The sequence below is a fragment of the Felis catus genome, chromosome C1 (assembly GCF_018350175.1).
Source record: "Felis catus isolate Fca126 chromosome C1, F.catus_Fca126_mat1.0, whole genome shotgun sequence".
NCBI lineage: Eukaryota > Metazoa > Chordata > Mammalia > Carnivora > Felidae > Felis > Felis catus.
Genome location: NC_058375.1, coordinates 51,481,767 through 51,625,945, shown reverse-complemented (window position 1 = coordinate 51,625,945; position 144,179 = coordinate 51,481,767). Strand labels below are relative to the sequence as shown.

Genomic DNA, 144,179 nt, shown 5'->3' with positions numbered 1-144,179 from the left:
GAGTTAGAGAGTCTGTAAAAACCTAAAAATAGAGTGAGAGAAATAGGGTCTGCACCACAAGGGGTATTCATACACTCACACATACGCGCGTGCGCACACACACACACACACACACACGCACAGAGAGAGAGAGAGAGAGAGAGAGAAGGTAAGATTTCCTCTGTGGTGTGTAATTAAAGAACTGCAATGCTTGGGGCTGGAGGGCTTCCCCATCTGAGTGCAGAGCCTGTTAGAACACAAGAAGTACTAGGTTGACAAGAAGCAAAATGAATGATAACATCAGCAACAGTGTGGGAGTGAGCAGTGAACAGAGGAGTGACAAACCCCAAAGACATCCGAGTCAGCCGCCATCACCAGGGGTGACAGCAGGAGAGTAGCAGTAACAACAGAGGCTAAGGGGCGGCAGAGTGTGGGGCCATGTCAGCTGCTGCAGCAAAACAGTCAGAGTTCCTGAGCTCCTCTATGATTAGGAGATCAAGACAGGAAAGGAATATAAACAGATAAAGTTGAGGAGGGGATGCAATTAAAGGTAAACCTCAAGGAAATCAAATTTGCAGATGACACAAAACTGAAAGCACGGTTAATATGATCATTTTGAGTCTTGGATCAGTTAAGTTTTATCACAGACAAACTCTGGGTCTACGAACCCAAGAAGGTGAAATTTAACAGGAATATATATGAAGTCCTGCACATAGATTCTTTTTTTTTTTTTAAATATAATTTATTGTCAAGTTGGCTAACATACAGTGTATACAGTGTGCTCTTGGTTTTGGGGGTAGATTCCCGTGATTCATTGCTTACATACAATACCCAGTGTTCATCCCAACAAATGCCCTCCTCAATGCCCATCATCCATTTTCCCCTCTCCCCCACCCACCCCCATCAGCCCTCAGTTTGTTCTCTGTATTTAAGTCTCTCATGGTTTGCCTCCCTCTCTGTTTGAAACTGTTTTTCCCTTTCCCTTCTCCCATGGTCTTCTGTTAAGTTTCTCAAGTTCCACATATGAGTGAAAACATACATCTGTCTTTCTCTGACTGACTTATTTTACTTAGCATAATACCCTCCAGCTCCATCCACATTGTTGCAAATGGCAGGATTTCTTTCTTCCTCATTGCCAAGTAGTATTCCATTGTATATATAAACCACATGTTCTTTATCCATTCGTCATCTTTGGTTATTATTGAAAGCGCCTGCATATATATTTTAAAAATGAACTGAACTGGACAGGATTGACAGAGTAAGATGTGATAAGAAAGGTTTAGTTTGGGGGGCTTTGGTGACAAGAACTCAGCAGGAGCCAATGATTTGACTGAGAACCTCAGTCAGGCTACACTGATGAAAACACATGTCCAGACCACTGGCATTTGTGGCCAAACCACACGTGCAGTATTATATTAGGTTTTTGGTGTTGCCTCCTAAGAGGAGTATTGATACTTCATGCTTGTCCACAGAAGCATGACCAAGATGGTAAGGGGTACAGACATCGAGTCCCATAAGGGGCAGCTGGAACTGAGGAAACTTGGGGGATCCAAAAATTATCTTTAACTCCCGAGTAAGACATCTTTTTGAAAAAGAATCACACTTGTGTAGCCTTATGGGATATCACCAGAACCAAAGTATAGAAGGCCAATTTTGGCTCAGTGAAGAGTAGAGCTTTCTAATAGAGCTGTTCAAAGGTAGAAAGGACTGCTTTCGAGAGTGACAAAATCCCCAGACTGGAAGGGGATGCATGATCTTCTGTCTGGGAGCATCCATACAGAAATGGTTCCTGCATTAGGTAGAAGCCTGGACAAAGTGACCTCTGAGACTCCCTCCAACTCTTAGAGACCAGGTTGGAGATTTTTGCCTTAGAAATCAGCCATTCAATTCTGGAGGTTAAACCCCAAGGGGACCTTACTTTATCATAGGCCTGTGGGGTATGGAATCCTACCATAGCTTCTGTTCTCAGAATACCTTCTCAGCAAATGATGAGGCTCCAACTCATTTAGAATCTGGGAACAGGAAATGTACTTTTATGAAGCAAATTCGTATTTGCCTACATCATGCCCCCTAAATGTAATCAATCAAATTAGTTTTGTCTAAGTCTTAAGAATATTTCAAAAGCCCTTTCTTCTTCCACATCTCCAGTAACCCTGCCTTCATTCAGGCCATCATCATCTTATCCCCAGACTTTTTCAATAGCCTCCTAAGTAAATGCCTTACCTCTACTCTATCTTCTTCAGTACACCATCTATAGAGCAGGCAGAATAGTTTTTAGAGCCATGCTTCTGTTTTGAATAGCTCCCCACTGACCATGTGGGATAGTACCAGCTCTTAATGTTGCTTGGAAAGCCATGCAGCCTCATGTTCTGTGACTTCCCACACATACTACCACCCCCTACTCTCACACACACTTTGTGTTTCAGGAATGCCACACTATCGTAGTTTTCTGCATACGCTATTTGTCGCACATCTCTGTGCCTTTGCATATGCTGCTCCCTCCGTCTGAAATGTCTCTGCCTCTCCAGCTCCCACCTTACTTATCAAAGTAACTGCCCATTTATTCTTTTTCATACATAAAAGCTTTGCATGCATATAACTTTTATGAAGCCTTCTTTTAACCTCTTCCCGTCTCACACGATCTCCCAAAGTTAATCATTCCTTCCTATTTGCTACGTCTCTACCTTTGTACATGGTTCTGTTACAACATTTACTACATTGTACTGAAATGCAATTATTTACATGTCTGTCTTCTCCATTGTTCTTGGGCTTCTGAAAGGCAGAACTAAGTAATATTCATCTACAAATCTGTAGTACTTAGCACACTGTTTAGTACATAGTAGATCTCTGTATTCATTGAACTGACGTGAGAAAGGTATCTTCATGAACGTATCTATCATTTGCTATGATACTGAACTTCGTATTATAGTACAACATGAATGCCAAGTTCTAGAGTGAAAAACAAAGTTAAACTTTTAAAATGGACTAGTAATATTAAATTAAAAAGACCCAGGGCTAACAAAGACTTAGAATGGAAGAAGGGGAAATTTTAATCTGTAAGTTTCTCCCACCTTTGTTGCTATTGTTCTGTTTAATTAGGGAGCTGGTCCCAAAAGACCTTGGGTTTCTGGTCTTGGCATTCTGAAGGAGAGATTCTCAATTCAGAAACGCAACCATTCATTTTATTCAACAAACATTTACTGAGGGTGTACAAAGTATGGTGCTAAGCATTGCAGTAATCCAGAAGGGATATTTTGAAGCTGAAGTGAAATAATAAAGGAGTTTTACTTTATAGATTTAGATGGTTATTAATATGCATAGGGAGACTCTTTGCTTAGACTTATTCTATATGCACAATGACAACTTTGTAATTGGAATAAAATAATAGTTTATATTTACTGAGTTGTCATTATGTGGTAAAAGCTACTGTAAGCACTTCATTCACTCATTCAGCAGATATTTATTGAGGTCTAATATATTATGGGCACTGTTCTAGGTGCTAGGAATCCAACAGGAAACCAAACATGCAAAAACCCCTGCTCTCTAGGAATTTACATTCTGTAGGGGAAGACACAGCAAACAAACAAAACATACAGAATGACAGGTGGTGATAAATTCTATGGAGAAATGTAAAACAGAATGGAAATAGGAAGAGCTGGATGTGAGGGGTATGGAAGGTGGGGTAGCACTTTTCAATGAGGTTATCAGAGAAGACATCAGTGAGCAGGTGATATGTAAGCAAATACTTGAAAGAGGCTAGGAAGCAAGCAGGGAGCAAAGCAAGTACAGAGACCTAAGGCAAGAGCCTGCCTGGCACGTTTGTGGAATAAGAGGCCAGTGTGGCTGAGGAAGAGTGAGCGGTGGGCACAGGTGGAGATGAGGTCAGCAGGGTAACCAGGGACCAGAAGACAAAGGGCCTGTGAACCATTATGAGGACTTTGGTTTCTACACTGAGTGGTGTGGGACACCATTTGAGGGTTGTGACAGATTGTTAACAGATCACTCTGTTCGGTATGTTGAGAGTGGACCATAGGAGGTCAAGGACTGAAGTACAGAACTGTTCCAATAATCCAAGTGGGAAATGACAGAGGCTTGGAACAGGATGGTAGCGATTGGGTACTGAGAGATTATATTTAACATATATATTTCAACATCATATATTTAAGTAAAGATGGCAGGATTTGTTGATGGAATTGATGCAAGGCAAGAGGGAGAGCAAGAGAGGGGTCAAGGATGACTTGAAGATTTTTGGCCTGAGTAACTCAATAGTAGAATTGCTATTTATTGAGACAGAAAACTGTGGAAGGAAGAGGCAGCTTTTGGGGGTGGGTGTAGGGAGGAGAGATCAGGAGTTTAACTTTGTGTTAAATATGAGATGCCTACTAGATAATGAACTAGAGATGTAAAACAGTTAGTTAAGGGGGGAGATTCAAGCTGGAGTTATAAACTGCAGAGTTACCACCATATAGATATTTATGAAGTTGTGAACCTGGAGGAAATCATAAAGGAGTATAAACACTGAAGAGAAGAGAAAAAGACTAAAGACCAAGCTTTAGGGCATTCCAGCATTTACAGATTAGAGAGATGAGGAGAACTTTAGGAGGAGCAGTGAAGGGGGAGAAAAGCCAGGACAGCAAAGAATCTTGTAAGCCAGAAGAAGAGAGTGTCAAGGAAGAGAAGGTGATGAACTGTGCTGAATTGTGCGATGGGCCAAATAAAAAGAAAACTAAGAATTGATCATTGCATTTAACAACATGGACACAAGAGAAGTAGGTGGACACCAACTCTATTGATTCATTTAGGACTCTCAACAAGTCTCTGTGGTAGAGATTGCTGTTATTCTTCAGAGATGGAAACTGAGGCACAGGAACATTTAGTAACTTGCACAAGGTCGCACAGCAAGAGAGTGGCAGAGTTGGCATTGGAACCTAGGGCAGCGTGGTTCTGGAGCACACCCTGCCTGGGTAAATAGGGAAAATAGGAGAGAGACATTTTATGGGAAGTTGACAACATGGCAAAGAAAACACCCCAGAATGTTACTTCTGCTATTTCTGATCCTACTCCTTGACTTAATCTGCTATAGACCTTTTTGTTCCAAGTCAGGAAAAAGGCATTGATTGGCTTTAAAAGCCCATCTTTATGGAGAATTTATGGGTGCTTAATTAATAACCATGACTAGCCTAGTTAGCTCAATTGCTTAGATCACAGTGATTGATACCAAGGGGTGAAAATGCATTCCTTGACATGAACCAGTCAGTTTTACCAGAACAACTATGTTTTGTGGACATAGGCTAAATTTTTTGCCTTGGACAAATATCTTGTATACAGGTTCAGTGTGACAGTTCATCTCCTGAAAAAATAATTATAGTATGTGTTCTGTTGCCAGGGTATTAGTAGTACCTCTTTCCTGTTCAGAGGACATGTTATTTTCGTTTTTAGTGCTGAAGAGAGGGATAATTTACTGTGCCTGCATCTTCACAAGATGATAGCATCCTCAACAGCTCAGATCTGTAAACTAATGTCTATATTTTGGAAAGTAAATAGCTACTCTTTATAAAAATGGGATAGACTACATTCTGGAACCAATCAGATGGAGGCCAAACCTGAGTAAAGCATTAGCAAGGTTCAGAGCCCACCATTCAGGGATATCTTTGAATACATCTGGAGAAAAGAAATTTTAGCTGAGTGTTTTATATAATTTTAAAAATCAACTCTGCCTTTTCAGGGAGCATTACCTAATTAGTAATCTACACAAGGCTTTGGGCAGCTGATACTGGTTGATAAAAATCTCCCAAGTATCAATTGCGACTTAAACTTCCAAGACCTAAGAGCGCCTGGGTAGCTCAGTTGGTTGGGCGTCCACCTTCGGCCCAGGTCATGATCCTGCACTTCGTGGATTCAAGCCCCACGTTGGGCTCTGTGCTGACAGCTCAGAGCCTGGAGCCTGCTTCAGATTCTGTGTCTCCCTCTCTCTCTGCCCTTCCCCTGGTTGCACTCTTATCTCTCTGTGTCCCAAAAATAAATAAATATTTTAAAAATGTTTTAAACTTCCAAGAACTCACCCAGTAAATTTTCTCCTCAGGTAATCATGTCCTGGCATCTGTCCTGTTTTTTAGATCTAGTGACCAAACTCGGTTCTACCCACATTGATTTACTGTATCTATATTTTTGGAGGTTATGAGAAATTTATAATAGACTCTATGTTTGATGTTATTGTGGGTGGTCACTTTTAACTTTCATTCTACATGTTGACCCACTAACTTGGATACGGTGTTTTGATCACTTGACAGTCTTTGCCAAGCCCAGTTACATCTGAGAGTATTGCTGATCAGTACTCTGAAATCACCTTGCAAATACATAATTAGAAAGTATCTGTAGCTCTCTTTTCGTCTCCCTTAAATCCCAAATGTCCTCACAATTCCCACAGTAGAAATAACTATTTGTTTATTTTTGTTGTAATCAGAGTACAAGACTTCTTCCCATTCATGGGCCACACCACTGTGGTACTATTCCATGCTCCCTTCATTCCAGGTCATATCCAAGGCTTGCCTCAGTGTTGTCACCTATGATAAATGCTAACTAGCAACAGATAAAAATGTGAATTCAGGCATTAGAGATGCAATGTAGACACAGAATTAAGAAGCTTTAGTGAAAGATTCTTTCAAGATCTGGCTATCAACCCATGGCCAAGTCAGGTTCAGTCAAGGTCACATCCACATTAGCCTCCTGCTCTACATAGATACATGCACCACAGTGCCACTTTGCCCTGCCAAAATAGCTCTTGCTGGGTAATTCTCCTAATGGTCCCACCAGGCCAAGCATCTGATTATTAGGGAAACAAAAACAAAAACAAACTAACAAAAACCATCACTGCAAAGTGTATATTCAGTTTTTCTTTATTTCTTTTTAACCAGCATGAGTGATGGTAGGAGGAAACAAAAAGTAAAAAACACAGCCCTAATGACATAGCAACAGCTTAGTGTTTTCAGATGGATCCATGGCTGGTTCCTATAAACTGAAAAGAACATTCAACCAACAGATGAAGGACTCTAGTCAGAAGATTTTGAGCATAATGTAAGACTAAGTTCCCCACTCACTGGACTCTTTTTTTAGGCAGAAAGGCTTAGAACAGTTTATGGGACATATCAAAATGATGCCTTATAAGCATTTTGCCTCTTTTTAAATCACACATAGCCCTTTAATATAAAGAGCAAACAGGCTGGGTGGTTTTAAGTCTGTCCACAATTGGCAGGAAATACGCGTTTAGCTGTATCTACCACCACCGAGGTTGGTATCCCCACAAACCTCCCTAGCAGTACATGGATGGAAGTGTGGATTCTTTTTGCAGCAGAGAAGCTTATGCATAATCCTATTACTATCCTAGGCACCTATTAAATATGATTGAAACAACGCCCATTGGAAGTCTTAAAACCTTAACCACCAGTTTTACTTCTAAAATAAAGTAAACTGCCAAAAGTTCTGATAAAAGTGACAATTTATATTTTTAAGTAGTACAACTGGAATTTTCCTATAGCTGTAGACAAAGGAATTCTTACTCAGATAAGTAGAAGAGCACCAATAAATTTAAGGTAGCTTATGCAAGTTAGGCACTAATGAATGTCATCTTCTGTTTTGTCATGAAAAAAGATCTTTCTGCTGCTAAAGGAGACTGATTTAGATTATGAATAGCTGTAGTGATTTGCAAAAATGGCTCCAGAGAGATAGAATGAGACTCCATATACTCATGGCACTTGAGGTTTCTGCCCTTTTTGTTGAAAATTAATTTGTCCTGTGGGTTATTGGATTCTAGCTCAGCCAATGTATATTGCTCAGTCATCACAAATTTACTTAAAATTTAGTGTAGCTGAAGTTCATTCAACAAGACAAAAGTCTACAGTTGAAAGCTTCTAAAAATCTTTTTAAAAAACTGGCTAACAGTGTAATTGAAAGTGCTGGCGTCTAAGTAGATTCACATAATGTTTTGCAGGTATCAATATATACTATATTACTATGTTAGAAATAGATTTTTCACTTGTTTCCCAAGAAAAAGCAGATAGGGAGGATTTATCATCCTTTGGTAAGAGGACATTTTGGTTAAGCTTCCATATTCTGAAAAACTATAAATCCCTAACTTAAGATTAGCTAATACCACATATTATGGTAGTAATACCATATGTTGCATTCACTCGTGTATTTTATGTAATTTAAAAACAAATATTTTTAAAAACAAATAGATTATGCTCCTGAAGCTTCCAAATTCCAAATCTATTACACTAGAAAAAAAATTAAAAGTACTCCAATTCCGTCTCCCTGTTTCAACAGCCTTTACTGCAGGCAACTCACTTCCTACTTAGGACGCTACACCATGGAGGCTTATAGACTGGGAGGGTCAGAGTAGAGAGAGGCATACTTCAGACAGAGCATAAGGATACAAATCACTTGCTTCTGACAAAAGGAACACTAGTTTAATGGCCATGCTCCTTTACCCAACAATAATGAGAGGAAAAGAGTGTTCTTCAAAAGGCGCTATTGTGAGGAGATACAAAGGAGACATTAAAAAAAAAAAAAAATGAACAGTTAATTGTGGGAAACAGAGCAGTTTTTAACTCATCCTTCCCTTAAAGTGTTTTCCTGAATATAATCCATATTTTTCATTTGTACACATTTCAATATATGCATTTAATACATTAAACACATTTACATGTGTATGCTTGATATTTTTCCCTTTGAAAATCTAGATGAATTTCAATACTTATTTAATAACTAAAACCACACTAGAGAACCTCAACTGTGATTAGGGCCATTGGGATAGCTCCTAACTAAGCTGATACACAGGAGGCAACAAACATTATTTGTTCATTTCATTTATAGTTGAAAGTTTACTACGTAATGGGACTTGTTTTCTATTAAAATATTACAAAATACCAATAGCTAAACCTAAATAGTAAAAGATGTGTCATCTCATTAAGACAAGAAAGCAAATACTATTTGGGGTGACCTAAACCATAGTTTTTGACCTTTTTTTTTTTTTTGATAGCAGCTTTTGTTTTATTCCTTGCACTTAGATTATACCTGAACTACACAACTGATAAAACTCTGAAGTGATCAGCTCTTGGCTTGAGGTGCAGTTGCACAAAATGAGATACAGAGTGCTAACCAAATCATGACACAGTGGACTGGAAATTTTAGATTAATAAACCTCTTCCAGTGGAGAACTAAATAACTTTTACAGTTTTATCTATGGTTATTTGTTTCTCTGAAGATTTATGGTCCTCGCAACAGATATGCATCTTATCTTTCACTTTCCAGATTAAAGAGAGATGGTTTTAAACAGGCTTCTGACTGGCATAATCTGGAATTGCAGATGATCTCAATTTTTTAAAAAATGCTAAAAGTGAACTTGCAAGTCAAATGAAAATGACTTTGCGCATGTCAGGTGCACAGGGGGAAAAATCTGCATACAGCTAAACAAGGCTGATCTTCTATTAGCAATACTGATCCCCTTGCCCTGCCCTGAATCAGCCAGGTGCAATCTGTACATGCTTAACCAGGAATTAAAACTCTTCATGCTGCTGCTGCTTTAATTGATTGATGCTAAAAGTTTAGAAAATAAAACCTAACCAGCTATTACAAAGCGCCTTTAACCAAGCCTTCTCCTTTGAAAGCAGGATCCTCAATTGAAACTGGCAGACCACATTTTTAGGTTTCAAGCAGCTCTGTCATTCTACAAGGAATGTGTCTGCCACTTCACACGATAGCTTGAGCTGAAAGACATGTACTTTGAATCAGAGAATCAATAGAACACTTAATGGACAATTAGGAGAACAGCTGTAGGACTGTCAGAGACCCATCTGTACACAGCTCAAACAGCAAGCCTGGACAGGGCCTGGAAAACAAAGTACACTGCTCCAGGGCACTGGCCCCAGTACAAAACCTCCCTTTCATTTCTCATTTAATGTTAATATAGTGTTCTTTTTCATTACAAATTTTAACACGTGTAGAAAATTATGGAAATTGCTTAAGCCATTTGTCAACTTATATCATGTGAATTGATCAATAAATTTCACTACTTTGTTGTTAATGTAGATAAATTTTGGCATTTAATTAAGCTCCAGTGAAAATGTGGCCACTTTTAATTTCAGCAGATGCTGTCGTTTCATTTGTAATACATAACTACAGGGGTAAATACAACCCAATCATGAATTATCACTAAATATTTATAGACAACATAGCAATTCAGAAAATAGACACAAAAGATTTTTACACTGAAACAAATTACTGTGCAAAATCTGAAATAGGTAGTGATGAACTCTAATAGGAGCTGTGAACAGAATCTTAATATTGTAGCTCCACAAAAGAATTACATATGTATATTTTTCTCTCATGATTCTGCCTCCATCAATTATGTCTTTTATTAGGCAGAAACAATTTCAAATTCCTTTCACAAAATTGTTCCAAATGTTAAAAGATAGTTCTCTAAGTTTGTGAAAGGATATGAAAATTTATATAATAAAAATCCGTTCCTTTTTTTTTTTTTTCTAAATTTATGTGGATACAATTGGGAAGCTCCTCTTTATGGATAAGAGGAAAATCTTATGATGCTTATTTTGTACACATGATTTGAATTTGAGCTATAAGGTTGGTCAAGAGGACACTAGTGTGGGGAAAGGAGCCAAGATGCTGGACAATGGAAAAAGCAGAATGAACTTTTTAGGCTTCCTCCATATGGCCTGAGGGGCCCCAAGATGAAATCCTGCTCCTGACAGCCAGAAGCCCTATAGCCTTAACCTTCCGTGGCGTAGTCTGACATGATAAACTGCTGTATCTCATTTGAGGGGGAATAGGCTGCCTCTTGGTGATTCTGCTGGTGCCTTCAGGGAAAAGGGGATTCGAAATCACATTGCTGTCTTTACAGTGTAATCCACTCCATAACGCCCATTCCCACCATTGTCTAAATGCTTCAGTAGGAGGGCCCTGCTGGCTGTGCAATCGCTGCATTTTCAGCCGAAAAACGGACTGGAGTGCCTGTGTGTAGTGCCTTTGTAAGTATTTAAAAAATAAAGTTTAGGGAAATCAAAGCTGATCCCTCATTCCTATTTTTACAATGTCTCCATGTCGAATTGGACATCACTGCTGAGGCAGTTTGGCACTTTCTGTTGGTCTGGCATAGGAGTACCTGGTCAGAGAAGATGATTCTCTAAATTCAGACTCTATTAGAGAAATTAGAATTAAGCAGCCAAAGGGAAAATGGATTGGGTCTTCTTGCTGAACCAAATTACACATCTAACTGCCCAGCCAAAATTCTCTCTCTGGCTCACTCTCATGCATTCATATTTCTTTTTATTCCAGAATATAAATTTCCTAGGACTTGAGGCCTTGTTTTTATACCCCTGAAAAGTAGAAGGGGCTGGAAAATCTACCTCAGCTCTAATGTGAATAATTAGGGATCTTTTTGTAATCTTTGAAATCTAGCAGTTCACAAAGTCATAATCCTAGTATTTTCCTGAATCATGTAGCTCTGTGAATTGTTCTGTCTTTGTGGGAAGCTGAGGAAACATACAGGTTATTGCACAGGCTAAGGAAATACTGGCATTTGTTGAATATTTGATGTAGACAAAGTGGTAAGAAAGTTAAGATAAAAGATTGGGTGAGAAACATTGGGATTCTGAAAAATTGAGATTGTAGTGAATTAAAAATGGCTACAGAATTCTTGGCCATTTCTTCCTTCAGTGAGTGGTGTTTATTTCCTCTACCCCTGAACCTAGGTTGGCCTTACAAGTGATGCTGTGTGAGATCCCAGGCCAAACCCTTGAGAACGTCTAGAAGCTACTGCTTTCAAATTCTTAGAAGTCAGTTGCCATGCTGTAAAAAAACATTCAGGTTAGACTACCAAATGTTGAGTGGTTACTTGGAGAGTGGTCTTGGAAGATAAGAGACCATCCTGAGTGTTCCAGGCCTAGGCAAACTCCCAGGGGAAAGCAGCTACCCAAGTAATTGCCGCTTTTACCATGTGGAGCAGAAGAACCTCATCACTGAGCTCAGTTGACCCACAGAATCATCAGAAACAACAAATCCTTGTTAGGTTAAGCTGTGAAGTTTTCAGGTGATGTGTCACATGGCAATAGGTAACTAAAACAGTTTTTTATAATAAAAATCTCCCTTCTTTTTCTTCTCCTGTCCTACCCTCCTTTTGAAGTCATGCCAGCTGCCAGTCAACACTATGCCTTTTACAGAAGTGACCCAAGAAAAAGGAGCTCAGACTGGTTCCTCTGGTATTAGTTTTCTATTTTCTCTATTTATAGTTTCATTCAATATCAAATGTCTATACCAGTGCTCAAATTGGACACCAAAGGAAAGGCAACTTTTGTAACAAGAACTCCATCCCTTTTCAGGACTCAGGTCTTGAAAGTCAACAGAATGACTCAATTTACTTAAAGAAGAGTAGATTTTTTTAAAGACATCAGTAGACATTCTACAGTTTTTATATTAAAGTTGCCAAACATCAGCTCTTTAAAATAAATTTCCTCTCAGCTAAAAGAACAGACTCATAACCCTGCCATATATAGGTGTGTAACTTGGGCAAGTAATTTTATCTTCTTGGACCTCAGTTTCCTCATCTGTAAAAAGAAGACAATGGACCAGATAATCTTTTTTTTAATTTTTTTAACATTTATTTATTTTTGAGACAGAGAGAGACACAGCATGAACGGGGGAGGGGCAGAGAGAGAGGGAGACACAGAATCGGAAGCAGGCTCCAGGCTCTGAGCCACCAGCCCAGAGCCCGACACGGGGCTCGAACTCGCGGACCGCGAGATTGTGACGTGAGCCGAAGTCGGACGCTTAACCCACTGAGCCACCCAGGCGCCCCGGGACCAGATAATCTTTAAGCTCCCTTAAACTTTGCCACCTTTCAAAGATGTATGTCATTTTTCAGGTAATGCTAGTTCACTCAATCTCTTATTGTGATCACACTGGTGTCAACTAAAAAGTCTTTCTCTGTTGCCCAAGGCAGGAATGAATATATCCTTAATCTAATATTCTATCCCTGAATAATTGAGGTGATTGTATAATTAACTTTCTCTCAGAAAGCATAATCCTAATTTTTTTTACTTTATCATTCTATAAGAACAAAGAAGTATGACAATTCGTCTTTACCATACAAGTCTCTAAATGGATACCCATTCTTCATAAAGTTCATAAAAGTTAGTACATGTTTTGCTTGTGGAAAAGATATGAGAGGAATTGAGAGAGGATAATAGCTTTAGCATGGAGCAAAATAGCTTCAAAACTCACTGATTCTTGTTTCTGACATTGAAAATGATGTCACTGAAAATTCTATTATATTTCAGAGGGTCTTAATGAAAACTTGCTAATTTCTGGGTGTAGTCAGAAACAGGATTTTAGCATAAATCTAGTTAAAAAACAAAGAAAAATAAAACTTAGGGCTCTCTACCTTGTTGCATTATTATAGTGAAATATGGTAAATATTTGGGATGGTAAAGTTTTCATTTACAATATCTAGGAAAGGAACCATATGGTTCATTAATTCCACAGACAATTCCAAAATTTAGTGGTTTCAACCATTTATGGAATCAAATAGATCTGGGGTGGAATCCTGAATGAATCATTTACCAGCTGCATAGCCTTAGGCTATTTGATTAATCTCTGAATCTCAAGTTTCTTCCCTATAAAGCACAGATCTCTGTTTATGACATAAAAATGAGATAATGCATACAAAATGCCTAGAATAGTTAAGAGCCCAGTAAATATAAGTTACAATTAAATGTGAGCTTCAGGAAAGCAGAAACCTTGCCTATTTTGTTCATCTTTCTATCTCAAGTGAACAGAAAAGTTGTATAAGTAAAAGATTATTACTCTGGCCAACAGCTCCAACTTCTTTACCATTGGTCTTGCTACATTTTTATCACGTGGTAGTCACATGGTTTGAGTTTCATGCCTTTTAATTTGAGCTATCTAAAAGACAAAAATAAGAGGGAGAAACCCTACATATATAGATCACTGATCCCTGGTAAATTAAAAGCTCTGAGCATGAACTAAAGACAACCATGATTCACACAGAACGGGAGACTTCTTGATCACAAAATAGGTGCCTTTGGAATTTGTTTGTTCTAACTACCTTTACAAAGGCCACTATTTTGGCCGGCTTCTGCTTCGGTGAAAGTTTTCTAACAGAGAAGTAAATTGGCTTTTAGGGGATCCCTGTGGGATAGTTGTAATTCAGTCTGATAGAAAAATAAAACAGAAAGAGGTTCTAGACAATTTGCTCCAACTCAATCGATGACCAAATTGAAAGTAGAACTCACATTGCTTAATTTCCTAATCATTATTCAATTATTGATCATACTTATTTGCTTCCTATATTGAGAGAGAATTTGGTTAATGGTATGAAGCAACATTAGAAAACAAGGTATATAATGTGTGGTCTCAATCTTACTTCAGGGAATTCAGGCTGAATTTGCAACATACCTTACAAACCTTATAAAGATCAGTGATCAAAGTCTGCCCAGGGGTCCTGCTGCCTTAGATGGAGAATCAATTCTGGTTCACATTAATATGAGTATACTTTAAGTGTGGCAAGTATTGGTAGAGGATGAGATTATCTCATCCCCAATCTGTACCAAATACATGCCTAATCAATCATCCCCTGTGAAATGAGCCAGTTTATTGAGTCTCTACATAAGGAAACACAAAGCCATACAAAAAGGTTCACATTCCAAAATAAAACTACTACACTCCAATATTTCTATTACTACAGAAGTTAATATGGCTATTCATAAAGTTAAAGCCAATGAATACACAAGGCATAAAGCAGAAAGGAGGTTAGGGGAATTTGCCAGAGAGGAGGCCAAACTGTAAGTACGGAACCTGGTATTAAATGTTCTAAGGTACCTGGTAATAGAGGTAGAAGGTAAGGTACCTTCTCACTCCTGTGAGAAGGAAGGTAGGAGCAATAGGAAATGAGAAGAGGCAGTTTATAAGAAGCATTACCACAAACAGAACTCTGGCTGAAACCTGGGTATCTTGTTCTTTGTACTCAGGGTTGAATATTCCAAGTTCCATAAGAGCTCTCAGATGATCCTAAATCTTCACCTTCCTATCAGCTGGGTTGTAGCTTTTGATGGGATTTAAGATTCTAAGAGCTAGTGTATCTAAACAATCGTTTTGGTGTTTCTTTTCTTTACATGCTAATATTAAGAAAGTATCCTTTATGTCGTAGAAGTCAGGTAAACCACAGTCAAGCTCTGTCTGTGGCTTGAGGAGGAGAAGCTGACTTGAATCAGAGATGTGGGTTTGGTTCAATTTCCAGAGCACACCAAATAACTGTAATGGATCACAGAGAGCCTCATGCTAGTTCTTCTGAGAAGTTGATGTGTACGTGTGCATAAAATGTATATTAGAAGTATATTAATACAATTCTATCTCAACAGATTTAATTCTTAAATGCTACATATACTTGTTTAATCTCCCATTTTAAAAGTAGAAAAGGTTAGATTATAACATCAGGTTAGCTCTCTTTGAAGCAGGTAATAATTAAGTTGATTCACTGTTGCAATTACTGTCAAATCCCCCTTAATTACCAGAGATTTTATAGCAGCTTCATTATACGTCTGCTGTAATGCATTGTGGCCCTAAGGAGAAGTGTTGCAGGAAATTCTGCATAGCATGGATAATTCTAACCTGCAGTTACAGCTTCCAGCAAAAGCTCCTGCACTAAATTTATCTTTTTTTGACATTTCTCCCTGTTACTCAAGCAGTTAAATGAGGTAACATTACTAAAATACCTACCTAACTTTGAAAGTTAGAATTGATTTCTCCATAGACATTAAAAACAACAACAAAAAATAGATGAAGGGATAAATTAGCCTTCAATAATTCCTGAAAAAGCATTAAGTTATGTTTAATAATGAATTTAGTTTATAGCATTCAAATAGATGTGAGATCTATATCTAAATCATGAATACATCTCAGATTTCTACTTCCTATGGATATTTCTTAGGTGATACGCAAGACAAAAATTATTGCTAAATTCCTAACAGATCATCTTGAAGAGGATAATCAACTGCTTTTTATTTATCAATGATTTTTCAGCTAATTTCTGGGAAAAGTAATCATTTTAAAAAGGTCATTTTTAAGTTTCCATATCACTGCTTGTTTTCATTGGAAAAATCTTTACAAATCAGAGCCTGCAAATTGAGTAAAGTTCAAAACAGATAACTGAATAATGTCTCTCACAGATCCCTTTTTGACCAAGGAATTTACTCCACAGAATATATTAGATTCAGAAAGGGTTGCAGTGTCAATGACACTATTGGCAGCTGTGTTAACAGTTAAGGGCCTGGCTTTGTACAGCAACACAGTTATTAAATTTCTCCAGAGACCATGACTCATTAATCAAATATTCATACATCTCTGTAAATACACACTGAACAGAGAATACCCTCAGAGCTGAGCATCCCAGTACAAGTGCTCTTTCATGTAACACTGACAAAATCCTGAGAACATGCGGTCATGTTTTGCATTTCTAATGCACTGTGTCCTCTTTAATACTCCATTTCCTAAAAACAGAACACAAATGATCTTACTGATCGCAAGTGTTAGAGGGTTACAATTAAAATTATTCCACTATTGCTTCATACCATCTTTTTTAAAAATGAGGACAGTGAATCAATTCTTCTGTTCTTTGTTTACCATCAAACAAGTAATTTTTTCCCAGGCGGATGAAGAAACCCAGGCCATGCTCCTATTAATACAAGAATTTGTATTAGCATGAAAACAACAAATCACTACTTAAACTAGGGAGGCCAAATAACTTAACATATTAGCAGACATGAACTTGCTATATTTTGCAAAGTCCTCAGTCTGCTTAATACCACTGGGAGTTTTCCTCTTATTGTACAGTAACAAAAGGTTCTTTCTCAATTGCGGTCTCTGGAAAATTGGGGTCTGAAGGCCAGGCAAAGAAGAGAAGGCTCAAAATGTTGCCTCATAAGGCTACTAAAATCAGACTCTTCACCTCAGGGTGGGCAGGATGTACTATGCAAAGGCAAGAGAGAAAGGGAACATCTTACATAAACTTCCCATCTATCTCGCAGTTTCTGAAACAACAGGAACCTGGTTCTTAATGCCAGTAAAATATAAGCAAATCTGTCAAGTGCTATCTCATCTCCTCAGCCTGTCAAGTCTACTAACTGAACTGCCTGTGTCTTTGATTCCAGTTTTCCAAAATTCTGGCCATATTAGGTCAAAGACTTCCCTCCCACAACTGCCCTGCTTTCATCCATCCCCAGGCAGTTCAGCCCTCCTCCACCCTGTGCTATTTTTGCTTGCGCCTTCTTCTCCATCCTTTGGAACCTCTAACTCACTATGATACAGGGAAAACTAGAACAGGCTTTGGAATCTGGAGAGGTTTAAATCCCAGATCTGCAAATTACGTTACCGTATCTGACCCTCATTTACTTCATCTATAAAATGGAAACAATATAAATACCTAATTTCCCAGAATTATTGTGAAGATTGAACTAAATATAGTATTTTATAAAATACTTAATAGGGGCACCTGGGTGTCTCAGTTGGTTAGGCGTCCAACTTCGGCTGAGGTCATAATCACGCAGTTCATGAGTTTGAGCCCCGCATTGGGCTCTATGCTGACAGCTCAGAGCCTGGAGCCTGCTTTGGATTCTATGTCTCCCTCTCTCTGCTCCTTCCCTGCTCATGCTCGTTCGCTCGCTCTCTCAGAAATAAAGAAACATTAAAAAAATATTTTTAATACTTAATAAGTGCCCCCAAAATGGCCATTGTTGCCATTGGTATCATTATCCTAATCATCAGTCCTCTGTTTCTTCACATTGACTCAAAGATTTATTTTTCCTGACAATACTAAGGAATTTCTAAACTTGCCAAGCAAAGACTCCTCCTTCCATTTAAACCTGTCAGAGGGATAGTTTTGCATTCCCACTTCCAGGTGCTGGTTCTGTTATCATTCACACCTTCTCCTACTCAAACACTCAGAATGTTCCAACTCATGACTTCAGCCTGAACTCCTTGCCTTGACCATCATTCTCATGATCTTCTATCATTCCATGTCTCCCACTTTCTCACTCTAAATCCTCTGGTGGTCTGTTGAAGTCAATGGACTCATTCTCAAAATATTTTTATATAAATGAAATATATATGGCTGCAAAGGAAAATGGTTGTTAAAATATTTTTAAGTTTGTGACATATAGTAATATATTTTTTCTTTATCAATCCAGTAATAAGTCCTAGCAGCAGCTAGTCCTGCCATCATTTCAAAGCAGTGTGTAAATATTTCCAAATAACTGCATTAATTATGATTTGAAAATATTTATGATTTCTGTTAGTGACAAAATCCTGGGTACTGCTGATCCTACTGCACTTTGTTGCCTACATTCTTAGTGGAAGGAAATACTGTGTTTCAGTTAGATGTTAGCGAAAATAAAGATGTAATTTTTTTATGTCCAAGTTCATAGACCCTTGAATTCTATTTCTGGGTTCATCAAGTTAAGAACCTTTACATTAAATGAACTATTGTTCTTCAGCCCCATTGAAATACACTGACTTCATCCACAGACTCTATAGAATTATATCTCGGTAAAACAGACTCTAAGGGGAGGGCTTGAGAAATCATCTTCCAATTTTAAATCTTCACATTTTAGTGTTCGAACTAAATCCCACTTCCTCTGACTTCTGTACCCTTTGTTTCTTCCTTCATAGTATCCTTCCCCCATGTCTCTCTCCTAGGCATCTACCTACATAAGTATAGGTTTCAGGCCCTCAGTAATAGGCCCTTGATAAACATTTAATTCTTATCATTCATTTTTCTGTCCACATCATCACAGGATATTTATCATCATCCCCTTACTCACTAATAGTAGTGCTCTGTGGGCAGAACAACCAAAATCAGCCACATGTATTTCAAATGTACCCTCTAGGGATGGCCTTCCACCTTGACCCTGCTTTCATTTGGAAAATATGTCCATGGACCTCTGTCTGAATCTTTGTGCAGTTTCATTATTGGCCCAAATACTTACCTTAACCCTACTGGTATATAAATCATACCAGACTTTTAGGATTCATCTCAAATGCCACTTCCTCCATGAAGACTTTCTTAACCCCCATAACCAGATGCAAGGTCTCTTTTGAAACCAAATATAATTTTATTTTGTAGAACTTCTATTCTAAGTCTTCTCTTCCCCTACCCAGTGTGAGATTTTGTGTATTTTCCCCACTTTTAAGTAAATCCCTAAACTCCCTGACAGAAGTGTCACTTTATTTCAGTGTATTCTGTAGAGCCTACAGACATTCAATATTGGAATGGAATTAAGAGGTTTGGGAGTGGGGGGTTTCTTTCTTTTCTTTTTTTGTTTCTCTCTAAATTTTGGTCTCCAGTGCCAGTACACACACACACACACACACACACACACACACACACACACACACAAAATACTCTTAAAGCCTTTTCAAATCTTAAGGTAGACATGAAGGAAATCTTGACAACAGTTTTTAAAGGCTAATACTTACTGAGTATTCACTATGGGCCAGGCATTTTTTCTAAGTGTTTTTGCATGTTTCCTCACTTAATCCTCCCAGTAGCCCAATGTTATGATTACTCTTATCCTTATTTTATAAATGAGATTAAGTGACATGCTCAAGGCCATGTAGCTAGTAAGTGCTAAAGTCACAATTTGAGCAGAGCCAGTTGGACTCTACAGTTCAACCAGTTTATTAATGTCATCTCCACCGTGTAACACTGGAGCTTCACAGGGAAATTGAATATGTTTTTTCCTAAATACAAAGATTCATAATTTTTTTCCAAACTAGTAGTTTCAAGTGAATAATGGGCAGTCTTACTTTTAAAGTACTCGTTGTGGCTGCGGCTTGGATATAACATAATCTACTGTAATTTTATGATATGACCATAACTATAGGACCTGTGTTTTACATGTTTTATTCCTTTCTAAACATGTCTTTGGTATTTGGAGCCAATTTTACACAATGTAAAAGTACAACATAACTCTTTATGTTGTAAAAACAGAAACTGACAAAATGAACACAAATTTTGCAGAAATTAACAAGCTGATCCTAAAATTCATATGAAAATACAAGGAATTCAGAACTTCCAAGATTATCTTGAAAAGAAGAAAATTGGAAGACTTATACTTTCCAGTTTCAAATTTTACTACAAAGCTATAGTGATCAAGATAGTGTGGCAGTGGCATAAGGATAGACATATAGATAAATGGCATAGAACTGGGAGTCCAGAAATACACTCATATTTATGGTCAGTTGATTTTCAATAAGAATACCAAGACCATTCAATGGGGAAGGAATAGTCTACAACAAATAGTGCCTGGGACAACTGGATATCCATATGTGAAAGAAGGAATATGGACACTTATACAAAAATCAACTGAAAATGAGCAAAAAACAAAAACAAAATCAAATGTAAGAGCTAAAACTGTCAAACTCTTAGGAGGAGTATAGGTGTAAGCCTTTGTGACTTTGGATTAAGCAACCGTTTCTTAAATATGACACCAAAAGCAGACACAACCAAGGAAATAGAGAATAGATAAATTGGACTCCATCAAAATTAAAACCATTTGTGTTTCAAATGACACCATCAACAAAGTGAAGAGAAAACCTACATAATGGGAGGAAGTGTTTGTAAGTCATATATCTAATAAAGTACTTGTATCCAGAATATGCAAAGAACTCTTACAATTCAGTAATATAAAGACAACCAATTTAAAATGAAGAAAGAATTTGAATACACACTTGTCTGAAGAAAATATACAAACGGCCAACAAGCACATGAAAAGATACTCAACATCATTAGTCACTAGGAAAATGCAAATAAAAACCACAATAAGGTACCAATTTATAAACACTAGATAGCTAAAATGAAAAAGGCAATAACAAGGGTTGTTGAGGAAGTAGAAAAATTAGAAACTTCATACTATGCTGGTGGGATTGTAAAATGGTACATCACATTGGAAAACAATTTGGCAGTTCCTTAAATAGCTAAACATAGAGGTACCACATGCAAGTAAACCCCTAGACATATACCCAGGAGAAATTATATGAAATGAGAACAAGTGTCTACACAAAATTGTGTATATAGATGTTCACAGGATCATTAATAATAACCCAAAAGCAGAAACAACCAATCTCCATCAACTAATGAATAAACAAAATGTGGTATATCCATCAAATGGAATATTATTCAGCCACAAAAAAGAATGAGGTTCTGATGCATGCCACAGTCTTGAAAATAGTATGCTTAAGTGAAAGGAGTCCGACACAAAGGCCACGTCTGTACGAGTCCACTTATATGAACTGTGTGGAATAGGCAAATCCATACAAACAGAAAGTAGATTAGTTAATAGGTGCAGGGTTTCTTTTTAAAGTAATGAAAATATTCTGGATTTTGATAGTGGTAATCATTTACAACTCAGTGAATATATTAAAGACCACTGAACTGTACACTTTAAATGAGTGAATTACATCTTTTTTTTTTTTTTTTTTTTTCAACATTTATTTATTTTTGGGACAGAGAGAGACAGAGCATGAACGGGGGAGGGGCAGAGAGAGAGGGAGACACAGAATCGGAAACAGGCTCCAGGCTCCGAGCCATCAGCCCAGAGCCTGACGCGGGCTCGAACTCACGGACCGCGAGATCGTGACCTGGCTGAAGTCGGACACTTAACCGACTACGCCACCCAGGCGCCCCGTGAATTACATCTTAATAAAGCTGTTACTTAAAAAAAAAATCCATGAGATACCACTTCACACCCCCTAGGATAATAATCAAAAAGACATTAGATTTACATATGTAATCTGGTTCCCCTAAATCACCTTCAATTTTAGAAAATTTGGACTTTTGAACATCAGACAAAGAAGCACTTTGGGCTCTGAGCTGATGCTGCCTGCCAGCTAATGTTACAATTTTTGTATAGCAGCTTATTCAGTATTGGATTTTACATTTCATTTCCCCTTATTTTGTAAACATGACCTGAAAATAGAAAAATGAAAGTGCTGAGACTCATGGTGAGAAATGTATGTCTCATAAATTTGATATAATTAGTATACAGACAGAAATAATGATTAGCCTCAATGAAATGCTCACTTGACTCTAAGTCAATCAACTGTATATTTGACTATAGAAGAATAAAAATAAAGAACATCTGTGAAATGCTATAACTAGATCATCTAAGATCATGTCAAGATTATATGATTAAAAATCATTTTACAACATTTTTAATATTTTTATAGTATTCTGTACTCTCTGGAAAAAACCTTCCTCAAAACATTGTTTGGAAACATCTGTGGTTCAGTTCCTTCAGATTCAACTGTTTTAAGTGTTTATAGAAACATATATATATAACTAAGAACCCCTCTAAGTACAGGCTTGGACTGGTAGCCACAAAATTGGTCAAGCACAGTGGGTCAGTTTTAGGAACCAGTCATAAGACATCTCTCTCTGCCCCTCCACCACTCACCTGCATGCATGCACTCTCGCTCTCAAAATAATCAAACCTAGAAAAAAACATGCTTAATGTAAACATGAAAACAAAATAGAAGGGAATGTAGACAATTGAAAGTAATATATATATATTTTAAGATTCTGTTTTTAAGTAATCTCTATACCCAACATGAGGCTCAAAGCCACAACCCTAAGATCAAGAGTTGCATGCTCTACTGACTGAGCCAGCCAGGTGCCCTAGAAAGTAGTATGTTGAGAACAGAAGTGTCAGGTAGATTTCTTTTTCCTGTGATATCTACTTAAAGTATTTTGGAAGTAATTTAAATATATATGTGCATCTCTCAATTAAAACCCTCTGATTACTAACTGGAGTCCTGACCATAAACTCTTGTCACCTGCTCCATTATATGATTATCCAAGTCCTGGGACTCTAATTGTTACCTTAATCCCAGATCTAATTCCCCATCTTAGATTCATTAACTATCATTTAATACAAGTAAATTGATCACAATAGTGCTGAGTAAATAGCAGGTAGTATGTAAATATTAACTACAGGGATGCCACATTGTATGGCTCCAGGTAGTGCCATTCACACAACATACAGCAAAGACAGTATCCCTTGAAGTTGCGTGACATGGCCACCCATATCCACTTCCTGGTATTGGTTAGTATTTACTTTCTTCCAATGCCTACATCAAATTTTAAATCACCCCAGCCTATAAGTCTTTTTAATTTGTATTTTTTTTATCTGTGTCACTTTACTCTGCTGTATTTACCTATCACGTTTCTAATTGTGTTTACCTTTCCTGCTTATAAAATAACTTCTTTTTAAACCCATGAATTCCCACTTCTTATTAATTTATATTAGTATAAAATATAAATACAAAACATTTATAATTATTAAATTTTCAGTGACTTAAATGGAAGATGATTCTCCATAGAATTTTATGTTTTACTCTTGAATGACATCCAGCATATGGACTGTTGACTTAAAATAAGGGAAGAGCTGGGCACCTGTGTGGCTAAGTCAGTAGAGCATCTGACTCTTGATTTCAGCTCAGGTCGTGGTCCCAGGATCGTGGGTTCTAGCCCCACATTGGGCTCCACACTGAGCATGGAGCCTGCTTAAGATTTTTTCTCTCTCCCTCTGCCCCTCACCCCCACTCACACTCTCCCTGTCTCCCTAAAAAAATAAGGGAAGAGCTAGTAGAAGAATCACTGAAGATGGTGGAATAGGATCCTCAGCTCACCTCCTTGCCCGACACACCAAGTCTGTAAATACATATAGAACAACTCTCTCTGAGAACCATAAGACTAAAAAAACAGCTCTTCCAGAACTAAAGATATTTTTTAAAAGACCACATCAAGAAGGGCAGGAGGGGCAGAGATGCAGTCTGATCAGAACCCACAACCCCAGTGTGGCAACCCACAAGTGGGAAGGATATCACAGGTGCAGAGGTCCTCCCTGATTAGCAAGGGATTCAAGCCCCACATCTGCCTGCTCTGGGGACCTGCACCAGAGAGACAAGCCTCCATCACATCTGGCTTTGAAAATCAGCAGAGTTTAACTCCAGGATCTTTGAGTATCAGTGGAGCTTAACTCCAGGAGAACTAGAAGGCTATAGGAAACCAAGACTCTGCTCTTAAAGGGTCTGTGCACAAACTCACTCACTCCAAGACCCAGCACAGAGGCAGCAGTTTGAAAAGTGCCTGGGCTATACATGACAATTTATTGACTAATTTTAGGGCAAGTGCTAGAGGGGCAAGGATCCATAGGAACTTTTCTCTGGGAATAAAAGCACTGGTGGTTGTCATTTTCCTTGCCCTCCTGTGTAAGCCAACAATAATGGGCACTAGTTTTGACACTCTCCATCTACCTTGCTAGCACCACTCACCCCAACCAGGCATTCCCCTGCAGACCCACCCCCACCCATCCTGCCCTGGCTAGCACCCCTCCTAAGTAGCTCCTGTCCCAAAGGGTAGGGACAGCCCTGCCCACCAGCAAGCCCACAAGAGTAGTGGCCAGGTCTTGCAGGAAGCCACATTGGGTCTAACCCCTCCCACAAGTGCACCCATGGCAGTTTTAGGTAGCCATAAGATGGCACATGCAGTCTACACAGGGGACACCCTCAGAGTGCCTGGTTCTGCTGACCAGAGGTGACTGCACTTCTAGGCCCCACAGAATGCCTTCTATGTAAGGCCACTCCTTCAAGACCAGGAATTGTAGCTGACCTACCTAATACATAGAACAAATAGACAGGAAAAATGAGGGAATATGTTCCAAATAAAAGAACAAGAAAAGCCTCAGAAAAAGAACTAGACAGAAAGGAGATAAGCAAACTACCTGATAAAGAGTTCAAAGTAATGGTCATAAACATGCTCCTCCAACTTGGCAGAAGAATGGATGAACACAATGAGAACTTCAAGAAAAAGGAGATATATTTTTTTTAAAAACTCAGAACTGAAAAATACAATAACAAAAAATACACTAGAGGGAGTCAATAGCAGATTAGAAGATGTATAACAATCAGTGATCTGGAAGACAGGGTAGTGGAAATTATCCAAGCTGAAAAGCAAAAAGAATCTTTTTTTTAAGATTTTTTTTATTAAAATTTTTTTTCTGATTTTATTTATTTAAAAAAATTTTAACGTTTATTTGAGAGAGCATGAGTGGGGGAGGGGCAGAGAGAGGGAAGCATGGAATCCAAAGCAAGGCATGGAATCCAAAGGCATGGAGCTGTCAGCACAGAGCCTGACGCGGGGCTTGAACCCATGAACTGCAAGATCATGACCTGAGCTGAAGTAGGACACTCAACTGACTAAGCTAGCCAGGTACCCCCCACCAACTGTGATTTTAAAATCATTGAGCCTTTCTGCCTGCTAAGTAGCTCTGTTTCTGTTTCTGGAGGAGCATTTCAGGTGGAAGTTAGGAAGCAGCTGGTAAAAGATTTCAGGCTAATACTAACATAAACCCGCCTGAAAGTCATAAATAAATTATATACACAGTCATAGTATATGCTTGCGCACACATAGTATATCCCCCAAACAATCTTTTCTTCTGTTTGCTCAATACTATGATAATTATGAACCCAAAGAGATCCACACCAAGACACATATAATTAAAATGTCAAAATTTAAAGAATCTGAGGGGCGCCTAGGTAGCTCAGTTGATTGAATACCCAACTATTGATTTCTGCTCAAGTCATGATCTTGCAGTCATGAGATTAAACCCTGCATCAGGCTCTGTGCGGAGCATGGAGCCTGCTTAAGATTCTCTCCCCTATAGGGGCACATGGGTGGCTCAGTCAGTTGAGCATCCAACTTTTGGCTTAAGTCATGATCTCATGGTTTGTGGGTTCAAGCCCCATGTCAGGCTCCGTGCTGACAGCTCAGAGCCTGGAACCTGCTTCAGATTCTGTGTTTCCCTCTCTTTCTGCTCCTCCCCCATTTGCTCTCTCTCTCTCTCTTTCTCAAAAATAAATAAACATTAAAAAAATTTTTAAAAGGTCACGGGGCGCCTGGGTGGCGCAGTCGGTTAAGCATCCGACTTCAGCCAGGTCACAATCTCGCGGTCCGTGAGTTCGACCCCGCGTCAGGCTCTGGGCTGATGGCTCAGAGCCTGGAGCCTGTTTCCGATTCTGTGTCTCCCTCTCTCTCTGCCCCTCCCCCGTTCATGCTCTGTCTCTTTCTGTCCCAAAAATAAATAAACGTTGAAAAAAAAAATTAAAAAAAAATTTTTTTAAAAGGTCTCATAAATTTGGTATAATTAATGTACAGACAGAAATAATGATTAGCCTCAACAAAATGCTCACTAGAATCAATCAAGTGTATGTTTGACAATAAAAGAATAAAAATAAAGAATACCTATGAAATGCTATAACTATATCATCTAAGATCATGTCAAGCTTGTATGATTAAAAATCATTTTACAATGTTTGAAATATTTTTATAGTATTCTATACTCTCTGGACAGAACCTTCCTCTTCCCTGTTCATGTTCTCTCTCCCTCTCAAAATAAATAACCAAATAAATAAATAAGATCAAAGAAAATTAAGAGCAACAACAGAAAAGCAACTAGTTATGTACAAGGGAACACTCATAAGACAATCAGCTGACTTTTCAGCAGAAACTCTGCTAGCCAGAAGAGAGTGGCATGATGTATTCAAAGTATTGAAAGGAAAAAACCTACAACCAAGAAATATAATTATCATTCAGAATTGAAGGAGACATAGTTTCCCAAGCAAAAAAAAGGTAAAGGAGTTCATCAGTCTAAACCAGATTTATAATAAATGTGGAAAAGGCCATAACTAGAAGAAAATTATGAAAGAAGAAAATCTCAATGGTAAAATCTAACATATAGTAAATGCAGTGGATCAACCACTTGTAAAGTCAGTATGATGATTAGAATATAATAGTAGCTCCTTTCTACTTGCTAGATGGGATGCTGCCCAATTTATGGATCATAGAAAAAGCCAAGTTAGACATTTTTAAGAACAAAAGTAGTCAATCAATTATATCTACAATAATTAGTTAAGGCATGCACACAATAAAAAGATGTAAAATATGACATACACAGAAAATATAGAAGGGAAAGCAAAAATGTAGTGCTTTTAGAATGTGTTCAACAGTATGGAAGTCCCTCAAAAAGTTAAAAATAGAACTACCCTACAATCCAGCAATTGTACTATTAGATATTTACCCAAAGGATACAAAAATACTAATTTGAAGGCACACATGCACCCCAGTGTTTATAGCAGCACTGTCAACAATAGCCAAATTATAGAAACAGCCCAAATGTCCATCGACTAATGAATGGATAAAGAAGATATGGTATGTGTATATATATATATATATATATATATATATATATATATACACACATATATATATATATATGTATATATATACACATACACACACACAATGGAATATTACTCAGCCATAAAAAAAGAATGAAATCTTACATTTGCAATGATGTAGATAGAGCTAGGGAGTATCATGCTAAGCAAAATAAGCCAATCAGAGAAACACAAGTACCATAATGATTTCACTCATATATAGAATTAAAGAAACAAAACAGAAGAACATGGGGTGGGTGGAGAGAAGCAAATCATAAAACAGACTCTTAACTATAGAGAACAAACTGAAGATTGCTGGAAGGGAGGTGGGCAGGGGAATGGGTGATGGGTATTAAGGAGGGCACTTGGGATGAGCACTAGGTGTTGTATATAAGTGATGAATCACTAAATGCTGTACCTGAAACTAATTTTACACTGTATGTTAACTAACTAGAATTTAAATAAAAACTTGAAAAAAAAATGATATATTTGTTTATCCTGCAGTTTTAAATTCAGTAGTTCTCAATACACATTAAAAACTATTCTGAGATTTTATATAAAAAAAAAATAGAATGTGTTTGAACTTATATGACCATCAAGTTAAAGTAGACTGCTGGTGGTGCCTGGGTGGCTCAGTCAATTAAGCGGCCAGCTTCGGCTCAGGTCATGATCTCACGGTCCGTGAGTTCAAGCCCCGCATTGGGCTCTGTGCTGACAGCTTGGAGCCTGGAGCCTGCTTTTGTTTCTGTGTCTCCCTCTCTCTCTGCCCCTCCCCCATTCGTGCTCTCTCTGCCTTTCAAAAATGAATAAATGTTAAAAAAAAAAATTATAAAGTAGACTGCTGTATGCATAGGATGTTATATATGAATCTCATGGTAACCATAAACCAAAACGTATAATAAATATGCAGTAATAAAGAGAAAGGAATCCAGGCATAACGCTAAAGAAAATCATCAAATCATAAGGGAAGAGAACAATAAAAAAGGAACAGAGAAGAACTACAAAACAACCAGAAAACAATGAATAAAATAGCAATACATACATACCTATCACTAATTACTTTAAGTGTAAATGGACAGAATGCTCCAATCAAAAGACATAGGGTGACTAAATGGATTAAAAAAAATAAGACCTATTTATATGCTACCTACAAAAGACTCACTTCAGACCTAAAGACACATACAGATTGAAAGTAAAAAGATGCAAAAGAATATTTTGTGCAAATGCAAATGAAAAAATTTAAAAGCCAAGGTAGCACTATTTATTTCAGACAAAACAGACCTTAAAACAAAGATTGTTGTAACAAGATTGTAACGAGACAAAGAAGGACGTTACATAATGATAAAGGGATCAATCTAACAAGAGGATATAACAATTGTAAATACCTATGCATGCACCAAACTTAGAAGCATATAAGTATGTAAAGTGAATATTAACAGGCATAAAAGGAGAAACAAAGTAATACATTAATAGTAGGTGACTTTAAGACCCCCTTGACGGCATGGATACAGACAGAAAATCAGTAAGGAAACAGTGACTCTAAATGACACATTAGACAAGATGGACTTACCAGATAAATACAGAACATTCCATCCAAAACCAGCAGAATACACATCCTTTTCAAGTGTCCATAGAACATTCTCCAGAATAGATCATGTTAAGCCAGAAAACAAGTCTCAATAAATTTAAGATTGAAATCATATCAAGCATCTTTTCCAACCACAACAGTATGAAACTAGAAATCAATTGCAAGAAAAAAAACTAGGAAAAATACAAACAGATGGAAGCTAAACATGTTATGAAACAACCGATGAGTCAATGAAGAAAGCAAAGAGGAAATAAAAAATATCTGGAGACAAATGAAAATGGAAACACAGTGTTCCAAAACCTATGGGTCACAGCAAAAGCATTTCTAAGAGGGAAGTTTATAGCAATATAGGCCTACCTCATGAATCAGGAAAAATCTAATAAATAATCTAACCTTACAACTAAAGGAACAAGAAAAAGAAGAAAAAGCAAAGCCCATAGTTGGCATAGGGAAGGTAAAAATAAAGATCAGAGTGGAAATAAATGAAATAGAGACAAAGGAAAAAAAAAGAGAAGGAAAAAGAAAGAAAAAAATCAGTGCAACTAAGAGCTGGTTTTGAAAAGATAAATATAATTGATAAACCTTAGCCGGATTCACCAAGAGAAAAAAGAGAGAACTCAAAATCAGAAATGAAAGAGAAGTTACAAATGACACCACAGAAATACAAAGGATTATAAGGAATTACTACAAACAACTATATGCCAACAAATTAGACTACATACAAGAAATGGGTAAATTCCTAGAAATATACAATCTTCCAACACTGAATTAGGAAGAAAGAAAATCTGAACAGACCAATTACTGGTAAAGAAATTGAATTAGTAATCAGCAAACTCACAACAAACTAAAGTCCAGGACCAGATGGCTTCACAGGTGAATTCTACTAACCATTTAAAGAAGAGTTAATATCTGTCCGTCTCAAACTATTCAAAAAAAGATTGAAGAGGAGGGAACACTTCCAAATTCATTCTACAAGGGCAGCATTACCCTGATACCAAAACCAAAGACACACACACACACACACACATGCACACACTCACACTCTATAGTCCAACATCCCTCATGAATATAAATGCAAAAATCCTCAACAATATCAAATGTCAAATATCAATACATTAAATTTGACAGTACATTAAAAGGATCGTATACCATGGTTAAGTGAGATTTAGTCCAGGAATGCAAGGATGGTTTAATACTGGCAAATCAATCAATGTGATGCACCACGTTAACAAAATCATATGATCATTTCAATAGATGCAGAAAAGGCATTTGACAAAATCCAACATCCATTTATGATAAAAACTCTCAACAAAGTGGGTCATGAGGGAACATACCCCAACATAAATAAAGGCTACATGTGACAAATTCACAGCTAACATACTCAGTGGTAAAAAGTTGAAAACTTTTCCTTTAAGATCAGGAATAAGACAAGAATGCACACTTTTGCCACTTTTATTCAACATAGTACTGAGAGTCCCAGACACAGCAATCATACAGGAAAAAGAAATAAAAGGCATCCAAGTGGTAAGGAAGAAATAAAACTGCCACTATTTGCAGATGAAATGATACCGTATATAGAAAAAACCCTAAAGACTTCACCAAAGAAACTATTAAAACTAATAAATGAATTCAGCAAAGTTGCAAGATACAGAAATTTATTGTTTCTATATGCTAACAACTAACTATCATAAAGAGAAATTAAAAAAACAATCCTATTTACAATTGCATCAAAAAGAATAAAATACCTAGGAATATATCTGACCAAGAAGGTGAAAGACCTGTACTCTGAAAAATTTAAGACATTGATGAAAGAAGCAGAAGATGACATACATAAATGGAAATGCATATCATACTCATGGGTTGGGAGAATTAACATTGTTAAAACTACAGATTCAATGCAACCTCTATCAGCATTTTTCAATGAACTAGAACAAATAATCCTAAAATCTGTATGGCACCGCAAAATATCCCCAATAGAGCAATCTTGAGAAAAAACAAAGCAGGAAGTATCACAGTCTCAGATTTCAAACTATACTACAAAGCAGCTGTAGTAATCAAAATTGTATAGTACTGGAGCAACAACAACAAAAATAGACACATAGAACAGTGAAACATAACAGAAAGCCCAGAAACAAACTCACACTTATATGGTCAATTATCTGTGACAAAGGAGGCAAGATTATTACATGGAAAAAGACAGTTTCTTCAATAAATGGTGCTGGAAAAACTGGACAGCTACATTCAAAAGAATGAAATTGGATCAGTTTCTTACATCATACACAAAAATAAATTCAAAATGGATTAAAGACCTAAATGTAAGACCTGAAGCCATAAAACTCCTAAAAGAAAACATAGGCAGTAAACTTTTTTTTTTTTTTGATAAACTCTTAGCAATATTTTTTTTTTGATCTGTCTCCTCAGGCAACAGGAACAAAAGCAAAAATAAATAACTGGGACTACATCAAATTAAAAAGTTTTTGCACTGTGAATGAAACTATCAAACAAAACAAAATGGGAACCTATTGAATGGAGGAAGAAAATATTTGCAAACAATATATCTGATAAGGGATTAATATCCAAAATATATGAAGAATTCATATAATTCACCAAAAATACAATCCAATTAAAAAATAGGCAGTTGGGGGATGCCTGAGTGGCTCAGTTGGTTGGGCATCCGACTTTGACTCAGGTCATGATCTCACAGTTTGTAAGTTCGAGCCCTGCATCAGGCTCTGTGCTGATAGCTCACAGCCTGGAGCCTGCTTTGGATTCTGTGTCTCCCTGTCTCTCTGCCTTTCCCTTGTTCATGCTGTCTCCTTCAAAAATAAATAAACACTAAAACAAATTTTTTTAATGGGCAATTGGGGCATCTGGGTGGCCCAGTCAGTTAAGTGTCTGACTTTTGATTTCAGCACAGGTCATGATCTCACAGCGTCTGAGTTCAAGCCCTGCATTGGGCTCTATGGTGACAGTGCAGAGCCTGCTTGGGATTCTCTCTGTCCCTCTGTCTCTGCCCCTCCCATGTGTGTGTGTTCATGCTCTCTCTCTTTCTCTCTGTAAACAAACAAAAAAACAAAAACAGAAACAAAAACAGGCAAAGGACCTGAATAGACATTTTTCCAAGACATACAGATGGCTGATAGGCATATGAAAAGGTGCTCAACATCACTAATCATCAGGACAAAGCAAATAAAAGACACAATGAGATTATCACCTCTATACCTGTCAGAATGGCTAGTATCAAAAAGACAAGAAATAACAAGTGTTGGAGAAGACATAGAGAAAAGGGAACCCTCCTGCACTGTTGGTGGGTATATAAATTGGTGCAACCACTATGGAAACCAGTATGGAGTTTCCTCAAAAAATTAAAAATAGAAATACTGTACAACCTAGCAATTCCACTTCTGGGTAATATCCCAAGAAAACAAAAACACTAATCCAAAAAGATGTATGCACTCCTATATTCAATGCAACATTATTTACAATAGCCAAAATACAGAAGTGTCCATCAGTAGATGAATGAATGAAGATGTGATACATAAATATGTGTGTATATATCAAAGAAAGACAAATAACGTTATGATTTCACTTATATGTGGAATCTAAAAAACAAAAACAAGACAAAACAGAAACAGACTCATAAATACAGAGAACAAACAGGTGTGCAGGGGATTAAGGGCATTAAAAGATACAACTTCCAATTATAAAATGAGTCATGGGAATGTAAAGTACAACGTAGGGCATATAATCAATAATACTGCAATAACTTTCTATGGTGACAGATGGTAACTATACTTTTATCATGATCATTTCATAATGTATATAAACGTTGAATCACTGTTTTGTACTTGAAACCAATATAATATTGTATGTCAACTATACTTCAGTATAAATAAATAAATAAATAAGTAAGTAAATAAGTAAATAAGACTGAGTTTCTAAGTTTCTGGAGGAGTTGGTTAGAGAGTAGCACAGTAATTTTCCTACTTAATAACAAACATGTATTCTCCACTTTTAATATATTTTTGTTATTGTGAGAGAATAAGTGAAATTTTATAACTGTAGCTGAATGTTTTGGGCCATTGCTTGCCACCAATAATGTTGATAAAGACTATAAAAAAGAAAGAGAGGCAAATGCTAATTTAAAAATGTGTCTGCAATACTCAAAATATAATATTTTTCAAAGTTTATAGGCAAGGAGAAGGTCTTTATGTAACCATGAAAACCACACAAAAATGCTTAAGATTTCTAAACTCAGTTAAGATTCAAACTATAAAATGATGTAAAACTTATATTTTAGAATAAGATGGGATGGTTCCAGTTTTTCCTGGTCTCATGTTTCACCTGTTTAATTATCTCAAAATATTCGTTCTAAATGCTCAACTGAATATAGTACTGTTGAATTGTAGTGACTGACAATATTGAGGCTATTATAAATATTACATGATATTTATTCTCCTAAATTTTTTTGTTAAGAAACTTGCTCTTTTTATAGAAAATAGTAATCCCTAATCCTTTCAGAGAAATTGCCTCTATCAGTATATTCTGGACATCTTGCTCATATTTCTCTATTAAATCCTAATTTCTTCCTCTATTTCAATAGAAATTCATATAATTATTTAGTATTTTCAAAGTGTTTTCTCATTATCTATTCTTCCTCTTGTTTTCTTGTTTCTGGAAAATTCTTAAGTTTTTGGCCTATATATGAATATATATATAGTTTAAAAAAAGAGTTGAAGGTGATCTGTGATAAAGCATGAAAATAAAAAATTTCCTACTTCCAAGATAATTAGCAAAGAAAAGGGGGAAATAAAGCTATAATAGTATTGGGGCACCTGAGTGGCTCAGTCAGTTAAGTGTCTGACTTCACCTCAGGTCATGATCTCATGGTTTGTGAATTCAAGACCCAGATCGGGCACTGTGCTGACAGCTCAGAGCCTGGAGCCTGCTTCAGATTCTGTCTCCCTCTCTCTCTGCCCCTCCCCCACTCATGCTCTGTTTGTCTCTCTCAAAAGTAAATAAACATTAAAAGAAATTTTTTTAATAAAAAATAAAGCTAGAATAGTATGAGTTGACCAGAAATAGAGTGCTTTCCAGCATGGAATAATAGAGAGTAATGATTTGATTTCTAAAAAAATTAAGATTTCTGATCTAACACTGTATAGATTATGCAAGTAAGTTATTTTTGCTGTTTTATTTCTTTAATTCTTCTAAAAACAAGATGGAATTAACATATATACTTTTGGATATGCTTGCCCTTGGACAATGTCTAAGGTTAACAGAACATAAAAGTGACCTAAATTTTTAATCCTATACAGTTGTCATCTCACTAATACAGACTTAATGGGGTTAATTTAATATAAAAACAGAAAAATGGATACCTCGGGGAAATCCTTTTGGATACACTTGTACTGTAAAAGATCTTTTCATTCACTCATTCAGCAAATGACTCTCAACATTGCCTGCTGGTGGTTAATACATTGACAAAAGAGGATTCAATGTGTCAAATCTTACGAGGAAGAGAGAAAAGAAACCTTCGCCATCAAAAAAGTCACATTAAGAATTTTAAAAATTCATTTTTGAAATGTTAATGGTAAAATTAGTATCTTAATATTGATGTCCAAATGGAAGATCCAACTATCATAATTTTAACAGTACACCGATCTTAGTATCTTATCTTTTTTTACTTTCCTTTATTCCACACTGAAAGAGATCATTCATAACCTTTATTGACTGAGTTTACTGGCTGTCAGAACTTGAAATGAAATCTGTGTTGAAAACAAAGGCTAACCAGAATATACAGTACCTCTATTCTAAATCTAATGGTGTAGTTTTGTTGCTGCCTTTCCAATAAAAGATTAGTACAACTTTTGGCTGGTTCTCAACTGATGTTGAATTAACAGGCAAGACAGGTCAATCAGCCTATTCCAATTTTCAAAATGCATGCATTCATTCATACACATTGTTGAATACTTTATATGTGCATATTCTAATCATTTCTGATTTCTATACATTTATTCTCAGTCATGGGGATGACTGTGTTGTAAGACTGGGTTGTTTTGTCTGTACAGATTATGAGTATCTTCAGTATAATTCAATGTAAAGGAAGTTTCTGCCTCCTCTCATCTTAACTTTGGCCAGGTGTAATTTTATCTCATCCCAAAATCCTACTTAAAAATGATCCCCGAATATGCTGAGAAAATAACAGAATGCTATACTTAAGTCAAACTTTTATATAGTTCTTGTAAGAGAATACTTATAATCGGTTCTGATTCATTTGAAGGTATGGGCACTCTCATTTGATGTGTTTGTTGTAAAATCCTGTGATTACTGCACGTGTGTATAAAAAACAAGCTGCAATAATTTAGACAAGACAACTGCAGTACATAAAATCAGGCATATTACTGGCTTCTTATTCCTAGTACTGCTTTGACATTCTAGGGAAATTAGTACTGGACTTAATTTGTCCAGATTTTATCTGGAGTAAAGGAAAATTTTAGATTTCAGGCTATTTATATCAATTCAGTAAACTGTCCTCACTGGGAAATGCCAAACCTGATTTCTCTCGTCAGGCATACTAAAGCAATCTGCCCACCCTGTGTTTCAGTTTTGCATGCAACTCTAAACCTAACAAATAGGCTTTCTGATAGAAGAGATCAATGACTTAAATGATACACAATCTTATGTCTTTATAAGTCACCTTTCCACACTGAAGCATGAAAACTCCATAAAATAAGTTAATATTTTTCTTTCAGAGAAACAATATTATTTGCTTTCATTATAAATAAATAGACTTCATATCAGATAATGATTTTTTTCAAATTAAAGAATTAAAACAATCCTATTAAAACCAAAACAAAGGTTCATGTTCTCACATCTTTATTACAGTATATAATTCTGGCTGAATAATAACTCATATTTTTATATCACAAATTTGCCTTTCAGTAACATAAAACACATTTAAGGCAGATTTACCTTATAGATAGCCTCAGCTTCTAAACACTACACTGATTTATACAAATAGCAAAAACCACATAGAGGAGCATCTACTGGTATCTTTTTTAGTACTTATTTTTAGATTTAAAAACTCCATAGTAAGTAGAATTCCCATAAAATTTCAGTTTTGGAATAGGAAACAAACACTAATCATATAAAATTGCCTTTATCTGATTTGATTGGATGAAGTTATTATTAATAACATAACCTTTAAATTTCTGGGGAATACCAATACTTTATATTCCTCAGAGAAGTCTCAATAGCAAGCAAAATGAGGAGCCATTATAAAATCATATTGCTAAGTATTACATTAACTTACAATTCTACTGATATAATTATATGCATATCATAGCTAACAATTGCTATTTAATATATCAAGATACATCCATAAGTTTCCTTTGGTTGCATTAATATCAGGAAGCTAGGCAGCACTGAAGATTCATTCTCTGGTCTTCTGGTTGTTAGTATAAACTGAAGCTTTTGAACCTATTTGGTGATCCCAATTTGGAGGCCTATATCACAAAACCTTCAGGAGACTAGTGGCCTCAGGTGGAAGAATTTGAAGACTGGAAGGCTCGCAGTTAAGTTAGAGTTATCGTTAGCAGATCTTAGGGAAACAGGAATACAGCCAGAATCACTTGATATTTATTAGAAATCAAGATTCATTAAATCATTTCTCCTTCAGAAAAATATCTTTAAAACTTGTGTATTTCCAAATGTTCTTTTTTAAAAGAACATATAAAATTAAGATATTTGTGAAAATAAGCCAGTTTCAAGTAAACTTGTTTCTCTTCATTGTTCCCCTTCAAAGGAATTCTTCCCACCAAGCACAAATGCACTAATCTTTAGAGCAAGACAAACTCTTCTGTGCTAAATCTTTTTAATCTTTTCTTTTCATCCTCTGAGAAAAGGTCTTCTTCATTGGTTGTAGTAGATGTAAAATCATAGTCTCTGGAATGACCATTTACAAAAGTAAATAAGGGGTATTTCTCCTTAGAAGAAATTTTCAGCATCTGTAACAGAAAGTACAGAAAAATCCCTTATTGGATGCAAGAGTGTACAGTAGGACCACATGATGAAATCTAATGTTCTAGCCCTGAGTCTCTCTTGTTAGCTTCTCTCACTTACACTTATCTAGTACCATTGTTTCACTGTTCTGGCTTACAGAAAATGAAACAAAATGGTATCCCTGACTATAGTAAAATACTGTGAAAGATTGGTACCGTCACACAGAAGAAACACCATTAAACTTAGTCACAAGGTCCATTCTAATCTCAGTTCTACAACTTACCTTGATGTGAACTTGGACAAAATTACTCTACCAATCATCTACAAAATGGGGCAAAAGATACCCAGTCCCTTTACCTCAGAGAATTGTTAAACTGACCAAAAGCTATAATAAAAAGTTATTTTTAAAAATTAAGTTTAGTCTTTTCAGAGTCACATATTTGAAAAAATATTTCTGCAGTAATTTAGTAAACATGAAATACAGTGTTCTCATAAATAGCAATAATCCATACCTTACATATTACCTTCTAAAACTATATAATTCAGAAGTGAAGGAAGTAATACTTGGAATTGTGGGGATACCAACAACCTTTATAACCTCTGTCAATGTGGGACTCGTTAACAATCCAACACCCATTCTAAACCACTTTAAATCTTTCTGTGAAACAAATTTAATTAAAAAATTAAAACAATTTTCATTAAAAATGAATAAAAATTTTCGGATGACATTTTTTGACAGAAATAAACTTTTCTATAGATAACCAGGATCTATAAGGATTCTGAAAAGTTTATGTGAATTAGAGAATGCTGAAAAAATATCAACAGTACTTACACATCATTAATCATGATCAATTAATTATAATATGTTTCTAAAGGATAATTTCAGGGGTAAAAACTAAATTCTCCCAAATGTCAATATTCAACTGCAGGATCATCAAATTCTTATATATTGCATTTATAGATTCTCTTGAAACGTGGCAAAAATAAATATATAGCCCTAGCATACAGATACAATGTTAAACTTAAAACATATTCCAATGAGACAGTTAATATGAAATACATTTTTAATTGAATGGAAATGAACCATTTAAAAACAAGTACTTAGAAAAACTAGATACAATGAAAATCATAACCTCTAATTCTTACACTCCTAAAGTATACATCGTTCAAATTTATTTTACTTACATTCTACAAAAAAAGAAGGAAAAATGCAGAAAATGAAAATAAGAGACAGAGGAATCTGGCATTTAATCAGGCCTCTTTCACCTCCAGCCAATGGCTGGAATACAGTCCAAAATTGTCTTCATTTTATATTCATTTAATGTCACTTGTAAAAAGTCCAGTATCTAGTGGGCAGGTATCATTGTATCATTTTCAAATCAACACAACAAAGCTAATATTATCATCTCTTCATCCTTTCTTTCAAGATCAATAAAGAAGTCATTTGGGTTTATTAGCTGCTCATCAACCATGATTCAAATCTGTGACCCAGGGCAAAATGTCAGAAAGGAGCCCTCTATTCTTTAATTATAAAATGTGCCTACTATTTGTAAACCCACTTGCACTGTGAAGCCCCCTTGTGCATATTTATTGATTCAGATTTTGACAATTATAATTTTTCTAACTTTTCTCAAGTTACTTAATATATTTTTAAAGATTATCAACTGAAAAATATATTAAAGTTTTACTCAAATGAAAATTTAACTTCTGTCCACACAAAAACTTGCACAACGATATTTACAGTAGCTTTATTCACAGCTGCCAAAAGTTAGAAGCAACAAAAATGTCCTTCAGTAGGTAAATGGATAAATAAACTGTGGTATATCCCGACAATGGAATATTACTCAGCACTAAAAAGAAATGAGCTATCAAAGCCGTAAAAGACATGGAGGAACCTAAGTGCATTATCACTAAGTTAAAGAAACCAATCTGAAAAGGTTACAAACTTTAAGATTCCAACAATATGATGTTCTGGAAAAGGCTAGTGGTTGCCAGGGATTAATAGGAAGGAAGAGATGAATAGGTGGAGCATAAGGAATTTTTAGGGAAGGAAAACTATTCTGTATGATACTGTAAGGGGGGCTACACAGCATTATACCTCTGTCCAAAACCACAGAATGTACAATACCAAGAATGAACCCTAATGTAAATTATAGACTCTGGGTGATAATAATGATGTGTCCAATATAGGTTCATCAGTTGTGACAAATGTCTGGGGAGAGGGGTGGTTGATAGGGAGAAGGGAGTGTATGGAAACCTTCTGTACTTTTCACTCAGCTTTGCTATGACACTAAAACTGCTCTAAAAAATAAAGTCTATTGGGGTGCCTGGGTGGCTCAGTCAGTTAAGCATCTTGACTTTGCCTCAGGTCATGATCTCACGGTTCATGGGTTCAAGCCCCACGTGGGGCTCTGTGCTAAGAGTTCACAGCCTGGAACCTGCTTCAGATTCTATGTCCCGCCCCCCCCCCCCCCACCGCTTCTCCCCAACTCACGCTCTGTCTCTCTCTCTCAAAAATAAATAAACATTAAAAAAATTAAAAATAAAAAAGTCTATTTTAAAAATATACATTGGGTAAATAAATATGGAAATGCCAAAGGAGGGGCGCCTGGGTGGCTCAGTCGGTTAAGCGGCTGACTTCGGCTCAGGTCACGATCTCACGATCCATGAGTTCGAGCCCCGCGTCGGGCTCTGTGCTGACAGCTCAGAGCCTGGAGCCTGTTTCAGATTCCGTGTCTCCCTCTCTCTCTGCCCCTCCCCTGTTCATGCTCTGTCTCTCTCTGTCTCAAAAATAAATAAACGTTAAAAAAAAAAAAAAAAAAGGAAATGTCAAAGGAAACTTTAGAAATTACTGAACTCTCATTTTATAAATAGGAAAATTGAGCCCCAAAGGATTTAAATTACTTTCTCAAGACGACTTAACAACAGCAACAACAACAAAAAGAGATAAACTAATAAGGAATTATTGGGACATTAGGCCTCAGTCACTTAAAAACATGCCTTTCAAACACTTTTCCTAGCTCCTACATACCACATCAAGAACGTTTTTTCAGACTTGTTTTTTTAAAAAGAATAACTGTTGATTTGAAAATTTAATTCTAAGACTCCACCAAAAAACTGCTAGAACTGATACATGAATTCAGCAAAGTCACAAGATGTAAGATCAACATACAGAAATGGGTTGCATTTCTATACACCAATAATGAAGCAGCAGAAAGCGAAATCAAGGAATTGATTCCATTTACAGTTGCACTGAAAACCATAAAATACCTAGGACTAAACCTAACCAAAGAGGTAAAAGGTCCATATACTGAAAGCTATAGAAAGCTTATGAAAGAAATTGAAGACACAAACAAATGAAAAATATCCCGTGCTCATGGATTGGAAGAACACATATTGTTAAAATGTTGCTACTGCCAAATGCAATCTACATATTCAAGGTAATCCCTATCAAAACAACACCAGCATTCTTCACAGAGCTGTAACAAACAATTCTAAAATTTGTATGGAACCAGAAAAGACCCTGAATAGCCAAAGTAATGTTGAAAAAACCAAAACTGGAGGCATCACAATTCCAGACTTCAAGCTATATTACAAAGCTGTCATCATCAAGGTAGTATGGTACTGGCAAAAATAGAAACAAAACAAAAACAAAAAAACACAGATACATGAATCAATGGAACAGAATAGAGATCAGAAATGGATCCACAAATGTATTCAACTAATTTTGACAAAGCAGGAGAGAATATCCAATGGAAAAAAGCCAGTCTCTTCAGCAAATGGTGTTGGGAAAACTGGACAGCGACATACAGAAGAATGAACCTGGACCACTTTCTTACACCATACACAAAAATAAACTCAAAATGGATGAAAGACCTCAATGTAAGATAGGAAACCATCAAAATCCTAGAGGACAAAATAGGCAACAAACTCTTTGACCTTGGCTGCAGCTACTTCTTTTTTAAAAATTTTTTTTTCAACGTTTTTATTTATTTTTGGGACAGAGAGAGACAGAGCATGAACGGGGGAGGGGCAGAGAGAGAGGGAGACACAGAATCGGAAACAGGCTCCAGGCTCTGAGCCATCAGCCCAGAGCCTGACGCGGGGCTCGAACTCCCGGACCCCGAGATCGTGACCTGGCTGAAGTCGGATGCTTAACCGACTGCGCCACCCAGGCGCCCCTTGGCTGCAGCTACTTCTTACTTGACATGTCTCCAGAGGCAAGGGAAACAAAAGCAAAAATGAACTTTTGGGACCTCATTAAGATAAAAAGCTTCTGCAAAGCAAAGGAAACAATCACCAAATCAGCATGGAGGATCCTCAAAAAATTAAAAATAGAACTACCCTATGACCCAGCAATTGCACTACGAGTTATTTATCTAAAGGATACAAAAATGCTGATTCAAAGGAGCACATGCACCCCAATATTTATAGCTGCACTAGCATCAACAGCCAAATTATGGAAAGAGCCCAAATGTCCATCAACTGACAAACGGATAAAGGAGATATGGTATATATATATATGTACAATGGAGTTTTACTCCATGATCAAAAAGAATGAAATCTTTTTGTGGCAAAATCTTGCCATTTGCAACAACATGGATGGAACTAGAGTGTATTATGTTAAGCGAAATAAGTCCGAGAAAGACAAGTTTCATATGATTTCACTCATATGTGGAATTTAAGAAACAAAACAAATGAACATAGGGGAAGGGAAGCAAAAATAAGTTAACAACAGAAAGAGAGGCAAACCATAAGAGACCCTTAAATACAGAGAACAAACTGGAGGAGAGGTGAGTGGCAGGATGGGCTAAATGGGTGATGGGCATTAATGAGGGCACTTGTTGGGATAAGCACTGGATGTTATATGTAAGTGGTAACTCACTAAATTCTACTCCTGAAATCATTACACTATATGTTAACTAACTTGGATTTAAATTAAAAAAAAATTTTTTTTAATGTTTGTTTATTGAGAGAGACACAGCATGAGTGGGGGAGAGGCAGAGCAAGAGAGGGACACACAATCTGAAGCAGGCTCCAGGTTCCGAGCTGTCAGCACAGAGCCCGACATGGGGCCCGAACTCAACAAGCTGCAAGTAAGATCATGACTTGAGCCGAAGTTGGACACCTAACCGACTGAGCCACCCAGGCACCCCTTGGGTTTAAATTTTTTAAAAACTGAAAATTTAATTCTAAAAACTTTTATCAAAAGTCAAAACTTTCATTTTCTTCTTTTATAGTCCAAGAAAGGACACACTGTCAAAACCTTAAAGTCTGTTCATAATGGATAACATAAAATTTACATGAAAAAAAATTCTGAACTAGGTTATCTATATGACATGAGGTATTATCAATTGATACACTATACAAAATAAAAGATAACAAAAATTATTTAGTAACTTGGGGAAATACTATATAACATTAAGAGAAAAAGCAGGATATAAAGCTATATATAAAATTTTATCTCAATTATGTTAAAATCTTAAATACATGTTTTCAAAAGACTAGATGGATAAAGAACAGAATAGTATCTCTAAAGGAAAGACTTCATGTTGATTTTTTTTTATACTTCTCATTTCCAAACTTTATAACATGTATTTCTTGTTTGGGTAGGATAAAACCATTAAAAAAAAAAAATTAAGGCACGCCTGGGTGGCTCAGTCAGTTAAATGTCAGACCTTGGATCAGGTCATCATCTCATAGTTCGTGAGTTTGAGCCCCACATCAGGCTCTGTGCTGACAGCTCGGAGCCTGGAGCCTGCTTCTGATTCTGTGTCTCCCTCACTCTCTGCCCCTCCCCTGCTCACGCTCTGTCTCTTTCTCTCAAAAATAAACATTGAAAAAAAATTTTTTTAATTGAAGATAACTGAGTTTACTATCTCGTAGTTGCTTTTCAAAAGGGAATTCAGTGGTTTGCTCAACAATAATTTTGGAATAGGCAAGTCCTTCATTGTATTTTGATAACATAGTCAAAAATACATTGAAGCGGCTTTATTATCTAAAAGGCAAATCATTTTTCAAGAGGTCAAATAATTTATCACATTTTTCCTATGTGCTACCTTGACAGGTCTCAAAATCTACAAAGGAAAAAGCTAGAGGACAGAAGTTAAGCGATTTCTTCCTTCATAATGCTAGTAGATATAAGGAAGAACAGAAATAGAACCGGCCAAAACCTCTCCCCAGGCCAAAACCTTTACCTCTAGCCTCTACCACCACACCTGTACAACTTTGCCCAGTACAGAGCAGTCTAGACCTCTGTGGTTTATATTCACCACTGTATTCACAGTGGAGCGACATTTTATGTAGTAGTTAGGTTCCAAAGTCAGCCCATGATGTGAAAATCAAATATAGTCAAAATTATCTTCAAAAGGCTTTTAAACTGTTTAAAGGGTGTTATGCATGGTTTTGTATGTACAACCCTATTCTGTAACGTGTATTAATGTACAATACGCTACAGTCTATAGCATGTAATAAAGAGTACACATGGAAAAATACATTCCTGTTGTATTACAAGGGTTCATGTAGTTGAACTGAAGTAAGTTAAATGTGCATGTGATACTCATTCCTCTGTCTTCTCACTGCTTAGTCTTAAATTGCTGTAACCCAACTTTTACCCCTCACTGTACTGAAAATACACTCTTCTAGTCCTCAAATAAAAGACTTTTATTAGTTCGTATCGTCTTGATATTTTTACAGCGATCAACACTGATAAGCATTTCTTTCTGAAAATACTCACTTCCCTAGATTTCTGTAATATTTTAGTTTCCTGTTTCTCCTTCTGTTTTCTGAACTATTTCTTCTCTATCTCCTTCTTCATTGACTCTACTTATTCCTGCATCCCAAAGTGCAGATAGTAATCAATTATTGATCCTTTATCTTCTCTATATATCCTATATTCTCTCTTACAAATATTATCTACTCTCAGTTTCAACCATTTCTCTGTTAGGCTTTGTTATTATCCGTGTTTTGCAGTTGCAGGAACTGAAATATTGAGGAATTAGGTGACTTGTGCAAGTTCATGTAGCTAGAAACTCATACAGCCAAGATTTAAGCCTAAGTGTTCTGGTTCTGTTATAACCACTATACTATACCTCCTCCTACAGTAAGTAGATGCATGCTGCAATGTCAGCTCAAACTGATATATCAAAATAAAATGACCTTTTCTGCCTCCCAAAATTAGCTCCCTTCTAGACTTCTCTAGGTTTCTATCATTGGTAACATCATTTATATTAATTAGGAATTGTTTTTGTTGCCAACTGACAAAAAACAAAATAAAATGAAAAACAACAATGGCTTTAAGTAATAGAAATTGTTTTTATCACATAAAAGTCTGATTGCTGGCTTTGGTTAATTGATGTCAAACAGTTTCTACAATTCTCTTGACCTTTCCCTAGTGATCACAAAGTACTGCTGAAATCCCAGGTATTGAATTCACATTCAAGGCAGGGACGGGTAGACATAAGGGGGAGTGACAGAACCACATCTCTATCTACCATTTCATCAGAAGAGCAGAAATCTTCCCAGAAACTTCCCAGCACACACCCACTTATATTTCACCGGGCAAACTGTGCTTAAATAGAAGGGAGACCAAGTTTAAGTAGGTACTCTGTTACCCCAAATAAAATCAGGTTTCTCTTAGCAGGAAAAAAAAAAAGGTGGATATTGAACAGGTAATTAATGGTGCTTATATACTATTCAAGAGAACCATGATAAAAATAAAACAGGGTAATGTGGTAAGGAAGCATTTGAAGGCTTCTGTAGATTGTGTGGTCAGAAAAGGTTATGCCAAGACACAAATGACAATAACAAGTCACATGTAAGAGTTCTAGTAGAAGAGCACTCCAGGTAGAAAAATCAGCTCATACGAAGGACTAGGATGCCAGTACACTCAGCACATTCAAAGAATAGAAAGAAGGCTAGAATGGGTCAAGGGTAGGAGAAAAGAGGAAGACAGATTGGTATACAAGAGCGAGATCACCCAGGCCCTTGTTAGTCACATTAAACATTCTACCTCATAATATTCTACCATAAACATCCTATAACATTCTACTATACTGTTTTTGCTCATGCTTCCTTCATGCTTACTTTCTGACCATAGAAAATCAGTCCTCAAAGTTCCAGCCCAAGTTCCACTGCCAAGAACCTCAGTCTGCAGTGATTATACCTTTCTCTAAAGTACTACAGAATTGTCTCATATAGCACAAAGATTACAAACATGGACTATGGAACTTAGTCTCTGCTCAGAACCTGGCTAGTACTTTCAAACTATCTGAACTGGGCAAGTTGCTTAACTGGATGGACTCTTTTTCCTTTGCTACAAAGTGTCAGTATTGATAACATCTATGTCACAAAGTTGTTATCAGACGATTAAATCAATTAACATATGTAAAGTACTCAGAAGATTACCTGGCCTCTAATATGTTGGCTATTATTGTCGTTATTATCATATTATTAGTTTTCTGGCATTTACCAAATATATTTTTGTAGTCGTTTATCCTTAATATCCCTTTTATGTCTTCTCAATTAAATAATAAGTCCCTGAAGATTTTCAAGGAAATCAGAGTTCTTATCATTAAATCCCAGAAGTAAAAAGGACCTATGAAAGAAAAATATCCTGCAGATTTCACTTGGAGAATACTGAACTAGAAGGAAAGGAAATAGAATCATCAACATAAATCTGACACTCTAAGGTGTTTACAGAAAGACATTTACCAAAATAGCAATGGGTATGAGAAATTGTGTACCATTGGAGAAAATGGGAGTGTGTGTTCTAGAAGAGGAAGCAAACTTACTCCCTTACTTTGTGAGATGAAAAAGTAAAAGTCACATAGAGAATGATTCTAACTCAATATAAGAAATGCTTTTTTAACAACAGAGGTCTGTCCAAAAATTAAAAAGACTTCCAAAGAAATTATTAGCTCACTATTAGCTGAAATGAGGACTAGCAAGTCAACTGTGTGGAACCTGTGGACTGATGTATAAATAGGAAACTGTATAGAATAGTGCTTATAAGCATGTATTCTTAAGTTAAACTGTCTGAGGTTTGAATCTCAGCACTACCATTTATTAGTTTTGGCCTTTGTGAAGGTTACTGACATAAGATTCCTCATGTATACAGGGAATAACAGTACCCTCCCTCAGCTTTGTGTTGGTTAAATGAGATAATGTATATCAAGTATCAAACATATGGTAAGGACTCCACAAATGTTAGCTCTGGATTGAATAACCTCTAAGATCTCTTAGATATCTAGGGTTCAATGGCTGTAATATAAATTTTGTTCTGTAGCTAGAGGACAACTAGCCACTTGTAAATATTTTTTCCTGTGTTGACATCCATTCCACAATCAAATGATTAACTTCCTAATACTCATATTTTTATTTGAGACTTTTTGGTCTCAAGCATCAGTACTATCATGTAGTAAGGTTATCATTAAATAAGAGTATTTTCTTTATAATTATCTTTAGACTGAAAACAAGTAAAAGGAGGAAGAATAGGGGATGTGACATAACAATAATCTACATCAGCAGAGCAGAGGAGGTATCTAATTTCAGGGGGGATAGAGATGTGATGGCAGGATATTTATCAAAGTGAGCAATTTCACCCCACAGAACTCGGAGAGGAAGATTATATAAAGGCACAAAAATAAAGGTGAGACACAAAACTGAAAACAAGGAAACTCACTGAAAGCCTATATATAGACTCAATTCTCAGGTCCCTCTTCACAATCCCCTTCTCTGCTCCACACTAGGCATCCTACGCATAGCAAAATAAAGGTTTATTCTTTGGAAAAACTGAATAAAGATATGGCCTTTTTAGTACACCAGGCACAGTGATGACTAAAAGCTAAAGAATTAAGTGAGACTCTAGAATATTAAACTACAGGGTTTTCAGTATCCTTCACATCTCAGTACTGGAGCACCAGCAAGCAACATGCATTCCACAGGGAGATGACAGAACTCCCCTCTGAAAACAATGAAGCAACTCTAGAGAAAAGATTAGCCCTTACTAACACTTGGAGGTCACCCAACGAAAAGGCAAGCTTATCACCTGATCACCCTACTATGAAAATCATCAGCTAACAAGCCATGCTCAAACACACCGAACTTCTCACCTCTTCAGTGCCTCACTCTTAAGTATAAACACATAGCAGTTATTTAAGGGAAGGCATCCAAAGGAGAACTGTAAGATTAAAGCTGAAACAAAAACAAGGATCCAGAAGGAAACAGAAACAGCAAAAGAAGCAGAAGAATTTCAAAATTACTATAATTAATTTCCTTGGGGATAAGAGATAATACATCCATTAAAAAAGAAGAGAATACAACAGAAGAAATATGTGAAAATATACTGGATTTACTATAATTCAATTACTGAGCTCCTTGCTAATTTATAAAACAAACTTACAACAAAATCTCTTTAATTCATTCCTTCATTCAACAACTATTTATATATTCCTCCAATATGACAGGCAATTTCTAGGCACTGGGGAAACAATAATATACAAAACCAGCAAATACTCCTGAGATTACAGTCCAGTAAAGTAGAAAGGTGGTAAATAAATTAAATATGCATAAAGTGTTTATAGATGGTATATCAGTGTGTGTGTGTGTGTGTGTGTGTGTGTGTGTGTGTGTGTGTGTACACTTAACATGCTAAGGAGAAAAATAAGGAAAGAGGGAAGTAACAATTACATAAAGAAAGGGTAGCCAGGAAAGGGCTAAGAAGGTGACAGGTGAGTAAAGACCTGAAAGAAGTGAAGGAGGGAACCATGAGGATATCTGCAGGAAGAGAATTGCAGGCACAGGAAAACAAGCAGAACCCTTGAAACAGGACACCTAGCATCTTCAAGAGGCCAGTGGGGCTGGACTTGAGAGAGGTGGAGGGAGAGATTAGAGAAGTAAGGCAGGTAGAGGTAGTTTCCACTTATAGAAGGCCTAACAGGTCACTGGAAGAGTTGAGGGCTTTTGCTCTGAATGAGTTAGAAAGCAAGGGATTTTGAGTAAAGTGACACAATGTTAGTTACTTTTTCTTTTTAATTTTTTTCAATGTTAGTTACATTTTAACAAAATCACTCAGGCTGCTGTTTGGAAAAGATACTGTATAGACAAAGCAAGGGAGATGAGTTAAGAAGACACTGCAGTAATCCCAAGGAAGATATGCTCGTGGACCAGGGGAATAATGGTAATGGTGAGAAATAACCAAATTCTAAATATATTGTAAAGGAAAGATGATAGAATTTGCTGGATTGGGCAAGGGTGAGACAGAGCAAGGGATTCAGGATGATTCCAAGTTTTTAGACTGAACAACCAGAGTAGTGCAGCTGCCATTTATAGAGTAACCAAATTCTTTTCATTTGGTTTATTTTACTTTACTTCTATAATTTACTAGTGTAAAATTTCTTTGGATGGATTTAAGATAAAACTGTAATGCCATGTTCCTTTCTATACAGAGTACTCATGATAAAACTCCAATGAAATAAAACTAATTTTATGTTAGGATTTTTAAAATGGATTTGTTTATTTACAGTTATATTTTACAACTTGGAAAGAATTAAAACAAGTATTTTATAAATATAATTATTTAGAAGGCCATGATGAGATTAACCATGCCACCAACAACAATCATTAAGAAATGGAAAAAAAAAAAATAGATAAAGCAACTTTTAGAAAGCAGCTGAAAGCAACCAAGAAAAAGAAAATCCTGAGAAGTAAAAATCTTAGGGGATGTATATCAAGAAGTGACAGAAGCCAGGGGGCGCCTGGGTGGCTCAGCTGGTTTTGGCTCAGGTCCAAGTTTGTGAGTTAAGCCCCGCATCAGGCTCCATGCTGACAATGCGGAGCCTACATAGGATTTTCTCTCTCTCTTTCTCTACCACTCCCCTGTTCTCTCTCTCTCTCTCAAAATAACTCAAAACTTAAAAAAAAAAAAAAAAAAAAAGAAAAGAAAGAAAGAAATGCCAGAACACAATGGAATAAATATCTTTAAGGTAATGAACAAAAGACTGCTAAAATAGAATTCTGTGCAGCAAAAATATTTTTCAATAATGAAGGCAACCTCTTCATCATTCCTTCCCCTCCCAAACAAGTCATTTCTAAAGCCACTAGATGCAGCTGGACAAAACAGGCATCCATGCCAGGGTCAGAGAAGTCATCCTGGTCTACTGAGTATGTGGAAGCCAGACTGGAACCTGGCAGATATTAATCAACTGATCAAAGTTAACATCATCAGTAAAAAGACAAATAGAAATAATGTGCGAACCACTAGGATGCAGTAAGAACACACAGAATCACTTCTGTGATACACCTGACAAAGATGCATAATCTGAAAAATCCTGAGGAAACATCAGGCAAACACAAATTGAGGGGATAATCTATAAAATTATCAAAAGTATCTTGTAAAAATAAAGCCAAAAACAAAAGTGCCCATAATCTTTGAAAACAATCAAGGTCATGTGAAAGTCAAGGAAAGATGAGGAACTATTCTAGATTTTTAAAAATTCAGTATATATAAATGCAACACATTATTCTGAACTGGAGCCTTTTACTATACAGAGCATTACTGGGACAGTTAGAAAAACATGAATAGTTTCTGAGAATTATATGGTAATAATGTACAATGCTACTTTCCTGATTTTGATAGTTGTCTTTAGGAATTGCACACTCAATTTTCCAAGGGTTATGGGGCATCATGTTGGCAACTAATTCTCAAGTGGCTCAGGAAAAAGTTATTTGAACCATATTTACAACTTTTCTGTACGACTGCTTTTATTTCAGTTTTTTAATGAAGACATAATAAAGTTATAATCAACAAACAAAAACTGAGAGAATTTATCACCAGCAAACAACACTAGAAGAAACAGTAATGGAAATTCTTCAGAGAGAAGCAAAATGATCCCAGAAAGAAACAAAATAACACGAAAGAATGAAGGTCATCAGAAAGGGTAATATTGATTAAAACAAAATGCTTTGTGGAGTTTAAAATATATATAGGATTAAAATATATGACAAAGCACAAAAATAGACTTTAAGGAAAAAATATTACTAGAGATAGAGGGTCATATAATTATAAAAGAGTTAATTCAGTGAGACCTAACAATATTAAATTTGTATGTAACTAATAACATAGCCTCAAAATATGTAAAACAAAAAGCAACAGAACTTAAAGGAGACAGACCCACGATTACAGTTGGAAACTTTTATCACATATCTTACATACTCTGCAGGAACAAAAAGGACATGAAAGATTTTAACAACATGATTAACTACTTAGAGACAGGGAGGGAGGGGATTGTCAGAGACAGGATTAAATAGAACTATGCCATAGAGATGCTGAAGTCTAAAGAAGTGGAAGATTAAAGAGGGATGGTTGGTTTGTATTTTTTTATTTTTATTTTTTTTACATTTAAAAAAATTTTAATGTTTATTTAGTTTTGAGAGAGAGTGAGAGACAGAGCACAAGCCAGTGAGGGACAGAAAGAGACAGAGACACAGAATCTGAAGTAGGATCCAGACTCTGAGCTGTCAGCACACAGCCCAACACAGGGCTTACGCTCACAAGCCATAAGGTCATGACCTGAGCTAAAATCAGATGCTTAACTGACTGAGCCACCCAGGTGCCCCAAGAGGGATTGTTTTAGATGCACTCCCAGTGTATCTTCATCAAATTCACCTGACTTTAAAATTTTCCAGCTCTCTCAATTCTTCTAGTCCATTTGCCTCCTTATCCACAGAGATTCCATGATTGACCATTTCAATGAAATAAAAGATACTCCTAACTCTATCTGAAATTCTGCTGTCTCTATCATGCCAAACTCTATTGCTCATTTCATCTCCCAATTCAAGGTTTTGAAGCATTCTTAAAGCAAGTCATGAAACTCTAACAAGTTCATCATAGTAGGAAGACCCTTACTATTCTCTTGCTGATTTTTATTAATTGTGTGGTAGATTCAAATAGGGCAGATTTCATAGACCAAATAAAACTTTTATCTGAACCTTAAGGAAAATACAATGAGTATATCGTATAAAATGTTTTTTCACTCCCCAAATTAAGTTGTGTTTCCTATTTTTCTTGCCTATAAACTGTATTTTTAACGGAATTTAAAATTTTTGTTATGCATTTATTTGTAGATTTAATGTCTATTTTGTCCACTTCGACTATCAGTTCATGAAACCAGGAGTTACAACTTTCTTTTTTTTTTTTTTTTAAATTTTTTTTTCAACGTTTATTTATTTTTGGGACAGAGAGAGACAGAGCATGAACGGGGGAGGGGCAGAGAGAGAGGGAGACACAGAATCGGAAACAGGCTCCAGGCTCCGAGCCATCAGCCCAGAGCCTCCCGCGGGGCTCGAACTCACGGACCGCGAGATCGTGACCTGGCTGAAGTCGGACGCTTAACCGACTGCGCCACCCAGGCGCCCCAGGAGTTACAACTTTCTTGTTCACCATTGCAAACCCAATTCTAGATGGTCATTCAGCAAACTCAGTGAATACTTACTATGGGCCAGGCACTGTTCTAGAAGGTTTGGGGTACATCAGTGACCTAAACAGGCAAAACATTCCTGCCCTTGTGAGGTTTATATTCCACTGGGGAAGACAGATAATAATAAATATAATAGGTAAATATATAATATAATACATCTATATAATAAGTAATAATACAACAGGTAAATTATATAGTGTATTAGAAAGTAGTAAGTGCCTTGAAAAAGATAGAATGACAAGGTAAGAGGGAATGGTGGGGAAAACTGTTTAAATAAGGTGGTCAGATTAAGCCTCATTAAGGAGACATCTGAGCCAAGACTTAAAGGAAGCAAGGGAATCAGTCCTGCAGATACGAGGGAAAGAGCATTACAGTCCATTGCAAAGGCACTAAGATAGGAGCCTGCCTATTAGGTTAGACATCTGCAAGGAAGCCAACACGGCTAAAGCAGAATGAAAGAGGGCAGAGTAAGACATGAGGGGTTAGGGTAAGAGGGTGGGGCATGGAGACACACATCATCTGAGGCCTTGGAGGATATGGTAAGAACTGTTTTACTTGTAAGTGAAATGGAAAGTCAGTGCGGGTTTCTGAGGAGAAGAGTAGTATGCTTTAAGTTTTAAAAACATCAGCAAGACAGCTGAGTTGAGAACAGGTTTGGGGGAAGGGGGCTTAGAAACAAATTAGGCCATTGACCATTATAGTAGCAGTAGAGGTATGAAAATGGTCTGATTCTAGATATATATTAAACATATAATTGGTTCTAGGATAGGAGAGATAGGAAGGAGGTAAGGATAACTCCAAGGCTTTTGGCCTCAGCAGATAGAAGGATAAATTTGCCCTTAAATGAGATGAGGAAAATTATGAGCAGAACAGCTTGAAAAGGGGGGTGCCTGGGTGGCTCAATCAGTTAAGCATCTGACTCTTGATTTCAGCTCAAGTCATGATCTCATGGTTCATGAGATCGAGCCCCACATCGGGCTCTGCGCTGACAGCACAGAACCTGCTTGGAATTCTGTCTCTCTCCCTCCCTCTGCCCCTCCTTCACTCATGCTTTCTCTCTCTCAAAAATAAATAAACATTAAAAAAAAAAAGAATAGGCTTGAAAAGAAAGATCAGGAATTTGATTTTGGATATGTGCATGAGACAACACAAGGGATGCTGAATGGCAGCTGGACATATACAATTTATGAATGGAAAGAGGTGGGAACTAAAGATATGATCTTGGTCTTAACTGACTTATAATTGATAAAGCTATATGGCTAGATGAGATCACTAAGATAAAGACATGAGAACTAAAGACTAAGTCCTGCAGTGCTCCAGCGTGAAGAGACTGGGAAGAAGAGCAGACAAAGGCGCACTGAGAAGGAAAAACTAGTGAAGAATGAGAAAAGCCAAGATAGTGGTTGTAGAAGCCAAATAAAGAGGGTGTATAAAGGTGCAATGGGTGTTCAGCTATGACAGATACAAATGTTAGGATAGGTGGGATGAAGACTAAGATATGACCCATGAACTTAGCAATGTGGGGGGCATCAGCGACCCTGAGAGGAGTTTTGGTGGAGTGGTAGAAGTGAGAGCACTCAAATCTCTTGTTGACTAAATGAATTACCATATTAACAGCAATTAATTTTTTTCTCCTAGACACTTATTTAAGTGTCTATTAAGTCTGTAAAGCAGACTTGTTTTTGGACTCTCTCTTTCACTTGCCCTCAAGTCCCAGTGGCTGCTTGGTCTTATAGATTCTACTTTCACAAACTCTCTCAAAATAGTTGCTTCCTCTCCCATCCTACAGCTCTGTCTTCATCCAAGTCTTTGAAGAAGGCACTACAAAGCAAGTCTTTTAATAGAGAATGCTGGAACCGATTATCCATGTTTTTTTTTTTAAAAAAAGATACATAACTTAAGACATACACAAGTTCTAAATGTGAAACATAAAACTTTTAATACTTTTGGAAGAAATGTAGGAGAATGTGGGGCTCCTGGGTGGCTCAGTTGGTTAAGAGGCCAACTCTTAGTTTTGGCTCAGATCATGAGCCTCACGTCGGGCTCTGTGCTGACAGCTCAGAGCCTGCTTGGAATTCTCCCTCTCTCTCTGCCCCTTGCCTGCTAGCTCTCTCTCTATCAAGGTAAACATTAAAAAAAAAAGAAGAAGAAATGTAGGAGAATATAAGAAATATGTTTATGACTTTGGTTATTACACATTTCTTTGATAGAAAATTCAAAACCCATAATGAAAGAGATTTACTAATTTGACTAAAATTAAAGATATCATTGACAAGTGAAAACAGTAGCCTAGGAGAATATATCTGTAACACATTGAGCCAACAAGTGATAGTATCCAGAATTATAAATTTGATTTGATTTCCTTCAAATCAAATAGCTTTATAGAGAATTAGACAAAGGAAATGAGTAAGAAATTCACAAAAGAGGAACCAATGGACCAATAAACTTTGATAAGGCATTCAGTTTCACTATTAATCAGAGAAATACAAATTAAAGCTACAAAGAGATACTATGTATATACATGAGATTGGTTAAAAATGTAAAAGTTGTACAATATCAAGTGGTAATATGGAGCATTGGAAATTTTCATATACTGTTGGTATGATAACTTTGGAGAGCATTTGACAATATCTAACAAATCTAAAAATATGCATACCCTGTCACGCAGCAATTCCACTCCAGCATATCTAGAGTATCTTAACATAATTCCAGTTAAAGTAGTACACATACATGAAGAGATATGGACAAGAATATTCTTATAAACATTATTTGTAATTAAAAATTGAAACAAGCTAGATGACCATCAACAAAAGACAGTTTGAATAAAACTACTACTCAGCAATTAGGAATAAGCAACACCAAGACATATAGATATAATCTCTAAGTCACTATTAAATGAAAAAGCAAGTTGCAGGATCTATACATTTTTATATAAACATACCATTAACGATAAGTTTAATAACATACAAAGCAAAATATATTGTTTATGGATATATAAAGTATGAGTATTATATATTAATTTAGGATAGTAATTACCACTGGGAAGGAAGGAAGGGAATAAGATTGGGGAAAGTTAATACAATTCAATTATATATGGGTTTTTTCCCCTTAAGCTCAATGGTAGCACATGGGTATTTATTAAGTTATTCTCTGTATTTCTGTATGCTTGAAATTTAAAAAACCAATAAAATCAACATACTGCTAAAGTACAAACCTCAGCCTGGCATTCAGGACTCTCCATGATATTATTCCAACCTCTTTTTCTAGCCTCATCCTTTGCTATTTCCTGTAGCAGTGTTTCTCAAGCCTTGCACATATATATGCCTCCTTCATTATTTTTGTTATGTATGCCATCTCTGTTATAATTAGTGATTATTTTTCTTTTCATAGTTTTTAACTTAAGTAGCCTTTTACAAATCACTAATTAATAGGAAACCATGTTTAAAATGCCAGTTATATTTTTCTAATATGATTATAAATAAACATATAAATATTAAGATAATTTACCCTGGTGCTACCTAAAAACATCAAGTATACACTTTGGGTTGTACTGTCTTAACACCAGTGGCTCTCAAATTTGGTGTACAAGACTACTTGGAAGGCTTGCTAGAACTGGAGACTCCCAAGCCATATAGGATCCTAATTTAGGCAGTCAGAAGACAGAAATCCTACCCTACGTGTACCCTTGGCACCTAACAAATTGGACTATTTGCCATTCTCTAGAAGAGCTCTACATTTTCCTTTTCCAATACCTTTCCTCCTGTTATTTCCTCTGCTTGAAGCACCCTTCCTTCTACTTAATAAGCCATTAGAAATTAAGCCTACACTTTAAGGCCCAAATTAAATATCACCATCACAGTAAAGAACTGTGACTGGGATGTGACATTGCTCTCATTTCAACATCCTTCCTTCCGTTATCAATTTATTTCTAGTTCTGTATGTGTGCTTATCATATTCAATGTAATGTATGTCTACCTGTCTTATTCTCTCTCTCCTGGCCTATAAATGCTATTCGAGGGCAGAAGCCTTAGACCTGTTCAAAAGCAGGGATTATGGCTTGGTCATTTTATCCTTTCAACATGGTAGTTACAGATACTTGCTGGGCTGAGCCCTGCTAAACAGTGAATTAATTTCACAATTTTTATTAACATTTTAAAAATCATGTAGTATAAGGCATTAGAATATTCATACCGCATTACAAATTAAACATGAGAATCTAGGCTACCTAGCGTCATTTTCAAAATGAGACAACTGACATTATATCCTGTATTGAATCAAATAATTTAAATTGTTTTAATTTTTAAAGAGAAAAAAATAACAGTGTAACAAAAAAAACACCAAGTTCAGTTTTTACGAAGAGAAAGAAAACTACTTAACTTGCAACCTTCCAAGCAAAAGTAAATGATCAGGTTATTAATCGACCAAGAGTTTTTGACACTACTACAAAAAACTATTAACTTAAGAAACAACCTTGTTATTAAAAGAAAGTTAATGGACTCTACCAAAATTCTCAGTTCTTCCACATGATATTTCAATATTGCTTCCCTTTGCTTTAATATTGCATAATTACTCTGATGCATCATGAGCAATAATTTCTAAGTATTTTCCCATGTAAAAATCATAATATAGATATAAATAGGTATGTATGTGTATATAAACCACAAAAAGTATCAGTTTTAATCAGAGAATATCAACATGTAACTCATTTGTGAATCTTGTTTTTTCACTTTGGTAATAATAATTCGGTTTGTTTCTATTCCAGGAGTAGACTTTTACTGTTCTAAACGTACTTATTTTCACCTGGATAGAAAACAAACTAGTGGAAACAAAAACACAACTTTCTAATGGGAAATGATGGTCAACCTCAATCTCTATTACAATATCACCTGGATTGGTGTATTTTAGCACATATTTTACATGGTACTTTATAAAGACAGAACTGTCAAACAAAAATATACAAGTGTATGTACTAACTTCAAGTAATGAAAGAGGGGGAAAATGGAGAATACACATTTTGTTACATTCACTTGGCCTTCTGGGTTAAAAAAGGAGAATGAAAAGACAACAGTTCTGAGAAATGAGAAGTAAAGTTCCCCTGTGTCTCATTTTCTCTTCTCATTCACTTTTCTGTCATGTACCTGTTAATTTTCCTCTTTTACATGGCAGGTCAAGTAAACTACTCTTCGCTTATATGAAACTTCTTATTTAACTTTTTCATTATGTTTTTACATTGTAAAGATCACATTTCAGCCCACTGTGTCCATTTTCCAGAATAAAACTAACTGGAAGTTAAAGCAATAATGAGGTATTACTATACCTGAGCTCAAGTTAAAAATTTCCAAAAATGATTCTAATATTGGTTTTGTTTACCATAAAATTATAGCCTATAACTATTGATACTAATAAAGATAGCCATCCAGTTATGCTTGCTTCCTAAGTAAGTAATCTTTTTTATTTTCTAAAGTACTAAATATAGACAGACCTTAAGGTTTTATGTTTTAGCAGTACTCAAGGACCAAAAGAAAAAAAAAAAAAAAAGCTAAAGTTTAAAGGTAATGAGAAGGAGTTAAATAAACCTATTTCAAAGACCCTATAAGTAGAATAGATCAGATTAGACAAGCTTATTGGAAGGTAACAACACAGCTCATTTAATAAAGCAGTTCTGAGAAATCCAAAAATACCATTTCTCTTTAAAAAAAATCAAAGAAGCACTTGGACTAACAAGAAATAATGCACAATTTGGCTTGATCAAATACTTCATTAATTTTTTTCTACCCCCTAAGGTATTGCCCTTTTAAAATCCTCTTCAAATAAAATATAACCTAATTGCTTGCACATGGCTACAGTTTGGGATGGGATTTTTATTTCAACAGTGCCACCTAGTGGGGCAATTGATACTTTCAGCCAATTGGTTTTATTAGTCTCAAAGGCTAGGAGTCCCCAAGTAGTTTTACTTTCTGGTTCACAATATTCCTGATAATATTAACATTCAAGGGGAAATTTTACAAAAGAATAATTTACAGATTTCTGTCCTCTGATATGCTATCTCTAATAAAAATTAGGTCATTTACAAATATAATATTTTAAATAAAAGTACCTTAGTGATTTCTTCAGAAGCTCGTTTGAAGTCCTGAACATTTCGACAGTAAAATCCTATTGTACAGCTAGGATCCATTTTTCGAAATGACATCTTTTTGGGAGAAGGGCAGTGGAATGTCTGTAATTTTAAAAGTTCTTTAGGATTAATTTAGTTTTATTTGATGGACTTCAGTATATACAAGATATTACTTAAATTAAAATTTGCCATTTAACTTTTCTCAAAATTATAAATATGCTTTGGAACAGTGCTTTAGTCTATCCTACGAAAATGGTCCTTTCCACCCCCCAAAGCTTTATTTACATTCAGTTTACCAAATCTCCACCGTATATGATATTAGTGCCATTCCACAGAAGAAAAGAAGTGTGTCAAAAATGGCAGGCATTTCGAACACTTGCAGAAGGGAAGAAAAATGTGCCACTGAAAAAGACATACATAAGCTAGCACAAGGTTTAGAATTCAGTTAGTTATTTCTATGAAAGTTCAATTAAGCCTGTTTTTTGAGATTTTTTAATGTTAGAAACCTTTTAACAAGGATATCAAGACATTGTAAACAAATACACAGATTCATGTAAATGTTCCATAATGATATGAAAATAGGTCAACTTGAGAATTTTAGCATCTGACACAATTCATACACACTTACATATTCTTCCAACTCACTCTTCTACTTGTTTAAGTTCTTATTTATTCCTGTACGGGACACAGTTGTAAACTGTTCTATAATGGCCCTTGCTATCCTCCTTACCAGTCTTCCTGTCACTTCACTTTTTCTCATGTAGTCACAGTGCCACAGATATAAATTGGCTAGGGAGGCTGCTCTAGCCTCTCTACTCTTGCTAGTGAGATATGGCTAACTAGTAGAGTCTGGGATCTTCAGAAAATACAAAAGAAAAGGGTAGAATATAAAGCTAATAATTCCAGGGGCACCTGGGTGGCTCAGTTGGTAAAGCATTCAACTCTTGATTTCAGCTCAAATCATGATCATAGCGTCATGAGATTTGAGCTGTATCAGGCTCTGTGCTGGGCATGGAGCCTGCTTAAGACTCTCTCTCTCTCTCTCTCTCTCTCTCTCTCTCTCTCTCTCTCTCCTCTCTCTCTTTCTCCCTCTCTCTCTCTCCCCCTCTCTCTCTCTCCCTCTCCCTCTGCCCCACTTGCATGCACTCTCTAAAAAAAAAAAAAAAAAAAGCTAATCATTCCAATCTTTTTTTTTTTTTTCATTACCACATTCTGGTGCTTTGCTTAAAAGATTTTTTTTTAAACTGCTTGAATGCTCAGAGGTCTTGTCCTTAAAAATCATTGATGCTACCACCAAAGTCTGTTTTTGTATGTATAAAAAAAGGTTATATGTAAAAAAAGGAGGACCATAAGTAAATATATATATATATATATATATATATATATATATAGTCACATTTGTTTACATTTGTATAAATAAACTCTGCAAGGGTAACCAAAATTGGGGTGCCTGGGTGGCTCAGTCGGTTAATCATCCAGCTCTTGGTTTCAGTTCAGGTTTGTGGTACTGATGAGATCATCAGGTCATGATCTCACAGTTCATGAGTTCAAGCCCTGTGTCAGGCTCTGCTCTGCCAGCATAGAGCCTGCTTGGGATTCTCTCTCTCCCTGTCTCTCTACCCCTCCCCTGCTCATACTGTCTCTGTCTCTCTCAAAATAAATAAATAAACTTAAAAAAAAAAAGGATATACCAAGTTTAGAGGAGAGAGAAAAACTGGGCAGATGGGAGATGGGTGTGAGAAATTCTTTGTTATGTATTTTATATTTTTTGATTAAAGAACCAGCTCAATTAAGAAATGATCAAGGCTGAATCTGAACTCATAAACTGAAAATGTCCCTACAATTAATGCCTTAAACTATGGGATTTTAACTTAAACTATTTATTAAAATACAGAAAAACATAGGCTTCCAAATTTGTTTATGGTGAGTCAGTCAAAATCACTCTTTCATCTCCCCATATATCCTAGTGATCCAATTAGAGTCCCATATTATCACTAGAGGATATGCAAATATCCTCTATGCTGTCCAAAATGCTGTCAGCTCTGAGCTGACAGCAGTGAGCCTGATGCAGGGCCTGAACTCATGAACCATGAGATTGTGACCTGAGCTGAAGTCAGACATTCAACCTACTGAGCCACCCAGGCGCCCCTAATACTTACTTTATATAGTGAGATCCAACCTTTGGAACCTCCAGAGTACCAGTCAAAACAAGTATTGTCTTAGTTGGACATTTTCCAAAACTGTTTCACCTGTTTAATTTTCTGTTTTATTGAAAACAGATCTAGAGAGGCACAGAAGAGCTACATAAATGTGTTAGTTAACAATAAGTTAACTACAGGAGTATAAGGAGTCTGTGTGTAAGGCACAGATAGCTCTATGTCATATTCACAAAAAGATATTCTACCTACAAGGTATCTAAAAATAGTCACTTACCCAACTCCTTACAAAGCCAATAATAAAGAATGTGTATTTAGTTTTTACTACTTGAGGATAAGTAAGAAGGGCCAAAAGTTTGTACACGGTCCAACAAAGGATTTTTAAACTCAACTACAAGGATGTCCTACATTACATACACTATGTTACTATTTTCATGTAAGAACCAATAAGACTAAACCTAATAGGCTTAGTGCAATTTCACTGTACTGCCTCAGTCATCATAGACAGTAATGACAAACACTATATTGTTATTCGTGGTTGTTTTGATATCTACAAAGAACTTTTTAAATTATTCACAAAAACACAGATATAAGTCTCTGATCACTGAAAAATGAAATTGCTATTGGGTGTCACTATATGAGTACTAGGACTCGTATCACAAAGAGGCATTTTATACCATTAAAACTTAAAATTATGTTTTTTGGTTCACCTTAGAAGGTTCTGAAGTCAAACTAACATTAACTTATAATTCAGAATTATTTGTTTGTCACCGAACAAGTTAGACTTTAAAATATTTTCCCAAGGGGCATTCATTACACAGCTGTATTCACTTTGTGATAATTCTTTCAGCTCTGTACTTACGATTTCTTTTCTAATTTTTAAAATTCTGATGATTGGTAAGAGTAGCACCTTTTACTTCACAAACACATTTTAGGGAGTGTTTGCTATACATACTTCTGTGACAATGAAATGCGTTTCTGAAAAAACTAGTCATGGTGAGTCAATTCCTATTTATTTCATTTTTTAATACATTATTTATTCACTGCCTCAACAAATAGTTATTAGGCATCTACTAAATGCCAGGCTCTGTTCTAAGCTTAGTTTTTGGAATACTGGACTCTCTTACCTAAACATACAAATGATACTGAAACAAATACTTTTAGGTGTAGCTATGCTATTCTGGTGATTTAGATGGAGCTTCCTGAGTTAGAGAATACCCTTACTACAAAGCACCTCCTACTATATGCAGTTCACATGTGTAATTCATAAAGGGTACATCTTTCACTGATGAATTCACTCATCCATCTGTCTAATCACATCACATCATTCTCATAGCTTTAATGCCACTATTCTCTGAATTTACTAGGATAGATTAAAATAACCACTACTGCATGGAACTCCTAAAATCTGAAACTTGAAACTGGGGGCCCAGGAATCACAATAGACTAATACATCTATTTATAAGGCCTTATTAACAGAATATTAATATTTAGTAACCAAATATTGCCTTAATAATAGAATAGAATTTGTTATTTGTAAGAGTTAGCACCAGTCATTCTGAAAGTGTATCATAAATAACATGACACAACAGTCTCTGGTTTAAGAAATCTTATTAAAAACATACACACATAAATGTATATATATTTATATGTATATATTTATATTTATATATATAATAATGAAAATATGTATCTTCTAGTCCTCTCATCCCAACAATTGATACTCTGCCTGAACCACTGGGAACCCACAATTCAACATACCCTAACTGCAAAAGCCCATTTGAGTTCTTCTCATTCCCTTCTAATTTCAACTTGTTTTTACACAACTTTTTTCCTTAAAGTAATTCACGCTGCTCCTTTAAACCCCATTCTCTAAATGAAAATTATAGACGTATATACATACATGACTACTTCACATTCACTTCACAATGTTAAAAACTCAGTGAAGATAAAGATGAGGGGAATTCTCTTTTTCAAAGTTAATATAAAAATTAAATAATACATAAGAATATATTTTATAAGAAGGTGTCACAAGAATGGAAAATTAGGGGCTTCTGCCTGGCTCAGTCATTAAAGTGTCCGACTCTTGATTTTAGCTCAGGTCATGATCTCACAGTTCGTGAGATCAAGCTCTGTATCACTCTGCGCTAACAGCATGGAGCCTACTTGGGATTCTCTCTCTCTCTTTCTCTCTCTCTCTCTCTCTCTCTCTCTCTCTCTCTCTGCATGAGCATGCTTATGCACACTTTCTGTCTCTTTGTCTCTGTCTCTCTCTCAAAATAAATAAGTAAACTTAAAAAAAAGAATAGAAAATTCATACAAATATATACATAAGCAAAGCATCTGGAACCACAGGAAAGAAAACAATTCAACAGAAGACTATAGTACTTAGGACAGTGCCTTGCACATATAAAGAACTCAGTAAATAGTAGTTTAAAAAAGAAAAATACTTGGTCTGATTTGGCTTCAAAATTTTTAAAGTTCAACTCTACATATATTGGAATTCAATACCATAAGAACAACAAAAGATATGGTCTAAATCTCTTCTTCAATGTCAAATACTCAGATATACTATTTTCTTAAATTTTCATAATCCTATTGGATTCAAGGCAATCACACAAAATATCAAGACTACCAGTGATTCTTTACATGGTGTTGGATAAAAGAGCTAAGATTTTAATTTCTCCATCTACAAAATCAAGTACTGACCAAATAAACATGCTTTTAAAAATAATTTTAATAGGGGCGCCTGGGTGGCTTAGTCAGTTAAGCGTCCAACTTCGGCTCATGTCATGATCTCACAATTCATGGGTTCAAGCCCCACATCGGGCTCTGTGCTGACAGCTCAGAGCCCGGAGATGGCTTCTGATTCTGTCTCCCTCTTTCTCTGCCCCTCCCCTGCTTGTGCTCTGTCTTTCTCTCTCTCTCTCAAAAATAAATAAACATTAAAAAAAATTTTAATAATAAAAAATAATAATTTTAATAATTGAGGTATAAGGGTGGTGGTTTTAGAATGCTCATATAATTACATCAACCAACTGCAAAATGTCAATAGCATAAATACATATAATAACCTACATACCAAGGCAAGGATGATTAATAATATCTCCACTTGGAGCATTTTAAGCTTAAATATGATAAAAAGCAAAAAGTGAAATTTTATTTCTGTACAAAGATAGACAACTTGCTGTAGTTTTTACATTATACTCTCATAGAAAAATAAATGATACTATTCAATAAATAGCCTAAGACAAATGTCTGAACTGAGAAAAATGAAAAACTGTCCAGAGGAATTATCCAGACAGGTTGAGATACTCTTCTAGCATCTCAAAAATATAAATCTAAACCCACTTTCTCAGTGTCCCAATGTATAAGAAATAAATGCTTCTGTGCATTTCAGAAGTTACTTGATTTCACCAAATTTTACTTTGCAAAGTCTCTCAAAATCATTCCCTCTCTTCCATTCCCACTACTAACACCCCACTTCAAGCTTTATTGACTTACTCATGAAGTGTGTTGCACCTGCCTCCCAAAGTGAGCTGCAGCCTTTCTAATCTTGCTGGTGTAGACGTAACCAGGATAGTCATTCACCTGGCTTCTTTGTGGAATCTCTCAAAATATCAGAAGAATAGTCTCTACTGGTCAAGATAGTCAATACTAATAAGCTTTTACTTTGCCTATTTTAGATAATACTAGAAAACTATGAATAATTTTCCATCTGAATTTCAAATGTCTACTTTTTTAAGTAGTTAATATGGTACAGATACACAGATAGTCACAAGTCACAGATACACTGTGTAACTTAGACATAGGAATCAGTGCTACAAGACCACAATGCAGCTGAAAGAGAATTACAACATGGTTCATATAGCACAATTCTATTGTGTTGCCCACAGTATCAATAAGTCATCTATAAATATTTATTAAGGTTTACATGCAAGACACTATGAAGGAAGAAAACAGAAAGCAAATCTTATCTCTGGCCTCAAGTTGCTTGTACTTTAGTTCAAGTAATAGTTTACAAAAGATGCTAGCATGTTTTATAATGTATCTTTCAGAACCAGATTCTAATCTTACAGTTTATTTTTATAATCTATCCCTTAAATATTATTAGATATTATTAGCTAACAAGCTCTTACTAAAACAAAATATTAAACCACATTTCTAACTTGCCAAGCCTTTGAGAATTAGTGATCCATGCCACTTAAGTGATTAAAATTATTTGAAAAGTCTATAAAAGCATCAACTGGGAAAACAAGAACCAAAACCATGAAATAATTACATGTCTCACCTATGCACTCTCAAAATTTTCTAAATTGAAATACTAGATAATAGGGGCACCTGGATGGTTCAGTCAGTAGAGCATGCAACTCTTGATCTCAGGGTTGTGAATTTGAACCCCACATTCCGCATAGAGATTACTAAATAAATAAATATTTTTTAAAATAATAATTTTAGGGGCGCCTGGGTGGCGCAGTCGGTTAAGCGTCCGACTTCAGCCAGGTCACGATCTCGCGGTCCGGGAGTTCGAGCCCCGCGTCGGGCTCTGGGCTGATGGCTCAGAGCCTGGAGACTGTTTCCGATTCTGTGTCTCCGGCTCTCTCTGCCCCTCCCCCGTTCATGCTCTGTCTCTCTCTGTCCCAAAAATAAATAAATGTTGAAAAAAAAAATTTAAAATAATAATTTTAGCAGTGCCTGTGTGGCTCAGTCAGTTAAGCATGCAACTCTTGATTTTGGATCAGGTCATGATCTCACAGTTTTGTGAGTTCCTGCCCCACGTTGGGCTCTGTGCTGTTAGCACAGAGCCTGCTTGGGATTCTCTCTCTCTCTCTCTCTCTCTCTCTCTCTCTCTCTCTCTGCCTCTCCCTCACTCACACTCTCTCTGCTCTCTCAAAGTAAATAAATAAAGAAATTTTTTAATAAAATAAAATAATAAAATTAAAAATAATAAAATTAAAAAATAAAACACTGGATCACAAATGACCAACATAAAGGAAAAGAATATGTTAAGAAATGAGAGCTGAAACAATTAGTAGAAACCCAACTAAGCTCTGGAGAAACTTAACTAGGGACTAAGACTTAACAATTATACATAAAATAAGTTAGCAGATAGTCACAAGTCACTTTGTTATTCTAAACCAACTCCATCATCTTTTTCTCCCCCCGCTTTGTCTTTTTTTAAAACATGCCTAACATTTTAAATTCTTGAGTAATATTCAGCTGTTTATCTGCAAAATTACTTGGAGGCTTGATCATTTATTTTGGTAGGACTAAGGTACCTAACAAGTCAGAGACAAAGATAAATGAAGAAGAAAGTATGTCATAAATTAAAATTCAGCAACAAATTATTTAACCTTTGACCAGTGTATGGATTATGGTTTTATAAATCAGTAAAATATTACTAACTTGGAATTGTAATACCAGAAAAGCATAGCTGTCTAACACATCTCTAAATAATTTGAGTTTGCTTCATATGGTAAGAAAATAGTACCAGCTCTTTATCCATAGTACCTCAAGAGGGAAATCCTTTATGCTGACATCTACAAAAGATTGGCAGTAATGAGGATCCATGTAAATCAAACTGTCATCTACAAGGACAAAACAGAAGACAAGTAATTCAAAAAACACCTTATTATTACACTGCTTACAATCCAATTTCTATGTAGAATAGCTGAAAAAAACCTGGGAGTAACAGCTTGCCAGACTGATATTCATTGACTGAAACATAGGTTTGCACAGGACAGATTAACTTTTGCATAATCAAATATGCTTGTATAAGCAGAATTTTTATAAAGTGATGAGACTGTCATTTAATTTTTGGTGATAAAATTACTTTCACAAACACACAATTATATTCTACAGTTTGCATATGAAAAATGTATTGCACTACTTTATCCTGACAGGAAGAACATATTGCTTGTCATTTTATCATCAAGTAGCACCACTAAAACTGGTAAAAAGTAAATATGTAAATAGCAACTGTCAGAATGTAGCAGCAATGTCTTTTCAAGTTTAGTGAAACCAATAAATTATGCCTGTTTATGCAATAACAGAAATTAAACATACATTTTACAGAATCCAATTATGTTGTGGACCAAATGACAAATGAGTGGCTATGGTAGGACTGATGAATTTATAAGGTACTCATTTTGGCCTGTTAATCATCCTGTTTCCAATGATCCTAAATTAACTTCTGATTTTTAAAAGAAAACAATAATAAAAATGTTTTATTAAATCACTTACCTTGAAATCCAGCAAAGTAGTATGACTGTTTAGGTTTGCCACCAATAATACCCACACAATATTCAAGGCTTAAAATACCCTGTCAAAAGAAATTAATACAGATTTAGAGTCATGAGGCAAATGATAATTATTCAAAACAATCAAATTTGTATTAGCAGTATTAGTACGTATCATAGTTCCCAAATTTTTCACCACCAGTTTTATTTTTATTACATATGCCCCATATTCTAAAATCCTTTTATCTACAAACACTATTTTCCATTTTCTTTAAGTCACTCAACAGTAAATCAAGTGTTCTGATCAGTGTGTCACTCAACAACATTAACAACTACTATGTACCAGATACAGAAAGAAATAAGGTCACCATATAAAGGCAATTACAGTTCCTACCAAAACCAAAACACTTGCCCTTTTGGTTGCAAAACCAAAACACTTGCAACAGTTAGCTGTTGCAGCCTTATCATGATCAATATAGTATTTTCATCAAGTTTTTAAAATACTAGAAATACTCCTTAGACCTTATTACTATTTTCACTGAACTTCAAGTCTTAGAATCCCAAACTAAAAACCATTTTCTAATCAACAGCATTCATTTGACCCATTTTTATGCTATTTCATAAATTTATTAGAATAAGATAAAATGAAAACAATATAATCTAAGGCAAAAAATAATTGTTATTAAAGCCAATTTTATTTACCAATCATAAAATATCAGGGATACTGCAATCAATTATTTAGTATGCCCCTCAGCATCTATTCTAAGTGTAAAACTCTATTTAAGCTGGGCAAAATAATCCTTTTTTTTTTTTTTTAGAGAAAGCAGAGGAAAGGAGGAGAGAGAGACAGAGAAAGAGAGACAGAGAAAGAGAGAGAGAGAGAAGGAGAATCTCAAGCAGGCTCCACACTTAACATGGAGCCCAATGCAGGGCTCAGTCCCACAACACTGAGATCATGACCTGAGCTAAAATCGAGTCAGATGCTCAACCAACTGAGCCACCTGAGGTGCCCCTGGGCCAAATAATTCTATACCTTTTAAAAAACATGGCCAGTGGAATCAGTTAATAAGGTCTTGTCAATATTTTAGCCTATATTATGTGTGTATATCTGTATCTATATCTATATCTATATCTATATCTATATCTATATCATGTATTCTAAACTTATAAATGACTAATAATGATAAGATGCATATTATAAAACCCCAAAGTATTAAATAATATTTATGCTTTCCTTCTCTTAAATGACAGGATGTTTTTATATCTAGAAGATATAAAAATAAAAAGTATATGAACTGGGGTATCTGGGTAGCTCAGTTAGTTGAATGTCTGGCTTCCACTTGGGTCATGATCTAACCACTCGTGGGTTCGAGCTCTGCGTTAGGACTGACAGCTTGGAGTCTGGAGCCTGCTTCGGATTCTGTGTCTCCCTCTCTCTCTGCCCCTCTCCTGCTCACTCTCTGTCTCTCTCTCAAAAATAAATAAACATTAAAAAAAAATTTTTAATAAAAATATATATATATGAACCAATGGTTTTTTTCCCTTTAACAAGTAAACCATAAAGTATTTTTAACTTAATTATTTTCTTAAAAATATGTGATTGTTGTGGAACACCTGGGTGGCTTAGTCGGTTAAGCATCCGACTTTGGCTCAGGTCATGATCTTATGGCTGGTGAGTTTGAGCCTGGTGTCGGGCTCTGTGCTGACAGCTCAGAGCCTGGAGCCTGCTTCAGATTCTGTGTCTCTCTGTCTCTCTCCGCCCCCTCCCCCAATTGTGTTCTGTGTCAAAATAAATAAACATTAAAAAAATGTGGTTGTTGTAAAAAAATAAAAACACACAGAATATATATTAAAAGGTAAAAATTTCCCCAAACCCTGACACTCAGAGCTTATCATTATTAATATTTGGGGAACACCTTCTTGAACTCAATCTGTGTATATTCACATAGAGATTTATGAATACAGTTCTATGTATGTGGCATCACACTACACATGCTGTTATAAGTTTGGTCAGTCATTATGTCATAAACCTCTTTTCCTATCAATAAATATAGGTCTCAGTATAATATTTAATGGTTGTAAAATACTCTATTTTATGAAGATAGCCAAATGTGCCTTAAAATCTCCATTCTGAACATTCAAGTTGTTCCTAGGTCCTCACTGTTATAAATAACCCTCTTAGATAAAACAACTTTGTATATTTTCAGTCATGTGAAAATTGGAAAAGAGAACTGCAACTAAGAAAGTTAAATGAAACAGAGAAGGCATATTATAGGTTAAAATTAATTTAGAGTTAACAAATATATAAGATGAAATTATAAAGAAAATAAACAATAAAGTGTTATTCTGTTTTTATTATTATTCCATGAATAGTCTATTATTCTATTGCTTTCCCCTCAAATAAAAATCCTTAGAGAGTGCCTTACTTCAACTTGAGGCAATCTGATCAGCTGACACACAATGTTTCTGACACAGAGAGCCATGAGGAAGTGAAAGTTCTAAGTCCCTCATAGCCGAGAAAAGAAAGAAAAAAGTATATAGCAAGAATCATCCATAACTCTCCTCAGCAATGATCCTAAGTAATGGAATAAAGACTCTGGTTCCTGACATCTATATTTCCTTTTCAACAGACTAGAGCAGATTTAGCAATAAACACTTAGAGGCAGATTAGGAACTAGAATGCCATTACATAGAAGAGACTGTATCTTTGGAAACCTGCAACACTTTTCAGTCCCTAAAAAAGCTTCTTCACAGCTATCTGGTGGTGAGAATTTATTGAGCTGTACCCATGAAGCAATAAATAAGACTGAAGTAATCAGTCAGAAAGAAAAGTCCTAATTTGTCTTGCTGGAGAAGGAGAACATACTAGATTTTCCCATTCCAGGTCCTTTAAAAATATATATAAATAAATAAATACACTTCCCGAGCTAAGAGCTGGTGAAGCACCACACCAAATTTCTTTCTCCTCACAGAATGTAGCAGGGGATGGTACCATCTCTGAAAGATTGGAATTACCTTGATTAATAAATTTGGAAAATAGAACTGAGGGGTGAATTTTAGAGAGTATCATGTACAATGGTTCGGCAGGAAAAAAAAATACAACTGCTGACAAAAGAGGAGGCAGCGGAGGAAGAGGGGGAGATGGAGTGGGAGGCGTGGAATGGGGGTGGAGGAGGTAGAGAAAGAGAAAAAAGAGTAGAAGAGGAAGATTCTTCTTCTTTTAGGACTGTCAGACACTGTATTTTTTCACTTCCAAGTGAATGCCTCTTGACAAGTTGTCATGTTGGCTTTTGACCCAACCAACCCTTAAGCAAACATAACACCTAACATCCAGCCTACTTCACTCAGCCATCTCGGCCACTTTTTGCTGATAATTGAAAAATTAAAATGTCTCAATAGTCAGTGCTCTCTTATTTTAGTGGACTATGTATAAATTCAATTGGTAGAAGCTCAAAGAAATATTACATTTTTAAAAATCCGTATTTTAGGGAAAATATAAAAATAACAAAAGTTCTGGTCTGTTACCAGTTTACTGTCTGAACTTAAACTTAGCATTTAACTTCAGTCTTCTGGGTTTTAAAAAGACAAATAGTTCCTAGCTGTTTTGAAGGCAAAATGAGATGTATCTGTATTAAAAGTGTTATAGACATATGAGAGTTAACCAGTTAGTTGTTGAGCAACTCTTATATGCTGGGTTCTGAGGATCACTTTAACAATTAACCATGGTTTTTTTCACTACAAACTCCATTGAGTCATTCAATATGATTGAATGATAAAAAATATTAATAGCACCAAGTAGCAAAGCTCGCAGCCAGATGAAATATGCCTTGAAGCCATCTGCAGCCCATTCCAACAGAAATAGGGGTTTGACCAAAGGAGTCAGTTCCAAGATTGCCTCAGTTTCTAATCTTTTCATGGCAGTGGAAAAGGCAGAGGGAATCCATCCAGTTCAGACTTGGTTACAACCTACTGAGACATGGCAACATGCCAAAAGTCCCAAAACCCTTAATAGATTTGCTAGATGAAATGGTTCATACCTTCCCACATTCTAACATTAACTCTACTAAAGAGCCCACATGTTAGAAATTAAAACCCCGATTCTATCTAACAGATTCATATATTTTCGATATAGTATTAGTACTATTGGTAACATGTATGCCTGCAAAATTTTAATAACTATTAGGAAAAGCCAGTATACCAGCTAGAAAACTTCCATATCCCATATATTGACAACAACTGTTCTAGATTTTTAGAAGTAGCACAGTCTAAAGTGAAGACACATGTTTCACTCATACACACATGGACCCTAAGGCTTTATGTGGGGAACAAACCATTACTGAAACTTAGATTTCAAGATTACTATATACCATAACACTCCATTCAAAGAGGAATTCCGTCTCTGACCCTGAAAAGATGAGAAACTTTATTAAAACTATGAAAATAATATAAAATACTATAATTTTATCCAAAAGTAAGTATTTCAAAAGGTAAAGGTTTGGGGCACCTGGGTGGCTCAGTTGGTTAAGCATCCTACTTCAGCTCAGGTCATGACCTCACCATTCATGAGTTCCAGCCCCGCATCAGGCTCTGTGCTGACAGCTTGGAGCCTGGAGCCTGCTTCTTGGATTCTGTGTCTCCCTCTCTCTCTGCCCTTCCCCCACTTACACTCTCTCTCTCTCTCAAAAATAAATAAAATATTAAAATAAATTGTTTTAAAAAGGTAAAGTTTTGTGCAAAGAGCAGAATCAGACCTATAAATACAGAGAGAAAGGAGGTAGGGGAGATGGTCAAATGGGTGAAGGGGAATGGGAGATACAGGCTTCCAGTTATGGAATGAATAAGTCACAGTCACAAAAGGCACAGCACAGGGAATAGTCAATGACAGCATTGTATGGTTGCAGAAGCAAGCTACACTTGTGGTGAGCATAGCAGAACATATAGAGAAGTTGAATCACTATGTTGGTACACCTGAAACTAATGTAACATTGTGTGTCAAGTATACTCAAAAAAAAAAGTTTTAAGTTAAAGTTTTGTGACAACTGAATGTGTTGATGCCCACAACAAAACAACATTAGATAACAATAGGTTCATTTGGAGAAAAGAGTTATGTGTTCTCAAATAGAACTGATTTTTAACTGGTTAATATAAAGAAAACAAAGATGGAACCTTCCCCCATGTGATCTTTATCACTTCTGTCTATATAAATAGTCATCCCACTTATTCACCTTATGGTGCCACAGGAAACAAATTAAGAGATAATACAGCAGTAATAGAAAACTCACTTTGTTTCAGTTGTTATCTTGAAACAATTTAATGTGGGTTTTATAAACAAACAAAGGTACATTCTTTTAACAATCACATAGAGGGATAATGGGAACTGTAGACATATCACATATTATAATTATTGGTGCATCTGTGTCTCCTTGATTAGCTACAAAAAGATTAAAAGGCTTTTCACTTGGTCATAGAACATGATACTCTTCAAATCACATCTGATCCTACAATACTGAAATTTAAAATCTCTAATGTCAAGCTTTACAATCTACAACTATAAAATCATCACTACCCATTTAATAGAAAAAAGATTGCAAACCTTCTGTATTTTTCAGATCAGCTAGCATTGCCTTAAAAAATTTTTAGTTCTTATTCATACCTTTACAAAATCTAAGTAGTCGGTGTTGGTTCTTTCTCCACCAAGTCTAACAGGGATTAGAATAATAACAGCTTTGTCATCTGTATTATCAGAGGCCATGGAAGTGCACTGTTTATCAATTACATCAGAACTATAAACTGAGAAAAATAATGAATATGTATTACATTTTATAAAAATGATTTTCAGAAACATTTTTACTCTAGTCCCTCCCCCCCTCATTGGCCAGTCATCTAATCTCTGATATCACCATCAAGGTCTCAATGAGTTAAAAAATGTTTACCCTATTTATACATTTAGCAGATACTTATCAAGTAGCTACTATGGCACTAGGGCTTTACCAATGGGCAAAAGAGAAAAATCCCTGCCCTCATAGAGCATATACTCTAATATGAGGAAACAGTAAATAAGTAAAATATAAGATATGTCAGATGGTGATGGGTGCTCTGAAGAAAAACAAAGGGAGAAAAATGAACAGGAAGTGGGGGGAGCATTTAAAATAAGGTGGTTAAGGAGGGCCTTATGAAAAATATAACATTTAGATCAAGACAAAGCAAGAAACCAAGATATGCCAATACCTGGGGGAAGAGCATTCCAGGTATAGAGATCAGCCAATGCAAATAAATGCCTTAAGGCAGAAGCATAGCCAGCATGCTCTGGGACCAAGAGGCCTGTGTCTCTGGAGGGAAGTTAGTAAGGGGTATTGTAAAAATTGCAGTTTTTACTTTGAGTGAGATGGGAAGCCACTGAAGAGTTTTTTAGAAACGGAGTGTCCTAATCTGACTTACACTTTACCAGTGTGGTTCCTGTGTTGATAACAGACGTAGGGGTAAGGGCTGAAGCACAGAAAACAGTTAGAAAGCAACCGCAGAGGGATGCCTGGGTGGCTCAGTTGGTTGAGTGTCCAACTTAGGCTCACGTCATTATCTTGTGGTCTGTGAGCTCAAGCCCCATGCTGGGCTCAGCTCTGACAGCTCAGAGCCTGGAGTCTGCTTTGGATTCTGTGTCTCCCTCTCTCTGCCTCAATCTCTCTCTCTCTCTCTCTCTCTCTCTCTCTCTCTCTCTCTCTCTCTCTCTCAAAAATAAACAAACATTAAAAAAATAAAAAGAAAGCAATTGCAGAAATCTAGCAAGAAATGATGGTGGCTTAAACAAAGGTAGTCATTGTGAAGATAGAGAATGGTCATGGGTTGGTCATATGGAGCTGATTAAAAGTGATCAGTAAATTAAAGAACTCCTTAATATGTTAAATGCAAGATGGGAAAGGGAAAAAAAGGAGTCAGGTGATTTGAATGGTTTTGGTATAAGTAAAAAGAGTAAGAGAGGTGCCATTTACAAAGACATAGACAACTATAAGAAGGGAAAAAATAGGAGGATAATCGGTAAGTCAGTGTTAGACATGCTAAGTTTCAGCTATCTATTAGACATGCAAACAGGGAGGATAAATAGGCAGTTATGGATATAAACGCCTGGATTTGGTGAGAGGTCCTATAAATTTGGGAGTTGACAGCATATTGATGGTCGTATAAAGCCATGAGACCTGGTGAATTCAAATCTGTGTACAAAAGAGATGAGGTCTAAAGGCTGAGCACAACAATTTCAGAGATCAGGGAGATAAGGAAAACCAGCAAAGGAGACTGAAGGAGTGGATACGTAGACGGAAACTTGAAGAGTAGCATTCTAGAAACTCAGGAAACAAAACATTACTAGGAGGAAAAAGTGGTCAACTGTATCATATGCTGCTGGCAGACTGTGTGATGTGAGGACTGAGAAGTGACCACTGGATTTAGCAAGATTAAATTATTGATGAGAGCAGCTTGGGTAGAGTGATGGGCATGACAGCCTAAATAGGATAGTTCAAGAGAAAATGGGAAGATTTTGTAGAACCAAATATAGACAAAACTTTATTTTGTTTTGTTCAACAACAAAAAAGCTTTCTTCAAACTCCCTGGTTGAAGAAAATCAAACTCTTCTGCTCTTGCACAGTTAGCTGATTAACAAATTCTGCCACTTGTGCCCCAGTTCTTCCCTTTAAATTCCAAATTTAGGTCATGAGTTATCAAATTCTGTTCAGTAGCTTCTCTATCTCCATAGTCAATCTAAACCAAAGGTACAAAAGTGCAGCAATAGTTCTTTCCATGTTTTAATTCTTTCATCTTACTCTTCCCAAATACTCAGTAGTGGCTTCTAATTATAAACCTTTAAATTCTCTAATTTTTCTGAGGCAGCACACACATGACCATCCTTACCTCAGACTCTTCTGAACTAATATACACTCCAAGGAAATGAGTTTTTCCTTCAGAGAACAGATTGCTGGTTTCCTGAGATAGGGAGTGAGGGGAGGGTGACATGGGTAAGGGGAGGTCAAAAGGTACAAACTTCTAGGTACAAAATAAGGAAGTCATGAGAATATAATGGAGACTAAAGTTAATAATACCATGATATATTTGAAAGTTGCTGAGAGTAGGTCTTAAAAATTTTTATCACAAGAAAAAGAATTTTGTAACTATGTATGGTGTCAGTTGTTAATTAGACTTGCTGTAGTGACAAGCAATATATCCAAATATATATTTGGATATCCAAATTTGAATCAAGCAATATATCCAAATATATATTTGGATATCCAAATTTGAATCATTATGTTGTACACCTGAAGCTAATATAATATTATATGCCAATTATGTCTAAATTAAAAAGTATAATCAAATAAACAGATGAAAATTAGAATTATATACATCCCTCACCTGTACAGTCTTGTGCAACATAAATAGTTATTCCTTGTAAATCAGGATGTCTTGCTTCTTCAACTGCTTTTCTAAGAAAACAACAAGTATCATCCTTTAAAAGCCTAATATTTTCAGTTAATCACTAAAAAGTTAATATAAGGGGAAAGAAAGCCATCATTTTTTCCCCTTACTTTCCTATATTTATCATTTAGTGTCTGCTTTCAAAACTATCATCTGAATGGCATCAAAAATCAGGTCAGTCTTTTCAAAGTAGAGTGTTACACTAAATTACTCAAAGGACATTAAAATAGAAGTTACCAAAGCTGTAAAAAAAAAAATTCTTAGGGGTAAAGCTGTAAACCCTGCCCCCCAAAAAGGATGTCTCTCAACCACTCACCTGGCTGTATTAAACATTTTCTAACCAGAGTATTACAATATGCTTCAAGGTTTACATCATATTAACTTACATTACTGACTAGCAGTGAATTACTGTATGGCTGTCCTCTGTTACACTTTGGAAAGTTTTTTCCTTTCTTTAAATAGCATGACTTTTTCCCCCTTCATTCAAAAACTTATATAACTTGAACAAATGAATTTCCTAATTTTGAGCCTTAGAATTCTGTAAGTAAAACTGCAGATTGAAAAATATTTCGAAGTATAATGTTCTCAATAGTGCACATATGAAAAAAGTCACAATAATATCTTTAAAAGGAAATTACATACATTGAAGAAACATAAAAATTTTTATTTAACTGTATCTTTATACTTTTTTAACTTCACATGCCTTATTATGTATGTTTGTGTTAATTTAGAAGAGAGATTGGCAAACTATGGCCCTCAGATCATATACAACCTGTGGCCTGTTTTCATACAACCGGCAAGCTAAGAATGGTTTTTACAATTGTGAAGGGTTGTAAAACAAAAAAAACAAAAAAACAAAAAAAAAAAAAGAAAAGAAAAATGGGCAACAGAGCCCTCATATATAGCCTGCAAAGCCTAAAATATTTACCATCAGGCCTTTTACAGAAAAAGTGTTTAATCCCTGGGGTATAGAACATATTATCTTGAAGAGTAGAAACTAAGCTTTTATGATTATGCTTTTATAAATGTCACACCAAGCAGGACTTGATATTATTATTAACAATACATTTAATAACTTTAGGTAAATACATTTCCAATTGTAAGCATCTGGCCTATAAAATATAAAAGCCTGTTAATATGCAAGAAACTTTATAATAATTTCAAATTTATATATGATTATAAATAGATTAAATTTATTATATTTGCATAAACACACTATATTTGGATAACATATTAATGATTGCATTTACAACAATAATGGGACACACAACAAATAAGCCAGTTTTCTTTTAAAAATTTAAGCAGTATCCAAATAAATGGCACTAAAAAGCTGAGCTGAGGTATAGTGAAATTTGACTTTCTACTTTTTTCTAACTATTCTGAATGTCACAGACCCTTTACTTTTACTATGGTATAATTATAATATTAATAGTCCCATACATTTACAATTCACAAGAATTTGATGTGTGCAAAGAAATGCTGAAAACATCAATTTTAGCTCTTGACATTTCATTACACTATCAGTACATTACAGCCCCCAGGTTACACTATTAAAAAAAAAAAAAAACTATAATGTTATGCATATTCCAAGGTTGAAAGAGTTGTTAGTTTTTAGAACATTCCAATAAGGCAGTCTAATGAAAACCTGGTTAGAAAGAGACCCTGGATATCTATACCTATGATATAAGAAAAAAGATATAAAGAAAAAAATTTATCATAGATAAATATAACTAGAGTTCCAATGTCTTGTTTTTTCCCTATTAGCAAATGAAAGCTCCCTTATGAACATTCTCATACAGTAAGACTTTAAAAGGTCCAATTATATATATATGTGTGTATATATATATATACACACATATATATACATATATATGCATATATATACATATATATACATATACACACACACACACACACACATATATATATATATATACACACACACACACACACACATATGCTGCAAAAATCAGTATGTCTGAGCCTAAGGACCTCTGTCATAAGATGAAAGATTTTAATGCAATTTTACCTTAAAATGTGAGCAACCACAGCTGGTCCATACCAGTCTCCGGCTTTTTTCCCAGACTTTTTTCCATATTCTATTAGTTGGTGTAAACCAAAGAGAGCCAAAGGGGAATCACCAAACCAAGAGATGATTTTCCTGTGATAAATTTCATTTCGCATTTCATGATCATCAGAGTATCTCCTGATTGTTTCCTTCTGAGAAACTGCTGGGGTTTTGAGTTCTCTTTCCCCTGAAAGTGATGCTTCAAATGATGCAGTAAATTTTTTTACAGTGTTGGAAGTCCATGATTCAGAGTCTGAATTTTCAATGTTCAAAGCATCAGGCCAGGTCCAAGCTATAGTAATTCCAAAGCAAGGTGTTCAGATCTTTTAAACAGATTTTAACAATTCTACTAAAATAAGTATGTCGCATTTAAAGTCATATAGGTTACTAAACTACACTAGTAAACTCAGAAGTAGGCAAGCAATAGAGACAAAAAATAGGTTAGTCGTTGCACATGGCAAGCAGGGTATTGGGAGTGACTACCAAAGGGTGTGAGGTTTCTTTTCAGGATGATGAAAATATCCTAAAATTAGGTTATGGTAATGGTTGCAGAACCCTGTAAACATACTAAAAACCACTGAATTGTTCATTTTAAATGAGTGAATTTATGTAGATTATATTCCAAAAGCTGCTTAAAAAAACCAAAGATATTAGGGGCGCCTGGGTGGCTCAGTTGGTTAAGCATCTAACTTCGGCTCAGGTCATGATCTCATGGTTCATGAGTTCGAGCCCTGCGTCAGGCTGTGTGCTGACAGCTCAGAGCCTGAAGCCTGCTTTGGATTCTGTGTCTCCCTTTCTCTCTGGCTCTCCTCTTATGCTCTGTCTCTCTCTCGAAGGAAGGAAGGAAGGAAGGAAGGAAGGAAGGAAGGAAGGAAGGAAGGAAGGGGAAGGAAAGGAAGGAAGGAAGATATGAGCCCAGAAAGTATGTCAAAATATTGATAATGTTTACTTTTGAGTGGTAATATTATTCTCTGGAGTTTTCTGTTGTTTCCAAAATTTCTAAAATGGGAATATATTACATATGATCAGGAAAAATTACCAAAATGAAAGAGAAAAAAATAGTAAACTCAGATACAAATAAACAACTCTGGAAAAATACTTTTCTTTCTTTTCTTTTCTTTGACAGTGCTGAAACGGAATGAGGACTCTTGTACTCCTTACCAGTACTGCTTATCAGATATCCAGTTTTGACTAACCCAAGGCACAATAAACATACTAACGTTCATGAGAGAATAACTTCAGAAAGGGGATTTTTCTTTGATCATATGTTAAAATAGAAGTCTAACCATGGAAGTTTTAGATTTCTTTCTTTCTTTTTTTTTCCTCATATAGTCCTTTCAGAATAACTCCGTCATGGGGCACCTGGGTGGCTCAGTTGGTTAAGCATCCGACTTCGGCTCAGGTCATAATCTCACGGTTTGTGAGTTCGAGCCCTGCATCAGGCTCTGTGCTGAAAGCTCGGAGCCCAGAGCCTGCTTCGGATTCTGTGTCTCCCTTTCTCTCTGCCCCTCCCCTGCTCATGCTCTGTCTCTCTCTGTCTCTCATAAATAAATAAATGTTTAAAAAAAAAAAAAAGAATAACTCCGTCATTGTTTAGGGCATAATATCAATTCTCTAGTAAATGAAAAGTTAACAAATGGAAGTCATTAAAGATCAAAGATCCCCCCAAAATCAACTACATTCACTACTTCACTGTTTTTTTTTAATTTTTTTTTTCAACCTTTATTTTTGCGACAGAGCGAGACAGAGCATGAACGGGGGAGGGGCAGAGACAGAGAGAGACAGAGCATGAACGGGGGAGGGGCAGAGAGAGAGGGAGACACAGAATCGGAAGCAGGCTCCAGGCTCTGAGCCATCAGCCCAGAGCCTGATGCGGGGCTCGAACTCACGGACCGCGAGATGGTGACCTGGCTGAAGTCGGACGCTTAACCGACTGCGCCACCCAGGCGCCCCTGTACTTCACTGTTTTTAATGACAAGACAATTCCAAGAATACATGTAATTTATTTGTTATTTTTTTAACGTTTATTTATTTTTGAGACAGAGAGAGACAGAGCATGAACGGGGGAGGGGCAGAGAGAGGGAGACACAGAATCTGAAACAGGCTCCAGGCTCCGAGCTATTAGCACAGAGCCCGGCGCGGGGCTCGAACTCACAGACCGGGAGATCTTGACCTGAGCCGAAGTCGGCTGCCCAACCGACTGAGCCACCCAGGCGCCCCAAATACATGTAATTTTAATAAAATGAGGCACAGATTCAGAGAAATAGTCAGGACTGTGAAAAATATCCCCATTCTTGCCCTTGATTGCATACGACTACAAATAAATCATCCCAGAGAAGTTTATAAAAATTCTTTTTCCGTGTATTATCCATACCACTCTTGAATAAACATTCTCTCTAAATAATCTCATCAATAATCCCTACAGAAAGGTTACCAAATATTTGCCATGCATTACAGGGAAATCGTCTACACTTTTAAAATATGATAACACTTAGCAATAACCATGTATGATAGCCTAAAATCATAAACTAAAATCTTCCTACAAATGTACAAATTATAAAAAATGGACTAGTAGAAATGGTAAGAAAGGTGGCACATTTTTAAAAAGATATATGTAAATTAAGTATCAGTGACATTTTTGAGACTATAATATAAGCAGGATGACCTTATTAAGAATATGCCTAATCAGTTTAACTGATTATTATCATGTTTCTAAAGATAAAAATATTTTAAAGCATTATTGATATATAGAGAGAAAATAAACCAGTTTAAATATAAGATTTAAATAATATAAAAATATCAACTATCTGCTCAAAGTCACTGTATTGACCTGCCCAAGATTTATTGAACTGGAGATAATCCATAGAGCTCAATCAAAAAGAACTAAGTAATAACAACAACAAACTCCAAAGACTACTAAAAACTTATACTTATGTGTAAGTCATACCTAGCTTAGTTCAGTAAAGATGGAATATGCTAGATTAGTTACAACTTTTAGAAGAAACAAGGGAGTCAAGAAATTAACCAAAGTGAATTTTATGCAGTTTACAAGCTGGAGTCCAAATTTAAGAAGACAGACAAAAATCCCCCCAAAAACAGAGATCTGATTTACCTCTACCAAGAAAGTGTAGTATGAGTCCTTGAGCCAATAGCATCTGGCCAGTTCTTAATGTACAGCCCCAACCACAGTCTGTTGTCAAAGCCGAGCCTTCTATTTGAGGAAATTCTTCCCTGTAGGTCAGCCATATTCTTGAAATGAAATCTTTACGAAATTCTTCTACATTTCCCGCAATTACATGATCTTCTATTGTACATCCTGATCTTGCAGGTAACAGTTTATTTTCATCTACAAAATAAAAATGTATAGTCTAAATATATGCAAAGAAAAATCAGTAATGATATTATGTTCCCTTACTGTCCATAAGATAGGAAGTATATTATAATTTTTCTAATACTTTTTTTTTTCAATTTAAATGAAGATAAATTTTATTCTGCCTAATCAGGCTATTATGAAAATCAAATGAGAATGGATGCTGAAATGTCTTGTACACTCTAGAACTAGCTAATATAAAGTATCATCAGTAATATTGTTGTTAATAATAATACCCTATATCTGAATATAATCAACTCTTTTATGAGGGGATAATATTAAAATACCTTTTCTTTTTGCCTCATTTGGCTCAGGATGTAGATATTAGTGCTCTCTAAAATGAGATTTGCAAATAAAATATCATGATTTGTCAATATGTAAAATGAATATAATCACATAAGCTGGTTCTTAAAATCAAATAAAATGTGCACACTGTATTTATTGCCATGAATATTTATACTCAAATTATAAAATCAAAACTAAGAAGCTAAAGAGTAAGAATATAAAATTCCTAAATATACAGTTATCCTTTCATGTTGAAATACAATTTTTAAAAACTGCTGCCACCCACATATGTCATTTTAAAAGGCCTTTTCAAATTGATTGTCTGTAATACAATTTCTGTGTGAGGGGCACCTAGGTGGCTCAGTTGGTTAAGCGTCTGACTCTTGATTTCAGCTCAGGTCATGATCTCACAGTTTGTGAGATCAAGCCCCGCATTGGGATTCTCTCTCTCTTCCTCCTCTTTCTGTCCCTATCCTGTTCATGCACGCACTCTCTCTCTCTCTCTCAAAATAAATAAATAAGCTTAAAAAAAGCCAAAACAGAATTTCTATGTGAAAACTACAGTTACTGTTTGCCCAATAATCTACAAAACACTAGTGCTCCAAATGAACTGACATTCCTTGATTACTCTCTCAAAATGAACTGACATTCCTTGATTACTCCTAGAGAGTATATTTAGTCATGTTTACAACCTCAACATGTAGCACACTACATAACACAAGTAAATCCTAATAAATGTTGCTTGGTTTGGATGGGTGGACAGGTGGATAGATAAATCTGCCTAAACTCTCAATTCCAAGGAGTTCAATTTCCAATGCCCTTCTGCAGGATATTAAAGCAATTTTATCATGCTTTTTTCTTTATCCTTGCTCACCTATCCCTCTTTAAACTCATTCTGAAAAAATTACAATCACCTAAACTTCATAATATTCAGATTAATGGTGCTAAGTTGTGGCATACAGTTTCAGTGACAATAAAAAGAATGACTGACAAGCCCCCAATATCAATGAATTTCTCTCAATATTTGAGTTTGAAGTTAATTACAAATAAAAATGCATGGAAATTGAACATGGCACTACAAATATGTCCAAACTTTCTACTTTAAAGAAAAAAATTTGTTTACGTTTTTTTATTTACTTACAAAAGGAGACAGAGACCGCGGGAGCAGGGGAGGGGCAGAGAGAGAAGGAGAGAGAGAAAATCCCAAGCAGTCTCCGGCACTGCCCCCACAGACTAGGGGCTCAAACCCACAAACCATGAGTCTGAAATCAATAGTTAGATGCTGAACCAGCTGAACCACCTAGGTGCCCCCAAAAGTTCTACTTTAGAGACATTCAAATTTGTCTGAAATTTGACACAATAGTACATAACTCACACATCATCCTGAGGCTTGCCAAACATAATTCCTAATCTCCTACCTTGATGAAGTAATTAATTCTTTATTCTTTTAAGATCTAGTCTTGGGCCACGTGGGTGGCTCAGTGGGTTAAGCATCTGACTGTTGATTTCTACTCAGGTCATGATCTCATGGTTCATAAGATCAAACCCACATCAGGCCCTGCGCAGTCAGTGCAGAGACTGCTTAGGATTCTCTCTCCCTCTTTTTCTGCCCTTCTCCCACATGTGTTCACTTTCTCTCTCTCTCTCAAAATAAATATTTTTAAAAACCTAGTCTCTAAAATTACTCTAAATTTACTCTAAATTTAAAATTTACTCAGAATATTATTGGAAAATTGCTAGTACTAACTGAACTTTATTGTCCTGTTGACTTTCCACTATAATAATACTACCTCTGCTATTCCACTTTCTGACTTTTCACAATCTTTTTTTAATGTTTGTCTATTTTGAGAGAGAGAGCACATGCACAAGCAGGGGAGGGGCAGTGAGAGAGGGAGAGAGAGAATCCCAGCAGGCTCCAGACTGTCAGTGCAGTGCCCAACTTGGGGCTCAACCCTGCAGATCTGAGCTGAAATCTAGAGTCAGCTGCTCAACTGACTGAGCCACCCCAGCGCCCCTCTTTTCTTAATTTTCTTAATTAATTATATCTATAATATTTATCTATATCTTACCCTTTTCCAAATTTCAGGTATATTACAGGAGAAGGAATATTTTATCTTATGCACCCCTGAATCTTCAGCACCTAGTACAGAGTGCAGTCCATAGCAGATGTGCAATAAACATTTGTCAGGTGAATGTAAGATAAATGGAGCCAAAGGAAGAAGGTTTTGTTTTGTTTTGCTTTGCTTTGCTTTTGTTTTCTATGATGCTCTGGAGACACATGAGATCAGAGCTTTATGAACAAAGTCTCAAAGAACCACAACAAAAAAATGAAACGAAAGCTGATAAAAGAAATAGAAGAAAACTGCTAGTAACATTGAGGGTTCAGTCAAGGCTGACTATCACAATTAAACAAGCTAATATGAGAATCATAAGTAAAAAAAATTGTGAATTGAATCCTCAAAGACTACAGTTCTTGTAATTATCAGATATGGGATAAAGTAAGTAAATATTTAAAGGTCAAATTGCTGGGTCCTAAAATGTATATATTTTGAATTTTTCTAAGTACTCTCAAATTTCTCATAAGAGGTTGTAAATTTAAATATTTATCATAGAGAAGTTCTCTGCATGTGTGAACACATGTATAAGGATGTTTAATGTAGCTTTATTGAAATAAAAAGTTGGAAACAACTTAAGTATTCACTAATAGGGGATGTGATGAACAAGATTATTAATTTACTCCACAAATATTTATTGAGAGCCTTATTATGCACCAGGCACTGGAGTTAACACTGAAAGTATGAGAGGCACAGTCCTTACTCTCACGGAGCTTACAGTTCAGCAGATGAGAAACATTAAACAAAAGTATAAAAGTTGTTAATCCCATTATGATATTTGTGGTGAAGCAGAAATACAGGCTGCTATAAAACTACAGAAGTAGACCAAATTAGAAAGGTTGCTAATGGATGCATTTCAAAATAGCTTAAACAATAAGGGGATGTATTACCATACACAAACAGAAGTCCTATGTAGGAATGGCTCTAGGTTGGTTAATTCAGTGCCTCTGTGACATCTAGGACTCCTGTTCTACTCATCATCTCACTCTGCTAAATCTCAGCATGTTGGCCTTATCTTCACCTATTACTCCTTAAAGTAGCATGTGTCTGTTTCAGTACAAAGATAGGATATATGACAGATATGACAGAATCCAATGGAAGAAAAATTTTTCTTCTTTGTATTCTTTCTTTTTTTTTTTTTAATGTTTGTTTATTTTTGAAACAGAAAGAGAGCAGAGGATGGAGAAAGAGAGAGGGGAACAGAGGATCCAAAGCAGGCTCCATGTTGACAGTAGAGAGCCAGATGCAGGGCTCGAACTCACAAACCATGAGATCATGTCCTGAGCCAAAGTTGGATGCTTAGGTCTGTATTATTTATTACAAATAGTAAATTTTTATTGTTTTAATAATTTTATATTACATATTTTTTTGAAATTATGAGTTGTGCATTTACAGAGAAGATAAAAACCCTGTGTGTACACCATTTTTTTGTTTTTGTTTTTGTTTTTGTTTTTTGAGAGAGAGAGAGTGCAAGCAGGGGAAAGCGGGAAGGGCAGAGAGAGAGGGACAGAGGATCTGAAGCAGGCTCTGCACTGACTACAACCAGCCTGATATAGGACTTGAACTCTCAAACCACAAGATCATGACCTGAGTCGAAGTCAGACACTCAACCAACTGAGCCACCCAGCCCCTGTGAATACCCCTGTAAGGAGGATAACAAAATTGTACTCGACAAGAAAAATACATTATGAGTAATTTTTTATTTATTTACTTAATTTTTAATTCAAATATAATTAATATATGATGTTCTATTAGTCTCAGGTATATAATATAATGACTCAACAATTGTATACATTACTCAGTGTTCATCACAATAAGTGTATTCTTAATCTCCTTCACCTATTTCACCCAACTCCCCCCTCCCCACCCACCTCCCTTCTGGGAACCATCAGTTTGTACTCTGTATTTAATTCTGGTTTTTTTGGTCTCTTTTTTACTTTGTTCATTTGTTTTGTTTTCTTAATTTCCACATATGAGTGAACTCATATGGTATTTGAGTAATTTTTAATCTGTTTGCTTCTTCCCAATGTTAGCCCTTTTATGCCAAAAACAAAACCCCATTATCTCAGTGTCCCTGATGATTTTATATTTCCTGTTTCTGACCCTTTTGAAAATGGAATCAAAATTAAAAACTTCTCAAGGCACCTGGGTGGCTCAGTCAGTTAAGTGTTCGACTTCGACTCAGGTCATGATCTTGCAGTTCATGAGCTCGAGCCCTGTGTCGGGCTCTGTGCTGGCAGCTCAGAGCCTGGAGCCTGCTTCGGATTCTGTGTCTCCCTCTCTGTCTACCCGTTACCTGCTCACACTCTGTCTCTCTCTCAAAAATAAATAAACATTAAAAAAATACTTTTTTTTAAAGAGTGCTGTGAGGACTCAATGAGTTAAGCATGTGAACTACTTGAAATACTACCTGGCACATTATAAATACTCAATAAATGTTAGCTGTTATCATTACAAGACATTTACAAGGCTTTAGAAGATTGCTGATAAATGAGATGCCAAAATAAGTCAACCAAAAATAAAAGCCTTCATAATGACATATTCTCACACACATTCTTTCCTTCTCTGTCTTACACACACACACACATACACACACGCACACACATACTCCTACACACAAAACCAAGCACAGACGTATAGTAGAAAAAAAGCCAGGGGTAAAGTGAGACACAGTCTTGGTTTAAATTACAGCTGTGCCATTTAATACCTGTGTGACATTGGACAAATTATTTAACTTCTCTAAGCTCCTGTTTCATACTCATAAGATACTTGAATCAAACTTGTAGGCTTGCTGTGAGAATTAAAGAATTAAAGGCACTTCACAAAGAGCTTAGCATGATGCCTAACACAAAGAAGGCATTCATTAAGTGACATAAATTGTTAAAAGAAAATATATAATTATTAAAAGGACGGGCATATGTAGAAACTCAAAAACATCAAAATAAGTCAGTAATTTCAGAAATTAGAACATCCTTAAGAATTGGAAAATCTGGAAGCACCTGGGTGGCTCAGTTGATTAAGGATCTGACTTCAGTTCAGGTCATGATCTCATAGTTCATGGGTCTGAGCCCTGCATTGGGCTCTGTGCTGACAGCTCAGAGCCGAGAGCCTGCTACAGATTCTGTGTCTCCCTCTCTCTCTGCGCCTCCCCTGCTCACACTCTGTGTCTCCATCAAAAATGAATAAATGTTAAAAAAAAAATTTTTTTAAAGAATTCAAAAATCTGGGGCGCCTGGGCAACGGTTAAGCCTCCATCTCTTGATTTCAGCTCAGGTCATGATCTCACAGTTCATGGGATAGAGCCTCATATCTGGCTCTGCACTGACAGAGCAGAGCCTGCTTGGGATTCTCTCTCTCTTCTCTCTCTCTGCCCCTCCCCCAATCATGCTCACTCTCTCTCAAAATAAATAAACTTAAAAAAAAAAAAAAAGAATTGGAAAATCTACCATTTTCAGGTTAACCAAGGTGATACTTTAAATTATTTGCATACACTTCCTTTTCTCAATCTTTTTCATTTAACTTATTTATTTAAATTCAAGTTAGTCAGTATAGTATTGGTTTCAGGAGTAGAACCCAGTGATTCATCACTTACATATAACAACCAGTGCTCATCCCAACAAGTGCCCTCCTTAATGCCCAGCACCCGTTTGCCCATTCCCTTACCCACTTCCCCTCCAGCAACCCTCAGTTTGTTCTCTGCATTTAAGAGTCTCTTATGGTTTGCCTCCCTCTCTGTTTTTATCTTGTTTTTCCTTCCCTTCCCCTATGTTCATATGTTGAGTTTCTCAAATTCCACATATGAGTGAATTCATACAGTATTTGTCTTTCTCTGACCGCCTTATTTCGTTTAGCATTAATATACTCTAGTTCCACCCATGTTGTTACAAATGGCAAAATTTCATTCTTTTTGATTGCCAGATAGTATTCCACAGTGTATATATACCATCTTCTTTATTCATTCATCAGTTGATGGACATTTGGGCCCTTTCTATACTTTGGCTATTGTTGATAGTGCTGCTATAAACATTAGGGTGCATGTGCCCCTTCGAATCAGCATTTTTGTATCCTTTGGATAAATACCTAGTAAATTGCTGGGTCATAGGGTAGTTCTATTTTTAATTTTTGGAGAAACCTCCATACTGTTTTCCAGAGTGGCTGTACCAGTTTGCATTCCCACCAGCAGTGCAAAAGTGTTCCCCTTTCTCTGCATCCTTGCCAACATCTGTGGTTTCCTGAATTGTTCATTTTAACCATTCTGACAGGTGTGAGGTGGTATCTTATTGTGGTTTTGATTTGTATTTCCCTGATGATGAGTGATACTGAGCATCTTTTCATGTGTTTGCTAGCCATCTGGATATCTTCTTTGGAAAAATGTCCATTCATATTAGCATATACTTTAAAGTTATCATCAGAAAACTTGATAAAAAATATTATGATATCAATTCAAATAATATTTAACTAACACTCATAAGTCTAAAACTGTGAGGGATATAACAAAAGGGGTCATGATTCTCATCCTCAAAGAGTTTACTAGAAACCCAAACCATATGGCAGTACATTATGTGTTACATAAAATACAGGTTCTTAAAAGAAATATGCCAAAACAGAGGCATAAAAAGTAGAATGGTCAATTGGTTAAGGGTCTGACTCTTGATTTCAGCTCAGATCATGATCTCGTAATTCATGAGTTCAAGCCCCACATGAGACTGTGCTGACAGTGTGGAACCTCCTTGGGATCCTCTGTCTCTCTTCTCTCTCTGCCCCTTCCTTACTCACTCTCTGTCAAAAATAAATGAAACATTAAGAAGAAAAGTTGGGGCACTGGGGTGGCTTAGTCTGTTAGGCATCCGACTTCAGCTCTAGTCGTGATCTCATGGTTCGTGGGTTCGAGCCCTGCATCGGGCTCTGTGCTGACAGCTCAGAGCCCAGAATCTGCTTTGGATTCTGTGTCTCCCTCCCTCTCTGCCCCTCCCCTACTCGTTCTCTCTCTCTCGTTTCTCTCTCTCTTTCTCTTTCTCTCTCAAAAATAAGTAAACATTAAAGTTTTTTTAAAAAATTATTAAGATGGTATAGGGCACCTGGGTGGCTCAGTTGGTTAAGCATCCAACTCTTGATTTCGGCTCAGGTCATAATCTCACAGTTCATGGGATCAAGCTCTATGCTGACATCGGGCTCCATGATGACAGCACAGATCCTGCTTGGGATTCTCCCTCCCTCTCTCTCTGCCTTTTCTCGCTCTTGCACACATACATGCACACTTAATAATTTTTAAGTGTACATACAGTTCAGTGGTTTTAAATACATTCACAATGTTGTGCTAATAAAATGACCACCATTTATCTCCAGAACTCTTCATCTCTAAATAAATAAATAAATAAATAAATAAATAAATAAATAAATCTAAAAAAATTATTAAGAAGGTAAATTCTGTTATTATTTTACCACAATCAAAAAGGAGTAAAAAACAAAAAAAAATATGCCAAAAGTAGATTGATCTGGAAATAAAACAATGAAAACTGTTACACAATGAAGGAATACAAAGATTTTTAAATGGGTTACAAATTTAGCACTTACCTTCATATTTAAAATGGTAACATTTTCCAAGCAACAATACAGGGGAATTTCTACTAAAATATGTCTTTGTTTTCAACACCCAACCTAAACAAGAAAAGAGAAAAACAGTTTTGCAATTAAAGGATTTCAGGCTAAAAGTGTAGCATTTTATTTTATTTTATTTTATTTTATTTTATTTTATTTTATTTTATTTTATTTTATTTTATTTTAAATCATCAATTCTAAACTATGAACATGCAGTTTTTTTCAAGAATCCAAAATATATGGACAATGAACTGAAAATACAGGTCGTTTATGCTACCTTCAAATACAGTTAAGTATTTTAAACACATTCCATCATGTAAAGAACATGAGAAAGAAAAGAACTTAATTTTAATTTATTTTCAAACAGGTCACAATGTTCTTTTTTTCCCCACAATGATCTTATGGTATAAAACTTAAAAGGTACAAATTCTAGAGACACCTCAGTGGCTTAGTTGGTTGAGAGTCCAACTCTTGACTTTGGCTCAGGTTGTGATCTCAGGGCTGTGGGATCAAGCCCCACATCAGGCTCCACGCTGAGTGTGGAGCCTGCCTGGGACTCTCTCTCTTTCTCCCTCTGCCCCTTTCCCCTATGCGCACTCTCTCTTTTCTCTCAAGAGAAATTAAAGATTACAAAAAAATAAAATAAAATAACAGTATAGGAGTGTCTTAGGTGGCTTAGTCAGTTGAGCATCTGACTTCAGCTCAGGTCATGATCTTGCAGTTCATGAGTTCGAGGCTGCTTAGGGCTCACTGCTGTCAGTGCAGAGCCTGCTTGGGATCCTCTTCCCCCCCCCCCCCCTCTGACCCTCCTCACTTGTGCGCACATGCGTGCTCTCTCTCTCTCAAAAATAAATAAATATTTTTAAAAAAACAAAAGTTACTTTAAAAAAAAAACAGTACAAATTCTACTCCAGTTTCTCTGACATTAACTTCTTTTTCCCACATGCAACAAATGTTACCAATTTCTTGTCTTTCCTTCCATTTTAGATAATTAAAATATTTAAAATAATTGAGTATTCCAATGAAGTAATTTACGGAAAAGGTAACACAGTCCACTACTGCTTGTGATAAATGTGAATCCCTGAAGTTTCCTAGGTCAATGTATAACCCCATCATTTCAGCCACCTGAGGATGTCTGAAAATAGTGAATAGAGCTTTCAGAGATCCTCATTTCCGTTTCCACCTCCAAATCCCCAATTCCCAACTATAGTTGCAAATTCTTTAAGTTTTGTTCCTGCGAAACTATAGCATCTATCCTCTTGGTTTTTTATGATGCCATTAATAGTTCTTAATTTCCTGAGAAAAACACCTGCCCATTATATTCCTGAGTATTCCTAAGTATATGAAATTCCTGACTGCTAAGGATAGACTTAAAAGCAGCTCCTAACATGCAAGAGCATATAAACAGAAAGAATCTGAAATTGGGAGCCAACAGACTTAGGCCTACTCTTAAGTAGACTATCTGCCATTTATATTGAAAAGTTTTTAGAAAATGTAAAATAAGTGACTTTTTACAAAAGTGCTCCCCAAAGTACTTTAATACAAATGAATACAAAAAAGAAATAGAAATACGTATTCATAATAAAGATGATGCAAGTATTTGAATTTGCTAGAGAAAAGAAAGAATGGCAAATAAATATATGAATCGGGTTTTCCTTTACTTGGATTGCTGCAGTACTCTCCAAAACAGTTTCTGTGTCATCAGTTTTTCCTCATTCTAGCATATGCCACATGTCACTGCCAAATTAATCTCCCCGTGGCTCAGCTTTGAATAGGTAACTCTTCTGCTCAAAAACCATCCTCAGTGACTCATTACTTAACAGATTTATTATGAACTTCTCAGTGATACTAAAGACATTCCAAAATATGATACAAATTACATTTACAGTCATCTTTTCCACTACTTTTCACCTATACTCAAAGTGGGCTTTGCTGTTTGGCTCATACTAGCCCATGACAAAAATATCCTCCCCAATATGAGCCTATCTACTTCTTACAGCTCGTGTGTGTGTGTGTGTGTGTGTGTGTGTGTGTGTGTGTGTGTTTGCAGAGCGAATGAGTGTGAGCCAGGGAGGAGCAGAGGGAGGAAGGGAAGAGAATCTTAAGCAGGCTCCACACCCTCCTGTGTGCACTTCTAAGCCAGTTTTTCTTTTTCCCACCTGGCTCTGATGCTCTTCTCTGAACTCCAGTGGGAAAATGGTATTTACTGATCCTATTCTATACCAGGAACTAGGCTAGGCACCTTACAAACATTATCTCTTAGAATTGTTAGTACTGTACCAGAATGATTCTAACCCCCAAATAGTAATAACCCCCTCCCAGTATTTCTAAAGCAAATTCTAAGAACTTCACAAAAAAAAAACCTTCAAATAAAAGGAAACAATCTTCAAGGAGGAACTTCTCTTTCTCCCTATGCTCTAGCCTCTGCCTACCTCCTCTTACCACTCACCAATCCTTCCTCAAGAAAAGAGAAGTTGTGAATCTGATTCTTAAGAGCCTGGGGCATTGCAAGGATCCACATTTTACTTGAGCACAGATTTACAGTGCTTTAAAGCTCAACCATGCATGACTCATATGGTGCATACTCTCTCACTCTTACACTTCCTGTGCAAATCCTGGCAGGACCTAACCCTCATAATAGACTGACTTATTTTAATACTCCATGATGCTAGGTACATAAGAAAGCTCAGGACTTCTCATAAGGCCCAGCCATTTTCCTCTCTTTTTCCACAGGCATGTCAAAGCTGAATTAGGCCTGTATGCCAAATGACTAGTCTATAGAATATTCTTTTTTTCTTTTAATTATTTGGTTTTAGTTGACCAGTTTTCATTTTATCTTTATAAAAGTATTGTAAGAAACACAACTACCTCTACCCTAGCTTGTTGACGCTGAACCAGGATACCATGGCACACAGACAAAAAATGAAGGATATAAAATCCATAGAGACATGGGATAACAGAGCCTGGAGTATAGGAAGGAGCCATGAATAAAAGTATATTAATAAGTTCTTCTTATACATATTGAAAAATATATATTCACCAGAATTCTTCATACTGAAGAATATATTCTTATTTTGTATCTTAATCTCCCCTACTGTTTACCTTTAAGTCTCAGTTTATAGCAGAGGGAGGTGGGACAGAGACAAATGTCATTATGATTTCAAATGAAAACTAATTAAATAAAACTAAGTAAGTTAAGAGAAGTAAGTAAATTTGGCAAACAAGCCATTAAATAAATTGAAACGGGGCAATGACTGTGAGGGGTGAGCATTGACCAGAAGGAAGCTTGAAGAAACTTTTTGGGGTGAAGGAAATTTTTTTTTTCTTTTAATATAATTTATTGTCAAGTTAGCTAACATACAGTGTATATACAGTGTGCTCTTGGTTTCAGGGGTAGATTCCCATGATTCATCACTTAAATACAACACCCAGTGCTCATCATAACAAGTGCCCTCCTTAATGCCCATCACCCATTTAGCCCATCCCTCCACCCACTTCCCCTCCAGCAACCTTCAGTTTGTTCTGTGTATTTAAGAGTCTCTTATGGTTTGCCTCCCTTTCTGTTTTTATCTTATGAAACAACTTTTTTCTTATATCACACAGTTCTGTGGATTGACTGGGCTCAACCGAGCAGTTCTCCTGCTAAGTCTAACATAGCGGAAATCAGATGGAGAGGCTCAACTGAGACACTGAATTGGCTGATGCTTTCTCTCTTAGATCATCTCAGGGCCTTTCTTCGTCATGTGGTCTCTCCATGTGATTTTCTCCAGCAGAGTACCTAAAGTGGTGACATAACAGTTCAGAGCTCCAAATCAGAGCAAGCAGAAGTTGCCTCTTAATGGCCAGGCCTAGAATTGACACAGCCTCATTTCCTCTCATTCTATTGGTTAATATGAGGCACAGGCCAGCCCAGATTCAATGAGAAAAGAGACAACACAAGATATGATTAAAGATCCTTACTAAGGACGATCTTTGGAGAATAGCAATCATAAACAGAATGTTACAAAAAACCTATAGTCCATTAAGTCAGCTACCTGAATACCACAAAGCTTTAAAAGATCCAAACAAGCCAAAAAATGTAGAAATAACAGATGATAATTATTTTTGGGAGGATCTGAAACACCCAGAAGAAGGATGGTTTACATATTAACCTTTTTTAAAAAGGAAGTCAAGTTTACACACCTCATGAAGTCAGGTAAATAAAAGGAGAGAGGGGAGAAGAAAGCAAAAATTAAGCCGTTTTTCAAGAAAGTAAGGTCCAGAGTCTTTTAAATCTTAAGTGCTATCCCATTTCTAGTTCCATCTTCATCATTTCATAATATTGACATTGAAAAAATTAATCCTAAATTATGTTCACTATATTCAGAGAAGAGCAAGACTGAGGAACAGGGAGGCTGGATTTGAATACCACCAGTTTCATGACTTATTACCTAGATATGTGACCACAAATATGTTAATCTCAGTTTTCTAATTAAAAAAAAAATCTCAGGAAGATATCCATCTCAGAAAGATATGAGATTTAAATAAGGTACATAAATCATCTACAAAATGCTAGGGAACCTGGGTGGCTCAGTCTGTTAAGCCTCTGTCTTCAGCTCAGGTCATGATCTTGCAGTTCATGGGTTCGAGCCCCATGTTGGGCTCTGTGCTGACAGTTGAGCCTGGAGCCTGCTTCAGATTCTGTCTCCCTCTTTCTGCCCCTCCCCCAATCATGGTCTGTCTCTCTCAAAAATAAATAAACATTTAAAAAAATTTTTTTAAATGCTAGTAAATGCTCAATCAATCTTAGTCCTTCCTGTACCACCCATACTACACAAACTCTAAGCAAGGAAAATACAGAAAACATTTTAGAGAGATTTTCAACCAATAAAATCAAACAAAAATACTAGTCCATAACTTGAAGCTATCTAGAACACTTAGTCACCTTAAACCATCTGTTGAAGAAGAGATTAGAAATTACCATAATTTTATGATGGCCACTTAAGTATCTAGATAAGGAAAACAACACATATGTAAATAATAGTTTAACAATACCTAGGATACTGATAAACTGGGTTATTCTAGGAGCACCTAGGTCTTAAGCTTAAGACTTTGGCTCATGTCATGAGCTCATGATTCTTGAATTCAAGCCCCACATCAGGCTCGACACTGACAGCACTCAGAGCCTGCTTCAGATTCTCTGCCTCCTTCTTCCTCTGCCACTCCCCTGCTCATACTCTCTCTCTCTCTCTGTCTCTCTCAAAAATAAATAAATAAACATTTAAAAATAAAAGTGATTTGTATTTAAAAAAATAGTAAAATAAAAATGGGTTATCTAGTGCCTGTATGACAATTTTCAACTTACAAATGAAATCTTCATCACATAACCTATTCACCAAATTAAATGGCTTAAAAAGAACATAAGCCTCTATTTGCAGATGACATGATCTTTACATACAGAAAATCTAAAAGAATCACAAAAAAAAACTATTAGAGCTAATAAAGTAGAACATCAAGCTTACAAGACACAAGATAAAATTACAAAAAGCAACTATTATTTCTATATACTGGCAACAAATAAACTTAAAGAAAGAAAACAATTCACTTTAAAATAGCATCAAAAAGAATAAAATAGGAATAACTTTAACAAAAAAGGAAATAAAAACTTTCCTAAATACTTAGGAAAAACTTTAACAAGCTTTATAAGTAGAAAACGACAAAACATGATTGAAACAAAAAATTACAAACCTAAATATAAGGAAACATATCCCATGTCCATGGATTGGAAAGTTTAATATGGCAATACTGTACAAGTGATCTACAGATTCACTAAAATCTCTATCAAAATCCCAACTGGATTTCTTGCAGAAATTGTTAAGATGATAAAAAATTCATCCAAAATAGCCAAAATAATCTTGGAAAAGAAGAACAGAGTTGAAGGAATCACACTTTCCAATTTTGTAATTTTACAAAAAGCTAAAGTAATTAAGAGAGTGTTGCACTGGCACACAGATGGATGTGTACATACATGGAATTGAACTGGAAGTCCATAAATAAACCTTTACATCTGTGGTCAACTGATTTAGACAAGGGAATCAAGACCATTCAATGGAGAAAGAACAGTCTTTTCAAAAAATGGTGCTGGGACAACTAGATAGACACATACAAAAATGAAGTTGGACTTCTACCTCACATCGCATGCAAAAATTAATTCAAAATGGATCAAAGACCTAAATATAAGAGCTAAATTAATAAAATTCTTGGGGTTCCTGGGTGGCTCAGGTAAGCGTCTGACCTTTGATTGTGGCTCAGGTAATGATCCCAGGATCCCTCATCAGGCTCCACACTTAGTGTGGAGCTTAAGATTCTCTCTCTCTCCCTCTGCCCCTCTCCCCAACTCATGCTCACTTTCTCTCTCTCCCTAGAAAAAGGTTTTTTTAATTAAAAAAATAAAACTCTTAAGAAACACAGGTATAAATCTTCATGATTCTGATTTACACAACAGTTTCTCTAATTTGATATCAAAAGCACAAACAACCAAAGAAAAAATAAATAAACTGGATTTCATCAAAATTTGAAGGTTTTGTGCTCTAGTGGACACTATCAAGAAAGTAAAAAGACAACACCAAAATGGGAGAAAGTATTTGTAAATCATATATTTGCTAAGGGATTTCTATCTAGAACATATAAAGAACTCATAAAGCTCAAAAATAAAAAGACAAATAACCCAATTAAAAAATACACAAAGGATTTAAATAGATATTTCTCCAAAGAATATATACAAATAGTAAGTATATAGAAGGTTGCTTAATATCATTATTCATCAAGGAAATGCAAATCAAACTCACTGAGATACTTCGTAGCCACTGGAATGGCTCCAATAAAAAAGATGGACAATAAAAAGTGCTGTTGACAATGTGGAGAAATTCAAACCCTCAAACATTGCTGATAGGAATATAAAATGGTACAGCCACCTTAGAAAACAGCTTGGTACTTTTTCAAAAAGTTAAAATTAGAGTTAATATATTATCCAGCAATTCTACTCTTAGGTGTATACCCAAGAGAACTGAATGCATATGTTCACACAAAAACTTTTACACAATGTTCATAGCAGCAATATTCATATTAGCCAAAAATTCAAAAACAATCCAAATGTCCATCAAATAATAAATGGGTAAAGAAAATGTAGTATGGCCATACAATTAAATATAATTCAGTCATATAAAGGAATGAAGTACGGATACATACATGCTACAATATGGATGAATTTTGAAAACATTATGCTAAGCAAAAGGAGTCAGACAGAAAAGGCCACAAGTTGCATAATGCCATTTATATGAAATGTCCAGAACAGTCAAATCCATAGAGACAGTAAATAGACTGGTGATTGCGAGGGGCTAGAGAAGAGGTGGGGAGGAACAGGGAGTAGATGCTAATCAGTACAGGGTTGCATTTTGGGGTGATAAAGGTGTTCTGGGATTAGCTAGTGATGATGTTGTACAATCTTATACTAAAAACCACTGAATCATAAAAGGATGATTTTTTTAGTATATTATATCTCAATTTTTAAAAAATCAGTGCTCAGTTTTCAAAATGCAATGTTTTATTATCAAGTTGTAACTGTCTAACATGGCCTTTAGCTGGCCATGCTTTCCAGTGAGCAGGAGCCAACTGTCCATTGTGTTTTACCTGAATTTGCATTATTATTTTTTTAATTTTATTTTTGTGTTTTTTTCTTTTTTTTAAATTTACATCCAAGTTAGCATATAGTGCAACAATGATTTCAGGAGTAGATTCCTTAGTGCCCCTTACCCATTTAGCCCATTTCCCCCCCCCCACAACCCCTCCAGTAACCCTCAGTTTGTTCTCCATATTTATGAGTCTCTTAGGTTTTGTACTCCTCCCTATTTTTATATTATTTTTGTTTCCCTTCCCTCATGTTCATCTGTTTTGTCTCTTAAAGTCCTCATATGAGTGAAGTCATATGATATTTGTCTTTCTCTGACTGACTAATTTCACTTAGCATAATACCCTCCAGTTCCATCCACATAGTTGCAAATAGCAAGATTTCATTCTTTTTGATTGCCGAGGAATACTCCATTGTATATAAATATCACATCTTCTTTATTCATTCATCCAGCGATGGACATCTGGGATCTTTCCATACTTTGGCTATTGTTGATAGTGCTGCTATAAACATTGGGGTGCATGTGTCCCTTTGAAATAGCACACCTATATCCCTTGGATAAATACCTAGTAGTACAATTGCTGGGTCATAGGGTAGTTCTATTTTTAGCTTTTTGAGGAACCTCCATATTGTTTTTTCAGAATGGGTGCACCAGCTTGCATTCCCACCAACAATGCAAAAGAGATCCTCTTTCTCCACATCCTTGCCAACATCTGTTGTTGCAATGTTAGCCATTCTGACAGGTGTAAGGTGGTATCTCACTGTGATTTGGATTTGTATTTCCCTGATGAGGAGTGATGTTGAGCATTTTTTCATGTGTCAGTTGGCCATCTGGATGTCTTCTTTGGAGAAGTGTCTATTCATGTGTTTTGCCCATTTCTTCACTGGATTATTTGGTTTTTGGGTGTTGAGTTTGATAAGTTCTTTATAGATTTTGGATGTTAATCGTTTATCTGATATGTCATTTGCAAATATCTTCTTCCGTTCTGTTGGTTGCCTTTTAGTTTTGCTGATTGTTTCCTTCACTGTGCAGAAGCTGTTTATTTTGATGAAGTCCCAGTAGTTCATTTTTGCTTTTGTTTCCCTAGCCTCCAGAGACGTGTTGAGTAAGAAGTTGCTGAGGCCAAGATCAAAAAGGTTTTTGCCTGCTTTCTCCTCAAGGATTTTGATGGCTTCCTGTCTTACATTTAGGTCTTTCATCCATTTTGAGTTTATGTATGGTGTAAGAAAGTGGTCCAGGTTCATTCTTCTGTATGTCGCTGTCCAGTTTTCCCAGCACCACTTGCTGAAGAGACTGTCTTTATTCCATTGGATATTCTGTCCTGCTTTGTCAAAGATTAGTTGGCCATACATTTGTAGGTCCATTTCTGGGTTCTCTATTCTGTTCCACTCAGATCGTGTCTGTTCTTCTGCCAGTGCCATACTGTCTTGATGATTACAGCTTTGTAGTATAGCTTGAAGTCCGGGATTGTGATGCCTCCTGCTTTGGTTTTTTTTTCAAGATTGCTTTGGCTGTTCGGGGTCTTTTCTGGTTCCATACAAATTTTAGGATTTGTTCTAGCTCTGTGAAGAATGCCGGTGTTATTTTGATAGGGATTGCATTGAATACATAGATTGCTTTGGGTAGTATCAACATTTCAACAATATTTGTTCTTCCTATCCAGGAGCATGGAATCTTTTTCCATTTTTTTGTGTCTTCTTCAGTTTCTTTCATAAGCTTTCTATAGTTTTCAGTGTATACATTTTTCACCTCTTTGGTTAGATTTATTCCTAGGTATTTTATGGGTTTTGGTGCAATTGTAAATGGGATCAATTCCTTGATTTCTCTTTCTGTCGCTTCATTGTTGGTGTATAGGAATGCAACTGATTTCTGTGCATTGATTTTATATCCTGCAACTTTGCTGAAATCATGAATCAATTCTAGCAGTTTTTTGGTGGAATCTTTAGGGTTTTCCATTTAGAGTATCATGCCATCTGTTAAGAGTGAAAATTTGACCTCCTCCTGGCCGATTTGGATGCCTTTTATTTCTTTGTGTTGTCTGATTGCAGAGGCTAAGACTTCCAATACTATGTTGAATGACAGTGACAAGAGTGGACATCCCTGTCGTTTCTGACCTTAGGGGGAAAGCTCTCAGTTTTTCCCCATTGAGGATGATATTAGAGTTGGGTCATTCATATATGGCTTTTATGATCTCGAGGTATGATCCTTCTATCCCTACTTTCTTGAGGGTTTTTATCAAGAAAGGATGCTGTATTTTGTCAAATGCCTTTTCTGCATCTATTGAGAGGATCATATGGTTCTTGTCCTTTCTTTTATTGATGTGATGAATCACATTAATTTATTGTGGATATTGAACCAGCCCTGCATCCCAGGTATAAATCCCACTTGCTCGTGGTGAATAATTTTTTTAATGTATTGTTGGATCCAGTTGGCTAATATCTTGTTGAGGATTTTTGCATCTATGTTCATCAGGGAAATTGGTATAATTCTCCTTTTTAGTGGGGTCTCTGGTTTTGGAATCAAGGTAATGCTGGCTTCATAGAAAGAGTTTGGAAGTTTTCCTTCCATTTCTATTTTTTGGAACAACTTCAAGAGAATAGGTGTTAACTCTTCCTTAAATGTTTGGTAGAATTCCCCTGGAAAGCCATCTGGCCCTGGACGTTTGTTTTTTGGCAGATTTTTTATTACTAATTCGACTTCCTTACTGGTTATGTGTCTGTTCAAATTTTCTATTTCTTCCTGTTTCAGTTTTGGTAGTGTATATGTTTCTAGGAATTTATCCATTTCTTCCAGATTGCCCATTTTATTGGCATATAATTGCTCATAATATTTTTTTATTATTGTTTTTATTTCTGCTGTTTTGGTTGTGATCTCTCCCCTTTCATTCTTGATTTTATTTATTTGGGTCCTTTCCTTTTTCTTTTTGACCAAGCTGGCTAGTGGTTTATCAATTTTGTTAATTCTTTCAAAGAACCATCTTCTGGTTTCATTGATCTGTTCTACTGTGTTTTTAGTTTTGATAGCATTAATTTCTGCTCTAATCTTTATTATTTTCTGTCTTCTGCTGCTTTGGGGTTTTATTTGCTGTTCTTTTTCCAGCTCTTTAAGGCGTAAGGTTAGGTTGTGTATCTGAGATCTTTCTTCCCTCTTTAGGAAGGCCTGGATTGCTATATACTTTCCTCTTATGACTGCCTTAGCTGCGGTCCAGAGGTTTTGGGTTGTGGTGTTATCATTTTCATTGGCTTCCATATACTTTTTAATTTCCTCTTTAACTTCTTGGTTAGCTCATTCATTCTTTAGTAGGATGTTCTTCAGTCTCCAAGTATTTGTTACCTTTCCAAATTTTTCTTTCGAGTTTCATAGTGTTGTGTTCTGAAAATATGCAGTGTATGATCTCGATTTTTTTGTACTTGCTGAGGACTGATTTGTGTCCCAGTATGTGGTCTATTCTGGAGAACATTCCATGTGCACTGGAGAAGAATGTATATTCTGCTGCTTTAGGATGAAATGTTCTGAATGTATCTGTTAAGTCCATCTGGTCCAGAATGTCATTCAAAGCCATTGTTTCCTTGATTTTTTGATTAGATGATCTGTCCACTGCTGTGAGTAGGGTATTGGAAGTCTCCTATTATGGTATTACTATCAATAAGTTTCTTTATGTTTGTGATTCATTGATTTATATATTTGGGTGCTCCCACATTTGGCACATAAATATTTACAATTGTTAGGTCTTCTTGGTGGATAGACCCCTTAATTATGATATAATGCCCTTCTGCATCTCTTGATACAGTCTTTATTTTAAAGTCTAGACTGTCTGATATAAGTATGGCTACTCCAGCTTTCTTTTGTTGACCATTAGCATGACAGATGGTTCTCCATCCCCTTACTTTCAATCTGAAGGTGTCTTTAGGTCTAAAGTGGGTCTCTTAAACAGCATAGAGATAGATCTTGTTTTCTTATTCATTCTGTTACCCTATGTCTTTTGATTGGAGCATTGAGTCCATTGACATTTAGAATGAGTACTGAAAGATATGAATTTATTGCCATTACGTTGCTTGTAGAGTTGGAGTTTCTGGTCCTTTCTAATCTTTGTTGCTTTTGGTATTTATTTATATTTTCATCTTTTCTCCCCTCAGAGAGTCCCCCTTAAAATATCTTGCAGGGCTGGTTTAGTGGTCACAAACTCCTGTAATTTTTGTTTGTTTGGGAAACTTTTTAATCTCTCCTTCTATTTTGAATGACAGCCTTGCTGGATAAAGAATTCTTGGCTGCATATTTTTCTGATTCAGCACATTGAATATATCCTGCCACTCCTTTCTGGCCTGCCAAGTTTCTGTGGATAGGTCTGCTGTAAACCTGATCTGTCTTCCCTTGCAGGTTAAGGACTTTTTTTTCCCTTGCTGCTTTCAGGATTCTCTCCTTGCCTGAGTATTTTGTGAATTTGGCTATGATATGCCTTGTTGATGGTCGGTTTTTGTTGAATCTAATGGGAGTCTTCTGTGCTTCCTGGATTTTGATGTCTGTGTCTTTCCCCAGGTTAGGAAAGTTGTCCGCTATGATTTGCTCACATAACCCTTCTACCCCTATTTCTCTCTTCCTCTTCTGGGACCCCTATGATTCTGATGTTGTTCCTTTTTTTTTTTTTTTTTAACTAAAACAGTTGACAATTTTATTTTCACATTTCACGATACAACTGGAAATTACTTTTTTTTTTTTTGTCCCACTACTCCCTTGCAAAAACTATTCTCTGTTTGATAGGAAGGGGGAGCAAGTCTTCCTTGTCATGCTGTTAGAAAACACCCAGAGTCACAGCACCATGATCTCCTGGTAAAGTAGAACAAGTAATATAAAATGGATATAAAGAGGTTCCTGTCTCTCCTTATCTGTCTGGTCGAGTCATTCCTGGCCGAGTGGGTACCATCATGGGACGGGTGGGAGGTCTCATCATTGGGGGCCCAGGCATCATTGGCATGTGGCCTCCCATAGGCGGCCTCATTCCAGGAGCAGGTCCCACTGACATCATCCCAGGAGGAGGAGGGCCCATCATTGGCATCATGGGAGGGCCCCCCATATGGGGTGCTGGCATCATACCAGGGCGAGGAGGACCCGGGAGACTAGGGGGAGATGGAATCATCGCCCCTGCAGGAGGAGGAGCAGAGAATGGAGTAGGAGGAATCTTTCCTTGCTGAAAGGCAGCAGTTGTTTTGTCGATCAGGCTCTGGGCTTGCTCTTCCATCCATTTCTGATAGTAGTCTTTCACATTCTCTTTGTGTTTCCTACCACTGCAGTGTGTCTTTCTCACAGATGGAGAGTCATGGGTGAGGTATGTGTTGCAGTAGTCACAATAAAACTTAGGCATGTTGCTTTGCAGACTGTTGGCCACTCTGTGATGTTGTTCCTTTTTAATGAGTCACTGATTTCTCTAATTCTTAAATCGTGCTCTTTTGCCTTAATCTCCCTCTTTTTTTCTGCTTCATTATTCTCCATAAGTTTGTCCTCTCTATCACTGATTCTCTGTTCTGCCTCATCCATCCTTGCTGCCATGGCATCCATTCGTGATTGCAGCTAAATTATAGCATTTTTTATTTAATCCCGACTAGTTTTTACTTCTTTTATCTCCACAGAAAGGGATTCTAATCTATTTTCAACTCCAGCTAGTATTCTTATTATTGTGATTCTAAATTCTGTTTCAGACATCTCGCTTGTATCTGTATTGGTTAAGTCCCTGGCTGTCGTTTCTTCCTGCTCTTTCTTTTGGGGTGAATTCCTTCGTTTCGTCATTTTGAAGGGAGAAAAGGAATTAATGAAGTAGAAAAAATTAAAATTAAAAAAAATTAAAATTAAAAAAATATTAAAATTAAAAAGACACACACCAAAAAAATCGAATAAATGATGCTAGATCCTAGGTGTGTTTTGGTCTGGGTGTTGAAAGTGGCTTCATAGATTAGAGAAAAAAGGAGGGAGGGAAGAAAAAAAAAAAGCAAATTGTTTGAAAATTTTAAAAACTGGGTACACTGAAGTAGAGTAAAATGAAATGATGGAAGTAAAATAGAATTTGAAAAAATTTACACAAAAGTAAAGAATATAGTAGAAAAAATTAAATAAAAACATTTGTAATAAAAATTAAAAATAAAAATGAATTTTTTCTCTTTCTGTATTCAAGAAAAAGAACAGAAACCAAAAAGAGAAAAAAGAAAAAAATATCGTTTGAAAATTTGAAAAAGTGAATACACTGAAGTAGACTAAAATAAAATGATGGAAGTAAAATAGAATTTGAAAAAATTTACACAAAAGTAAAAAAACAGGAAAAGAATTTAAAGAAAAATATTTTTAATAAAAATTGAAAATAAAAATGATTTTTTTCTTTCTGTATTCAAGAAAAAGAAATGAAAAAGAAAAAAAATTTTTAAAAAAGAAAATTGAATAGTTGGACATGCTAACAGACTGAAATATGACTGAAATTACTTCATTTTCCCCTAAAAGTTTATTTCCATAAACTAAGTAGGCAGTGAGACTTGTGTTCTTGAAGAGCGAGGTTGGCCCAGTTGGGCAGGGCTTAGTGTAACAGCTCTGTTCTCCACTAGATGGCGTTGTTAGCCTACTGGGGTGGATTGTTGTGGCGATTGCAGGTGCATATGTGCATGCATGGGAGCAGTGAAAGTGGCGTCAGGCAGCTACCCAGTCTCTAGTATAGGAATTGTTCTCCCTGATCAACAATCACACACCCCTCCTTTGTCTTCAGCTTTTGTCCACTCCCCACTTTTATACAGTCCATGACCAAACCCCAGGTAGTACCTCTCTCCCGAGTTTTGTCTCAGATGTGGCTGTTTTCCCTGGCCCCTTAATTCTGAGGGACTGCAGCTTTAACCCGTTCCACCCCTCTGCGGAGGGTCTCACCGAGCAATGGTCGGGTGCCAGCTGCGCCCAGGAATGTTCACGGGGCCGTGCTGCTGCCGATGCCCAGAGACTGCAGCCAGGTGCCAGCCCGCCCCAGAAAAAGTTCGTGAGATAGTGTAGCAGCAGCATTTCAGGGATTATGGAAAATCACAATACATCTGGCACCAGTCTTCACCCTTAACGACCTTGTTCCAGCACCAGCGAATGTGGCCATTCTCTGGGGTCTGCTGGGACCAGGTGACCTCACAGCCTCCACCAAATGTCCTTCTAGCAATGGAACCACTTCTCCCAGTGTGGCCTGAGAACCTCCTGGACCCCACTCTGCTCCTGGGGATTCGCCCTTCCCACCAGAGCCACCACCAGGTATTGAGCTGTGGAGTTTCAGACTCTGCGCTCCCGTTTACAGTCTTAATGGAATTTAAACCCTCCCCTTTCTCCTTTCTCATTTCTCCCTTTTTAGTTTAGTCCCTGCAGCTGTTTCCAATTTTCACTTTCCAGCTGCTTTTGGGGAGGGGTGCTTTTCCTGTATTCTCCACTACCCCCCCCCACCAGCTCCATCCTCTCTCCCCAAGCAAAAGTGGCTCCCTGCCCTCCGTGGCTTCTCTCTCCCCCAGTTCACCTCTCCGCGCCATGTACCCGCTGAATTCTGTGGTTCAGGTTGTGCAGATTGTTGTGTTAATCCTCAGATCAGTTTTCTAGGTGTGCAGGATGGTTTAGTGTTGGTCTGGTTGTATTTCATGGACGCGAGATACACAAAAAACTTCCATGCTGTTCTGCCATCTTGGCTCCCCTACCTGAATCTGCATTATAAAGGGAGTTTTTTAAATGTTATCATTCCTATTTTATGGATCTGAACTTCCTCCTGGTTGAAGCTGGTTCTGCTGAGTATTTCTCCATCTTTGAAAGCTTCTTCTTCTCCAAATTGTTTCTAGTCCAAGGCGGGCTTTAAAATCACCATATGATCCTTAATGGCTTTGTTCACAAACCCAAGGTTAAACACAAGGTTCTGAGAGAAATTCATAGGTATTGGTGTGTGAACTTATCTGCTTGGTGTGTTCAAAGGTTTATTTTGCTTGCTTCCTAGTTTATACATACAGTTGCCTAAAACTGAGTCTGAAAACCTGAGGTATTATCATCACCTAAATAAATTCTTTTTGCTTCTGAATGTTTAAAGGAAAAAGGACCACACAGTATGCCTAAGTTTCTAGGCAATGTTTATGATGATATTTGGCTCTTTCTTCTGAATATATTCTTATTTACATTCCTTACAGAAATATATCATTCAAGAGAACCTCAACCAATTTTCAATGACTTTATAAGGCAGATGATATACATCTTCAAATATTTCTTTGGATTTATATAATTTTTAAATCATGACACTTACTATATTTCATGTTGTTCCAAGCAGATATAAATTTAGTTTTTAGCTTGTCAACTTCATCTGTTCCTGTGGCCTCCATATTCAAATTCTAAAGAAAAAGCCATCACTTGATTGCATTCTTCTGTAAAGTTTAATCTTTTGACTAAAAGAAAAAAATTAAAGAAATATCAGTAATGAATATATATCATATGGTGCAATACCTGCTAAAGTTACTTAACTGATTAAATACAACTTGAACTACAAATGAGCAAACCAGTTTCTCATTTTCCATAACAGAATACAATATATTCTATAAATATTTTAATTACAGAAACATTTAATACCAAATATACAATAAAAATTATACAAAACCAAACAATAATTTCCTCCAGGTGCTCACAATTAAGAACAATAAATTTAGTAAAACAACTCAGCTTTGGTGCTTGTGAGACTATTCAACTTGTTTTATTTATTATAGAGAAGGTGGTTTTAAATCTTATAAGAAATGACAGCTATCTTCAGAATGGAGGCTTTAAGTCACCATTCTAATTAAGTCACTACTTTCATATAAAACCGAATTGTTTTGTTTTTTAAGGCATTTCCTACATTTCCTTCCTATCTCAATACTGCAGCATTTAAAACAATAGCTTAAATTTACAACAGAAAATGTTTTCTTACTTTAAAATAAGAATAAATGTACCTTGTAAGTACTTGCTTTATAACTGACTTGAGGATAAGGTGAGATGTGTGATATAATCTGAAAAAGGAACAAATTATACTTTAACATGCTTGTGCTTATTTACAATAATTCACAGGTTTACTTTTCAAGAAAACAATGCTGCACAGAACAGTGCTCTTTTAGGGTAATAAATATCTCCTCAAAAGTATTGATACATTTATTTCTCTAACAGTAGATGTTCCATTTTATAACATGTACTAAAAGCTACTCATTATACAGTGGAGTCAGGAGAAAAAGCATGGTCCATTGGAAAATTTTTAAAAGCCAATGTGACTAGACATGGATAGTCCAGAAAAGGCACTTGAGATGTAGCCAAAGGTTTGACATGGGCTAGAGCACACAGGGCCTTGTAGACCATGTTAAGAATGTTGTTCTTTATCCAAAGAAAAACTGGTTTCAAACAGGAATATCAGAATCTGATTCTATGGGCTTGATTCTAAGACCAGCACAAAGAATAGACTGAAAAGGGACACGAGTACAGAATTAGAGTTTCCTAGGATTGTACAGGACTAGGAAAGAGATGATAATAGCCTGGGCTGGAACAGTAAAGAGGGAGGGAAACAGACATATAAGGAAATATGTCACAACTTCAATGTCTTGGCAATTAAATGAATATAGAAGGCAAGAAAAACAGATATGCCAACAGATATACCCATGTTCCTGGCTTGTGAAACTAAATAAATGGTGATAATCATTGAAATAGGGAACATTAGAAAGGATCTGGCTAGAGGAGGAAGATCACAAATTTGATTTATATGTAGTTTGAGATGCCTCTGAGAGAGACATGATTCTCTATCAAACATTTATTTAATTATTCAATAAATTATTGCCAGGTACTGTTTAAGGCAGTGCAGATACAGCTTAGGACTAAAGCAGTGAAATACTTCCTCTCATGGAGCTTACATTCTAACTATATTCTAGAGAGGCCAACTAGGCAGCTGGATATATAGATCAGGAGCTTAGAGAGTGAGAGCTATTAATTTGAGCATTGCTGATGTATAAATGAAAAGTAGAGCTACAAACACGTTCCTCAAGGACTTTGCCATGATTATGTTTACACTCTCAGCCTTGAGAATGATATTTAAGGCCCTTCAAGAAATTATGTCTGCCCTCTTTCTTAGCTTCCTCTCTTGCCGTTCCTTCACATGTACCATATACTGAAGCCATTTTTAATATTAATATGAAAGCTTTCTATTGGACATGCTATCTGATACTTCACACCTTTCATGTGCTGTTCCCTTCACCTAGAATGTCTTCCTGCTCACTCTCACTTTTTGACTACCTTATTATCTTGAGTCCCTAAGACCCAGCTTAAGTTTCACCTCCTCTTACAAGACTTGTAAGATTTCTCCCCACTTCCGTATCTCAAATTAGATGGGTCCCTGCTCTTAGCTCCTACAGGATCCTATGTCTTCCTCTATCACAGGACTCATCATACTGAATTGTTATTACTTCTTACCTCTTCCACTAGATGGTCAACTTTCTGAGTATCCGTAAGCTCTGCCTGGCATGTGACTGGTTCTCAAAATGTTTATTAAATGAATCAGTGTACTGATAAATTAATAAATATAGGTATATCACTAGTAGCACTTCTACAAGCTGTAAACCTCTGTCAATTGAACATTTTTTCACTAACAACTAGAATATAGAAAAGGAAAGAAAAATTCTCCTTCAGAAAATTGCATAATTTAACAAAATTTGGAAAAGCAAGAAGAAAGGTTTATAAAATGTGCATCCACATGATGGAATTCATATCCATTAAAAATGTCTTCAGAAAGTTTGTGAAAATGGAGAAACACTGCAGAATCTAAAACTTTATGCATCATACGGTACTGGCTGGGGAAGGGACAGGGGAAGAGTTAGAAAGCAGCACATCAAAAATTGACAAGTTTCTCTGGATGTAAAATTGTGTGTGGATGGTTATTTATTTATTTATTTAGAGTGGAGGAGGGGCAGAGAGAAGGCTCCAAACCGTGAGACCATGACCTGAGCCAAAATCAAGGGTCAGACACTTAGGGTGCCTGGGTGGTTCAGTCATTAAGCATCTGACTTTGGCTCAAGTCATGATCTCAAGGTTCATGAGTTCGAGTCCCACTTAGGGTGAGCTCATGCCCCACTTCAGGTGAACACAAGCCCTGCTTTGGGTAAAAACAGTCCCTATTCGGATGAGCCCTGCTTCTCTCTCTCCCTCTCTTTTTTTAAATTTTTTTAATGTTTGTTTATTTTTGGAGAAAGAGACACAGCATGACTGGGAGTGGGGCAGAGAGAGAGGGAGACACAGAATCTGAAGCAGGCTCCAGTCTCTGAGCTGTCAGCACAGAGCCCAATGCAGAGCTCAAACTCATTAGCTGTGAGATCATGACCTGAGCCAAAGTTGGACGCTTAACTGACTGAGCCACCCAGGTGCCCCTATCTCTCTCCCCCTGCCCCCTCCTCGTCTCTCTCTCTCTGTCCCTTGTGGGATTCTTTCTCTCTCTGCCCCTCACTCCCTTGCACTCTCTCCCTCCCTCTCTCTCAAAAAAAAAAAAAAATAAACAAAAATAAAAGAGACACTTAACCGACTGAGCCACCCAAGCACTCCTCTATGTGGTTATTTTTATGCCACTATTGTCCACCTTTTCAAATCTTATACAAAGAACATATGTAATTTTTAGAATTTAAAATTTTTATTGTTAAAAAGCCACCAACCATGAATCTTCTAAATTCAAATGTTTAAAATAAGATAACGTACATACATGTATTTTCTTTCTAAGTCAGAAAGAAAGTAGACCATGGGGAAGACTTTGGTTCAAATAGTTCACAACACTGGTTACCAGGGATACTCTGGATAGTCTTTGGCAAGAATGTAAAATTAATGCCTTAAAGTGGGTGGGGGGAACATGAAGACAAAGTGAGACATTTTGTATGAGGTAAGTCTGTATCTTAGATAATCACTCCTAAATAAATTAGTAATAAATAAATAGCCAAGGTAAGATGCTGTGACAGATTCAGAAATTAATGAGAAACTTTCAAACCTAAAGGAACTTAGAGCAGAATAAATTGTGAAGTTGTTCTTTTATTATTTTTCCTCAAAATTCCTGCTACTATAGATTATTCACTCAGAATAACTATACCCCCAAATGTGAAACATTTGAAACATTTTTGGAACATATCCTTGACTTATCCTATAAGAATACTTTTATTGTCACCATACAGAGGGTAGATGAGAATAATTAAGTTATTATTATAAGGTCAAACTCGTTAAGCTGTTGCTGGTTTAATAATTTGGTATACAGATGACCCTTGAACAATATACAATGCAGGCGCTGGGCGCTGACCCCTGTTTAGTAGAAATCCATATATAATTTTTTACTCCCCCAAAATGTAACTACTAATAGCCTACTGTCAACCAAAAGCCTTACCAATAACATAAACAATTGAATTAATACACACTTTGTATGTCACATGTACTATATACTATATTCTTACATAAAGCTAGAAAAAAATGTTAATAAAAAATCAAAGAGAAAGTAAATTTATAATACTGTACTGTATTTACCAAAAAAAAAAAAAAAATACATGTATAAGTGGACCTATGCCTTTCAAACCTGTGTTGTTCAAGAGTCAATGGTAGTTACTTTCATGTAACTAAAATTGAATTCCAATCTTCTATAAAGACAGAAACCCACTTTATATCCATAAAAAAATTTAAATGGATGTTTCTAAGAATACTAACTTTAGAGCAGAGAAGATTTTGGAAGATGATCCCTTGAACCATATTGGAAAGTAGTATAAATCAAAATGCTGTAAAAAAGGAATAACCAGATCTGACTCCAAAGGCAAAGACAACAAAAACAAAAACAAACAACTGGGACTACATCAAACTATAAAGCTTTTGTACAGTGAAGGAAACCATCAACTAAAATGTTAAGACAACCTACTGAATGGGGACGCCTGGGTGGCTCAGTCAGTTAAGCATCCGACTTTGGCTCAGGTCATGATCTCATGGTTTGCAGGTTTAAGCCCCACGTTGCGCTCTGTGCTGACAACTCAGAGCCTGGAGCCTGCTTCGGGTTCTGTGTCTCCCTCTCTCTCTGCCCTTCCCCTGATCATGCTCTGTCCCTGTCTGTCTTAAAAATAAATAGACATTAAAAAAATTGTTTTTAAAAAGGCAACCTACTGAATGGGAGAAAATATTTGCAAATCATATATCCAATAAAGGGTATATATCAAAAATATATTAAAAACTCATACAACTTAATAACAAAATATCAAACAATTGGATTAAAAACGTTTAAAGGATCAGAATGTACATTTTTCCAAAGAAGACACACAGATGGCTAACAAGCACATGAACATCACTCATCATCAAAAAAATGCAAATCAAAACCACAATGAGATATCACCTCATTCCTGTCAAAATGGCTATTATCAAAAAGACAAGAAATAGCAAGTGTTGGTGAGTACATGGAGAAAAGGGACCCTTGTGCATTGCTGGTGGGAATGTAAACTGGTTCAGCCACTTTGGAAAACAGTGTACGGGTTCACCAAAACATTAAAAAAAAGAAATACCATATGATTCAACAATTCCATTTCTGAGTATCCAAGGAAAACTAAAATACTAACTGAAGATATATACACCTGTATGCTCGCTGCAGAATTATTTAGAATAGCCAAGATACAAAAGCAACGTAAATGTCCATCAATGGATGAATGGATAAAGAAGTCGTGCGCGCGCGCACACACACACACACACACACACACACACACACACACACACTGGAATACTATTCAACCATAAAAAAGGAAAATCTTGCCATTTGCAACAACATCGATGGAACTTGTGGGTATTTTGCAAAGTGAAATAAGTTAGAGAAAGACGCAATCAGTATGATTGCACTTACATGTGGAATCAAAACAAACAAACAAACAAACAAAACAAAACTCACAGAGAAAACAGTAGTTGCCAAAGAGTAGGAGGTGTGGGGGTAAGCAAAATGAGTGAGGGGGATTAAGAGTTATAAACTTCCAGTTACAAAATAAATATGCAATGGGGATATAATGAACAGCAATCGTGGCTATAGTCAATAATATGGTATTGTATACTTGAAAGTTGCTAAGAGTAAATCTTAAAAGTTCTCATCATAAGAAAAACAAATTTGTAACTTTGTATGGTGACAGACAACTAGCCTTATGGTGGTGATTATTTTCCAAAGTATTAAATCAATGTTGTACACCTGAAACTATATGTTATATGTCAATATTTCAATTAGTAAAAATGGAATATTCAAAGACCTCCTATAAGTCAATAACAAAATGAGTAGAATAATACACAAAAGACTTGAACAGGAACTTTCTATTTATAAATGGATGACACTTATGATTTTATAAGTGGATGACCAAATGGTCAATATGCATAAGAAAGGTCTTTAAAAAGGAAAACATGTATTGAGATTGTGTTACAAACACACCAGATTGGCTAAACCTTAAAAAGTCAGTAAACTACAAGTGTTAGAGAGATGTATAAGGAACTCATACACTACTGGTGTGGTTAAAAATTAATGAAACCACTTTGCAGAAATGTTTGGCAGTATCTATTAAAGCTGAACATGCTCATAGCCTCTAACCCAGAAACTGCACTTCTAGGAATATACCAAACAGAAATGCATACATGTATTCAATAAAGCGTATGTGTAAACCTGTTCATAACAGTATTCTTCTTTTTTTTTTCAAATTTCTATTTAAATTCTAGTTAGTTAATAGCAGTACTATTCTTAATAGCTCCAAGCTACAACTCAAATGTCCATCAACTGTGAAATGGATGTATTGTGGTATATATTTTTTTCAGTATGTAAAAAATACTCTCAAAAATACTCTCAAAAGAGAGAGTCGCATGAGCAGGGGAGGGACAGAGAAAGAGGGAGACATAGGATCCAAAGCAGGCTCTGTGCTGACAGCAAAGAGCCCCAATGCAGGGCTTGAACTTATGAACCATGAGATCATGACCTAAGCTGACACTTAACCAACTGAGCCACCCAGATGCCCCAAAGGTACATTTTTTACATGGAATGTTATATAGCATTGAGAATGAATGAGCTACAACTATATCAACAATGTGAATAAATCTTGCAAACATAATACTGAACTAAAGAAGCCAAACAACACACACACACACACACACACACACACACACACACACACACACACATATGAATCCCTTTCTAAAAGTTCAAAAATAGGCATAACTAATCTATGATATTGGAAGTCAGATTCGAGATTACCTTCAGAAAAGGGGAAAGAGGAAGAAGTGACCAAGAGGAGACACAAGGGTAAGCTTTGGGGTGCTAATGTTCTATTAAAATCTTTATGGTGAAATTACAGTTATGATCACTTTGTGATAACAGAGCTATCCATTTATTATTTATTATTTGTGTATTTTTCTTTCTTAAAAGTTTATTTATTTTGAGATAGAGAGAGAGAGAAAGAGAGGGAGAGCGTGAGCAAGGGAAGGGCAGAGAGGCAGAGAGAGAATCCCAACCAAGCTCCACACTGACAGCACAGAGCCTGACATGGGTTCAAACTCACAACCATGAGATCATGACCTGAGCCAAAATCAAAAGTTGGATGCTTAACCGACTAAGCCACCCAGGCACCCCTGTGCACTTTTCTGTATGTATATTATACTTCAGTAAAAATGTCTATTAAACAATTACTTTGCCAACGTGGAACAGATGGCTTTTCTTTGCCTTCAGAGGGGAGTCCTGAGAAAAGTACACCAAATACAGTAGTCCAGCCTAGAATGCAAAATCTGAATCTAGCATGGGGAAACATCACTCTAACCCCAGATGAGGAACAATGTATTTCAAAAGGGGAGGGAGAATTATATTCTTCAAAAATGTCAGTGTTGTGTGAGACCAAGAAAGGCTTGGAATCTCTCCATATCAAAGGAGATGAAAGAAACACAAAAACTAAATGTAATACCTGCTTCTGAGAAAAGGAATAAAATTATAAAAGGTATTAGATTGACAGATCTAACTAGATGACAGTAGTATTGTTATGAAATCTACAATAAAATATTTAGACATAAATGGTCACAATGAATACAACTTATTCTCAAATGGTTCCAAAAAATAATTTCATATGTATGTATGTATGTATGTATATATATGTATGTGTGTGTATATATATATATATAAAAGATTAATCTGGGTAAAGGATTTTAGTTGTGTTTTATGTACTATTATTATTCTTGCATATTTTCTCTAAGTTTAAAGTTACATCTAAATAAAAAGATTTTAAAATTTTTAAAAAAGGGAATAACCAAAAATTCCAAATAAGGAAAGGATTTGCCTTACTGACTATTAAAACACATTACAAAACTAGAGTAATTTGGGCACCTGGGTGGCTCATTCAGTTAAGCATCTGACTTCAGCTCAAGCATAATCTCAGTTTGTGTGTTCGAGCCCCACATCAGGCTCTGTGTTGACAGCTCAGAGCTTGGAGCCTGCTTCGGAGTCTGTGTCTCCTCTGTCCCTCCCCCGCTTGTGCACGATCTCTCTCTCTCTCTCTCAAAAATAAACAAACATTTAAAAAAACTAGAGTAATTAAAGTTTAGTAAAAGTTAAATTTATTATTATTAGCAAAGGATGACACTGAATAAAACATAATAGGGAGAAAAGAAATAAATCCAAGCATATATAAGAATTTAGTACCTAACATAGGAAATATTTCACATCATTGAAAAAAATGGCTAATTTGCTAAACAGTGCTAGAGTAATAAGCTAGCTGGTTTAATAAAGCTACCTCACAGATTATGAATTCTAGACAAGTTAAAGAATTGAACACAAATGCACACACTTGGCACATGTGCTTATATGCCAGAGAAGTGTTAATTAAAATTTTTTAAACAATCTTGAAGAAACGGACTTTCTAAGCCTGGTGTACAAAACTAGGAATCAGAAAGGAAACTGTAATCACATAAAAATGAAAATTTCAATATAGGAAGAAGAAAAAGAACTTTAGGTTAAATTACAATTCATCAATTAGGAAAAACTTCAATATCTATTACATAGAAAAAGGATGAATGTTTCTAATATACAAAGAGCTCCTATAAATCAATAAGGGGAAAAAACACATACCCCCCCCAAAATCCAGGCATTCCAAAGAAAAAGGCCAATAAACACAAAAAAATATTTTCAAACTTACTAAATCTAAGTAATGCACATTAAAGGAGTTTCGTATTTTTTTCATCATCATAAGAGATTAAATTGGTGAGTCTGAAGAAACAAGCATTTTACATAATTATTTCTCAAATAATAAAGTCCACGAGGGCAGAGAATGTGTCTTCTTCACTACTATATCCTTATAGCTAGCACACTGGTGTGCTAATAGACACAAACATCTGCTGATGACTAAATTATGGTATATGCATATTATGATATAGATCTATATTTATTATGATAAAAAGATATTCAGGGAGCATCAAAATATGTGAGGCAAAACTGATAAAATTGTAAGAAGAAACAGATGAATCCTCTATTATGGTTACAGACTTTAATATCCCTCTAACAGAAATACAGGTCCAGCAGGCAGAAAATCAGTAAAGACAGTGTTGAATTAAATAGTACCATCAGTGGCACCTGAGTGGCTCAGTCAGTTAAGCCTCAGACTTTGGCTCAGGTCATGATCTCACGGTTCACAAGTTTGAGCCCCACATCGGGCTCTATGCTGTCAGCATGGAGCCCACTTCGGATCCTCTGTTCCCCTCTCTCTCTGCCCCACCTCCGCTTGCTCGCTCTCTCTCTCTCTCTCTCTCTCTCTCAAAAATATATAAACTTTTTAAAAACAAGTAAGTAAATAGACCATTAATCAACTGGACATAATTGACAGACTACTTCACCCAACAAAAATAGATTACACATTATTCTCAAGTTCACATGGAATATTCACCAAGAATGACCAGATTCTGGGCCATAAAACACCTCTTAACAAATTTAAAAGAATAGAAACCATACATTTGTTCTCACCACAATGGAGTTAAACTAGAAATCAGTAACAGAAAGTTGGCTGCAAAATCTCCAAATACTTGGAGATTAAACAAAACACTTCTAAATAACACAAGGCCAAATAAGAAACATCAAGAGAAATTAAGAAATGTTTTTAACTAAATGAAAATGAGAATACAACTTAAAATTTGTGATATGCCGCAAAATTCCCTTAAAATTTACAGGAAATTAATAGCATTGAGAATGCATATATTAGAAAAGAAGAAAGATCTAAAAACAATAACCTAAGCCTCCACCTTAGGAAATCAGAAAAAGAAGAGCATATTAAGTCTAAAGTAAGCAGAAAAAAAAGAAATAATAAAAATTAAGGCAGAAAGAAAGAAATCAGTAGAGAAAAGCAACAAAACCAAAGCTGATTCTTTGAAAAGATCAATAAAATCTACAAGCCTACAGCCAGGCTAGCTAAGAAAAAAAAAAGAGAGAGTGAGAGAGAGAGAGAGAGAGAGAGAGAGGAAACACACAAATTACTAACATCAGAAATGAAACAGGGGACATCACCACAGATCCCATGGCCATTAAAAGGACAATAAAGGAATATTATGAACAGTTCTATGCTCACAAATTTGATAACCTAGATGAAATGAAGCAATTCCTTTAAAGACAGTTTGCCAAAATTCACACAAGTAGACAGTTTACATAGGTCTATATCCATTAGAAAAATATGAATCAACAATTAATAATCTTCCAAAAAAAAAATCAGGCTCAGATGGTTTCACTGTTGAATTCTACCAAATATTTGTACCAATTCTCTACAGTCTCTCCCAGTAGAAGCAGAGAAAATACTTCCTAATTCATTCTATGAGGTCAGCATTACCCTAATACCAAAATCGGACAAAGACATTATTGGTACTGGCAAAAGAATAGACAAATAGATCAATGGAACAGAATAGAGAGCCCACAAATAGACCAACATAAATACAGTCAACTGGTCTTTGACAAAGGAGTAAAGGCAATACAATGGAGCAAAGACAGTCTTTTCAGTAAATGGTGCTAGAACAACTGGACATACACATGCAAAAAAAAAAAAAAAAAGGAGCTAGACAAGACCATACACCTTCTACAAAAATTAACTCAAAATGGACTGTAGACCTAAATGTGAAACACAAAACTATAAAAATCCTAGAAGATGACATGGAAGAAAACCTAAATGACCTTCAGTATGGCAATGACTTTTTAGACATAGCACCAAAGGCACAAACCCTTAAAAAAAAAAATAACTGGTAAACTGGACTTCATTAAAATTAAAAACTTCTCAGGGCACCTGGGTGGGTCAATCAGTTAAGCATCTGACTTCCACTCAGGTCATGACCTTGTGGTTTGTGAGTTCAAGCCCCACATCAGGCTGTGTCCTGACAGCTCAGAGCTTGGAGCCTGCTTTGGATTCTGTGTCTCCCTCTCTCTCTGCCTCTCTCTCTCTCTCTCTCTATCAAAAATAAATATTAATTTTTTTTTATTTAAAACTTCTCTGTGAAAGACAATGTCAAGAGAATGAAAAGACAGGCCACAGACTGGGAGAAAATATTTGGAAAACACACATCTGATAAAGGTGTGCTATGTAAAATATACAAAGATGTTTAAAACTCAATAAGAAAATGAACAACCTAATTTTAAAATGGTCCAAAGATCTAAACAGATTCATCTCACCAAAGATGGAAAATAAGCATATGAATATATTCTCCACATACGCTATCCGGGAAATCAAATTAAAACAATGAGATACCACTACATACCTATTAAAATGGCCAAAATCCAAAACACTGATAACACTAAATGCTGGCAAGGATGTCAAGCAATATGTACTCTCATTCATTGCTGATGGGTATGCAAAATGTTACAGCTACTTTGGAAGACAGTTTGGCAGCTTCTTACAAAACTAAACATACTCTTAGCATATGATTTAGCAATGGTGCTCTTTGGTATTTACCCAAAATGAAATGAAAACAATCCACACAAAAACCTGAACCTAGCAGTTTTATTGGAACTTGGAAGCAACCAAGATCTCCTTCAGTATGTGAACAGATAAACTATAATACATTCAGACAAAAGAATGTTACCCAGGCACCTAAATGAGCTATCAAGCCATAAAAAGATATGAAAGAAAACTAAATGTATATTACTAAGTGAAAGAAGCCAATCTTAAGAGGCCACTGTATGTCAAACTGTACATTCTGGAAAAGGCAGAACTACAGAAACAGTAGGGGCACCTGGGTGGCTCAGTTGGTTTAGCATCTAACTCTTGATATCGGCTCAGGTCTTGATCTCCCAGATCATGAGATGGAGTCCCACCACATTGGGCTCTATGCTGAGTGTGGAGCCTGCTTGGGAGTCTCTCTCTCTCTCTCTCTCTCTCTCTCTCTCTCTCTCTGTCTGTCTCTCTCTCTGTCTCTCTCTCTCTCTGCCCTTCCCTCACTCTCATGCCCTCTCTCTTACACACTCTCAAAATAAATATTTTTAAAAATGTTTTAAAAACTACAGAAGCAGTAAAAATATATGTGTTTGGGAGGGATTGGGGCTGTAGGCGTAAAGATGAATAGGCAGAACACAGAGGATTTTTAGGCAACTGTTTTTAGATTTTTAGAAACTATTCTCTAGAATACTACAGTTGTAGATACATGTTATTATACATTTATCCAAACCCACACAATGTACACTAAAAGTGAACCCTAATATATAAACTATGGACCTGGAGTGATAATGATATGTGACTGTAGGTTTGACTGTAATAAATGTACCACTCTGGTGCAGGATGTTGGTTGGGGGTGGGGGGGTTGTGGTTCTGTGTTTTGTGGGACAGGAGGTAATGTAAGAACTCTGCTCAATTTTGCTATGAACCTAAAAAGTTAAAGTTTACTAAATTTATATAGAGGTAAAGGAAGAGAGAATAGTATAAATACAATTTACACATCTATATGCGTATTATATATGTATATAGAATTGCACACACCACAAAATATGGAAAAACAATGTCTAGAAGTCCACACTAAATGTAGAACTCTCTAAGAGATGAAATGTCGTATTTTCTTAATTTTTTGTACTTTATTATTCAAACTGTTTATATTGAACCCATTTTAAATTAACAAAATATTCAAAAAAATGCTCCCATTAAAAATTGAATACAGAACATTACAAATGTGCCTGAAATTGCTTGACTAAGAAGTCTACAGAGAACACATTCCATTACAAAATTCCTAAGCAGACTGTAAGAAAGATAAAATGCTGACAGAGTGCTTTTTCCTTTTTAAGATAAACAATTTTACTTTTCCAGTTCTTAAAGACGTCACACTCAGCTATTTAGTCACGTAGAAAACTTAACTTCCTCAATATAATTCCCTATGGCAGTTTTGGCTGAATAAAATGAATTAGAGGAAATCCCTAGTTAATTCATAATTTTTGTTTCTCTTTAAAATAATAGTGAGATTTGGAAAGAGGAAAAGGAATAAATTAATAACTGAGTCCATTCAGTCTATTAAAATGTCTTTTTTACACCTGTGTGAGATAAGCCAAGGAAAGGCAAGACAAACAGTACTTTTAGTTTAACTAAAATGAGCAAAAAAATAAATAAAACCACAATGAACTTTGACAGCAGTCTCATTGCAAAATTCTAAATTATCCTCACCCACAAATTCCCTTTCCAAAAACTTTCCTAATTTTTTAAAAAAAATTAAAAATTAATTAAAATTCATTCTATCAGGTATAAAGGGATGATTTACTCATTATCTATATTTCAATCTCTTTTGTTATCTAAAATACCTGGTTTCACTGCTGCAGTGATCAAAACAATATGCCAAAATTCTTGTTTATTTTATGTAGTGTTGTCAGAGCCTCAGTCTGGAAAACCATCAAAATAACACTGTTCCCAATTTCCACTTTGAAGAAGGGATTTATACTTATTTCTTGAAGTTTAGAGAAATAAGTAACTTTTTTCAAGTAGACTTTATTAATGCATACTACAATAAATCTTACCATCCATCATTCCCATATTTCTGTTCACTACTTACATTCTGACAAATCCATTTTAATTAAAAAATAGCAGTAAAGAAGAGAAAATTCTATTTTATTTTATCTTAGTAAACATAAAGCTATCAGATGAGGTTTATTCCTAAACTTTACTGTTAATTATGTGAAAAGCAGAGTGAAGACTAAGCAGAGTTCTTTTGGAAAGCAGAGCTACAACCCTTGATATGAAAATCATCGATTGAGACCCAGATGTCATTTTTAGAGAGTCACTTTTCTAACCATAACCATGCATTAAGACAGTCGATAAATTATAAACTGATAAATGTAAAGGGTACTCAAATCAATGCCCTTGAAGGGCAGATGAAGGTAATCAGCCTCTCTCATATGGCAATAGACAGAATATTTTATCCACTGAGAATTTAAAGCCAAGTAAAAGCTCCTGACAGAACTTCAGGAACTGATTCTACAGAATATATCTCAGTCACATAGTACAACCGACAAAAACACTGCAGATTTACTGGATTTGCGTATGCTTGGGCATCTTCCCCAAACGGTATTCTGCAGCAAAATGAAATATAGATATTGATTTAGAATTTTTATGTGCTTTTAGCTATACCATCAAATAAAATGAACTGTGAGGTCCATTCTAAGTTTTCATCTACTGTAACCTTTTCTACCTGCTTGCACTTTTAGTAACAAATTATTAATCCCTTGTCTGACCTTGAATGTCTCTCAATATGTTGGTCTGTCATCTCTGCTCTCTTATTGCCCTCCATCTCAGTTCTTTGCAGAAACATCAATTACTGTATCCATTTCTATTCCCTCTTTTCTTATATTTGCCAATCTTCTATCTTCCTACACTGAACTTGGTAGTCTAACAATGTTGTTTGTAAACCTAGCATGTTTATTTCTTTTAAAAAGTCACCAATATGAAGAAAGGGCAAACACTGGTAATATTTATTTGGATTGTCCCCTTTCAGAGCTAAGGGTTAGGAAAAGTAGATGATAGTGAGATAAGGATAAAAAAGACTGAGAAAAGGAACAGATATATAATAAGGGCAGGACTCACATATTAAGAAACTGGCTTTTAAAAGAAGGATGAAAGGGGCACCTGGGTGGCTCAGTCAACTGAGCATCTGACTTCGGCTCAGGTCATGAGTTCGAGCCCTGCATTAAGCTCTCTGCTGTCAGCACAGAGCCCATTTTAGATCCTCTGTCACCCTCTCACTCTGCCCTTCCCCTGCTCACAGGCTCGTGCTCTCTCCCTTTCTCTCTCAAAAATAGTAAAAAAAAAAAAAAAAAAAAACAACAACCCATTTTTAATAAGATAGTTTTGCCTCAAGGATACATCTTACAAACATTCTTTCAACTCCTCAGGATCACACCCTCCTGGTAAAAACACTACATGAATGCACAGCTACTTTACAATGATAACGCAAATAAAAGGTACTACTTATGCATTCTTCTCTTAAATCTAAAAATTACAAAGAAGACACTAAGTACTGAGCATGCATTTACCCTCAAATGTGGCCTTGCTATCAAGTTCCTACAGGCAAAAGCCTCCATTTGTGCAGTACATGTTCAGACTGTAAAGTCGTCATCATAACAATCTAAACAGGATATAAGGAGTTTAAATGACCTCAATCATTTACTTGAAAATTATAGTAAGAAGTATTAATGATATTTGGCCTGCCTTAAATATTCCTTGGCTCTTCTTGATCTTTAAGATCATATAATACTTCATCTTGATCTTATCTCTAAGAAACATAAAATATTTACTAAAATTTGATAAATAAATTTTAATAATATCACATAACCTCTGGGGTCTGTAAGTCTGGGGTAACTATGAATGGTTGGAGCCTCCATACTTCAAAATACAACTTTGCAAGCGGTTAAATATGTAGTCTGCATATAAGAAGCAACATACAGGGTCAAATCATTTAATCGACAAAATTAACCTAACCTCTACAAGTATGGAAGGATTTCAGAATCTCAGGATTCAAAGGGAATTTACCAAGTATCTAGTAACCAGAGAGTAGTAATATTAATAACAGTTCTTAACCATTTTTTCCCACATAATGCACTCCAATCTATCAGTAATCTCTCCTAACCTACAGTGTACAATGAAAGAAAATGTGTGAATTTCAAAAATTAAAAAAACAAAACAAAACACTCCCACCCACCGGAATCTAACCTGCTGTCTGGTTCAAACTCACTCACTAATCATTAATCATATTCAACCACCTATATAGCAGTGAGATCTCCTTTACAACATCCTAGCCAAGTGCATTCACCCAGCTTCTAGGGAACACCTCCAAAACAGGGCGCTCAGTACTTAATGAGCTTTAAGTACTGAGCTATAAATTTAAAAGCCTGATAGTGTTTTAAACTATTTTTCTTCACTAACATAACTATTCTAGAGTATCCATATAACTATATTATTCCAGCTCATTTTATAAATTCTTTTAATGTTTGTTTATATTTGAGAGAGAGAGAGTGTGTGTGCACGAGCTGGGGAGGGGCAGAGAGAGAGGGAGACAGAATCTGAAGCAGGCTCCAGGCTCTGGACTGTCAGCACAGAGCCCGACATGGGGCTCGAACTAATGAGCCATGAGATCATGACCTGAGGTGAAGGCGGACACTTAACCCACTGAGCCACCCAGGCGCCCCATTCCAGCTCATTTTAAACAACTTCACTTGTCTGAAAGACATATGGAACCGAAAGTCTGTATCCTTTTAATTTCTACCAACTGATCCTGGTTGGGCCTTCTGAAACTAATCTGTCTTACATTTAATAACCCATCATATAAAGACCTCCCATACCCTCCCACCTACCTCCCAGCTGCATCATCTCTTTTCCACATTAAATATTCTCAATTTCTTCAATTAGTCAGAAGACTGCTATATGAGTGTTAATGAGGGCCTCAGTCAGAATACTGGTAAGGGGATAAGAAATGAGATATAAGCAACAAGGTGAGATGGTAGAACTACCAACATCATACAAATATATGAATGTTTATATACGTACATACAGGAAACACTAAAGTGACTCTGAGATTTCAGGTCTGATGTCTAGGAGGATAATAATGCCATTAACAGAAACAGTTAACCCAATAGGAGAAGGCTAAAGGGGAAGATGGGAAATTCAATTTCAGACACAGTGATTTTGAGGTTTAACATGTAAATATGGATAAAACCTTTTCCAAGTCCATTAGTTTACTTCTACTACAAAAAGGTGCATCCATATTATTGAGACTAATAATTATACCTCACTTAAACACAAAATATCACATTAATTCATTCATCAAGTATTTGGTTACTTTCATAAGGAACTATGGGAGATACAATGAGCCATGAAACCCAGTTCCTGACCCCATTAAACTTACATTCTAATATGAAAGATGTTTGTAACTAAACAGAAATCAAGACAGAACATGGTATGTCTCACAGTAGAATATAAAATGTTATAATTATTCAGAGAAATATTTTCCCCCTTTCCAATGAGAATATTCACATATGAAAAAAATCACACACAGTCACAACTGGGACTCTTCAAATACAAAGACCAAGGACACACAAATAACATAAATCTTACTATTCTGGGTATAAATGAGGATAACACTAGCCATATTCCTTAGGAATGTGTTAAAGTACCCTCAACAATTATGTCTATTGTTAAAGATTAATGCTTGAATTGTATCATCACTCAAAAGAAGAGCATTGTTTAAAATGTTCACAAACACAATTGTTTTGGCTTATAAATGGAATTGTTTGATGTCATTTTCTCATCATTCCTAATTTTAAACAATAGTGTATCAATTTGAAAATAGAGCTACAAGTTTACAGCCTTACAAAGATAAAAACTGCATATTTTCTACCTGATATAACTATTCTGGAGTTCCCTATAACTATATATTATTGATAAAGTTTTAAATTATTATGGCTACTTTAGTCATTTTACTAGATAAGTTACAGAGTCTACAAAAAATTAGTTTAGTAAGATCTTTATATTTTAAATTGAAAACATAATCACAGAAAAAATAATTCAAATGACTTGGAACATATAATTTGACTATACATCTTTAGTGGAATATAGTCTAAGGACATAAAATGGCAAAGAAATCTTTAAGTGGCAAATCTGTTGTTGGAGAGTATCAGTATAGTAATTCCAAAACTAACTTAAATGTTTTATAGGATAGATGGGTAGATATACTAATACAGTTTTGAATCGGAATTCTCCCTGTAGGAAAAGGGAGATACAAATATGAACTGACAGAAGGTGAAGATAAACTCTGTGGTTCTGAATCCGAATTGAAAGCATCCTATAAATTCATGATTTCTTTTAAAAAAAGTGTGTGTGTGTGTGTGTGTGTGTGTGTGCGCATGTGTGTCCATTTATTTAAAGAGCCTAAAAGCAGTGATACTCCAGTAGCAGTGAGTATATTCAATGCCCAAATCTTGGTTTCTGAGTACTGTTTTCCAATAAATTGAACCAGGACTCCATTGCAAAATGGCTAACTCCAGGTCTTAAGCAAGGAATATACAAGGTGAGCCTGGAACATCTTTTGTACAAAAAATTAAGAATATGCCCAAATACCAACATGGACATATGCAAAGGCCATAGGAACTGGCTTGAAGGGACTAATCAGATTTGAGATAATTTAATCATCAAAAAAAGAATAACAGTGAGGCACCTGACTGGCTCAGTTGGTAGAGCATGGGACTCTTGATCTCCGGGTCATGAGTTCAAGCTCCACATTGGGCATGGAGCCTACTTTAAAAAAAGAAAAAAAAGGGGGTAAGGGAGGACACTTCGGTGGCTCAGTCAGTTGAGCATCCAACTCTTCATTTTGGCACAGATCATGATCTCATAGTTCATGGGTTTAAGCCCCTCATTGGGCTTTGTGCTGGCCTCTGTGCTGACAGCTCAGAGCCTGGAGCCTATTTCGGATTCTGTCTCTCCCTCTCTCTCTCTGTCCCTCCCCCTCTTGCACTCTATCTCTCTCTCAAAAATAAATAAACATTAAGAAAAAAATTGTTAATAAAAAAATCTACAAAACAAAATAGCCTAGAGTCTTCAAAAATAGCAGTCTTGAGGGGCGCCTGGGTGGCTCAGTCGGTTAAGCATCTGACTTCAGCTCAGGTCATGAACTCGTAGCTCATGAGTTCAAGTCCTGTGCTGGGCTCTGTGCTGATGACAGCTCAGAGCCTGGAGCCAGCTTTGGATTCTCCCTCTCTCTGTTCCTCCCCCACTCATACTCTGTCACTCTCTCTCAAAAATAAATAAATATTTTTTAAAAGAAATTGTTTTAATTAAAAAAAAGTCAGTCTTAAAAGACAAAAAAAAAAAAAAAACCAACAGGAAGGAGGAAGAATAAAACAAACATGACAACTAAGAAAATTCATAATCTCTGATTGGATTCAGTATGTTTTTTAAGCTATAAGGGATATTACTGATAAACATTTGGATAAATTCAAATTTTTTAATATGGCCTATACATTAAATAATATCAATCAGGGTTAAATTACTTGGGTGTGCCCACAGCATTATAGCTATGTAGGAAAATGTCCTAATTCATACGAGATGTATGGCGAAGAATTTAGGAGTGAAGTGTCATGATGTCTCCAACCTCAGTTTCCAGTGGTTCAGCATGAAAAAAAAAAAGCATGCATGTGTGTGTATTTAGAGAGAGAGAAAACAAATGAGGTATAATGTTAACAACTAGTGAATCTAAGTAAAAGATGTGCAGATATTTGCTGTACTATTCTTACAGCTTTTTTATAGGTTTGAAACTTTCAAAAGAAAAAAGTTGGAAGAAAAAGTAGGGTGGAAATTAAATTTACTTTCATGTGGCTGATCAGGCTATATTAAGTCTAACTACTTATTCATCCTATCCATAAGTGCTAAAATCAAGTATGAAGTTCAGAAAGGTTTGGCTAAAAATAAAAGTACTAATTCTAACAAATAATAAGTAATTACAAACCAAGCCACCATTAGTTTCCTATGATAGCTGTAGACTAAACATAATCTCTGACGTAAATTCTTAAAAGATGACATGTGGTAAGTCATCTAGGACAATTATAAATTAGCAGAACTAGGGCACCTGGGTGGTGCAGTCGGTTAAGCGTCCGACTTCAGCCAGGTCACAATCTCGCGGTCCGCGAGTTCGAGCCCCGCGTCGGGCTCTGGGCTGATGGCTCAGAGCCTGGAGCCTGTTTCCGATTCTGTGTCTCCCTCTCTCTCTGCCCCTCCCCCGTTCATGCTCTGTCTCTCTGTCCCAAAAATAAATAAACGTTGAAAAAAAATTTTTTAAATTAAAATGTTAATACAGATATACAGATAATTTCAGACCACATATCTCTAATAAAAATAAACACAAACTCTGTACCAGTAATTTTGTTAACCTATGCATATATATCATTTAATCCTTTTAACAACTCTGTAACACAGATACTATTATTATCCTCATCTTACAGATTAAGAGGAAAAAAGGCTTGGAAGACTAAATAACTACTACAAGGTCATACTGCTAGTAAATAGCAAAACACATCTTGAATCCAGGCAGTCTGACTCCAGAGCCCATGCTCTTTGCTCTTCTACTGTTTTACTATGAAATGTAAAATTTTAAAAATAAACTGATTGTACTGATTCAAAATTTATGAAAAATTACACAAAGGAGCCATTTCAAGGAAAAATCAAAAGCATGCCTTTCTTCCCAAATACACATTTAAATTTACATATACACTAACTGAATGAAAAAGCTAGAATTTAACCAGAAGCCCAATGTATTGTCAAATCCCACGTGAAAATAAAGATCATATATAACTGTACTCAGTTACCTATTCATATATATGGCTGAATGTTACATATAAATTCAAAACGAATACCAACATGCTTTCATCTAGAACTTTATCCCTGCTCTCAAGAAAAAAAAAAAAACTGAAAAAATTTATTTCAGGTACATCATTCCTCAAATATACTTAATTAAAACAATGACATAAAAGAAAAAAAAAGAATAAGCAATTAACCTTGAAAACTAATGCCACCATAAAAAATATTAATAAATAAACCATGTCCCTCCAAACCTGGTCATCTTACAGTGTTCTCTTAGTGAACTATACCACTATCCATCCAGTTACATAAGCCAAAAACCTAGTGGTGGCAGCACCTTCCTCTTCCTCTTTCCTCATGTCCAATCCATCACCTAGTTCCACCTCCTAAATATCTCTAAATCCATCACTTCTATCTTCACCACCATCTGGCCCAAAATATAATCATCTCTAATCTGGCCTCTTCCCATCCACACTGCTGTCCTTCTTGTAAACAGTTTTTCCTCTGTATAACATCAAGTCCTCTCTTATAGCACTTACAATAGCTGGAACTTTAAATATCTTTGAACATTTGATTTATGTCTGCCTCCCCTGTTACACAGTAAGTTCTATGAGGGTAGTTCTGTGATGAAGCTCGCCATTTCATCATTGTGATCGAGAAGAGTGCCCAGTTAATAAATAAATGCTAAATAACTGAATGCATGTCAAAGATTTCAAGTTTATTTATAAACAGGGGGGAAAATGGTTATAAGGTCCACCAACCATTATAAGGAGTATTTCATTTCATAATTTCTAGATCACACATTTTCACATTTTAACTCTGAAAATGAATACAACTTATAGTTGACGATCTTTGTTTAATTGGCAATATTTTCTTCTTTCATAGTGATTCATAAACAAAGGTGTATCTTGGAATTTTTTCTAAAACCTCATGATTTGATGAAATAAGTAAATAAATCTACAACACACCTGGTCCAATCAGTTCAAACTTGGTAATGTAGCCTCCCTTCTCCTTTGGCCACCACCCTACTCCCAATATTTAATAATTAACAGAACCTGCTGGTTCTTTCATAAACAGCTATCAAATGCATTCCTGTCTTCCAGTCCCACTATAATAACAGTAGATCTATCTAATCCCTCTTTGCTTCATATCTGAACTCTTGTCATAGCTTCATTCACTTAAACATTTGCTTCAAATTCAACCAATACTGTGCACTTGTGTGTGCAAGTTACTGAAAAGCAGTCCAGTTATCTGTCCCTCCTTCTCCTCTCCTCTGTCTCCCCTACAATTCAGAATTTTATTATTTTTATGCCTCAAGCTAAAATCACTTTTCTTCACGTTTCTACCTACCAATTCTATATACGCTATTTTAGTTCTAAATTAAATCCCATCTTCTTCATTAAATCTTTCCTAGTTAATCTCTCTTTTCAACTTTAACATTCTAAAATACATAAAATCTAATGCATATTGGCTATATTTGCTCCTTCTTGAAGGCAAGGTTTACATGCCATACATTCTGCTATAGTGTAAGCTCCCAAGAGCTTACTTTTGTCTCTTTTGTTCACTGTTATATCTCCAGCACCTAGAAGAGTATCTGGTACATAACAGCTGCTTCAATAAATACTTACTGAATTAATGCTCCTTATATATTCCAGGGTAGAGAATACATCTTGGCAGCTGTGGTTGAGTGGGAAGAGTCAAAATGAACTGGACTAAATGACTTGAACTCTTTGAGGTTCAGTTTCCCAATCTGCTAAATGTAAATTAATATTCAGCAGCTCACGAAGTTGTTATATTGATTAAGTGCAGTAATGCTTTAATAGCATCTACTACAGAGCTGAGAACAACAGGATGCTCTCAATAAATGTTTTGATGATTTTGTCATGATCGCTAAATAGTAAGACATATTCAGTGAATGCCTACTAAATCAATAAAATCTCAAGAAAAATATAAAGTTTGAGTAATGTCTAGCCCCTTAACATTTATCTAATCAAAAATTCTATGAGTGAATTACATCTGAAATATTATATATTTAGCTCCAAATTGTAAGCATGGCTGAAACCATTTCTGATTAGGAATAATTCCCATTTGACAGGGTACAAGTATTAATATTTTACTGACATATACAGATTGTATTTAAATGCTTAAAGAAGAACAAAAGTTTTACTGTTAGGATTTCCATAGTGCAATCATCAGAATAGAAGAAAAGCTGCAGACTTATTTGAGCTACACAGTCCCCATAAAGCCAGGAAGTACAAAAATTTCTGTCTACAAAACATTAATGAATAGTATACAATGCTGTTTTACCAGATTTATCAAAATATATAAAAATACACCATAAACAATTACAACAAACTTTTCAACATATTTGCATTCTATTTTACAGAAAGAATATCAGTTAAGTAGTTTTTAAACTTTTTTTTACTAAACTATACAATTCCTTATACTGACTACTTATTAACTTTAAACAATTCCCCAAATTTTACAGAGAATTAATTTATAATTGAATATAATATCAGATTACTAGACCAATTAGAAACTCTTAGAATTAGAATCTTCCTTGTTCAGCAAACAGGCTTTATTAATTTGTAAGTTGGAACATACATAGACTTTACCTTTCAAAGCTTTTCCAATCCCTCTGGGTACTTTCAATGACTCATAATCTAATTACAAATCACAAGCAAGCAAGAAGGAACGAGCACTCCGTTGTGTCCATTAACTGACACAAAATCATTGCAAATTCCAGTAGGGACACATATTCTGAGTAGGAATAGAGGGGAAAAAATCCCACCTAAGTAATTCAGATACAAAAAGCTGTAGGACAAAGTATTCTACTTTAACTGTAAGGTAGCATCAAACCTCTTGGAATATAACACAAAATGAAAATGTAAGCCAAAAAATGTTAAGAAATATAAACTCAATAAGCAGTCATGCTGAGATGACCACTGAAATCTCTCACATTCACCAGTCATCATAAGAATGTATTCGAACCCCCAGCCTATGAAGCCCTTAGACGTAGATGAAGGTGTTAGAGTTGAGGGTGACTAAGAACCAGATAGAGTGAATGTTAACTTCTGGAGGGAAAGGCATTAAGATATTCAGGAGAGTGTAAGGTCTGCAGCAGTAACGAAGGCCAAAAAGGAGATAAGGTGTTAGGAATGATAAGATTGAGATCTTGAGAATCTATTTTTTTTTCCATGCCTTTTCTTTTTTAATGGAAACAAGTTAAACGGATGTGATAGCTTAGTGGACAAGAGGTCGTATATGGAATACCTAAAAAAAAAAAAAAAAGCCACAAGGAGAGGGGGGAACAAGCAGCCCACAGGAAGGCTTACGGTTAGTTAGGTTTGGAGCCCGGGTAGGGCAAGAGGTCAGAAGGCAAATTACACTAAAAAGTAGATGAGGGAGGTGCCAAAACCCTCAGAGAGCGTAAACGGTTGGTCACAGGATCTCCACTGAAGGTGGGTCCCCCCAAAACCCGGTCATTTGGGTACCAGAGACGCTAAGTCCCAACCTTCTCCTGACTCCGCTAGGCTCAAGTCGCCCCTCACCGAAACAGAACTGGAAAGGTGTAAAAAATGTGCAAGAGCCACCAACCCGGGAAGTGTTCCAGCTCTAGCAGCAGCCGCCCCAAAAGCAGCCCTCACACACGCAGACGCTCCGACCTCAGCGCCGCAGCCACAGGCATCCCGAGCTTCCCGGCCACCGTAGTAAGAGGAAAGGCCTCCCTTTCGAACCCAGTATGTCAGCCACTTCCGGGGCATTAAATCCTTTTGATTGGCCGTAGCAATATCAACCGCCCACAGGCCCATGACCCACTCACTTCATCCATCCCTTTTCCCCCGCTCTTTGCCATCCCAGCCCCTAGGTCACCAATACGGCAAGCGCAGAGCCAAGGGAAAGTATGTGTCTGTAAGCAATGTCTCTAATAGACAAGCCACATTGTGTCTGCTTTGAGTTCCCGCTGAACAATTGGACTTCAGCTCCCAGCATGCAACGCCACACCACGCCTCCTCCTTCGGCGCGGAACTACAAGACCCAATATGCACTGCGCCCCTCTTTTTTTTCAGTTTTCACCTGACACCCGGAGATTCCAGATGTGTTTTCAGAGGAGTCACTAAATTTCTTGTAATAATGTAGACCTTCCTACCAAGCCTCACTTTGATAAAGATACATATATTCCTTTCTATCCTGTTGTGAAGGTTGTCTAAGCCAAGCTGTAGTTGAGACTGATAGACAAAAAGTTATAAAATATTAAGGAATGTGTGCGCTGATTTTCCACATTCCTTTTATTTTTCAAGGATTGAAACACAGGACGGTATAAAGGCTTTTTATGAGATGGAAATTTTTATCCATACTCATAAGGAGTATGAGGGAAATACTAAAGTATTGCAAAGTGTAATCCTAGGTCGTTTTGCAGTAGTGAAAGATTGCGTTGGAACAAGGTCTGCCAGGCATGCTTCTGAATTGCATAGGAAATTATAGTAGGACCTGGGAGTAAAAAATTAACAGTCTGTATTACCGGACTATGTACCTACAAGGGAAAAGAAACCTTTCAGATTGAAGAGTTGAAAGTTAAAAATTAAATTTTAAAATGTTTTTCACTTTTGGGGTGGTTGGGTGGCTCAGTCGTTTGAGGTCAGGTCCTGAGCTCACTGTTCATGAGTTCGAGCCCCACATCTCTGCTGACAGTGCAGAGCCCTCTTTGGATCCTCTGTCGCCCTCTCTCTGTGCCCTCCCCTCCTTTTGCTCTCTCAAAAATAAACTTTTTTTAGTGTTTTTCACTTTTTTAACATGTTAATGGTTTGGATTATTTTCATTATTCTTACAAAAACAGATAACTGGAACTATTTATTTTCTGTTATGTGGTAGGGCAACCAAGTAACCAATTACACAAGATCATAAATGTAACATTTATTAGATTTAACAAACTGACTTATCTTGCCTCATTAGTCTGTGATTCCATATTTTAAAATACAGAACTTTGTTTTGATTTCTTAGGACAGATAGCATGCATTGAACAAGCTGTCTGTATGCCTTTTTGTTACTTTCATAAAGATTTGGATTACCAAGAATGAATGTATTTTATTTTTTATATTTTGCACTAATAGGCCATGAGAAACAATGCTTGAATCCTTAAACTATGTGGTAATTTTACAAAATAAAATTGACATATACCATTAACATTGGTTTTCTGTGGATTTACAGCAAAACAGATTTTAGCTGGTTGGAAAAATGGAGTAGAATACTTACCATTTTTATAACCTCACATAGAAGTCACAGAGGGTAATTGTATTCTGTAACATGGACATGGCACCCACTACCATACAAACTGCTTCCCAACTCCAGTGTGCTAAATTATGCAGCACTAGCAAGTAAATATTTAAAATCTATGATCACAGAAAACAATCTGCTGCTTTCCATACTCATGCACCAAAACAATATGAATGCAATGAGAGAAACATTTCCATTGGAATGATTAGAGGTAATGATAAACTATAATTAGGTTATCTGTTATTCATAACTGTTTGCAGTAAATAAAAATTGCATCCACTTATTAAAGATGTTATTAAGGAAGCTTTTAAAATATGATAAATAATTGATATACATATCCTAAGGCAGTTTCAATGATCAATTGTGTAAATGAACGTGGAAAAAAGTTTAAAGAGTACATAATTTATGTAACAGACTGTAGGTTTTTAAAAGAGATTCTTGCAGCTGCAGTACTCAGCAATGTCCTCATTTTAAAAAAATTTTAATGTTTATTCAGTGTTGAGAGAGACAGACAGACAGACAGACAGAACAGGAGTAGGGAAGGGGCAGACAGTGAGCAGGACACAGAATCTGAAGCAGGCTCTAGGCTCTGAGCTGTCAGCACAGAGCCTGATGCAGGGCTCAAACCCACGAACTGTGATATCATGACCTGAGCTGAAGTCAGACCCCTAACCGACTGAGCCACCCAGGCACCCCTCCCTTATCATTTTTAACTGTGTCTTTGACTTTCCAATTCAGCCAATTGCCAAGCACACAAAAATCAAAACCATACTAGATATTCGTCTGAGTTCAACAAATACACAGTGAGTGCTGCTAGGGACAAAACACTCCGCTTAGCCACTAAAGTCTATTTCTGAAGCACAGGAAAGATTTAAAAGGGAAATGAAAATAAGATAAGAGAGCTTTATCAGAATGGAAAGTGGGAAGTAAAATATGTGTAACATTGTCTTCTAAACATCACTTATGCATTCAGTTAATCATAACTCTGCAAGAGCTAATACACATTCTAAAAGGCAGGAGCCACATCTTAAACATCTGTGTCCCTCTTAGCTCTAACACAGTACTTTGTTCAGAGTAACTTACTCTCCATAAGTGTTGTGGGAGTTCACTGTGATATCTGAGGCCCTGAAACTCCCTCTCTATTCATACTGTGTAGTTTTAATATAAAATATTTTTAACATCTGAGTTTCATTTTCTTCATTAGTAATTCAGAGTGTATAATAAGTATTAAAACCATAATATTTGATTAATCAGAATGGTACACTCAAAAATCATGAAAAGCATTTACTGCTGTGTATGGGCATATATAACAACATTTATCTTAAGTGTCAAGACCTTTATAAAATGTCATCATATCCCAGGCATATACTGTCCTTTAAAATATACCAGCCATTCTAGTAGCATTGACTGTGATACAACTCCAGATTTTTGTTAGTGAACTTTTAATCCTTAACTTCTACCAAGTATACTTCTTTATCCATCTCCCTCCTGGACCCAAGTAAAGATGAAAGTTCTGTTTAATAAGTAAATGTGTAACATAAATCCCTGATCAAGGATATTATCTTTAGATAAAATGAACTCAGCCCTTAATGAGACAAATAACTTGTAGGCCTCTAAAAGCTAAAAAATTATTTTGAGGATAACTTAAAACCTTTTCTCCTTCCCAAATGACCTTATTTCTGTCACTTCTCCTACGTCTTCAACCTCTCTTTCTTCACTGCCCCGTTTACCTCAACCTACAAACATGCACAGAATCCCCATAACTTTGAAAACAACTTCAGTGAACTCAGCTTCCCTCCTAAATGCAATATTATTCCATCTTCCTATTCCTTCCATAACCACATTCAGCAAGTGCTGCAAAATAAACCTTCATCTTAAAATGCAGCTCAGGATCTATATTCACAGGTTATACCTACTAAATACCCAGCACTTTGGAAATATGAAGACAATTCAGATAGAAAATTATGGTCCATGATACAGTGTGATAAACATCATGATAGAGGTATGAACAAGGTATTAAGAGAATAAGGATTGTCAGTTACTCTCAATTCGAGGGACCCTAGATGAGAAATTCCTGAGCTAAATGATAAAAATAATTAACCAGAAAAATCTATACACTGAAACCTATAGAAAGCTTATGAAAGAAATTGAAGAAGACACAAAAAAATGGAAGAAGATTCCATGCTCCTGGATAAGAAGAACACATATTGTTAAAATGTCCATACTACCCAAAGCAAGCTACATATTCAATGCAATCCCTATCAAAATAACACCAGCAGTCTTCACAGAGCTAGAATAAACTGTCCTAAAATTTGTATGGAACCAGAAAAGACCCCGAATAGCCAAAGCAATCTTGAAAAACAAAACCAAAGCAGGAGGCATCACAATCCCAGACATCAAGCTTTATTACAAAGCTGTAATCATCAAGACAGTATGGTAGTAGTACAAAAACAGACACTCAGATCAATGGAACAGAATAGAGACCCCAGAATGGACCCACAACTGTATGGCCAACTAATCTTTGACAAAGCAGAAAAGAATATCCAATGGAATAAAGACAGCCTCTTCAGCAAGTGGTGCTGGGAAAACTGGACAATGACATGCAGAAAAATGAACCTAGATCACTTTCTTACACTATACACAAAATAAACTCAAAATGGATGAAAGACCTAAACGTAAGGCAGGAAACCATCAAAATCCTTGAGGAGAAAGCAGGCAAAAACCTCTTTGACCTTCACTGCAGCAACTTCTTACTCAACACATCTCAACACCCAAAAAACAAACATCCAGTGAAGAAATGGGCAAAAGACATGAATAGATACTTCTCCAAAGAAGACATCCAGATGGCCAACCGACATGTGAAAAAATGTTCAATATCACTCATCATCAGGGAAATACAAACCAAAACCACAGTGAGATACCACCTCACACCTGTCAGAATGGCTAACATTAACAACTCAGGCAATGACAGATGTTGGTGAGGATGCAGAGAAAGAGGATCTCTTTTGCACTGCTGGTGGGAATGCAAATTGGTGCAGCCATTCTGGAAAATCGTATGCAGGTTCCTCAAAAAATTAAAAATAGAAATACCCTATAACCCAGCAATTGCACTAGTAGGCATTTATCCAAGGGATACAGGTATGTTGTTTCAAAGAGGCATATACACCCAATGTTTATAACAACACTATCGACAATAGCCAAAGTATGGAAAGAGCCCAAATGTCCATCGATGGATGAATGGATAAAGAAGATGTGGTATATATACACAATGGAGTATTACTCGGCAATCAAAAAGAATGAAATCTTGCCATTTGCAACTACGTGGATGGAACTGGAGGGTATTATGCTAAGTGAAATTAGTGTCAGAGAAAGACAAATATCATATGACTTCACTCATATGAGGACTTTAAGAGACAAAACAGATGAACATAAGGGAAGGGAAACAAAAATAATATAAAAACAGGGAGGGGTACAAAACATAAGAGACTCAAAAATATGGAGAACAAACTGAGGGTTGCTGGAGGGGTTGTGGGAGGGGGTATGGGCTAAATTGGTAAGGGGTATTAAGGAATCTACTCCTGAAATCATTGTTGCACTGTATGCTAACTAACTTGGATGTATATTTTAAACAATAAATTAAAAAAAAATTAACCAGCTGCAGAAGAGGGAGGCTCAACCAATGTAGAATAACATAAATTCATTATAGTTGGAACACGAGAGGGAGGGGAATGGTCCAATACAAGACTGGAAAGACAGACAGGGGCTATTTCCTTAAAAGGGTCTTGTGTACTGTGATAAGAATCTTGGAGTTTAACCTGGTTATATAGGTAACCATTTAGGGAATGACATTTTAGGCTGCTGGTTGTGGTATTACAGGGAATGATTTGGGCTGGAAATAACAGTTAGGAGATTGTTTTCATGATTCAGTTTAAAAAATGGGAAGTCTGAAATAAATAGTGATAAGGAAAGAGCAAAAAGAATTGGTCAGAGATATTAGGATAATAGAATCAAGAAGAGGTGTGAAGAGGAGAAGGAATCAAGAAAGATTTCTAAGTTTCTGGTTTTCTGATTTTCCAGATGTTGAATTAGGAATGCTTAGGGTGCCTGGCTGGCTCAGTCAGAAGAGCATACTACTCTCGATCTCAGGATTGTGAGTTCAAGCCCTGCATTGGGTGTAGAGATTACTTAAAAATAAAGTCTCAAGGGGCACCTGGGTGGCCCAGTCAGTTGAGCATCTGAGATCTCAGCTCAGGTCTTGATCTCAGGGCAGTAAGTTTAAGGCCTGTGTTGGGCTCCACACTGGGCATGAAGCCTACTTAAAAAATAAAAAAATAAATAGGGGCGCCTGGGCGGTTCAGTCGGTTGAGCGTCCAGCTTCAGCTCAGGTCATGATCTCACAGTCCGTGGGTTCGAGCTCCACGTCAGGCTCTGTGCTGACAGCTCAGAGCCTGGAGCCTGCTTCGAATTCTGTGTCTCCCTCTCTCTCTGCTCCTCCGCCGCTCATACTCTGTCTCTCTCTCTCTCTCTCTCTCTCCTTCAAAGATAAATTAAAAAAAATTTTTTTAATAATTTAATTAATTAAAAATACGCGCACCTGGGTGGCTCAGTTGGTTGAGCGTCCTGATCTAGATTTCAGCTCAGGTTATCATCTCACGGTTAGTGAGTTTGAGTCCCACATCGGGCTGTGTGCTAACAGTGTGGAGCCTGCTTGGGATTCTCTCTCTCTCCTTCTCTCTGCCCTTCTCCCACTTGCACTGTCTCTCTCTCTCTCTCTCTCTCTCTCTCTCTCTCTCAAAATAAAAATAAATAAATAAATAAATAAATAAATAAATAAATAAATAAAATCTTAAAAAAAAAAAAAGGAATGCTTAAGAGTTGTCAGATGGCTATGTCCAGGAGACAGTTAGATATGAAGTTTAAGAGGAAGATTTGAGCTGAATATACATACCTTTAGGAGTGATTAACTTTAAATAACAATTAAAAAAAAAAAAAAAACATGGGTATGGATAAGATTGTGAGCTAGGTAGATAGAGACGTAAGCTCCTAGCCAGAAGTGAGTAGGATAGAGAATGGTGTATACAAATGTCTCGAAATTCTTCAGGGAATAGGATTTTTACATAAGAGCAGAGGATTACAGAATGAGGAGAAAGCTGAATTCATCTCTGGACCTGGTGTGCATGAATAAGTGAGAACAAAAAAAAAAAAAAAAAAAAACCAACCCACATAAATTCAAGAAAGTTTCAGGGAGACCGAATTCAGAGAAAAGTCAGCATTCATTAAAACCAGGATGTGAAATAAGAATTCTATGAGGAGAACTAGGTTTTAGCAAATTAGAGCATGAAAGAAGGAATGGAAAGATTTCAGAGGGAGAAAAGTAGAGGGTTGGGCTAGGGGAAAGGAAGCACAGCTGAGAACACAAAAAGGAAGATGATGACCAAGGATGACAGGAATATGAAGTATGTTCACCAGCCTCAAAGTTTCGAAACAGAAATTCTATATAAATCTGAGATTCACCTTAACCTGTGTGTGTCACTTTCACTGCTCTTGGCAGTGGAGAGTATAACTGACTTGCTTACACTTACATCCTTCATTTATTTTTTTTTAATATGAAATTCATTGTCAATTTGGTTTCCATACAACGCCCAGTGCTCATCCCAACAGGTGCCCTCCTCAATGCCCGTCACCCATTTTCCCCTCCGCACCACCCCCCATCAACCCTCAGTTTATTCTCAGTATTTAAGAGTCTCTTATGGTTTGCCTCTTTCCCTCTCTATAACTCCCCCCTGGTCTTCTGTTTTCCTCCCCCCTGGTCTTTTTCCTCCCCCCTGGTCTTCTGTTGAGTTTCTCAGGATCCACATATGAGTGAAAACATATGGTATCTGTCTTTCTCTGTATGACTTATTTCACTTAAAATAACATTCTCCAGTTCCATCCATGTTGCTACAAAAGGCCAGATTTCATTCTTTCTCATTGCCAAGTAGTATTCCATTGTGTATATAAACCACAACTTCTTTATCCATTCGTCAGTTGATGGACATTTAGGCTCTTTCCATAATTTGGCTATTGTTGAGAGTGCTGCTATAAACATTGGGGTACAAGTGCCCCTATGCCTCAGGGATACTCCTGTATCCCTTGGGTAAATTCCTAGCAGTGCTATTGCTGGATTATAGGGTAGATCTATTTTTAATTTTCTGAGGAACCTCCACACTGTTTTCCTGAGCGGCTGCACCAGTTCGCATTCCTACCAATAGTGCAAGAGGGTTCCCGTTTCTCCACATCCTCGCCAGCATCTATAGTCTCCTGATTTGTTCATTTTGGCCGCTCTGACTGGCGTGAGGTGATATCTGAGTGTGGTTTTGATTTGTATTTCCCTGATGACGTTGAGCATCATTTCATGTGCCTGTTGGCCATCTGTACATCTGACATCCTTCTTTTTTTTTTCAATTTTTTTTTAACGTTTATTTATTTTTGAGACACAGAGAGACAGAGCATGAACGGGGGAGGGTCAGAGAAAGAGGGAGACACAGAATCTGAAACAGGCTCCAGGCTCTGAGCAGTCAGCACAGGGCCCGATGCGGGGCTTGAACTCACGGACCACGAGATCATGACCTGAGCTGAAGTCTGACACTTAGCCGACTGAGCCACCCAGGCGCCCCGACATCCTTCTTTTATAATGGAACCCACCATCCTCCTTACAGCCCAGAGCTTCTGGGGAGTTCTACTCCCTCCTCAAACCCTACAAGACATAAATTATGATTTGCGTAAAGTTTAGACCCGAATTAAACATTGTGGCCCATTTCTCTTGGTTTAGGCATGAATATGTGACACAATTCCAGGCAATGAGATGTGAGGGAAGATTTGCTAGAGAGCTTCTGGAGAAAGTTTTTTTTTCTTTCTAACAAAAAGCAGTTCATGCTGTACACCCTGGTCATAGCAGTATTATTCACAATAGCTGAAAGATGGAAGCAGCCCAAGTGTTCATACACAGGTGAATGAATAAGCAAAATGTATATAGATACAATGCAATATTATTCAGCCTTTAAAAGTATGAAATTGAGGGGTGCCTGTGTGGCTCAGTCAGTTAAGCATCTGACTGCAGCTCAGGTCATGATCTCTCTGTGAGTTCAAGCCCCTCATCGGGCTCTGTGCTGACAGCTTAGAGCCTGGAACCTGCTTCAGATGCTGTGTCTCCCTCTCTCTCTGTCCCTCCCCACTCATGCTCTGTCTCTGTCTCTGTCTCTCTCAAAGATAAATACACATTTTTTAATTAAAAAAATAAGTAAATTGGACTTCATCAAAATTAAAACTTTTCATGCATCAAAGGACTCTCTGAAGAAAGTGAAAAGACAGTCCACAGGATGGAAAAAATATTTGCAAGTCATATATCTGATAAAGTTCTAGTATCCAGAATATGTAAAGAATTTACAGATCAGGAATAAAAAGACAACAACCCAGTTAAAAGATAGGCGAAGAAATTGAATAGATACTTCTCCAAAGGATATGTACAGGTAATCAATAAGCACATGAAAAGATGTTCAACATCACTAATCATATTTTATGCTAATTAAAATGTATTTTTATGTCTAGACCTACATATATAGATATATATACATATACACACACACTTAAGAGTAATAAAAAATGTTTCAAATTACAAAATGCTAAATAGCCACTGTGTTAATTATGTATTCTGTATTAAAAATTACCCATTTCTTGATGGTTTTAAAGAACAACAGTTATTATTTCACAATTTGGGGGGATTAGTAATCTGGGCATAACTTAGCTGGGTTCTCTGCTTCCTGATGTCCATCAAGGTTGTAATCAAGGTGATGGCCAAGGTCTATGGACCCATCTGAAGGCATGACTGGGGAAGAATGTGCCTCCAAGTTCATTTCAGTGGTTGTTGACAGGATTCAGTTCTTTGTTGGACTAAGGGCGTTAGTTCCTCACTGGCTATTAGTCATAGTCACTCTCATTTCTTTGCCAGAAAGCATCTTGTTTCTTCAAAACATGTGAGCCAAGAAGCACTAGAGAGTTTGCTAGCAAAATAGAAGTCATAGTCTTTTTTTTTTCTTTTTCTTTTTTTTTAATTTGAGATCGAGAGTGTGTGTGAGCAGGGGAGAGGGGCAGAGAGAGAGAATCTTTTTTTTAATTAATTTATTTATTTTGAGAGAGAGAGAGCACCAAAGGGAGATGGACAGAGAGAGAGAGAATGCCAAGCAAGCTCTCCACTCTCAGTGCTGAGCCTGATGCAGGGCTTGATGCAGGGCTCAGTCCCATAAATCGTGGGATCATGACCTGAGCTGAAATCCAGAGTCAGACACTTAACTGACTGAGCCACCACGCAAGTCATACAGGTAGCATCTCATTACTGTTGTTGTATTCTACATGTTAGAAACAATCCACTCCATCTAGCCCACACTCAAGGAGAGACGATTACTAAAGGGCATACACACAAGGAAGCAGGGATCATTGGAGGCCATTTTAAAAACACCTACCATCATAGGGGTGCCTGGGTGGCTCAGTCAGTTAAACGTCTGACTTCGGGTCAGGTCATGATCTCTTGGTTTGTGAGTTTGAGCCCCACATTGGGCTCTGTGCTGACAGCTGGATCCTGGAGCCTGCTTCGGATTCTGTGTCTGCCCCTCTCATGCTCTGTCTCTGCCCCTCAATAATAAATAAACGTTAAAAAAATTTTTTTTAATAAAAAATAAAAATACCTACCATAGTCACCTTATACAGTTGTTGCAAGTATCATGCTAATTCTTAAGTACCTTGGAACCACAAAATGCAATAGGAACTGAAGCAAGGAAGTGAATGACTAGCTTTATGGTGAAATGGTTCTTTGCTATTCAAGAATCTATTGCAAAAAAAAAAAATCTATTGCATTCATGCTTTCTGAGAGAAAGTATTTAACAAGTTAATTGTCTTTTTTTTTCTTACCTAAGCATTTACCACTCACATCCTCTCCATACCCTGAGACAGTGTTTATCTTTGATGTTGCCACCAGCAAAGTTCAAAACCATTACAGCATTTGAACACTGTTGCATTATATAGGGCAAAGGATGTGAGAATCATTTCCTTGGGGCCTAAACAATATTAGTCATGAGAACAAATATTATGGGTAAGAAATCCTACTAAGTTAGTGCTGAGAACCAGTTAAAGAATGATAAAGACACTTTTGTGTATTTAGTATGGTTTTTGTGGGTACATTATATATGCAGCCCTCTAAGCTTGGGGACATAGAACAATGATTCCTCTTGCCTGGGGCTAGTTGCATAACTGATGTGTTTAAGGTACCTGGAACCTCTTAGGCAGTAAATATTATACTCTTTGCCTTCTCTAACATTACTCAACTTTTAGATGATTTGAGCTCTGGTCAGTATGACCTCAAAATTCACATTTTTCTTTCTCCTTTTTATTCTTTCCATTCTTATGAAAATTAACTATTTTTCCAATTATTTTTTTTAAAAAACCTATGCTCTTCTTTCTACCTTACACTGCTTTCCAGGAAGACAGCAAGTTAAATACTGTTCATAAACATTATTTCTGTTAGTTTAAATTTTAGCCTGACCCAATTTCAGATTCTTCTGAATCTAAATATAGCCTCTGTCAGAGAGTCTGGGTGGCTCAGTCAGTTGAGCATCTGACTCTTGATTTTGGCCTGGGTCATGATACCACAGTTCGTAGGATCGAGCTCTGCATTGGGCTCTGCACTGACAGCATGGAGTCTCCTTGGGATTCTATGTCTTTCTCTGCCCTCCCCCCCACCCCGATTTATCTCTCTTTCAAAATAAATAAACACTTAATAAATAAATAAGTATATAAAGCCTCTCTCTCTCTTTCTATCTCCCCTCCCTCCCTCTCTCTCTTTCTCCATCTCTATCTCTGTTAACAGAAAATCGTTAACTTTTTTGGCTGCTAGGACACTGAGAATTCAGCGAACCTGGAGAAAGAGGAAAGAGTCTAATACTTACAGTTTGTTGCTTGAACCAAAATCCAGGTCTCAAACTTTGAACTGGGGGAAGATTCAAATAATAATGTTTATGAATAGTTCATAATAACATGGAAATGTGCTTAATGTACTAATGGCAAGTGAAAAAAAACGCTGGCCAAAAAATTATGTTGGTAAAATAATCACAACTTTTACAAACAAACAAATGAAAAACAACACTTAGAAGAAAAATATCAAGAAATGCAGGTAAAAATATCAACAGTAGTTGCCTTTAGATCATGAAATTTTGAATGATGTTTTATCTTCCTGCTGCATTTACAAATGATTTACAACCTGTATTTTATTTTATAAATATAAAGGGATTACTAACTTAATAATAAGTTGATATTAATATTAAACCTTGGTATCACAAAAGCTGTAGTTTATATTAAACTATATATAGAGAGAGAGACACACACACACTTTTTTTTTTCAAGAGAGAGGGCACAAGTGAGCAAGGGGAAGAAGAGAGAGAGAGAATCCCACGAGGAACAGAGAGAGAAAGAGAGAGCGAGAGAGAGAAGCGGGGCTCCCTCGGGGCTTGTGTTTTTACCCAAAGCGGAGCTCGTGCTCACCCGAAGCTGGGCTCAAGCTCATTTGATGTAGGACTTGAACTCACCAACTATGAGATCATGACCTGAGCCAAAGTCGGATGCTTAACAACTGGGCCACCCAGGTGCCCTTAGACTGATATATCTTAGAGTAAAAAGGCAACCACAATGGGGCACCTGAGTGGCTCATTAGGTTAAGTGTCTGACTCTTGACTTCGGCTCAGGTCATGATCTCACAGTTTCTGAGTTCAAGCCCAGCGTTGGGCTCTGAGCTGGCAGGGCGGAGCCTGCTTGAGATTTTCTCTCTCTGCCCCTACCCCATTTGTGCTGTCTTGGTCTCTCTCGATGATAAATAAATAAACTTAAAAAAAAAAAAAAAGGCTGCCACAAGAGAACACCTCCTGATATTTATTCTTTTTGACTTCTCTACAGAAACACGGAAGCTAGGAAGGATCATATTTATTAAGTCCCAGTGCTTAGTTGAAAATTATTATTTACTTAAATTCACCAAGTTTGTACTATTGAGTGACAAATGCCAGTTTCAAAATAAATCTACTCTAGTTTTGAAAATGTTTAATCTTTGAGTCATGGCTAAATATTGAGTTGGCCAGGTGCCTATGTGAACATGACATTTTCTTGCTGTTGAGGAGCTTGAAATCTACTGAGGGAGACAAACATATACACGATGAATTATAAAACAAAGCAGAGTGTGAACAAGACTTTAAATAAAGACACAAAGTCTTACTGTGACATAAAAGAGGAGTAAATTCCTCAGAATAAATTCCATCTTGGTGGGGCACCTGAGTGGCTCAATTGGTTAAGCATCTGACTTCAGCTCAGGTCATGAACTAGAGGTTCATGAGTTTGAGCCCCGCATCGGGCTCCTTGCTGACAGCTCAGAACCTGGAGCCTGTTTTGGATTCTATGTCTCCCTCTCTCTCTGTTCCTCCCCTGCTCATACTCTGTCTCTCTCTCTTTCAAAAATAAATAAAGATTAAAAAACTTTTTTTTTAATTCCATCTTGGAATAGAAGGTAATTTGGGCTGGGCTAAATATATATGTGCATGTGTGTGTGCACATATACATATACAAGCACTTTTGTATATATGTGTATACATATACGTACATGTGTAGGCACATGTATATTCTGATTTTTAAAATAACCTAAGTCTTTGATAAAAATTCAGGCATTGAGGAAATATATAATACAATCAAGATAATGAACCCTAAGAATATGATATATAATCTTTAACTTTTTATGAATATATTAACATAAAATATTACAAACTTTTGTTAATTTAATGAATCTGTATGCATTGCCTACAATGTGCTAGGCACTATTTTAGGGGCTTGGGTTATATCGGTGAACAAAAACAGTGATTCCTCTTCTCAAGGAGGTTATATTTTAGTCGGTTAAGACAGAATATACAACAAATAAAATAGGGGCGCCTGGTTGGCTCAGTAGAAAAAGCATGCAACTCTTGATCTTAAGGTTGTGAGTTCAAACCCCACACTGGGTGTAGAAATTACTAAAACAAATAATAAACTTTAAAAAAATTAAAAATAGGGGTGTCTGGGTGACTCAGTCAGTTGAGCGTCTGACTTTGGCTCAGGTCATGCATGATCTTGCAGTTCATGGGTTGGAGACCCGTAATTGCGGCTGTCAGCACAGAGTCCACTTCTGATCTTCTGTCCTCCCCTCTCCCTGCCCCTCCCCCACTGGTTCTCTCTCTCAAGATAAACTTAAAAAAAAATAATAATAAATAAATAATAAAATAAGTGAATTATGTAGAATGCTAGAAAGTGATAAGTCCTTTGGAGATGGAGGGAGGAAGAAAAATAGAGGACGGGAAGGAGGCTCAAGAGTCCTGAGGTGTGGATTACAATTTTGAATATGACACTCAGGGTAGACGTCATTTCGAAGGCAACATGTGAATGAAAACTTAAGGGAGATGAAGGATAAAGGCAAGCCGATCTGAGGGAAGAGCATTCTGGTCACAGGAGACAGGCTGTGCACAAAATCTTAAGGTGGGAATGTGCCTTACCGTGCACTTTTCTTGTCAGAAAGGTCTGTAAGTATTTGGGAGCTGACAAGCTCACCATGGCAGATACTAACTAGTTCTCCTGCATTCTAATTTTCACTTAAAATCTCAAATTTTATTATCAGCAAAAAATACTGCATAGTTTTCCTTGAAGTAAGTAACAGGTTCACTTCATTCATTTTTGAAAAAAATTCTGTCAGATGCCAAAGTCTGAATAAACATAGTTTGCCACTTACTTTTTCATGTAAAAAGGGCATTTCAGGAAAAAATTGTGTAGTTTACCTGGAATTCAAATAATTATAGACTTTTGCCCTCCAGAAGTGTGAAACAACAGATTTCTGTTCTTTAAACCACTAAATTTGTGGTACTTTATTATGGCAGCCCTAGCAAGCTAATACAGCATGCAACAATTTATGAATTAGGTATATATTTCTTTTATTACTAATTCAAACATCGCCAGCTCATCAACAGGATGCACAAACATGTACAATAGTAAATTCAATCATCTGTGATATTTGGATGACATTCAGTTACATAAAACCATAAATTTAAGCAAAATTTTCAGTTTGTTATAAAAGCATTTTTTTTTTTTTTTGGCAAGGTAGGATGATAGAACATGAAAGTTTTAGCTCTTACATTTAGGTCTCTCTCTCTCTCTCTCTCTCTCTCTCTCTCTTTACGTTTAGGTTTTTGATCCATTTTGATTTCCTTTTGGTAAATGATAGAAGATAAGGCTTCAGGAGCACCTGGGTGGCTCAGTCAGTTAAGTGTCCAACTCTTGATTTCGGCTCAGTCATGACCTCACGGTCTGAAGGATGGAGCCCCACTTCAGGCTCTGCACTGTCAGCTCAGACAGTGCCAAGCCTGCTTGGGATCCTCACTCTCTCCTGCCTCTCCCCTGCTCACATACTCTCTCTGTGTCTCTCAAAATAAATAAATAGGCTTTAAAAAATAAAAATAAAAAAAGAAAGTAAAACTTCATTCTTTTGTATGTGGATTTCAGTTGTCCTAACGCCTTTTGTTGAAAGGACTATTCCTTAACCATTAAATTGCATTGACATTCCTGTTGAGAATCAATTACCCAAAACTATATAGGAGTATTTCTGGATTTTAATCTTCAAACCCAACATGAGGTTCGAACCCACAACCCAGAGATCAAGAGTCAAAAGCTCCACCAACTGAGCCAGCCAGGCGCCTCTCTATTCTTTTGATATATACGCCTATCCTTATGCTAGTGCCACACTTTCATTACCGTAACATTGCATTAAGTTTTGAAATTGGGAAATGTGAGTCCTCCAATTTTGTTCTTCTTTTTCAAAATTGTTTTGGCTAGTGTGGGTCACTTGCATTTCCTTAAGAATTTTAGGACCATCTTGTCAATTTCTGCAAAAAAAAAAAAAAAAAGTCATAATTTTTATAGGAATTGCACCAGATCTGTAGCTTAATTTCAGGAGTCTCTCAATAAGTTATACCAGTGCTGATCACATAATATGAACTCAACAAATTTTTGAATCATATTATAGTTAAGAGTATAGACTGTACAGTCAAATTATTTGAGTCCTAATCCAAGTGTTGACACTTATTAGCTGCTTGACTTTTGGGCAGGCACTAACTTCTTTGTGCTCAGTTTTCTCATCTGTGAGATGAGAATATAATAGCACCTACTTTATAAGATTGTTGTGAGGATTATAAGAATTACTATAAAGAAAGTACATGGACCAGTGCTGGACATACATTGTCTGTTCTTACTATATTCACTTTACTAAACAAACATCATCTACCCTGTCATCATCATTCTTAGTGTAATAGCCAAATTGGCTAAATTTCAAAGAATAACTTCTATATGGGTATCTGTGTTTCAAGTTATAACTATTATCCTCCTTCATACAAAGTATAGCATGAGATTAACTTTATCCAGAAAGTTGATCATAGTATTATTTATGGAAGAATATTCGGCATAAAAGCCTAACGAATTAAACAGATTTCAGTGAGCTGCCAGTAGATGGCTCTCT

At 36.3% G+C, this 144,179-nt stretch overlaps 2 protein-coding genes across 8 annotated transcripts; both read right to left on the bottom strand.

Moving 5' to 3' along the window:
- Nucleotides 1–35,789: 35,789 nt before the first annotated feature.
- Nucleotides 35,790–128,054, bottom strand: ATG4C (autophagy related 4C cysteine peptidase). Of its 7 annotated transcripts, none has more exons than XM_019837135.3 (13): nucleotides 127,904–128,019; nucleotides 120,310–120,410; nucleotides 104,435–104,491; nucleotides 103,759–103,897; nucleotides 87,787–87,870; nucleotides 79,556–79,789; nucleotides 76,405–76,735; nucleotides 74,313–74,383; nucleotides 71,572–71,708; nucleotides 65,923–66,001; nucleotides 65,191–65,267; nucleotides 57,506–57,625; nucleotides 35,790–36,936 (listed from the first exon to the last, which is right to left on the bottom strand). In XM_019837135.3, the coding sequence occupies exons 4-13, from the start codon at nucleotides 103,832–103,834 to the stop codon at nucleotides 36,769–36,771; spliced, it is 1,377 nt and encodes a 458-aa protein (XP_019692694.1). In that variant the 5' UTR covers nucleotides 103,835–103,897; nucleotides 104,435–104,491; nucleotides 120,310–120,410; nucleotides 127,904–128,019; the 3' UTR covers nucleotides 35,790–36,768. The 7 variants fall into 7 exon arrangements, with proteins under 7 accessions (XP_019692694.1, XP_044891890.1, XP_019692697.1 ...); XM_045035955.1 differs by lacking the exon at nucleotides 120,310–120,410 and adding an exon at nucleotides 126,922–127,066 and having other exon boundaries at nucleotides 127,904–128,018; XM_019837138.2 differs by lacking the exons at nucleotides 71,572–71,708; nucleotides 120,310–120,410 and adding an exon at nucleotides 70,286–70,323 and having other exon boundaries at nucleotides 127,904–128,054.
- LOC105259923 (U1 small nuclear ribonucleoprotein C-like) lies at nucleotides 100,103–100,877 on the bottom strand. Its single transcript, XM_045035957.1, has one exon. It carries the CDS (start codon nucleotides 100,834–100,836, stop codon nucleotides 100,357–100,359), a length of 480 nt encoding a protein of 159 aa, XP_044891892.1. The 5' UTR covers nucleotides 100,837–100,877; the 3' UTR covers nucleotides 100,103–100,356.
- Nucleotides 128,055–144,179: the final 16,125 nt, after the last annotated feature.

What these genes read in the sequence shown, in the direction of transcription:
- LOC105259923 (XM_045035957.1), bottom strand. Translation starts at nt 100,836, where the DNA reads ATGCCTAAGTTTTATTGTGACTACTGCAACACATACCTCACCCATGAC.
- ATG4C (XM_011284952.3), bottom strand. Translation starts at nt 103,834, where the DNA reads ATGGAGGCCACAGGAACAGATGAAGTTGACAAGCTAAAAACTAAATTT. An exon ending in TTGGAACAACATGAAATATA is followed by an intron (nt 87,871 to 103,758) that starts GTAAGTGTCATG and finishes TTTCTTGTTTAG; the next exon opens with GTTGGGTGTTGAAAACAAAG. An exon ending in CTACTTTGCTGGATTTCAAG is followed by an intron (nt 65,268 to 65,922) that starts GTAAGTGATTTA and finishes TTGTCCTTGTAG; the next exon opens with ATGACAGTTTGATTTACATG.